The sequence below is a fragment of the Amphiura filiformis genome, chromosome 15, assembly GCF_039555335.1.
Source record: "Amphiura filiformis chromosome 15, Afil_fr2py, whole genome shotgun sequence".
NCBI classification, from domain to species: Eukaryota; Metazoa; Echinodermata; class Ophiuroidea; order Amphilepidida; family Amphiuridae; genus Amphiura; species Amphiura filiformis.
In genome coordinates, this window is record NC_092642.1 from 4,220,780 (window position 1) to 4,364,958 (window position 144,179).

At 36.5% G+C, this 144,179-nt stretch overlaps 2 protein-coding genes across 2 annotated transcripts; one reads left to right on the forward strand and one right to left on the reverse strand.

The window, feature by feature from the left end:
• Positions 1–5,389: 5,389 nt before the first annotated feature.
• LOC140172081 (uncharacterized) lies at positions 5,390–25,530 on the reverse strand. Its single transcript, XM_072195429.1, has 11 exons — positions 25,353–25,530; positions 24,685–24,822; positions 20,295–20,397; positions 19,440–19,517; positions 18,369–18,483; positions 17,241–17,393; positions 16,521–16,593; positions 15,765–15,857; positions 15,123–15,281; positions 9,435–10,290; positions 5,390–8,413 (listed from the first exon to the last, which is right to left on the reverse strand). The coding sequence occupies exons 1-11, from the start codon at positions 25,374–25,376 to the stop codon at positions 5,430–5,432; spliced, it is 4,776 nt and encodes a 1,591-aa protein (XP_072051530.1). The 5' UTR covers positions 25,377–25,530; the 3' UTR covers positions 5,390–5,429.
• A 6,412-nt stretch (positions 25,531–31,942) lies between these two features.
• Positions 31,943–100,638, forward strand: LOC140171163 (lysosomal alpha-mannosidase-like). The gene is made up of 24 exons (XM_072194353.1): positions 31,943–32,055; positions 33,392–33,494; positions 35,215–35,388; positions 35,973–36,166; positions 37,301–37,504; positions 40,594–40,665; positions 41,883–41,999; positions 42,588–42,788; positions 43,293–43,365; positions 46,472–46,511; positions 47,367–47,436; positions 48,399–48,521; positions 49,090–49,206; positions 50,487–50,619; positions 52,658–52,746; positions 53,887–54,123; positions 56,190–56,308; positions 57,756–57,857; positions 59,330–59,417; positions 67,111–67,191; positions 67,636–67,863; positions 82,734–82,883; positions 84,275–84,398; positions 100,347–100,638. The coding sequence occupies exons 1-24, from the start codon at positions 31,978–31,980 to the stop codon at positions 100,448–100,450; spliced, it is 3,021 nt and encodes a 1,006-aa protein (XP_072050454.1). The 5' UTR covers positions 31,943–31,977; the 3' UTR covers positions 100,451–100,638.
• The last annotated feature ends 43,541 nt before the right edge of the window (positions 100,639–144,179 follow it).

A 144,179-nucleotide genomic window follows, 5' to 3' on the forward strand; every position in this document is an offset into this window, starting at 1 on the left:
GAAATTAAAAAAAAAGAAAATAAAATTGTTTAGTTTTTCCGGAAAAATTCGCAAAATCAGACTTTTTTCTCAAAATACCATCAAAAACTTCAGGAATAAAAAAAAAATCGCATTTCGCACTTGTGAGCTTTGAGACAACCCTTCTTTTTTTTGGCCTTACCAGAAGAATTATGTAGCAGCCACTGCAATTCAATACTGCAATGGCATCCTTGTGATTTACCTTGCATGCAAGAGTGTACTGAATAGAGCACTTCCAAGTGTAAACTACGCAATTCAATACTGCAATGACATCCTTGTGACGGGCCTTGTGATTTACCTTGATGTAAGAGTGCACTGAATAGAGCACTTCCAAGTGTAAACTAGGCAATTCCAGTTGAAATACAAACACCCCTATGGAAGACCTTAGTTTCAAATGGGGTTACTTGAAAAGGGGATTCTAAATAATCTACATCCCTTGTGTAGGGTATTAAGGTCATGTCTTCCTTTGAGGTATGTGGATTTCAACTGGAATTGCCTCATGTCCACAATGAGTGCTAGTTAGAAGAGGAGCACAAATTAAGATAAAACAGAACACTTGAACTGGTGTCCAGTTCATGTCACTCGATTCCTGCAAACAAAACTAACAAGAAAATCGGGCGTATCCCAGCCCAGATATTGTTCCCATGTGATCCCAGATGTATAAGAGGGCATTACATTTAGTGTATAGATTACAATGATAGATTACATGAGCTTAATTACAGTCATTTCTTTATTAGACATAATATCAAAATATCAATGCTGTCCACTCAAGTTTTGTATTTAATTTGTTTAACTGGTTTAATTTGTTCAACTGGTGTAATGTTCATGCCATGATCTATTTCTTCAATCAAAACTTGTAAGAGAATAAGTGATATCCGCATTAAATTTCTAATGCATAGAGGTAATTCCAAGAACATCATTCCGCAATGCGAAGTTTGCATATGAATTTCTTGTTAATTCAGCAGCCAAACATATACCGGTAGGTGAATAGCGTAATGGAAACTATTTTAGTAAGTGAATGATTAAGGTAGGAGAAACTTTTCCAAACCACCTTAATTTGCATATGCAAACTTCGCGTTGCAGAATGATGTGCTTGGAATTGCCCATACATGTATGTGATGCGATCAAGCAAAGTGAGTCGGATGTCGGGAATATTGATTTTGAGATATAATCAATAATAGTATTCATCTTCCTTTGTATTTTATTGTTCTGAGCAACACTAAAATGGCCATATCTCTGGAACCATGTCTAATTATGATGGGGTTTTCAGCAAAATAAAGCTCTGCAAATGGCTCATACAATGTATAATGCAATTGAACACTGAATTTTGATTTTGATCAACATCAGACTCTTTTGCTTGATCGCATCACATATATGTGTGACAGTTTTGGTAAAGTCTGGTACAGCTGAACTCTTGACCTATTGGAATTTTTTTTTGTGGTAAGAAAATATATCAATATTTTTAAAAAACCCAAAATCAGTGGCATATTTGGGGCAGGGGCAGAGTGCTGCCCACAGAAATTTTTCAGGGATAAAATGGGTATGGCAAAGAGTAAATTGTCCTTAAAATGACTTGAAATTGTCCAAAAAATTGACAAATGGGGCCCCAATAATTTGGCTTTGCCCCCTCACACCAAAATCCTGGCTACGCTTCTGCCAAAAACAGTAAATAACAAGAACAATAATTTTCTTATTTTTTATAATTGTAAGCTCAAAAAAGTAATATTCCTGACAGGCCAGAGTTCAACTGTACCAACCTATCCCATAATGCATAAAGGATTTATAATGTTGATATCATTTATTTAGTTTTATATGGGTTACATACAGTGTATAAATAACAATTAAATTCAATGAATAGACAATGGCAGATTACACATAAAAAACTTTTACCAGGCAAACCACACCGCTTTTATTAAGCATTATAATACAAAAATGTATAAAAAAAGCATCGCTGACCCTGTTTGTTTCTGTAAGTTATATACTATCACCGTACCTATAGAAAAAAGAAGGAAAAAAAGTCTGACCGACCCTACTTCAAAAGTCCATCCACCTGTAAAACACTTTCTTTCGTCACCTTAGAGGTAATATGTGTACATCCATATCAAAACAATGCACTTGTCGGCTGCTACATGTGTCTCATTTCACATAAAAGTTAGGAATAAATACCAGACTCATCTCAAGTGGAGGTCACTTCAAATCATCCCCATGTCACATGATTTAGAAATACAAGAAACATTCCTTAACCATGTGACTTGGGGATCATTTGAAGTGACCTCCACTTGAGATGAGTCTGGTATTTATTCCTAGCTATTATATGAAATGAGACACATGTAGCAGCCGACAAGTGCATCCTTTTGATATGGATGTACACATATGATTCTTTCCTTGTTTTTTTTTCTTATAAACTCATCAAGATTCTGTACTACTAAAATAAAATAGAATTTCAAATTTTGTGTTAAAGGAAAGAATCACTACTCTCATGGCAGTATATAATCTTTAGTATCTCGCATATACATCAATATTTTTACTGATTACGATCATATATCTCATATCTGTTTTTAAATGTACACAGCCTCAATGACACACATTCACTGATTCATAAATATCACAATCTCAGTCACTGTTCAAAAGAAAATGAAGCTTTACATGCATTTTTGTTTGCCACACAAAATAAATAAATAGATTTACAATAGATTATTATATAAACTGCAAGAATGTTACAAAAGTTGCATTACAGCATGATGAAACCAATAAAAATAGTTTTTATAATACCCTGGGTATAATAGATTTATCAAAAGGATTTGAGGCAGCTGAGAAAATGTAGCTGAAGTAGGATTGAAACTGATAACATACTGCACTGTATGAGCCTATTCCAGTGCCGTCGACAAGGGGGGTTAAGAGGGTGCATTACCCCAGGGCCTGGGGTCCTAGGAGGCCCATAAAAGTAAAGAAAACATACATTAATGAGTCCATAAAAGAAAAGAAAAGATACCTCGGGGGCAGTAAAAAGGGGGCCTGTGCGTTCATTTTACCCCCGGGCCCGTAATGGCTCTAAGTGGCAGTGGCCTATTCAGCCAAATTGTCTTTACTTCCTTAGACTTAGTCCAGCTTAAGGAAAGGCTCATAACAATGTGGATTGATATATAATCATTAGCACGGCATGCACACAGTGCATCACATACGCTAGTAGCGCTTTGCATACTATGTGACTGGCACGCACTTATGTATATTTTACAGGAGCATAAATTGGGACTTGTGACATGTGCAGTGACAAATTTTTTATCAATATAAGTTGAAGAAAATATAGTTTTTCATTTGTTTTTGGTCACGATCAGGATAGAAGACAAACGCTTGAAAATAAATTGACATCTACCTGCTTCCATGTTAACATTCTCCATACAAAGAGCAAGATTTTAAAACACTTTACAAAATTCATTTTATTTGGTGGGTTATTTGTTGGCACAAATTCAACTGCAAATTGAATATTTGACTTTACATTTAATTCAAAATTACATACAAATTGCTTACTACACAATACAAAAATAAACAAGCGGCTAGCATTATCGCAATCCAGTAGCACCATATCTACACTACTAGAATAGTCAATAACTGGAACTATGGTTTCGCCTCAAGTTTGGTAACAATGTCAGTGCTTTTTAAACGGCATATGGCTGCCAACATACCACCACTGTATATGGTGTGTATGCTCTGCAGGATTAAGAAAGTAAGTACACACAATCCGATACTGCGATCAGTGAAATAAAACACCTGCATCGCTGCAGTCCATCCACAAGAGAGTAGTGTGAAATCTGCACGACCAAAGACGGTGCATCTGTTGGGCGCAGTCATTTCATGAAGAACCTCACCATACAGATCCATCGCTTTTGATCTCACACAGACACTACTGTTACAAGGACAAGCCAAATAAACTATACCAAACTTGAGGTGAAACAAAGCATACATAATTACTCCCTGCATATAATGTACTTAATATATTACACCTGTATAATTTCAATTTTAGAGCATTATTTTTGGTTTGCATGTGGTCGTGGGATGAATTGGAAGTTCAACTTATAAGCCTTGTGCATAGAAAAGGCTAGCAAATTGCAATGAGCCTTGCATACAAATGAATCACTCTTTTTGGCACAAACAAACACAGCACATTTGTCAAAAACAATGCATACTATTATTAGAAACAAATTATATAGAACATTTACAAAAGTAGTCATGGTATGGAACTCGGAAGAAAGTTTACGTACATGATACAAGATTAATAATGATTATCCAAACAATTATCATTACGATCAACTTAACAGTTTGGCTTTGAAACCATTTTGTTTTTGCTTACATGTTTACGCATCTTAGTGCAAGCTTCAGGTATATACACATGTAAACATCTCAAAAAAAGTAACTAACCCCTCTTAAATAATGGCCATTATTCAAAAAGGGACTATTGTATTACAAATCTGTAAAATGCGTTAGAAGAAGAATTTATTTCTGCGCATTTTGACACCTCATTTGATACGATAGCCCTGAAAACAATAAAACACCGGTCAATTTAATGTAGTAGTTCCAGATTTGAAAGTTGCACTTACATACAAAACAAAAACACTCGGATATCATTACACAGATTTCCTTCCATTATACTGAATACAAAATCAATACAATTTACTGCAACTTTCAAATCTTGGGTTACATTGATTTAAATGTACACTGTGACATCAATATTTAGTCAATTGCTACAAATGAGGTGTCAAAATATGCAGAAATAAATTCTGCTTGCAACACATTTTACAGATTTGTAATACAATCACCCATTTTTGAATAATGGTCATTATTTAAGGGGGTTAGTTACTTTTTTGAAATGTTTATAATCTAACCACAAATCATAATAACCTTGTATAGAAATTAATCAATGCATTGATATGTGCTGCTAATATACAGAATGTCTCCACAAAAAACAGGGTATGAACAAATGATTTATTTCTTGCATTGATTTTGGCTTCAATTTTTTCACAGCCTTGACAAAAACGTGTTATAATAGCAATAAAATTTGCCAATGGGTAAGAAAAACTTTGTAAGGAACATTTGACCATTGAAATTAAAACTTTATACACCTATTCAAAAGTGGGCCATTCCAAAACATGTGTGCACATAATGGTCCAATGACAAACTGACAAATATGTTCACTCTGAGCTTACATTTATTTAAACCAAGAAATAGATTTTGATTTCAAATTTAAATGCACATTATATAGCAGCATGTACAAGGTTTTTCTGGTCATGTATGTATTGTTTCTGAAACATCAACCCTTACATATACATGCAATACAACTTCTGGCAACCACTCTAAATGCATTTCTTAGAATATCTAATTACCACAAAAATATATTTCCTAAAATAAATTGTGTTCTAAACCTCACCCTGTGGCACTACTGTGACCTGTTCAAGATACTTCTCGATAATACTGTTTGCATATTCTTGTTCTTCTGCTTTCAGCAGCTCATGTTTATACGACTTAGAATCTTCGCTACTTGACAGATGCAGCTTTTCTGTATCTCCCGCACTTGATACACTCCTGTCTGATTGCGACAAGATTGACTGCACCATGCTATCCATATCTTCATCTTGTGGCTCTACTGGTTCTGCAATTCTTGCAGGCGAGGGTGTACTTTTGGCACCTGTTGTTTGGTTGGACGGAGACTTGACTTTCGATGGTTTAGATTTAATTTGGTTTGATTGGATAGGTGGTTGATTCACACCATCATCATCTGTAGTGACTTCACCCAATTGCCCATGGCCATCTGACATTCCATCTCCTGATATTCTGTTTGGAAGAGGCACCAATGATGCAGCCGTTTGCTCTTGCTGCCTTTCTGTGCTTACCAAAATTTCAGGTTTCTGTCTAGACCTATCCACAGGTGTTTTTGTACTAGAAGTGGCAATATCTGTCTGCTTTGACTTTGATTGTTTTGGTGACGTCTTTATCTTACCCTGTTTTGGTGATGTCTTTATCTTACCCTGTTTTGGAGACCTCTCTACCAGCTTTCCAGGTTCATCAATTTGTTCTGGTAACTTAATGTACTCATCAAATTCTTCATTCTCATTTTCGAGACTTTGTACCCTGTGCTTGAGCGACTGGACGTATTCATCTAGGGACACGCTCCCAAACTGTGGTCCCACATGGCTATCCTGGTTTCTTTCATGTGAAGGCTTAGCAATAGATCTGGTTGTAGCGGATTCCTTCTTTGATACCTTTGTTTCGCTGACATCAGATGGCAATGCTGATGTCTGTTTAGACGATGTATCCAGATAAGAGCTCCCTAAATCATCCTCATCATCTTTGTAGCTGTTGAATTTATTCCATCTTCTTCTACTTCCTGAAGCACCAAGTCTTGATTTGATTTCAAACCCTGCTGCCGACTCATTGGAATTACCCTTTGCTGTTACTGGAGAAAGACTTGTTGAGTTCTGTCCTGATTTACCTATTCCTAAACGACTTCTCAGCTGCTGAAGCCTGGCCAATCTAGGGTTGTCTCTTTCCTCATACGGTTTTGGTTCATAAATCTGCATTGAGTTCTGATCAATTGATTGCCTATTATACTTGCTTGACTTCTCATCATTATGTAATAAATCAGATTTGGTCTTATCACATTTTGTCTTCTCATTTGTCAAACTAAAATCGAAGGTGTTGAATTTTGATCCCATATGTTTTGAATTATGTGCGGTTTCATCTTTGTATCTAGGATGGCTAAGACTTATATATTCATCAGTGGTCTGACTGTCCATATCATCTTCTGTTAACTTCTCATCACTAACCTCATCTCCAGTGTCAGATGGCTTTGATGACATTTGCACTCTATTACTGTAAGTTATCATATCCATATGCTCATTCTTGATGTCAAACAGGGGAGTGTCACCAATATCAGACATGTCACTTTGGTTAGTGCATGTTTCAGTTTCCGTATCATTTTCTGTTCCAGTGTCATTTCCTCCTTCTGTGTTATCCATCGGTGGGGAATCGGTTGCTTTTGCTACTATAAGATCACCTAGGCTTGCTTTTCTGACACGAGTTTGAGACATTGTTCTATAAGTTGATTTTGTCTGACTGAAACCATTATCATTTTCCTTAGTTGTGACATCTCTTTCCTGTTTGATTCCACTTTGCTCTAAACGCAAATTCTTGTTTTCATCCAAATCATCGTTTCTGTTGAGAGGTGGTTGATCAATATTCCCATATGTCAGACCCGATTCACGCTTGTCTTTACCTCGGACACTTTGCATGACACGCTCCATTGCAATATTTTGTTTATCAACTCTCTCTTCTGGCTCTCTTTTGATAGTTTGTTTATCAACTCTTTCTTCTGGCTCTCTTTTGATATTTTGTTTATCAACTCTTTCTTCTGGCTCTCTCCTGGAAGACATACTGCTAAACATTGCATCAATGGAAGACTGATTCTTCTTGTATTGGTCCAGCTCCTTTTTCAGCAGCTGACGATCTTCATCCGCCAACTCCAACCTTTGTTTCAGCAATGCATTCTCCTCCTCCAACTGCCTCATTCTAAGAAATGTCCTTGTCGTATCACCTTTTGGTGAAGTCTCTTTGACAATACCCTGTAAATCTTGCACCAGTTTGGTATTCTTCTTCTGAGCCAAGGACAGATGATCTTCAAGTCTATGACATCTACTTGCTGTTGTATCTGCTTCTAGCTTACATGTTTCAGCCTTCATATGGAGAAGTTGATTCTCCTGTTCAAGACGACGGCTACCAACCTTCACCTTTGTAAGCTCATCATTTAGTTCAGATAATTTGGCAGCCAACTGGAGATTGACCTCGCTGAAGTTACCTAGCAACTGCTGATTAGAAGACAAGTGTTGGATTAATTCTTCTGAGCTACTGCCACTTGGCAGGTCTAGAAATTGATCCATGAGGTAAACTTCAGCAGCAGCTTCCTGATCCTTCAAGGCTTGATGATTTCGTTCTGCTTCTTCTCCATCAGCTCCTCCTCTTCCCGTCTGTATTTTGTGGCTCTCGTGTAATTTCAACCTTAGATTCAATCTGAAATTTTCTGAATTCATCTGATCTACATCATTCTTTAGTCTGTTAATCGTTGCTTGCAGTTTTTGAGTGGTCTTCTTGTCATGAGCGTTGTTACTCCTAGCACTGGCTGAATCGCGAAATAATCGTTGATTTTCAGCTCGTAACATTTCTAATTCTTGCACCAACTTGGATACAACATGTTCTTCTGCTGCAGAGGTTGATTGGTCTAGTTCATTCTTGAGTACACTTTCTCTTTGTTGGGCTTCACTTAGCTCTTGTCTAAGATGGGAACTCTCAAGGCTGATAGCTTCTAACAAACTCAGCAGTTCATCTTCTCCCTTTGAAAGAAAATCCCCTGTAAGAAATAAACAAATATGTCAAGATATGATACAATGTACCTAAAATATTATTGAACCTTTTTGTAGTTATGTCACTGTGTTCTGATTGTTCAATTAAATTGGGACCACTGTAAACAGCATGTGTATGTGTGATCAAATACTGTATATATAGCACTATCTGTCTTTCATCCCAGCTTTTACATTGCTATGGTTGCTAATTAACACTGCGATGTGATGAGCGCTACATGTGCTGTGCATTGGATTCAAAATGTAGAGGGTTGCTGCAACACACCATGCAATAGTGATATTGAATGTCATCACATGATCACAGTGTTTTGCATTTGCACATGAATGACTCTCATACTGGTCACATTAGTGATTGATCAGTGACATCTGGGAAAAAGGTCTCACCTGAGAGGGAAATTACTAACTCTCTGGACTTCACTGTAACATTAAACTGTATGATTACTTCTTCATCATTTAACAATTTCAAACATTGATCTAAACACTATGAAGAATTTTGTGTTTGCAAAAGAAGTTCAATCGTAAATCTGCAAATACATCTTTTCAAGCAGCTAAAGTAAAAATAGCAACAACTAGAATGAAACAAAGAAAGCGAGGCAAATTTCAAACCTAAAACAAAGGTTTGTACAAAACGTGAAAATTTATCACTCGGCAGCGATCAGATGGCAATGCCAGATTAGCCATTCTAACTTCCAGATGGGTTTTTAACCAAGGGTCTTTCTGATCAATCTGCTTTGCGCTTGAGCAATTCTGTAGACGGTTGTAGTAATAGTCTCATATGCGCTGTTTATGCATCCAACGGCAATTTAGTCTCATTTATACAAATAGCACAATGCATATAGGACCGGTGTACAATTATTCATTGTATAATTTCCATTACAATGCACAAGGATTGCTTTTACTTACAAAGATCCCAAACCGTTTGAAAATCACTACATATATTTAAGCTCATAAATAAAAGTCGCCTTTGCAAATGTTTAAATATTGTAAACTTTAACACATATGTGTCCTCACCTGTAGCACTTGGCTTAGCTCCCATCTCATACACTGGTAATTCCATACTCCTGTTGCCTTGTTGACATCTCTCCCTATGAATGTCACCTCCAGCACCATCTTGCTTATCCTCTGACCTTTGACCTTTATTAGCATTCCTGTTACCCTGTGAATACATATCACTGTGATAGTTATCACAGTGTTTGTTGCCATAGTTTTTGTTACCATAGTTTGCCGAACTTTGACCCAAGTCACTTTGTCTTTCTTGAGGTAGCTTATTATGAGAATACACAATTTTTGATTCCTGACTTCTTTCTGGCATTTGGCGTGATGCATCCGATTTCTTTTCCCAGATTGGACTTTGAGGCCTGTTGTTAAGATGGCTGCTTGATGATTGCTTAGCAACTGGTGATGATGGCGGGGATGGTGAGGCAATGTTGGACCAGTTATTTATGGTATATGACACACTTTGTGTCTCTGATGTGTCTACTCCAGATTCAGGTTCATCTTCTTGATGAGATGGTGGCAAGATAGATGCTTGAGACTCCAGGGATTGGGTCAGCTTCCTTGAGGTACCGGAGCTTGCAAATGATCTTGCTGTAGCTACTTTTGTTGACACGCTGGAGGAAGTAGATTTTGCCGACATATTGGAGTCCACAACTGATCTTATGGATATACTAGAAGCTGGAATTGACTTTGTGGATATGCTGGAATCTGGGGCTGATTGTGCTGACATACTGGAAACAGGAATTGATCTCGTTGACATATTGGAATCTGGGATTGATTTCGTTGAGTCTGGAACTGATGTCATTGACACTGGAATTGATTGTGATGAAACACTGGATTCTGCAACTGAAGATACACTGGTCTTTCTTGCCTGCAAGGAAGTAAATTAAAATTGGATACATTTTATAAAGCTATAAAAAACACACATGCTTATGACACAATACAATGACAGTTTTGGGCATATTTTTTGCACCTTTATGTACCACTTGGTTGACTTGTGATTACATAAGGTTGCAAGATTGTTTTAACTTAAGCTCTTTTATTAGGTGAGATGTACAGATTGTGTAAGTGTACAAACTTTGGTTAGCATACAGAATTGTGTTAGCAGCTGCCACCCAGTAGGAAAAAAAAAGAAAGAATGAAAAGTACAATAAATTTTCAAAGTTTTAAGAATTTGTAACAGCACTGGAAAGTATACTTTTTCAACTTCCAACTGAGAATTACTATAATTCAATTTTCATAAAAATCCAACAAACACAACGCAAAAACAAAAAATAACAACCCATGATGGAATTTTAACTTTTATTCAGTTTCAGTCAATCTTAATATTTAGGATTGAGCTACCCCTTACACAAATAAACAGGTAATTAAGCCTTCACTAGGCTGTTACTCAGCAGTTGTAAGTTTGAACAGCCAGTAGTTTAGCTGCTACATGTTTGGAACAGCTATAATTTAGCCTTCACATTTTTGAACAGCTATAATTATAGCCTTCACATTTTTGAACAGCTAGTTTAGCTATAGCTGTTCATTTTTTGAACTTGGCTTACAGCTGTTAGCCTGTTATAGCCTTCACTAGCCTTCACTTCCCCAGTGGTTGACCCAAGGGTCAAATAGGTGCATGATGGGACTATTTTAACTGCCATTTTGAACTGGTGTGGATGAATGCAGATGGAATCTTAATAATCCTTAATATGTTTCCAGCTTTATTAATAGGCCTTGTTTTTCAATTTTTACATTTGGGATGCATGTTATGTGGACAATATCATATGTAATGCATGTAGTTATCTATGTGTGCAATTAATCATTTTGAAGGCTTAGTACATGCTAAGTAACAGCTACTATTACAGGCTCAATTACCTGTTCAGTGAAGGCTTTCAAACAGCTAATTGAAGGCCTTCATTTATGGTAATGGACATTTTATCTGCCATTTGTTTTAAAATTCAAAACATTTAATTTAGTGCTGTATTATTCCTATATCAGGAAAGATCTAGTCCATAAGAATTAACTAATAAGCTTAAAGAATAATATCCATGCATTATGTCAAGATAACATTATCAAGTGAAGGCAGATTAATGAAGATGGGTAATTTAGTAACTGCTATTGCATGCAAATAATAATGTGAGTTGCACTTGTGGTGGTGATCAAGCATATGGATAAGTGAGGCAGTTCATCCAGTTTGTAATGTTTACAGTGTGGGCCAAAAACAACTTTACCCAATTTCAGAGGGTGGTTGCTCGAATTGTAGAAGAGCTGTTCATGATATTGTTACATATTCTAAATGTATATATTTCTAAAAGTATGTGATGAAGAAATGAAAGCAAAAGAAGCAAAATTAACAAAATGGTGCTAGTTTTACGTCCGAGGGTCAAAAATCACTTTGTCCACACGTAATTCAATGGTATATGTCCAATTGCTAAGAGTACGGCATACATATGTGTTAGGCATACATGTAATTGGTAAACACGTTTGGCTTGTCTTTGAAAAGTGATGATTGTTTTACATGCATGAAAGAAAAACAAACCCATTTACTTGTCATGTACTCGAACTTCACTCCTGTCATTGACCAACAATTAGCATAAAAATTACACAATTTCAAAGGTTTTGTCTGGTGCAATTTCGTGCATTTTGTGACTGCGTGGCTTATTTCTAAATAGGTTTGCAAGGTGTCAAGATAAAGCAATGCACAATACAAAAGAGGACTTTTATGGCAGAGGTATACTTAATTAAGAACAGAAAGCTTTTTGGTAGTGCAGCATCAATTTCGGATTCATTTCCCGAACGTAAGATCACACCGAAACCTACCATAACTCTACATACGAACAACTTTCACAGCCTCGGAAGTGTGATGAATAGATGCAAAGCACGGAGCGGATGTCCAAGAACTGGCCGTTCAGCTGCAAATATTGCAGCGGTTCAAAGGGAACTTGCAGCTAACCCCAGAGTCAGTTGTCGACGCAACAATTTGCCGAACATACCACGAACAAAAGAAGTTCAATAACTTCAAACTTTCTTGTAGATAACATTTCGTAATGACAGAAAATCAGGTCTGAGGTTACAATTGCTTTGCGCATATTTGAAGAGAATTGTGTTTATCTTTGCAGCGTGAAAGCTGCATATCATGACGAAATATCATAGCTTGACATTTAAATTGTTCATGTTTGATTTATATCGTTATGAACACGGCAGAGTGCCGAATACGCAAAATTGCTGTTCTGAGAAAACGGCGTTTGAAAATCTTGGTACCATTCCATTGGTCCTTCTAAAAATTTAGAACATTCGTGAGCACTCATTTGAAATGTATATTATAGAAGTGAATGTACACGAATTATAGGCAATACTTGCATGTTCTGAAATAATCGATATTTCCCTCAAAACGCGTTTTAACAGCTATTCGGCTTTATGCTGTATCCAAAATGTCTCTACCACTGCGCAGAGAGAGGTCGAATACGCTTTCAACTACGTGTAAACCATAGCACGCATTCTTGATTTGGGGCTTTTGTGTAGAAATTACTGGTTGTCCTAAGGCTATGTAGACTTAACTTGGTATATAAGTTATAAATAGTCATCCATGTAATATTTAGCAAAAACTCGAGGATTTTAAAGCAAAAATAACAATATTGGCCTATATTTTGCGTCTGATTTTCCGGGATTTTCCAATTTCACGGGCGCGCACTCACATTATTAAACCACAGCAATATCATGTGGGGAATGTTTGTACTTATTTTGGTATCGCTAGATAGAAGATATCTACAGCTATACGATGGTATCAAATATATTAGTATAGGACATGTAATATAGAAAATTCAGGGTTTCCAGCTATACAATACTATAGATCAACATGGTTTGTACAGCTAAGTATACGATTCGTCTCTCTGCCGAATTCATTAATCGCACTTAGGCGCGATTCGTCCAAATCAAAATTTCAATAACTACGCCGGTGAGTAAGATTTACCATTAAATTTTTTTGGAAATAAAAGATAACCTGAAAAATAATCATAAGCATACAAAAACTCAATTTGCTCAAAATTCTCGATTCGTCACTCTGCCGAATTCATAACGATATGATTGTGTTATATAAAATTGCTGAACAAATTTGTGCGTATACTGAGTGGTTCTCATTCTTTATCGAACTCGCCATTGCAAGTGATGCGACGCGACAGCTAGCAGGCCTTCGCGTGGACAAAGTTAATTTGGACTCTTTGATTTAAAACTAGCGTCACGTTTTTAATTTAACACATTTTTGGATAGTTTTTTCACCAAATAATCTAAAGCAAATGTTCTTAACGAATATGTGAAAACAATTTGCAGCAGGCTTTTCAATTTTGAGATATGAACCTTTTTAACTGGGTAAAGTTGTTTTTGGCCCACACTGTATACATGGTATAATGACTATCAAGTTGAGTCAGATTTTTTATATTTGTGTGCTGGGAAATATAAAAATCCAACAATTTAACATGAAATCACTGGACAAAACTAGTCATGAAATGTATGCCTAGAAATTATAATAGGCATCTGGGCAAAAAGTAATAAAAAGCAAAATGATAGTTGTGTGTGGATATATAGACCCCAGTAGCAACAATTACAATGGGAGCCATGTTGGGAGTATAGGCTACAGGAATTTCAGACAGATAATTGAATCACTTGTTCGAATCATGTCTGATATATTTTTCTCTGGAATTGATCTTGGAGGACAGTGTTTTGATCATAGTATTGCAGAGAGTGTATACAAGACAAAATGTAAGGTGGGTGAGGAGACCTTTGCCATGCAGTGTGTAGATGGTGGTTCATGATGATGATGATAATGAAGTTAAAGCCATATTGTACTATTTCCATAAGAAATAATTATAATTGTGATTCTTTTCCACAATAAAATGTTTGTTTTCACTGTCAGCTATGTTCCCTTTGAAGTTTAACCTGAGTAGATGAGGCAAAGCAAAGCAAATCACTACTTAATTCCAGTGCATATGTCGCCAATGCACGCCACACTGTCAATCCTGCCATGTATGTTCAGTGTTATGAATATTGCGTACTTGTTCAACAATTATTTTGATTGTAATAAGTAAATGACACGTTCTGTCATTTTATTCAAAATCTCGGATTTTGTAACAACACATAAAGCCTTGATTTTTGCAAAGTGCATTACAATCGTGTAAAAATCAGAAAGTTCTCCTCAGCAAATGTTACAACATGGTTTTAACCGTTTATCAGCATTTGTAACGTCTTGCTATCAAATCTTATGGCAAGTAAATGACACAATATGGAAACAAGTAAGATCTGAAGCAGGTGATATACAAAATAATGTGTTGCACCTTAGTTGGCACAATGTAACATAACAAAGAACCAGCAACTCAAATGATGGTGATCATGGACAAACAAAGCATGATATAATATTTTTAGCAATACAAACTTGTAAACTTGAATCAATGCATTCTATGTGTCTGCTGCAGCTATGCAAATGCAAAGTGACAACAAGTTTCAAAGGAATAATTCTAAAAAAGAGTTTTTACGAAAACAGAAAAAGGACCAATAGTGAAGGTTTCAACAGGAGAAAAAAGGAAGTCGCCTATCACCAAAGACTGATTTTATTCAAAGATAACAGCATGTACAGAGAATATGTGTACAGTCTGAACACCAACCATGCATGTGGTGTAATAGGAAGGCAGCACAGAACACATCCAAGTGAGAAAGTGTAACACCACAAACCTGGCTCACTCCATTTTGAAATGGCTTCAATTTAAAACCTTTAAGCGACAGCAAAAAATTGCGCAAATCACCTTTGCGCTGGTTCCGGTTCCGGATAAACCGAAAACTGTAGGCTTTTTGTAAGGCATCGACAATCTGTAAGGCATATAAAACTGGTGTTTGTTATGTGATGGTGGAATTAATTAAAATTTAGTATACATTTTTTTATAAATCAAAACTGCTTAGTGTTGATAACATGTGCAGTTAGTGATGTTGAAAAATAATGCAAATAAAGAAACAATTTGACTTAAAAATTCATAGTACTTTTGTAAGCATCTGTATCATTGGCCACAGTACTCTAAATACAACCTTCTGTAGGCCTCTTCCAAAACCAATAACAACAACATTCAATGTGATGGCAAAATGGGCTACTCCACTTAAAATCCATACACCCCTTATGGAAAATGTGACCTTAATCTCCTGCACAGGGAGTGTGAATTTCAAATGGAGTTACCCGAATGGGGGACTCCATTTGAAATTCACACTCCCTATGTGGGAGATTAAGGTCATGTCTGCCATAGTGGGTGTATGTATTTCATCTAGAACAGCCCAATGTGACACTGAAGTGAAACAAAGATGACAGAAATATTGCATAATGCTTGCCTCATGTCTGCAGTTCATTGGAATATGAAAAGCAGCATTTTCATTGGATGAGAGTGAAGAAAGCGAGCTTGTTCTTGACATCAGCACCGACACCTGGTCAGAGAGAAAACGGTAAGATTTGATGACGAAAAGATTAAGACCATAAAAGTTTTCATCATCTTCACCAATTAAGGGGGGGGGGGAAGAAACTGAAAAGAATTAAGCATGACATTACAGCCCCAGCCTTTATAGCAGTATACATATATTAGTGATACATGATTAATGTTATAGCTGATGCATATAAAGACATTCATTTCAAATATTATACACCAGCCTAGCAATGAAGTTATTTTTCATTCAGATATTGGAGTTATTTTTAAAGCATTACACTTTTAGCGCTTGATTGCAAAAAAATTGTATGTGATTTGTTACTACGATGCAGTTATAACGTTCCTGAGTAATTATTCATTATTTTATATTTCTCTCAAGCAAAATAAATCTGTGATCAGGTTTTTGAGCAAAACTAGTTTTTTTTTGTCTCATTTACAGTGTAGATGTCCGTTTGCTCTTCATCATGTGGTTTATTATTTTTTGAAATTTGACAAATTTTCATGACTACAAATTAAAGTAAAATTAATCTTTGCTTAGTTCTAATTTGACAATTTATAATCATAGTTCCTCACCATCAGATTATTTTGCTTGAATTGAAACTCAGTATATTTGGTCCTGGTAAAACATCTCATATACAGAGGATACAAACATTTGTAAACATCTTACCTTTCTTTTTAAGAGTGCTATGTATATCAAGAGTGCATGCTCATCACTGGTTCCATTAATCACATCTGCTGGGCTGTGCAAAATGGAATATATGGTAGTAGACAGTTTTGAGTATTAGTGAAATCATTAACATTCCAATATTTGGCCTGAGCTCAACCCTCCATATTGCTGAGAGTGGCTATGTTTCATGCTGCATTAAAATAATTGGTACCCATCAGTTTTCATGTTTATTGAAAAACCTGTTTCCTCCAAATACAACGTTTAACAGTTTAAATCCTCTTTAAAAGACAGCAGTTTAATGACCTTTCTCATTTATACCAATAGCAAAGTTGGTGGATTGTTTCTTGTATTTTGATGTGGCAGGCATGCCCGGGCAGCCATGTATTAATCCTTGTAATCGGTTGAGAACCAAACATTTTGATACAGTATGTACCTCTTTTTCCCCCAATGTCTTTAGTTTGTTTACCTCTCACCCAGAAAGTGCTTTTAATAGAAAGAATGGCCAAGGTGACCTTCAGCTTCCAAGACTCTACAACTAGCTTATAATGCAAATATTAACTCTACCAAAGAGAAAAAGGGAAAGAAATAAGGCAAGGGCAAAAGAAAAAATAATAAGGAAAAATAATAGGCAGAGGAAATAATCTACTTGAGAAAAGTTGCCACCCCTGAAACATGGCAATGGACATTCACTCATCTTATCTGACAGATATGATAACATACCTGAGCAATGTCTTAGAGATGCCAAGGTGGTCTTCCGCTGCCAACACTGCATTAGTGAGATTCTCAATCAGCTCATCATCATTATCAGCTTCATCATTAGCAAATATGCAATGAATGCTTATCAGATCAGAGAGCAGATTGTTTTGACTGAAACTGAAATTTAATTACTATTTATCATTAAAGAGGATACAGCTTTGATAACATAAAGTAAAAATGCACCTACAGAAATAGAACCTAAAGAAACAACAAGGTTTCAACGGGTATGACATTGGACTCAAACCGTTTGTGAAAGTTTTAACTTTTTCAATTCAACTTCATACCCACTTAAACCATGTTGCTTCTTATGTTTAATATGGAGAACTGTTGTGTTGTGAAGAACCAAAGAATTTCATCAATTTTAAATTGACCGCTTGTATCTGATTTATACTATAGTGGCAACTCGTTCACACAAACCCTCTTAACATGAAGTTCCTGATAACAAGAAGTATGTTTTACATTCCCAAGCATACATTTCACATGTTATTAGAGCTGGATAACACAAAATCCTGATAACAAGAAGTAAAATTTGAAGTCCGCACAACTTTGTGTTAGTGAGTTTTCACTTTAATTACCTGAAAGATTTCAAAATAATTTGTAGCTTAATGTTGATTATTTATCATGGTTCAGATGAAAATAAGAAGAGCTATTTTCAATTGTTTGATATGACATGACTATACAGCACAAAGTGAATTAAATCAGGAGTAGGCAAAGTTAAAGTGCCAGATAGCCTTTCTATTTCCATTAGTCATGCGGTCACTGACATACCAAGCAGGGCTGTCCTTTAACACATGCCCACTCCACAGTGGCAGGTGATATGCTGTAAGGCAGGTGACATTAAAAGTACCCATTTACTCAGTGTTTAGCAATAATTAATCAGTATAAGAATCCAAATGTCTGTGCTGGTAATTTCTTTGTTTAGGCTGTTAAATTTGTAGAATTATAGGGCCCGAATGGCGAGTCTATGTATAAAGTTGAATTATGGCCATGTAAGGAGTCCATCATTGAATGGATACTTTAGATAACATAAGTTCTGAAGTTCTCCTTGTTCTAAAGGGTTTTATATTGGTACAGTCTGAAATCTACAATTACCTTTTCACCATCGTTGTATTGATATCAAATGATGCATTCTGGTCAAGTTCTTCCCTGCACCATTGTAACAGAGCCTTCCTTCCATTCCTTACTGTCCTTTGTCCAACTGGCCGATCTGTTGGGAATAGATGATATATATTGGAGATTCTTTGATACTATTTGATAAATAAACTAACAAATGTGACAGTGAAAAAACCTAATGCTATACTATAGGCCCTACAGTGACTGCCTTTGTTAAGCACTTTTTAAACTTTAAATTTTTCCCTCTCCCCACTTGTATAACTGAACAGACTACATGCAGCTTATTTAGAGCATATACTGTGTTTGCTTGCTAGTGCTCAAAGTAGCATGCCACTGGAGGAGTCGGGTTGATGGTATAGGACTGAGAAAGATCTTGAAGTTTCCCCCTTGTCAGGCAGCAGGTGCAGTAATGCACTATGCTGTCTGGTAGGTAGGTAGCCCATAGGGGGCACAGTGTACACATGTGTGACTAGAAACAAGCAAATTAAGGGTCCTTTTCAGAGAATGAATGTGAATGGACAGATCCCGTTTAGGGGTCAAAAACTCCTGTTTTAAAAAAAAAAAAGGGTTATAGGGGTCATTTTAAGGATCCTACTTTTTCACAAAGCATGTTTCCCAGCCATGTTTTGCATCAGGAACATCACCCAAACATAAATATTCGAAAATTATAAACAATAACATGTACTATAAGGGTTTAATTTATCAATAATCTGTAAGAGTGGTACTGTTCAGATAAAATTTAGGGGTATCTTTCAGGCACAATCTAACCCTGTTTAGGGGGTAAAATTTGTTGCGAAACCATGTTAAATTCCATTTTAGGGGTATATTTTGCTCAAAAGGGAAAATCCTGTTTAGGGTATTTGTTGGAAATTTCTGGTCAAGCATGTGTACACTATGAAACTTTGATTCTGGGAGAGTTGGCAGCTCTGTATGCCTCATGTGGATGTCATGTATACAACCTAATTCACATAATAACAAAACAAATATGCTAGTGTTTTAAAGTACACCATGCAAAACCCACAAGGTCTGTCTCATGATGAGCACCCTCACCTGGTGTATGTATAGTGCAGTGCAGTATAATAGCCCACATCATGTCTAAGATACTCTTCAACTCCCCACATACAACACCTGCGATATGGGAATACAAAGGATAATACCATTATAGTACATGTACATAACATCATTCTACACAATATAATACAAATACTTCAATACTACCTTGGTGTTCCCTAACTGGATTTGTTAACTTGCTGTTTCACTCCATAAAATGCAGAAGCAGAATGCACGGATACTGCCAAGATGATTAGTCATCCTGATGGAGCTGACTGACCTTGTGTAGTTTATTTTTATTGTTACATAAAGAAAACTTTTTAGAGTTCTTCTTGATATGTTATGTCATACATGTGTCCAAGTCAAGAACACCATGCAGGAATCTATTTCACACCAAACATGATGTTGATTTATTCAAGTCTATGTGAAATCAGCTATAGTGTGGGGATATAAAACAGTGACAGTGCATATTACAGAAATAAATCCAGTACAATGAATGTCTTTCTAATATTAGCTAGTAATTCACAAGCATGTTTGTTTATAGGTTTCTCTGTCTTGGGCAGAATGGGCACATGCACACACACCCACATCCTGACTTGTTTTGCATGACAACTAGGGACACAAAACGACACAGTTTACTTTTTTTCGACAATCAGTATCATCAATACTGCCCCATGGTGTCCCCAGTTGGAATAATGCTATTTTGGCATTTTCAGATAAAGGGGGTTCCAACCGTAGACCTTTTTTTTTGTAAAACTGAGGCCATTCCTTGTTTTTCTGATGTTGCCTCTTGGTGTGAAAAAGACAAAAAAAAATCCCAAATACAAGCCAACACACACACAATTTGCTACTTACCAGCAGCAGTTGCTTTGACATGTACTCCAATGCCTTGCAGGTAATCCAATGCTAATTGTACAGTAGTATTGAGACTAATCTGTTCCTCACCATCACTGTCATCCTGCCATGAAATTTGTACATATAGTCAAAACTAATCAACATCAACGAAAATTTTGGATTTATAATTATATTACATAACTATTTGATAATCCTGTTGAACTTATTTGCAGATCAAATCATTCATTTTGATATAGGTTATCAGAATTAGGCCTAAATGGCTGTGTTGTTTTAAAATTAGTATGTTGGTAGGTTTTATTTGCCAAACAATGTCTACCCCATGACATGTCAAACAGGGTTTATCCAATCTTCTTTGATAACTTGGTGCTAATCCATCAGCAGCATTACCTATAGACGAATCCGATGAGCCACATTCCTACACCTCACTGGCGGCCATAGCTGGGGGCCATCCATCCATTTTATGCGGCGCCAGTCAGGGGCGTTTATTCTTCCGTTAATCGCCCCCAAAGGGGAGGGAATAATTTTACCCCTTTGGGGAAGAATTTTGTATTTTGAAAAGAAAAAAAAGAGAGGGGAAAAACAGAAGAAAGTCAACAGGATTCAAGGAAGAGTAAAAATAAAATTAACAAATTTGGGGAAAAATGTATAACTGGAACATGTATTATTATGTTTTATGGTATTTTTGGAATGAAATAGATGGTCACTGGCTGGCAGTGACTGCTCTACAGGGTGGGTGAATTCATCAAGTGTCATTTAGGGAAGAATTATAATGGGTACATAACATTAGCACAGTGGTCACTTGGCTTTTACCCATTCCCATCCCCATCCCAAAAATAATTATTTGAGGGAAACCATGGACTTTAACATAAAACAGGGAAAAGTTGGGTCAGTAATTCTTCCCTGCCTGGGCAATAGTGACTAGTGGTCATACTATAGGTAATAATGCACAGTTTGCACACTAAGATTAAGGGAGCTCTCTGCTTTGCATATTTCATACAAAATCCATTTTCTCTTTAGTTTGGACATCTGCCTATCTAGGGAAGCATTTGGGATTCTAAGGGAAGAACCATCAATTAGTTAACACAGCTCTATTGTTCAAGTTTATCTTCCCTTTTAAACCTCAGCTTCAGATCCAATTGATTATTCTTCCCTAGATGCAATAGTTCAGTGGCAATCTCCGAACTCTGCAACAGAAGAAATTTAATTCTAAGGCTTTATATTCAGGGGCATGCGAGTCACATATATAAAAGAGCTGAAAATGCAAAAACCAGATAGCAAAAAGCTCAAACACCTAGCAAAAAGCTGCAATTTGGGAAGATCCTATACTTTTATACAGAGCAAGTGCACTGGTACAAAAAAAGCTGAAAATCAAAACAAAAAAGCTGAACTCTCACACCCCTGCAAATAATAAATCACAGCTAAAGAGCCTAGAGATGTTTACCAGCCTGTCTTCCCTTTGAACCATTGGTCCTTACATGTAGATGCTATGGTTCAGTGTCCAGACTGTACATTTTGTACCATCCAGGAAAGAATTTGATGTTTTTAGGGAAGACAGAATAGAACAACTTGCAACACGGTCTATGTTCAGTCAGGGAAGGGAGGGAACAAGAAAATAAGGAAAAGTACATGTAGATGGGGAGGCACTCGAATATAAAAGTGACATACCTGTGCCCACCAGCGTATGAAACTAGGGGTCTATCAGTGTGGAAATTTTTAGAAAAAAGGGGGTCATTCGATGTTGGCAATGTCAAAAATGGAGTGATTTTGTATGGGAGCGCCTACAATTTCACATCATTGACAATCAAAAATAGCTTTTTACCCAATTTTACAGTACAACATAGACAAAACTCATTTATTTTGCTCAAAATGTGTGTGAAGCCCGCCGAAATTTCAATTTGAGGACTAATTGTTCAAGAAGGGGGGTCATTCAGTGTAGGCTACTGAAAAAAACAGGGTCATTGGGTGTAGGATTTGCCAAAAATAACGGGGTCTTTTCATGGGCTCATGACATATGTCAATATATGGCAGTGCCCCCCGGATATAGCAAATTTTCCCTTTTGGGTCCATTTTTTGGCTTTTCAGTTGGGGAAGAATCTGGGGACGGATGTGACACAGCACGGTAGGGTGAGGGAATAATTTCAATTTTCTGGAAGAATAGACACCCCTGGCGCCAGTATCATAGGCGTGCAGCGTTTGAAAAATGAGATGCGCTCCGATGAGCTCCTAAGTGGGCATCTTGGATCACAATTTGACCAGCTCACCTCACCTCACCTAGGCTGTTTCATCCTCTGTAGTATGAAGCCCTCTTCAAGAATCTTCCATTTCTGTCTGTCTTGCGCATCCCTTGCCCAAGTGATTGCCTCTATATGCTGTTAAGTCGTCTTGCCATCTTCGTCTTTGCCTTCCTCTTCTACGCTTTCCTGTTCTTGGTTGCCACTCGGTGACTCTTTTTGTCCATCTGTTGTCGCTTTTTCTTGCCACATGTCCCGCCCATCTCCATTTTGCTTCCCCAATCCTTTGCATGATGTCTTTGACTCCCGTTTTACTTCTTATGTCACTGTTTCTGATTTTGTCACGTAAAGTTATGTTTAACATACGTCTCTCCATGGCTCGCTGTGACGTGGTGAGTTTTTGTTCCAGATCTTTGGTAGTCGACCAGGTTTCAGCGCCGTAAGTCATGGTTGGTAACGCACATTGATCGTACATACGCCTCCTCAATGTCATTGGTAGCTTTTTGTCACAAAGGATATCTTTGTACCTGCCAAAACAACACCAGCCAGCCTTGATTCTCAATAAAACTTCCTCTCTTGTGTTGTCCTCCATTTTGACTGTCTTGCCCAGATACTTGTAACTATCTACTTTCTCAATCGGTTCGTTGTCAATTTCAATGGACTCTCTAGTGTCAAAGTTGGTCATGTATTTTGTTTTCCTTTGTGCATTTTTAGTCCAATTTTCCTGCTCTCAGTGTTCAAACTATTTAGCTGAACTTCTAATTCTTTGACTGATGGTGATGTAAGGGCTACATCATCTGCAAACCTCAGGTCAGTTAACCATTCTCCATCGATGTTGATGCCTCTTTCTTCTAAATCTAGTTGTTTGAAAATTTGCTCCATTGCAGTTGTGAATATTTTTGGAGAGATTGTGTCCCCTTGCCGTACTCCCCTCTGTATATGGATAGGCTTGGAGACATCCTTATCTATGTGGATTGTAGCTGTGGCGTTTGTGTAGATGTCTTCTAGAATGTTAACATACCCTTCGTTAACTCCAATCCTTCTTAAGGCTGCAAATAGATCCTATGTTCCACCGAATCAAAAGCTTTCTCATAATCTATATAGCCTATACAAAGCTTCAGCTGATACTCATTTGCTTTCTCAATCAGTTGGTTCAAAGCATGCAGATGATCAGTTGTTGAAAAGCCCTCTCTGAAACCTGCCTGCTCTCTAGGTTGATTCTCATCCAATATTATCTTGATTCTATTCTGAATGAGTCGTGTGAAGATTTTATATGCATGTGAATGCAGACTAATAGGTCGGTAGTTTTTGATATCCTCTTTATCTCCTTTCTTATGTAGAAGAATAATCTTGGCTTCCTTCCAGGCTGCTGGTATCTTCTTTTCTGTCAATATTTGGTTGTAAAGTCTTGTCAATTGAGTGATGATTTCCGCACCTCCTATCTTATACACGCCACTGGATATATCATCAGTGCCAGGTGCTTTGTTGTCTTTCATTTGTTTTACTGCTGTCTCTACTTCTCTAACAGTTACATTTGGTATGTCTGTTTGATCTGGAGACAGGAAGTTTGGTTTACTTTGGTTAGAATGAGAGCTATATAGGTCTTGGTAAAACTCTGCACAGATGTTGAGTATTTCTTCTCTACTAGATGTAGGAATACCATTTTTCATCTGGCTGATTCTAGTTTTCTTACTGTTCATTTTGGAGATCTGTTTTGGTCCTTTACCACTTTCTAGGATGGACTCAATTTGTTCTCTTCGTTTTCTTCTACTTCTCTGACGTCTCTTCTTTCTAACTTCTTGACCAGCTATGGCCGACTTAATCATGACCATCACTTGGCTCGTCGGATTCGTCTATAGATTTGTGCTGTTAATGCGGGATTAACCTTAACATAAAACAAAGTGTGGGAATCATCTCATTTTTCACCCTGATGTGGCAATGATGTCAGTGCGCATTTCTTTTAGTGCAGCTTCATTGCAAATCGGCAACATTCGCTCAAAATACTGGCATACAGCCACAAACACGAAAACGCTTAAAGACTTCACATAGATGTGCCCATGAAACAGCTGCCTAAACACAATGACGTACTGCCACATCAGGGTGAAAAATTGTATAACTTATGATTCACTTGCACACTAATGTCTACATTATTTCCATACCTGATTTACAACCCTGAGATCTGTTCCTGTCAGTAACTCAATAAGATGACAAAATGTGACTCCATCTTGTAATTCATGAAGACCCTCTATCAACACACCTCTCTCACACATTACGCTGTTGGCCCAGCCAAGATACATCTGAAAGAAAATTGTATCAAATGTTTTACAAAAATCGTCTCAGGTTCTGTCTGTCCTCCTACACCTTTTTTTCAACATCTGATCATAAATCAAGCACAACATTACATTTATAGTATATCTACCTCGAGTCACCGGTACTAGCTTTGAAGTTCAGCATGTTTTACGTTAGCGTAGCATTACTTGATGCATGTACATACTTTTATGTGTGTGATCAATGTGCCACATTTGTATACGCAAGAAACCATGCTAAGACAACGCAGCACATGCTGAACTTAAAGTAAGTGCCGGTGACTCGAGGTAAATATATGCTATAGCATGTTCACCTAAAAGACCTGAAAAAATAACAAAATGAACAACCAAAGTTCAAACGCAAAACATTCTTTAGGCTGGTGTACATTGTACAAGTAATATTGTAAACTGGTAAAAGAGTAAGTAAAAGTAAAATTCACTCAAATGTAGCTAAAACTGAAGAAAGAAAGTTTCTAACCTTGTGTTATGTTACAACTAGTTTTAAGTTGTAATTAACATACCTGTAGTACTGAGCTGAATGCCATTTTGTCTTCACTGATGCTTGCCCCTCCTATTTTCTTTCCCAAGCTGCAATCATTCAGATCAGGTATAATTTAGTGTCATTTCATGCTCAGTCTCATTATCACTGCATTCTACTTGTGTTCATATCTTCTTAAAGTCCTCCAGGGCATCATTGTTCATCTGAAAGAAAATAAAACCAAATAAATAAATTTAACATACATGTATAATTGATACATTACACTTGATTCCATCAATGAGCTTTTCCAGTTGAAACCCATACCCCCTATGGAAGACATGACCTTAATCTCCCACACAGGGAATGTATATTTCAAATGGAGTCACCCATTCAGGTAACCCCATTTGAAATTCACACTCCCTGCATGGAAGATTAAGGTCATGTCTTCATGTCACCATCAGGCAGTGGAACAACCTACAGCAAGACTGCATCAACCAGCCTTCCAAGACCACATTTAAACAGAGTATTACCCCCTTAAGTTTTTGTGACTGTCCACCTCTTTTTAAAATATTCCTGTGGTATCCTATGGAGGACAAATTTTAAAACCAAGTACAAGGTGGGTTGTCCTCTGTTTAAATGTGGTCTTGGAAGGCTGGAAAAATACAAGAATTGTCAATACTGAAATTGACTGAAACCTTTCGGTCATGGAATAAACCTGAGGAATAAACAAAATATACACAAAACAAAAAATAAGATACATTTACATAATTACATAAAGTTCCCAAGTTACTGACAAGACCACTCCAAAATGATGATATTGTAACAATTTTCATACCAGGGAAGGTAAGAAGTCCACCTTCCCTTTTCAAAAATACTACAAATACATTTGTATAACAAAGTATTTTCCGTATAACTGTCACTTTTCAATGTCATTAAGCATCAATGACAGTTTGTTCATTATTCTCACACCCCATTCACAGCAACACATACCATTGGGTTCACAATAAAATATGGATTATATTATCCTCCTGTCCTTGTACAATGCAATCTATTTATCAATAATTATTGATATCTTGTACTGCTTATACTTTTGGAGTCACATACAAATGAAAGTTTTGTTTGTGGTTCAATTGCTTGAAATTAGGTTGCATTGATTTTTAAAATTAGGTCAATTATAAAGTGGTAAGTACACATTATATTTTTGTAAAATATGTTTTGTGCTGGCATCATGGAAGAAAGAGTTTATCTTCTGTGGTGCTACAAAACATGTACATGTTGTAGTATCTGATGGTAATCAGTTAATTACAAGTTAATTGTGCACACACATGCCTTGCCAAATTCCTGCATGTTGCCCACATTTGTGTAATCAAGCCTGAAAATAAGCAGGTCTGGACAAGGAGCCATATATTAAAAAAAAAAAAAGTAAAATAAAAACACAATTGATAAAGAATAAATGCAGTGAACTTTGCTTTTAAAAATCGTTTGCAAAAATGCAAGAAGTAATTTTTTAAATGTTAACAAAATATTAATTCCAAAGTCCTGAGAAGACAAATTTGCATAGGCCTATTTTCATCAACATGAGTGCATCAGAAATCTGTCAATCAATATGAATTCCTTTCACTTAGCTGCATTATTCACAAGTGTTCATCAGCAGGGTTGCCAAAACTGTGATTTGGTAGCCCAATATAGGTCACTTTAATTGTTTTGTGAATTTTTCCATAGAATTAAAAATATAAAGTACGGTTCGTATGATGGCACTGTCAGTGGGACACATTGTTTCTGACAATGTTGTTATAGCATAACTTGTACAATTTAAAAAAATTGACTCAAATGGACTACGAATAACCCCCTCCTCCTTGAATGAGACAGAAGCAGTGTTGCCAAAACTTTTCTATACCAAGGCACAGTAACATTTTGAGGCACTAACCAGTCGGGCGTGTAACACTTTTGCGTGTGTATGTAAAAGTCCAGCCCTGTTTAGGGGTAACTGACTGGTCAATAAATGGCCACAAAACCATATTGCTATTGTAAATTTTTGGTGCTCCCGACATCCAAAACCTTTATATAATTTGGCTATTAATGCTGTAGCCTGACACTTGCAAAAAGTAGCCCAATTTTAGCAGGTAGCATCATGAGTTTCTGAGTACCGGTATGGCAAGTAATCGCCGAGCAGCCCAATTTTTTTTTATGTTGAGCATATATCTAGGCATTAACAGCTGAAATCTAAGAGAAAAGAGATAACGCTGACACATCTTCGGCCAGGTTCAATTGATCTGGTGAACGAAGGGGGTCGCCGTAGATAGCTGGTCGGGGGCAATTGTTACAGGACAGTCAAGTGTAGCCAAAAATCGGGCTTGTTACCCTGATCGGAACCAACTGTAACAAGGTCTTTTATCATGGGTCATCTGGTAATCAGGAGAGTGGATAAGATTTTTTTTGGTCCTGTGGGGAATTGAACCCGGGACCTCTAGCTCGCACAAAGACCTTTTAACCAGTGTGCCACGCTGCTCCCCCCAAACTTTTTATGTAATTATTTTCTGATAATTACGGTAATACAGTGTTTTTGTTGTACTTTATATATACATGTACCTGGTTCATTTTTGGCAATGTGTTGTATACATGTACCTGCGGATGAGCCTAGTCATTGTACCCTCCTGCCTTATCTGTTAGCAATGTATTTTTATGTGAAATGATGATACTAACTAAACAGGTGCGACAAGACGAATTGATACATTCTTGGTGTTGTGCACATGGGACATAAAATTTTACCAAAAGTTTAATAGTGGAGATAAATTTCATTTTCAGTACAGAAAAAACTGCTTATTGGCAAAAAAGTGGCAAGATTTTAGTGTTGGCTAATTAGTGTGAATCATAATCGTAATCGGAAAAAAATTGTCAGTGTGAAGGGACGGAATGCGTCAGGACAGAACTTTCTTCACCAGAACCTCTTCTGAATTGCACTTGTTATGTGGGTCCAAAGAAATAACTTCCCCCTAAAATTACAAAACAATTCTTTGCATAACTTGATGACGTACATGTTGTTGATTTGAAAAATTCAAAATGCTGTGAATAGAAGAATCGTTTTGCCTCCTTTCCAAAGTTGTCCCATTTCCAGAAATGGAAATTCTGGTAAAAAATAATCACATTTTCAAAAAATAGGGAGGTCATCCGAAGATGGGCAGTGAACACTACCCATAGTAAATATTCATGTGAAACATTTTTGTGCATTTTTGTGAAACACTTTTTTTCATTTTTTTTCCCATTTCCAGTCAATTTTGTGACCCGCTCTGACGAAATCCGCCATAAGTCGCACTCAGCCATTTCGAGATACGCCGAATCAAAGTTGGGAAAGGGGTGAAAAACCTTGCAGATTTTGTTTTTCAGTTTTTATTATATCAGGTGGCATGAAATGCCACTGACATATTGTTGAGCATGGAAATCTTCTGCTTCTTCTTCCATTTCTTTCGTCAAACCATCTTTAAAAATGCTACTACATGTAGTGCCAGACACTTGCGCGGATCTAGACCAAACTTGACCACAAAAAAAGCACCAACCCAAGTTTCTTCTAAGTTGTTAACATTAGGGGTCATTCATTAGAGGTCATTATGTGAAAATCTTTAAAATGCTACTAGTGCAATGGCCCAAATTCGGGCCCACAAACATTTGTGAGGGCCCTCAAACATTTAAGATTGAGGGCCCAAATGGCCCTCCGAAATTCTGGCTTATGTTGAGGCCTGACCCGGGATAGGTCCAAGGTAGACATCTCAGACCTCAGTGCGGAGAAGTCAGTGGAAATTGAAGTGACATTAGATCATGAATGATGGAGGTGTGATAGTGTCGTACATACTAACACACAATTACTTTCCTATTCGGGGTTGCTCGAGAAGTCTAGCCAAGAATTTGCTCACCAATAGCTTCATATATTCCAAGCTACAGAGACCATTGCATTCAAATCTAGTCGGATTTGCTAAAGCATGTCACTGTGTAAAGCAATGGAAGTTCAGAAGTAAACTCAGCCGCAATCACAACAGGCGAAATGCATCAAAAATGATTGCTAAAATTACACTTGAACAGCAAAATTTGAGAGAAAATGGGCAAATCTTGCTCAAAAGATACAAATGTACCTGAAGTTGACTCATCGAAATAACCTTCATCCAAATTTCAACAAACAGAATTGCACAGCTCTGTCTGACCAGAGTTGCACAGCTCTGTCTGTCAAAGCTAGAGTTCTCGAGTAAATTCGGTAAAATGTCCTCATATCCTTACTTATAAATTGCAATACTTCGAGCTTCTGGATGTACACTGGAAATGTGCAAAAAATCACATTCCTTGGCCTTGCGCCTTCACCCTCAAAATGTCCAGGCAATCACAAATCTTGTTTTCATGGACAACATAAGTAATTATGGTTGACCCAGCCTCATTCTCATTTGACGAATGCCATATATTGGTGTTTGTGTGGAGGGAGCAAAAGCTATTTAAGAAAAGTCGGCATTTAATAGCATTTATGAGCGTGTGACGTCTGATGAGGGAAACTTTAACTGCGCTAAAACATAGCTTAAAGTTGTTTTGCTTAAATTGGAAAGCAGTTCAACGGTTTTTGACGTCAATTGTTCATGCCCAAACTTTCATACAGTTGTAATGTCTGTTTATTACTTCTACTTCTTCTAATTATACATACATAAGCAACATCAACAACGCGTCTGATTGCAGACTTGTACGACACGTGTCAGCAGTGGTCACTCGGGAGGTGAGACAAGTTCAACTCAAAATCAAAGACAAATTTAAGCAACATAAATATTTCCATAAGTTTATCAGAGCTGTAAAACCACTTCAGTCCCAAATTTATACAGATTTTACAATGTATGTCAGCAAGTGAATTTTGGGACTGCAGATTATTTTTCGGTCTACTACTATTATCAAAGACAGAGATAAAAAGATTTTATTGCGTCTGAAGAGACTGTCATTTATGATCCTCGATTGGTTTACATTTAGTCTATACGGTAGCGCGTAAAAGGAAGGCCGAGTACCGATCGGAGAAAAGGAATACCAGCAATGGCAAAAAATTACGTACTTTTACAAGGCAAAAAGCAGCTTTTCTAGAGGCATTGTTGACATGGTGCCTTCACGAAAGAAAGTTTCCCAAGTCCCTACAAAGACCTAATTTTTGAGATGGTTTGCATGTTTGAAGACCTGTTGAAAATTAACAATTAAGGCGCCCGGTTATACCACCGCGTTCAGCAAGTTATCATCACAACACTGTACAAACAAACCGTGTTAGGTATGTCCACATTGCTTATTATAGAGGGCGACGTTCAACTCAAAAAGCTCAAAAAGTTGCGACCACAGTAAATGGCTTAACTGTGTAATCCCCATAGGAAAATACAAAATTTTGAAATTTGGACACCAGAAACTTGGAGACGCGTATAGTCTAAAAGTGCTGGTCCTTTATCCTTGATACAGAAGTCATCATGCAGTGATATAGTTAGATTTCATAAAATAAAATCGCCTAAAGTTGTGTAAAATGGATCATCGTGGAGAGTGGTGAAAAATGATGCATTACTGACTCTTTCGTACAGTAAGTCATTGTAAGGCATTGACAGTATGGTAAGTCTTATCAGAGAAAATGGCCCAATGTTCCGGCAGTAATTTCGTCATAACTTCACTTAGCAATACAGTAGAAGATTGGTTTTGGTGTCAAATTGTTTCTGAGAAGTTCTCTCTTCCAATAAACAACAATTCATGTTTAATAGAATTAATTTGAAATTTTTATGCCTGTCCCTAGCATTGTCAATGATGGCTGCAAAAAAATGAAAATTTTTAAAAACAGACATTTGCCCATGGAGCTACAGACATGGTTGACCCCTCATTTTTTAACTTATAAGTTAAATGATCACCTTTTTAAACAAAATAATTTCCATGTGAAAAAACCTGCTTGAAAATGTTGCGATCATGCCTAACCGTGTTCGAGTTTGATTGACAGATGACGTCAGATGCGATCAAATCTTTTTATCTCTGTCTTTGATAATAGACTAGCCTAGTTTTGACAGTAATCAATCATGCGCAGCTGAGCCTGTTGCCCTGTCGTGTCACACTCAACATGCTCAATGCCTAGCTACATTTAATCATAATAATGCATGTATGCATGAACTGAAGCTGAACTTCTGAAGCTGAAATTCGACAAGAATAAAGAACACATAGCCTAGAATTAAACTACAGCGAAAAAATAAATAAAAAAAAGTAATAATATAACTTACAAACGCGTAACATACATGACATACATATAAAAATGATAAGCTTACCTACCTGTTTCCACCAATCAATCAATCAACCGTTTACTGCGAAACGGATGGTGTTCATGGATTTAGTGTTTCTATACTTACTTCTCACTATCAATCATTTTTTTTTTTAAATTTAATATGGTTATTTGTATAAAAACAGCTCGTAATTCATGTTATTATCAATATTATTTACTATATATTTACTTCAGGCCCTTTTATTCGTATAAAAGAAAAATACAGGCTTATTACTTTAGGAACTTTTCTTTGAAAAATAAGCACCCTGGTTCAAAGGTTATATTTTGGGTCAAAGGTTATGGTATTTTATTCACATGCTCGATCACATGACACATGTGTTGTCTTTTCACACACAGGTTTTCGTGATCGTTGAAGATGAAACAAATATTATTATCTGTGCTTTTTCTTCTAGTTTGTATCTTTTCAACAAGCTATGCAACGTGTGGTTATGAGGTTTGTTTAGTAATAAAGTTAGTTATTCAAAACTGGAAATCAAATTACAAATAACAAGTTTATGAATTATGATGTTATCATGTTCAGTTGTAGTAACTACAAATTGTAGCAGTTGTAGCAGGTTCCATGTTAATTGTTTTCATTAGAAATGTCGCAAAATACCAATTTGACAATAATTAACAACCTGTTTGACCTCTCCATATATTCATACATGCTCACCTGTGTTTTCATATCATATTTTGTGTTGAAAAATAATTACAAATGTGTAATTTGCAATCATTTTGGAGCAACAATTTCTTCAGACCGACGGCACGGCTAAGTCTCGCTAAATGTGTATGTGAATGCACATTAAACACATACAACACACCTACACAGCACCTGTTGGAACTCCCGGTCGGCGCCGTGAGTTTCAATTATTGGAACTGGACTATGTTAGGCCAAGTAAAATAAAAAACATGTTTCACATCCGGGTTTTTGAAAAAAAGGAGGAAGAGTGATTGTTTTAAATTTCTTTTGTGTGTACGCTGGAAAAAGGAGGAGGCCTCTTTTTATTTGTTGTTCTGAGAGATAGGCCCCCTCTAACTATCACAAAACCTTATAAAAGTGTTTCTTGTACATGTATATTAGCAAGGCTATAGAAAGCATCTCTACTTCCTAGACATATTTTATGAAAAGTTATAACTGAATTTCAAAAAATAAAAATAAAAATTTCAGCATTTCCCAGTCCTTCGTTTTTAAGGAGCGCAATTGCGCTAATGCTCCTTGGCGCTCCTGAATTCTGATCCTTTAGCGCAATTCACTACGCTCCTTGCCCTGTACAGAGGCACAAGTAAACCAAACCCATCAATACGGCGCAGCGCATTGAACTTCACAGGTATGCTACACGTACCACGGGTCTATATACCCCATCAAATGTCAATTGTTCAAATAAATTAAGTACATTTTCGCCCTGATATTCCATCTCCAGTTGCCACGATATAGGGTGTCATTTCTGTGTCAGTTTTGGTCCAAAACGTGGTCATGCAGAAACAGGTGCAAAAACATGCACAAATTAGGCCAATTTCTAGCAAAATTTTGTACTTCCGGGGTCCAGACTTCTTAAATTAACATGTTGTTGATGGCGCTAAAACACGTGGTGCCACAATAATACAAAAAAAAAAATCATTTCATTTCTTTAAAATTGCTTTTATTCAACGTACGGTAACAATAATAATTTTCCACAAAAATTCACAAATAAATTTTTATACAGGACTTAGGCCTATAACAAAAAATAAGTTTTTGTTAGTTTTTTATAATTTATTTCATAATAATTATAACATTGTAATTTATTTTGCAGTCTTGCCCTGCCACCAAACCCAATGTGATCAATGTTCATCTCGTGCCGCACACTCATGATGATGTAGGATGGCTTAAAACTGTTGATGAATATTTTTATGGAGGTAAAGTATATTGCTTGCACTTAATCTGTGTAATAGGAGCTCTTGGGGGTGACCATTTACTAAAGCTTTACTACCATTATCTGGATTGATGAGCATGTATGTATCATGGTATGATGCTAGTGTGGTCAGACAGGGTCTAATTCTGCATAAAACCGGGCAACGTTATTTCTATAGATCTGCTGCGCATTCAAATTGCATTGTATTGCATCGTAATTTCATTTGTGTCTATGCTAATTATGTTTACACAACATGAACTCACGTGTTTTCAAGCAAATTCGCCGATAATAGGCGATCAAAAGCGATCGGAATGTTACAAAAGTACAGATCGCATTCAGCTTACTTCATATGAGAAGATCTTTGGAAAAATACGGCATAATTTGTCTTGGTGTTTGCGGAATGCCATGCAGTAAAATATTAATACGCTATGCGGCAATTCATGATTGACAACTAACAATCGGCATGTCCTTCGTATCCTCCACTGTCAATTTCTTATCCACTCACTAATCCTCACAAAAGCTTTGTGTTGATTACGTAATATGTGGAGGCAAATTGCAATAAGTACAATGAAATAATGAGTAGGGCGGGCTCCGAGGTGGGTTTCTTCTTCATCTTACGTAACAGTATTGTTCTCCAAAAAAAACCGGAAGCTTGTCGTTTGGAGCTCTAGCTGAAATACAGCAAGATAATGTAAGATAGTAAATGTAAACCTGTATTTTAGCTAGAGTATCTCGAGCTAAGTGTGGTGGAAGTTGCAGAACATTCAAGGTTGCCCATACAATTGGACCAAAATACTACAGTAATGTTTGTGATAAGGCCAAAAAAAAATAGAATGTCTGTCTCAGACATCCACACGCATTACTATGTGAACTCCGATTAGCGGCTCACTGACTCGCACTACATTCACCCTTTCAAGTGAATATTTGTTTCATCAAATATATCACACAGCTCATCACCGTAATCACACTGTCCATAAATTTGTTATGGACCATGTGTATGAGACGGTGGTAGCTGCAAAGTTAGACTATCACAACAGGGCATGTTTTTATATTTCCAGTATCTTATCACAATCCAATTTTTTTTATGCAGTTTGGTTGTTGTTTTCTTGTACACTATGACTGTAAGAGTTAGAATTCTAGAAAAGGAGCAGTATTACTCCGAAACTGGGCTTTACATAAGTACGGGAAAGAGGCAAAGTTCTTTAAACGATATATCATCTAGTTTAGTTTCTGTTTTTGAATATCACAAAGTACATTTATAAGCATTGTGCCTTGACTGTAAAAAAATATATATATAATGCATCGCACAGGCCTTAGCTCATTTCATAAAAAAAATGAAACTTTCTCTTTTTTTTGGCCTAATGGTAACAGTTATTATTAGACACAGCAAGGAGCAAAGACTTTAACACCTTCATAAAGATTCATAAAAGATTCATCAAAAACCCTAAACCATACCAGTTCCATAAATTCAATAAATGAAGGGAGATTTTTTTTTTGACTGGATAGTATGGGTATATGAATTGTGTGACAAATGTGAGCTTGCTTCTTCCAATGCTAAAATGTCCATTTTCATCAGATAAAGTGAGGAGAGGGGTAGAGGCTGTCGATCTGGTTACACCGCTTTAATTCATTGATTGACTTGATTGGATGATTCAGTGGTTGATAGCTTTATTTATCAGTCGATTGACTAATGATTGAATACTTAATTGCTTGATTCTTTACAGCCAATAACAGCATTCAGCATGCTGGTGTACAGTACATCCTGGATTCTGTGATAACAGAGCTGAACAAGGATCCAAGTAGGAGGTTCATCTATGTGGAGTCAGCTTTCTTTGAAAGATGGTGGAACCAACAAGATGACAAGATGAAGAATAATGTCAAACAACTAGTCCAAGATGGTTAGTACAGCTTAGTACCTGCAATCAAGGAAAAAAATGTTGGCACATTTTGCCTGTCTTTTTTGTATATCTCTGCTCCCGCTCCCCCAATTCAATGTTGGACCAATTGTTGTGAACAGGTCCGTGAGACCCTCCAACATTGAAAGATGGGGAGTGGGGAAGGGTGAGATACAGGGGGAGTCTATGCGTCACATATATCGCATGCATGTTTTACTATCCTCTCCAATTGTGATAGGGCACATATTTCAATTAATTAGTACAAGTATTTTTTTTTCGCGGATTGTAGTACAGGGCATCCCAAACTTGGTTTCCCATGACCCAAGTTGGGATAAAGTTAAATAGTAATGTAGAAACTGCACTTCTTAATCGCTGGTCTGCCATTTTGAAATAATGAAGTCATACATATGCATGAATAAGATTTTTAAAAGCTCTTATAAACAACTTTGCTCAAATGCAAAATTGTTATGAAACACATTATGCAACTTTAAAAAAAAATCACTCTTTTGTAACATTTTTGTCAATTTTTGTTCAAATTGGAATACATCTAACAAAGCACTACATATAATGTTTTTACCCTACATAAGGTCGCCTTGAGTTCATCAATGGTGGATGGGGCATGAATGATGAAGCAGCTACACATTATAACCCTGTTATTGACCAGATGACTTACGGTCTGCGCTTCTTGGTGGATACATTTGGCAAGTGCGGCATTCCTAGAGTGGCATGGCAGATTGATCCATTTGGACATTCCAGAGAGCAGGCCTCACTCTTTGCACAGGTATGTATACAATGTTTCAGTGGCGTAGTGTGGGTCATCCGATTGGGAGGGGGCACAGGGTCTGATTGACGCTACGCCACTGCAATTTTTATATTTTTTTCTACTGATATCAGTATTTTAGTGTGCATTTACACTCCTCAAAAGAATTGAAGGATCAGATGAATTATATCATCATTTTATGGTAATATTATCGATAATTGTGCTTCATCTTATATTACATCACTTGTTCCCTACGTTGTAGGAGGCTAACAGCACAAAATATGATCTCCTGGCCCCCGCCTCACATATCTGAGGGTAGGGGTCACAATAGAGCTCCCTTAATAGTGCAACGTAATGCATAAATGAATACTCTATATGTTCTGTACCATTTAATGATCACGATTAAGACTCCTACCCTCAGAGAAACAAGGAGGGGGGGGGGGTGGTTGGTCAGCTTTTGTATGGTAGCATTAATGACTTTCCCCACCCCTGGGGATACATTGAGGGCATCTTATACCCACTAATGTGACATATAGACCCAAACACACATCACATACACAAACCCATCTCAATATGTGACTTAACCTTGATCATGGTGACGTTTGAAAAATGGCTTCAAAATCAAAATTTTGGACTCAATTTTCTTCCCTCCCCTCACTATGTGGGTGATGGCAGATATTTGTAATGAGTGAATTTTGTGTGCAGCTTAGGGAAGAAGTAATGTAATGAAAGATTAAGCACGATAAATTATTAATAATATTATCATCATATCATGTTTTCAAAAATGCTGATATATTCATCTGATCCTTTAATTCTTTTGAGGAGTGTACATTGTAGCATAAAAGGCTGTTAAGTATAGCAAAGTATAGGATATATGCTCTGGTCTGTGGAAGCAAAAAAACGCAAATTTGAAATTGAGATAAAAGCAATATGGATAAAAAACAATAAAATACATATCGTAAAACCTCAGGACTTTAGAACCAACTGTGCTAGATATTTGGTGTTTTCAGTACATCATACCCTAATAATGCTATTTGTAAGGCAATAATTATAGTATCAATTTTTCGAAAATGCCTCCTTCGGCCCCCACGGAGCAGATTGTGTCACATATTTCCTTTCTTGCGAGATTTAAACATGTTTCATTGTAATTTTCAGATGGGTTTTGATGGATTTTTCTTTGCTCGCCTGGACTACATCGACAAAGCTGCACGTCTCAAGAACTCAACCATGGAGCAAATATGGCATGGGGATCCAAGTCTGGGAAATGTTGCAGACATTTTCTATGGTGCCCTCTATGAACATTATAATCCACCCCCTGGGTTTTGTTATGATCAATCATGTAATGATCCACCTATCCAGGTTTGTAGCTGAGGGTTTGTAGTAAAGTAGTTGGTATAGTAAAGCAATGGTAGTTTGTGTTTAATTTGATTTGGTGCTTTGTGTATTAGTTTTTGTAGATTTCAAAGAACCTCTTGTTATTTTTAGTAATGCGTCTAAAGTCATCTTTAATTTTGATTGCTTATATTTTGGCTGGCTTGCTACCTCGTTTGTTCTCTTTTGCTTGCTCATTGACTCACTATAATCAAAGCCAGATAAAAAAAAAATAGTAGTTTGCGTCTGATGTCCCCTGTCAATCAAACTCAGAAACTATTTGTGTACGAGCTGTTGTTACGATTGAGTTTCTCAATGCAACGTTAAAACAGCATGCTTTATAGATAATTTTGCATCTTCCAACTGTCTCAAAAGTTAGGTCTTAAAAATACAAAACTTTCTTTCCTTAAGGCATCATATCAACAATGCCTAGAAAAGTTATTTATTGCTTTGTTTACGTACCATAATTTGTTCCCATTTTCTGGAATTCCTTTTCTCGGATGAAGGCACCAGATGAATCAGTTTTCCCTTTATGTGCTACTAATCAATGGAGGGTCGTGGGGAGTTTGAGTGACAGTGATGTCGAAAGCAAACTAGTAGTTTGAATTATGTCCAGGATTAAAGCTCATTCACTTTATCATCCACTCATCCACGCATCTTCACATGCTCACTCACATATTTATTTGTTCACCACTCAGTCATTATAATTTATTCATACTTGCCCACTCACTCACTTGTTCATCCAAATATCCACTCATCATGCTCACAGCATTACCTGAAGCTTATACTTATTCTTAGTGCCTAAATGATGTAAAGACTTTCCCATTGCCAGCATAGTATTGGCTGAATCATATATTATGCTTATTTGAATGATAGCTTATCACAAATTATTAAATTGGGAAGAAGCTTGTTCTGTGTTACTAACAATTCTGCTTGCATTTTCTTTTCTACAGTGTTTTGCATGTGCATCTGTTAAATGTGTAGATGAAGTGCCTACATAGATGTTGTATGTCTTGATTTTCTTTATTATTTCATTTTGTCATGTGAGTGCAAGAACATCTTTATGTGAAACAGCGTTAAATAGCTGCTTTTTGTAAAATACTTAGAGGTATTTTACTCGGTCAATTGGTTTGGTATGTGAGTACTTGACAGTATGAGTTTGAGCACTTGTGATGTCTCGTAGAAAAACTGAGCTGACTTTGAAATTCCCTTAGGTAAGGAACTTTCTGCTAATTGTCAATTGTCCCTGTCTACCCATACGAAACTCGTAAAGCTGATACTGGCTGCGATGGTTATTATATGTAGGCTGACTAGGGTTCGCTCCTGTATAGAGCTACAGCCCAGAATGATAGTAAATGGTTTGTAAGCAGGACCGGATCGACCTTTTTGGGGGCCCTGGGCCAGACCAAAATTCAGAGGCCCCCAAACTCACCGTGAGGAAAGCATGTGCACTCAAGTGGCCAAGTTTTGGTTTACAAATAGGGGGCCTACTATAAGATCGATTTGACTAGGACATTTGCATGCAAAAATATTTTCAATTTCAGACTATTAAGCCCCAAATGTTGGTGAAATTTGCTATGCAAAGGTCCCATGCGTGTGTAGCGCGCAGAATTGTGCAATTTTAGCATGTTTTGGTCCAAAACATCCTGTTTTTGGGGTAAAAAGAAACATGCACATCTGGCCTAATGGTAAATCCGGCCCTGTTTGTAAGGTGTGTCTAGGCCCAAAGAAGTTGTAGACTTTCAGTAAAGTGCCGTGATCTTATGTAATTGTGCTATATAAATCTGTGGGTTTTTTTTAACAATTTTCTCTTTTGTATCCCGGGTGACCAATAATGCCCCATCTCAATTAGTTAGTAGTTTACTTGACCATGTGATTGGACATGTTGTATTTCATCAATTAATAGGAGCTTGGTGCATTGTAATAATGTAAATGGCAACTATGTTGCTTGTCTGCACACACAAGATGTTCTTGCACTCAGATGATGATTTAATTTCATTTAAGATTGTAAACTTTGATAGTTTTTATAGTGTTAATTGCATACCTTATCTTGGCCATTATGACATTAAAGGTCTTGAGCTGCTAGAGCTAATGAATTTGAAGTGTGAAGAAAAGATGACAAATGATCTTGTATCCATGAAGTATGCAGAATTCATATGTTTGTTAAAATCATATTGTGTATGAGGTCTCCTGAATTAGGTAGCAGCGATCAGAACCAGAGGGCAGCATGATTTAAAAGTGAACAATGTATTTATTTAGCATGGTATTAAGTGAGCAACAGAGGTTGGCATACAGGGTAAGATAATGGTGGCATCTGATCCTTGTTCTCAGATAATTAATATGTAACATGATTTTAACAAACACACCAATAGCTATAATAGAGAAATGATATGTTACTCAAAGCCATAGTTGGCAGTGGTGATACAAACCCACCCTTTTTATTTCAAACCCACCCTTTTTATTTTATACCCTTTATACCAAAACTCTGAAACCCACCCTTTCTAAGCATAGTTACTGATCATAGATAAGTGGTCATGGTGGTCCAGGAGGTGCAGATTTGCATCCAAAGAGAATTACATAAGTTTTAGATGACCAAACAGAATGGGATTTCAATATTATTTTGTGTTTCATTTAGTGTCATTCAATTGGAAATTACAGTAAGCTTTGACTTTGAGATTGCAATTGTTTACTTCTTAAACCCACCCTTTTTATCAGTGACCACGCTTTATATTTGGACACACATTTTAACCAGAAATTTTTCAAACCCACCCTTTTGAGCATTTTGTGGACCCTTCAAACCCACCCTTTCTAAAGCGTGGGTTACCAACAGTGAAAGCTAAGGAGAGTTTGTCTTTAAATCACTTTGAGATGTTTACAAGTTATCTGCCATTAAAATGGAATTAAATCAGGCATGTGTGTAGGATTTCACAAATACTTTTTCCATCATCTCTTTGGATACTTCTCTTTGGATACTTTTTCCAACATCTCCATGTAATCTGATTTCAAAACAAGTCAATGTGACCCCATTATCCAAGTGTTAGACTCATTATCAAGGTATGTATTTGATTTATTTTCAGGATGATTCCAGACTGTATGATTACAATGTAGATGAGAGAGTTGCAACATTTATTAACTACACCATGCAGCAGGTATGTAGTATTCTTAAACACTTGAGAATGTTCTTGCAATCTATTTGGTTCTTACCCGTGTGATATGACACAATATCACACACTTTAGCGCGTGCGTGTCAACGCAATACTCTTACGCGTTATTTGAACCAATAGAAGGTGCATTAGCAACAACCGGACTGATCGATTCTAATTCCTTGTAAAATGTAGGATTTAATTTGATTAAAATTTGGTTTTATTTATGATTAATATATTTATTTGAATTGAAGTGTATAAGAATGAGAATAAAGGTATTGTTTTTAGCTGCTGTCATGCATCTATTGTCTCATATAACACGCGATATCATTATTTTCGGCGTAAAACAACTCAGCTTCGCCTCGTTGTTTTACTTAAAATAATGAGACGATAGATGCACTCCAGCGGCTAAAAACAATACCTTTATTCTCTAAATATTTATTCTCAATTCCAAACTAACACAACACTACATTTCAATGTTAAAAACTCAAAACATGATTTTCCAAAAACCTTGGAAAGTAACTTTAATAAATGTAAACAAATGGGAAAAAGAGTTTTATTTTTGGTCAAGGTTTGGAAAAGTGAATAAAATCCCTTATTTTCCATGTTTTTGAATAATAACAAAAATACTAGACATGTCACAAGTCTACATAATTATTCAAAATCTTTGGTTTATATTACTTGATTACACTCTTTCATCTTAATTTCCATAATTTGTTATTAAAGTGAAAAGAAAACACATGTACCATAAATCGGAATTGGTATACTGAAATAATTATTGGTCATGAAATGGTTTGAGCTTGATCAATGATTGTTTGAAACAAACATGCAGTGAGACTATTAAACGGCAGGGCAAATAGATAAGTTAACAGTATATCAGCATAAATATTGAACAAATTTTAATCTTTCCCCAGAGTAGGCCAGTGCACATAAACATTGAAAAAAACAAAACAAAAAAACCAACAGTGCATCCGGCCGGATTTGAACCGGCGACCTTTGTATTACTAGCACGATGCTCTAACCAACTGAACTATAGAGGCACGTTGGAGAAGAGCGGAAGATATAAATCTATAGGTATTAGTTTCAACGTTTATGTACACTGGCCTACTCTGGGGAAAGATTAAAATTTGTTTATCCTATTAACCCAGAGAACTAAGTATAATAATTTTCACAGTATAAATATTGTAGAAATATGGAAGTAATATAAATATGATTATTTCCAGGCTAAGAGTTTCCAAACGAATCATGTGATCATGACAATGGGTTCTGATTTCCAATATGAGAATGCCAACCCTTGGTACAAGAATCTGGACAAGCTCATTAAATATGTTAATGCTAAGGTAAGTATATTTATTGACAAGTTTTCAAGCTAATAACAAGGATGTCATTGTAGTAATGGAGAAAATAAAAGTCATGCTGGGAATAAACACTCAGTTTTGATTTGTAGTGTACAAGATAGTAGGCTTAATTTATGAGTTGGTAAATTTATAAAATTTACTTCGAGGACTGTTATATCTTAAAAATGGGAAAAATATCAAATTTTATTAATTTGTCATAAAATTTGTATTATATCGTAAATTTCATAAAATGAAAATTATTTGATATCAGAAAGACATGCTTCGTATTCAGAATGCAATTCGATATGTCTTGTGTGCTCTCATGTCCCACAAAAAATACTGTCAAAACGCTCAAAACACTCATTCCAGTTCCCTTAATCAAGTTATAAAATATCACATTGTTTATCTGGTCCCCTAGAATAAACAAGTCATGGTCGTGTATCTCCAGGATGCTTATAATTAACTTCAACTTTCATATGGCCATTTTCTTGGACTAGAAAGGAAGAGTGGGTGGTAAATGACTTGAAAATGGCTCTAGTAATGTTCTACAAAAACAAAGTTTGCATTGTGAAATATTTGATTGAATTACAGGAAAGTGAGTCTGGTATACACCTGTTATACTCCACCCCATCATGTTATCTATACAATGTGAATCAAGCTAACAGTACATGGAGTACCAAGAAGGAGGATTTCTTCCCATACTCTGATCATGACCATGCCTTCTGGACTGGATACTTTGTAAGCAGGGCTGCATTCAAGGGATATGAAAGATTATCTAATAACTTTCTGCAGGTGAGCACATGATTAGAAAATGTAAAAGTTGAGGTTAATGTATTTACAAATTCAGAGATGAGTGATGAGAATAAGCCCAATCGGCATTTTAACTTCCAGTTTTTGAGAGCAGTTTTGGGACACTTTGACCTCTGACATATCAGGAAAATTCATGTAGTTATTGTTGATGAATTCATTATTGTAATAATTTTATCATTAAAAATATTTAAATAATTAATTTATAAAATAAACAGATTTTTTTTTGGTTTGTTTTCATTCTTGTAAAACATTTTAATTATAATTTGTATGCAAAAAAAAATATTTTTTCTGAATTTTCCCTGATAGGTCAGAGGGCAAAGTGTCCCAAAACGGCAAAAACTGTCCCACAATTCATTGCAAACTTCCAATGGCGATTTGGCTTATTTGACTTGCAAATATTCATGCCAACACACTTTTATCAAAATGTTTGGACATGTGTGCTAATGCAGGCATCTTTATTCACTCTCTGTTGTTGCATGTTTGTAGGTTTGCAAGCAGCTTGAAGTTAATGTTGGGCCAGGGGCTAGCAAAGAGGGGCAGGCGGAGTCTGATACACTCAGTAAGTAATATTTATCACCATAACTGTTAATTTATTTTCTTACAATCTTTGTTAGGCAACAACCAAAATATTAATGATGCCCTCATGTTTTCAGAAAGTAGGGGCATTGAACATGTTGATCATGTTGCTTGTATATAGTTCCGAATGTGTTCTTCACTTTTGGTATAGCTACAGATGAGGGGGGAAGAGGTCAGCCTTTTTATTACAGTTATATTAATGTATAGGGCTTCATTAATCATTGGTTCAATCTTGTAGACAAGAGGAAACCCACACCCCTTGTCATTGAGGCTCTTTATTTTTAAAAAGAGTGGTCTTTTCATTGGTTGGTTATATCATTATACGAATTTTGCTCCACAGCATTATTGTTAATATCACCTGCTTCATGAACGTTACTATTGTAATGATTTTTCCTCAACAGGGTGTAAATTGGTACAGATTCCGGTTGGTAATAAAAGCTAATAAATAACACGTATAACAACATAAAGTGGAGCAAAAGACAATCAAATACAGTATCACAAAGAAAGACAATTTATTCACAATATAAGAAACCTAAGTGACAAAAAACTGCTATAAATGAATAGTCATGTCACTAAAATAATGGTAAGTCGTACAGTGATGCACAGAAAGAAAAGTATGTGTACAAATGACAAGCTCCGAAACAAATGTGATGACAGACTGCTGCTGAGGCACGTACGCCAAAAAGTAAAGCCTGCCCTCCTCAACAACAGTGCAGCCAATCAGGGACGTCGCCACGAGAGGGCGACGCAAATTTCCGTCTACAAGGCCGTGCATAAATGCGTCTACCTTTCGCCACAATAAAGTGTACCAAAAAGAGAGACACATTAGCAACCATGCAGAAGGGAATAGGGATAATTAATATCGCAATTAGCATTAATTAATCATAAAACAAGGAATAATTTGGTTATCATTAAGATGAAATAGCCAGAAATCGCCAATTCAGGATGTGCGCCCTGTGCATACACTGAAGCAAACATGTCATGATGCGCGAGTCGATGGGTCAACAAACTGTCCAGGTCAATGTCCGTTCATCAGTCAAAGGCGACGCATATTTGCATCGCCAAAGTCACTCCAATTTGAAGTAAGCTTTATATACAAGTAAAAAGGTAAAGCCTGAAAAAGATAGGGAGACACCCGTAGGCTCAGGGCATTTCACTATTATTTATTGGTTCAGCGTCGGTATGGTACGTGTGGTACGCGCGAAGTGTCATACTGCGTGAAGCGAAGGCTGAACCCAGTATGTCATTCTAAATGTTAAAATAATTATTTTTTTAAGCATTCTAATTGTTACAAAAAATGAAAATCATTACAAAATTGGATGACTGTTCCCCCGTATTACGTCTAGCATGCATTATACGCACCCGGTATATGCGAATCACCTTTATACATGTACAGGGTGTCCCAGAAAAAATTACCGGGCAAACTAATTTGGTCGTAAGTTGAAAATTAAGCAACCAAATCAAAAAATTTAAAAAGCAGCGTGTAGCCCATCTTATTTTGCATCTTACATGTTAATTTTATTTGAATCGGTTGACCAATTACGAAGAAATGAGCGATTACATAATGCATGCGCCAATGCAGTTCATTCCAAGTTTGATCAACAAGCCCTTTTTCATATTCGCTCACCTCTTCCTAGGTCTGTGTATCTCATTAAATCTAGTCCTCGTATCTATTTTATAATCGATAATGTTTTGTTATTCATGCTTTCACCTTTGAAGGTGGACGACCTGAATTCAGTCAATGAATAAGGGTAAAGCTGATGAATGAAGACATTACATCTCAAAAACTAACAACAAGCCCAACAACTCATCCCGTCTTCAACAATGGTTTTTGATATTCCGACAGGTTGGTTGGAGTGGACATTATTTTATAAATGATGGTTTATAACAATGGGTTTTTAATTAACATGATAATAACTGGACAACCAGCATATAGAACTAGCTGTCAAACTCAGATTGTACTTCAATTAGCAGTGCAGTCTATGCCCATTGCTTGAATGTTTCTTGTCAAACATGGTTGACGAACAGTTTACTGCCCGTCAAAGGGCCTTCGTTGTCTTAAGATATCATCAGTGCAGAAACACACAGTGCTGTGCAGGCCCAGCAAGATTTCAGACGGCAATGTCACAGAAGGCCTCCTTGTGAAAAAACAAAAACAATCGGGAACAATTTCAAAAAGTATCAGGAGAAAGGTACGAGCATCAACCTGAATAAGGGCAGGTCAGGGAGACCAAGAACTGTACACACTTTGCACAACATAGCCGCTATCAGACAAGCCCTCCAACACAATCCCAGAATGAGTGCAAGGCGGAACAACATAATGTCCAAATCCTCATTTAACAGGGTTACTCGTCTGGACATTTCCTTCCATCCATACAAGATTTTAAAAGTTTGTATTACCATTTCTTGGAAATATTCCAAAAATAAGAAAGAAACCCGATACTTTTAACCAGCTCGAATTCATTCTTTATGTTGTCCAATATGTTAACATTTTCTAAACGAAGATATTTACAAGTACTGAGTATCACGCAAGGTTTCATTTTAATATTGTAAAGTTTGTTTGTAAGAAACAGATTGCTTAAGAAGAACAAGAAGGATTTTACCAAACAAAATATAAAGCATGTTAACCACTAGTGCATTGTGTGGAGTGAACTTTATTGCAAACTTGGAAAGAAGTGAATTTGTGCATGTGTTATGTAATCGCTCATTTCTTTGCAACTGGTCAACCGATTCAAGTAAAATTGACATATAAGATGCAAAATAAAATGGGCTACACGCTGCTTTTTAAATTTTACGATTTGGTTGCTTAATTCTCAAGTTATGGTCAAATTAGTTTGCCCGGTAATTTTTTCTGGGACACCCTGTATATGCATATCCTGCTTACGCTATATGCTCTAACTGACTAGATATAAGTATGCACTCTTTGACTAGATATGAAAATGTATCCGATTAGCGCTGTTTTTGATGTTCATTGCCCTTAGTGGTATGATAAAATGTTTGTATCTTCCAACAACTTTACCAAAACATCACTATTCCTCAAGATGCACTCTGTTCATCAAGAGTTAATACTAAATTATTTTTCATTTTAGAAAGAGCTATGGCTGTTTCACAACACCATGATGCAGTAACGTAAGTAATACTTGCTATACCATTTTTCACCCTGGTGTGACAGTGACGTTAAGTGCATACCGTAAAACCTCATCTACAAGCATATAGAGTGTGTTTGATGAAAGCTAAATTAATATGAAACAGCCGTAAATATGCCAATATAATAGATTGGTATTACAATAGTATTTGCTTGTATCGGTAATTAATTTGCTCAAACTCAAAATTTTGTTGGTGTATGGCATCTGGATTTATTTAGCTTTCATCAAAAGCACTCTATATGCTTGTAGACAGGGTTTTACGGTATTTCATTTGGTGTAACTTCAAATTGCTAGGGTTCTCTCAAAACGCTGGCACACACACACATACATGCTTAAAGATGCCACATAGATGTACGCGCGAAACAAGTGCCTCAACGCGTTGACATCACTGCCACATCAGGGTGAAAAATGGTATAAGAATGGTTCAACAGCACATAATAAGTATTGACATCTCTAAGACCTAAAGAGTACAAAATCTGATAGCTTTTAACAGGATGATAGTACATATATGTATATTTTAAGGTTTCTAAAAGGGAAAAGGCTCACTTATAATCGATTGATGTTGAGATCAGCATTAGGGTAGGTTCAAATAATAATTTGGGTGGCATTCCTTATTCTTGGATTATTTTCTAGTGTTATTTTACTTGATCTTTAACAATTTTAAAGTCAAACTTTACTGCTTACGGATGATTCTAAGACATTCGTTTTGTCCTGTTCAAGCAGCCAATCAGCGGTACTGCGTAATTATTTATACACTGAGCACTTAAAGTAAACAAATTTGGTAAAAGCTGTTTCTGATTTTAGATGACTATTGATGACATTTGTTTCCTTTATACAGTGGTACAGCTAAGCAACATGTGAATGATGATTATACAAAGAGACTTGCCCTTGGAACTAACAACTGTCAGGTAAGAGAAGTATGTAATAGAATGTGGTAGTATTCGGTGATCAGAACTGGTTCAACAGTTGAGTTCACTTCAAAGAACATGATGTTATCTGCTTTATTTCTATTTAATATGTAGAAAAATTGGTGATTAAGAAGTGGTAAGCCAAACAAACTGGGCCCTAAACACTTTACAGAAGTGCAGGTTTGAAGAAAATGACAAAAAGGACAACAACAGCAAAATGGTTTTTGTATAGCGCAAAGCATCTAAAATATTGCACAAAACATCCAATATGACCCCAAGATACAGGGTGTATCAGAAACAGGATTGACTAGATATTATATTCAGTGATGTTAGTGATAGGGGAATCTGATTATCTCTGGCACAATGTGATCTGATTTACAAAACTTCTAATTAAGTTAAGTCGTGCAGCCTTCAATCTTGTCACCTAGACTTGGATCTACAAGGGTAGATGATTTAAAGAGGAGTGTCATTCTGCACTCATCTGTAGGTATCCAATACTGATTGTGGGAGAAGAGGTAGGGATGGAAGCTAGGGAATATTTCAGTTTGACATGGAAGAAAGCACTAAGTTGTATCTGTCTGATATATATGGTATTACTTGTAATTGGTAACACAAAACTTGCAATGTACACATTCCATAATAATGTATATTGCCTGAAGTTGTAGAGAACTCAATTGACCTATATAATGGTCACAGCCTCCCCATGGTTAATCAATGATGGAACAGTCAGGGAAGCATACATCGCACAGTAGGAATATGATATGCTTCCAAGCCATATGGGGAATGACACAGGTTATATAAACAGTAATGCATAATGAAAATGGTATATCCAGTCATTAAAAGCTTGCAAGAAAATGTAAATTTTGGTTTTGCATATCATGCAGCTGCAATAAATCTGGGAGTTGTCATTGTAATGCAGATAAAAGTTTTTTTCTTAATTTCTGTCTTTTACCTCTTCACAGAGTTTAGTTGGTAATGCATTGAAGGCACTCATACCTAAGAACTCATCGAACACTCCTCCTGATGTGCAGTTCTGTAACTACCTTAATATCAGCATGTGTCCAATGACAGAAACAGCTGATTCAGTAAGTATATAATGCTTTTAAGGAGAGGCACATTCAGCCATGACCAAATTTGAGATTTCTTGATACTTATGAATGCTAAGATGTATTCTTTCCCTTGAAACTGATAAAATACAAGTTTTTAATTATCCTCCCAGTTTTTCTTGAATATTTGAGTGCTGGAGAAGAAATTAATTTGAGAATTGTAAATCTATTTGAGGAATTTTAAAAACAGCAAAAATATGACACAACATCCAATGCAGGGGTTGAACTTTAAAATTTACAATTTGTTAGTGTGACACACTTGTATCATTTTTAATCTATTGTTTGGTTCTCTGCTGGTCAGTTGGAATAGAATGTTCTAGTTTTATGCATATATAAAGAGGAAACAAGAGAATCATGACAATAGCTAATAATTAGCTGTACTGAAATCAGGTTAATTATATTTTCTAGCCACTGTGACAGGTTGGTATCGAGACTTTTGTTCTGTTTATCTTTATGCGAGCTACATTGATTACCCATAATGTGTTCTGCTATTGCTTATATAATGTGGATATCAATACATTCCATTTTTCTTTTGACTTTATAACAGTTTACAATAACAGCATACAATCCGTTGGCTCGTCATGTGACTAGCTATGTCCGTGTACCTGTCAGTGCCTCATCATATCATGTCATAGCACCTAATGGAAAACCAGAGGAAAGTCAGGTGAGTTGTCATGTGATGTGTCATGTGATTATAAAAAAATAGTTGGCACACTTGTACTATACTGGAAGACGGAGATAAAAAGACTAGTTTACGTCTGATGTCATCTGTCAATCAAACTCGGGCACGAATTGTTTACAAATGTTGTGATGATATGAGTTGCTGAACGCGGCGGTAAAACCGGGCGCCTTATTGTTAATTTTGCACCTTCAAACATACAAACCGTCTCAAAATTAAGTTAGGTCTTTATAGTAGGAAACTTTCTTTCGTGAAGGCACCATGTCAACAATGCCTAGAAAAGTTGCTTTTTGCCTTGTAAAAGTACGTAATTTTTCGCCATGTTCTGCTATTCCTTTTCTCCGATCGGCACCAGATAAATTGACCTTCAATTTACGTGCTATTAACCAATCAAGGATCATAGCGAATTTGATTGACAGTGACGTCAGACGCAAACTAGTATTTTTATCTCTGTCTTCAATTATAAACAATGATTATTGTAATGCATGTCCTATCCAAATTGGAGAGATTTGTTAAACATTCATGCAATACACAGGCTCCACTCTGTATCTCACCCTTCCCCCTTCCCCATCTTTCAATGTTAGTAGGTCTCTCACAGACCTGACAACAACATGGCTTTGTCCATTAACATTGAATTGGGGCAGAGATACACCAAAAGACATCCAAAGTGTGCCATTTTTTTGCAGGATTGTAGCTTTGTTTGCATACCTGCCAACTCCTAATCTTTCACTCTAACAGCACCCAATAAAAGACCAAAGGAAAATGGTGTGAAACCTTTGCTACAACATTGTTATACTGTAAGCCACCTGTGACAAAATGCTGACATCAGTATTCATAATAATATGGATAATTGTTTAAGGGATTCTGTAACACAATGTTATCCTGACTGCTACAAAATGCTACAGCACAAAAAAATTTACTACAACACAAAGCCCAAGGCAGCCCAAAGATGCCGAGAGACCTAAGTGCATAAAAAAAATCCAAACGCATGTATTGTATAGGCTTGAAAAAATTGGCTGGCCAGCTCAGGTCACCACTAGCGGCTGGTTATCACAGGCAGGGTGCTTCAAACCTGAGGGTAGGTGGTTCAAAACCAGACAGAAAGGACTGCAACAGTATTGCTCTCTATCCTTTTTTTTTTTTTTAACACCACCGCCCACAAAAGGAGTTAGGTATGAGGACTAAAAACCAGTTTTACCATTGATATTTCATATTAGGGTTAATGTTGAGAGTTTGAGAGTTGATTGTATTGATACCTTCCACAGATAATTCCTGTAACTGCTGCTACTAAAACCGTAAGAAGAAACAGAGGCAGTGCACCTTATGAGTTAGTGTTACCTGTCAGTATCCCTCCACTTGGATATAGTACTTACCAAATGCAGGCTATCAAAGCTCCTGGTATGTATGGGTAATAAACTGAGCTCAAAAAGAAACTTATAATTTTTCACAAGGTCATATCTTAAAATCCTGTCCATCAAAATGAAGCAAAATTGCACACAGGCTTACTTCAATACTCTACTCTAAACACATGTCAGTAACCACGCAGTTATCCAACTGACAAAACAGCAAAATGCACTGATATGAAACAGCTTACTGGACCACATTCACAGCCCAATAATTGGCACCCAGCACAAGAAATCTGTGAGAATGAGTACAAGGTCCTTGCCCAGGTGATAATTCCCAAAGAGGAAGTGGAAAAGTGTGGAACAAGACCTGATTCTTGGTTGTGGTGGAAATTGTGTGGAAAGCAGCACTGTTTCATCATCTGTGCCAGATCTGTGATCACAGATTTCTTGTGCTGGGTGCCAAATATTGGATTGTGAAAGTGGTCCAGGAAGCTGTTCCGTGTCAGTGCGTTTTGCTGTTGTGACAGCTGGACAACTGCTTGGTTACTGACATGTGTTTTGAGTAAAGTAAGCCTGTGTGTAATTTTGGTTCGTTTTGATAGACAGGAACTTAAGATATGACCTTGTGATTCATAAGTTGTGAAAAATTATAAGTTACTTTTTGAGCTCAGTTTATGTGAAAGGTGTAGGTTAAGTAGGCCTACAATAAGACCAAAAGAATTGCTGTGTTGCCTTCAAGTGGGAAAAATGGGAAGGTTGTGTCAGTTGGTCAATTTGTATTTATTTATTTATTTATTATTTTTTTAAACCTTCAGTTTTTAATTCCCACAAATATTAAATAATTCATTTTCCATTGAGACATGTATGGCTTTGTCAATTTTGACTACTGGATACTTGTTAGATGATCAATTTAAGACTAGGTTTTCAATTGAACATTAATTTTAAGTAAAAGACATAAAAATCATCATTTAAAACAAATATTCCAACCCTGATTTGTCAGGGTTTAGGGTCGGCCGCTGGAGGGCAAGCCTAATACTATATAACCAAAAGATCTCAATGTTATTACCATCATCCAGTGATTCCTACAATAATGCTATTCAATATCTGAATGTTAGTCTTATGAGATCATCTGGTGATTCTGTACGAATAATACTTTATCATTTATCAATCCATGTTCTGTTAATTCAGCATCATTGATTGGTCATTTTTTTTTCAACAACTCTTCCTATACCTTTGTACAGGAGCCAACTGTTGTTAATCCGTGATGAATCCACACTTTTACTGTAGCATATACGCGAATGCGAGCGAGACTACGCGTTACACGAGAGCGCGTAAAACTCATCATGTCTGGAACCTTTGTGCAAGCTTACAATTTGAATTCAGTATTTTTCAGGTAGTGGCTAAACATAGAGGCCGTCAGCCTTTTCCGCGGGATCCGCCATCTTGTGGGTACTGCCGTTCTGCATGTCATGCGTTATACATTGCGCCCCCGATAACGCGGAAGTCGCAGCGCGTGACGCACCTTTTCAGTCAAGCGTCAACGCGGTGATCTTAGCAACAAGTCACTCCCTACCCACAAGATGGCTGCGTTGATGTCACAATGACTACCTCTATTGCCGTTTTATTCTGTAGTTTTATTGCTGATATCAACAGAGAAATCATCGAAGTTTTGGTCAGGCTGAGTGGCAATGATTGACTGACATTCCTCGTAAAATAATCGTGAATTATACGATCTTTAGCTTCTTTTCGTTGTTGAAAGGGATTCAATCATGTTTCACCTTTGTTCATCACCGATTAACAACTCGCGTCCGGCACGTCTGTGTGGTTTACTTAGCTGCCCTCGTGAAGTAAACCATGCAGACGACGCAGACGCATCATTGTTAATCGGTGATGAACAATGGTGAAACATGATTGAATCCCTAATTGCAAGTAGTTAATATTTGTACAGTTATATTGTCTTCACTTTTGATCATCATGCCATTTCAAAAGAAAATGTGTGGTAGGTTTTTGCACATTTTTATGATGCATACTTCTGAAGATTTATTCTGGATTTTGATTTGATTTGTTTGTCATTTTGTTTTTGTTCACAGCTGCTCATCAAAGGTTACACAACCACCTGAGTACCCCATCTGAGCAGGTAACATTATCCCCTGTGGATGATACAGTCATTAAAAACCAGGTAAGTGTCAAATTTGAGTAGTTATCATTGGGACAGCTCAACCAGTAGCGTAGCCAGCGGGGGGTCAAGGGAGACTAGGGTCCAATCTTAGGGGGGACTAGGGTCAGGGGAGACTTGGGTCCAATCTTAGTCTCCCCTGACAAAAATGAAAGAAAAAGTGCCCCTCTGACAAAAAGTGAAAGAGAAACTGAGGAGGGCAAAGGAAAAGAAAAGCAAAATTCAGGGCCAAAATAGTGTAAAACACCAAATTTTCAGCGCTACGCGTGCACATTGTAACAATAAAGCCCTTTTCAGCTGGATAATGGGCGAAAATAGTGTAAAATACCATTTTTTTTTTTTCTCTCGCACATCATCCCCATAAGGCCTTTTTTCGGGAAGCTCAAAGACATACAGTCTCTATGTATTGTATGATGCAACTGCAATTTTTTTCGTCTGTGCCCCCGAAATTTTATTTTGCCCACCCTGACCAAGAAAGCTGGCTACGCCCCTGAGCTCAACCGCTTCACTGAAAACTATAGTGGATAGCCATGATAGTTCTCAATGTCACAGAAAAGGACTATTTTTTCAACCAGCAGCACAGACCTCAAAATAGGGGTTACTTACGTTACACTCTCTGTGACATTTATATGAAAGGGATCAGGAAAACCTGGTAATCCATTGGGAATTTGATAACGAATCAAAGAATTTTCAGAAAAAGTCAACACCCAAGGTACATTGAACAAATAATCGTAATCGCCATTCACCACAAGTTGAGCTATATCATTCTTCGGAGTCGTCCAGCACTGAGTGATTTACAGTACAATCATCACAATGATATATACAGGAAACTAAAATTCTTCGTTATACATCCATTATATTTTATTAAAAATGGGTGGTTAAAATTGTTGTCCTTTGAAAACACAAAAGAGGTAATTTTTGGCCTAATATTGTTGTCCTCGATTTTGCATTTTGAGGGGTAAATTTGATAGAAAACCTTTTCAAAGAAGATATTTCAAAAATTGAAGAATGATCATGGTTACTCACTTAAAACGTAAAAGTTGAAGGTTCTGAGGAGGAGGCATGAAGTTAATGCCACATTTTTGTTTTCAAATTGGCAGCTATACGTGGGCTCATATTTTGATTTTATCTTTTAATTTTCAGTTCATCAGCCTGACATTTGATGGAACCACAGGGCTTCTGAAATACATGATTCGCACAGGGTCCACTCTTGGTATCTACCTCAAGCAATCTTACATGTGGTATAACAGCAGTGCCAAAGAGGGCAATATAATAGACTTTCCTACAGACTACCAACCTTCCGGAGCTTACATATTCAGACCAAATGGTTCAGATCCATTTCCAGTTGCTACAGGAAAAGTAGCTATTTCTGTTGTAAAGGTAAGATACTTGCATGTGACATGATCAAGGGGAATGAGTCACATATCGACCCTGGTCGAAAATGAGTTTTACATTTGTTTCTAGAGCGGACATATGGAGCTTTCATAAACTGAAAACCCCATGTTGATATGACTTTTCTTTGCAAAGTTACATCAATTTATGAATCACTGAAAACAATATAGAACAAAAGAATTTTAACACTCTCTTTGCCAATATCTCAAACTCAATATTAGCGATATCCGACTCATTTCCCTTGATCGTGTCACATATACATTTTTGGTGTTGCTTCCAGATGCTAAATATTTGGCTATATTATGTGTATTAATTGTTGACATAAACATACACTACCAGATTCTTGCTTCCATCTCAGGGGTAAACAGCAGCATTTACATGTATATACTTCACTGGCACACTGGCGTACCTGTGTGGGTTCTCTAGGTACACACATACAGTATTCACACTAGTGCTGCACTAGCCTGGTACTCTGGAGTAGCCACATATTAGCTGGGCAGCAGTGTACCTCGGTGGGGGGGGCAGCAGCAACAGGAATCTGGTAATGATACTTCAACAAAACTTGATGGGATCTTCCCTAGTCCCTGGCCCTGTTGGGCATGGTAGTTCTGGTGATGCTGGTGATGATCATGTGGTAGGTTAGCCTTAAGCTTCCAAAGAGAATAGACCTAAAGAGAACCAACTCTGCCATGTTTGTGAGTCACTCATGATAGGCAGTATATTTTGCCAGCTTGTAGGTTAACTTTGATTTTAAGTATTAATTGGCCTTCTGTGTCTTATATGTTGTGCCATGCTTAAAGTTCTTTGTAAACACAAGTGTCATCAATATGGTGATACAGGGAATAATTATTTGTTACTTGTAATTCTCATTCTGTCCACACACGTTAGATATTGTGTTTCAGATGGAGCTGGACACAACTCTTACCAATATCATTATTCTCTGTAAGGTCCTCATGTATTATTACAATGCAATTTCATGAATTTAAAATGAAGACAAGTTTACGGGCTTCATATCGTTATGAATACGGCAGACGGCCGAATCCAGATTCGGCTTTTGGTAAATTCATTTTACACATGCATTACATTTGAATTCGAGAACAAGGGATCAATGCTATATCTATAGAGGGCAGCATATCGATTTTGTAACGGTTGCCGTCGGTGACCGTACTGTGATGCACCGTCAACTAACCTTGTATGCCGCCCTCTTTTGATTACTTATTTATGCTGTTATCATCTGGTCTCCGTTAAAAAAATGATATGCTGCCCTCTATCATGTACAGCATTGATCCCTTGTTCTCTAATTCAAATGTAATGCATTCAGTAAAATAAATTTACCAAAAGATTTAATCCGGATTCGCCGTCTGCCAGTATTCATAACGATATCATCCCACTAATTTGCCACACCTAGGAAAAGTGAAAGGCAAAATATGGCTGACAGGATATGAAGATATGTTCATCAAAAACCACATCTACCAAAATTGTTATGAGAGTGTTTAATTTGTTAATTTGGCCAGTTTTTACATTTACATTTGACATAATTTAGATTTGCATCTTTAACATCATCCATGAAATGAAGTTTGCAATCATTAAACACACTGTGTGTAATATGCAATGCTGCCCTCTCAAGACAAATTCAGGAAAAGAATAAATGAAAAGTAGATTTAATATGTTGAGGTCGTGATACAAGAAAAAAGCCTTATGACAAAAAAGCTAGTATTATTGGATCCTACCATTGTGGGTAGAGGTTGGATGTAATTTGAAATTGACTGTATTCTAATAATTTTTGTACATTTCCAGAATTGGATGATGAGTTTTTAAGGAGGGTGATACCCCATTAACCTTTGCCGTAGCCTGTTCCCTGATGCGGCATATTAGTTTTTCACAATTTCTACAGTTCACAAAATGTTCAAGAAATTTCGGCCGACCTTTATATGACAAAGCCTTATGTGAAGAAATTTGTGGATATACATTAAATGGTGTAATAGAACTTGACAGATTCTTGGTTATTTAACAAAATATATTTTACGATACATCATGTTTGTTGCATTTTCCAGGGATGCATTGTGCAAGAAGTACACCAGCAGTTTAGCCCCTGGGTAACTCAAGTAGTTAGGTTGTATAACAACAAGGACTATGCAGAGTTTGAATGGACAGTAGGTCCTATCCCCATCCAGTAAGTATCTTCAGCTTAATTATGGTGGAAAGTTACTCTGTAATTTGTAAAAGTTATCCTTTGAAATGCAAGCTTTATGTAGCTGTAGAAAAACTTCACTTGACAAGTCAAGCCATGTTAAAGGAGTATTTCGTGATCCTAGCATCCTCTTTTTATAACATTTTTCAGTAGATATCCACGAAAAAAGCTTATTCCCAAAATTTCAGTTGATTCCGATTTTGCGTTTGTGAGTTATGCATGATTATGTGTATTACACTACTCCATAGACAATGTGTTGTAATTTCGTTCTGGTATACCAGAACGAAATTCAAATTTCACGATATCTTTGCAAAATGAAATCTGCAAGAAATATTTTGTACATAAACATTGTGTAGCCAGAGGTTTCCAGTGATATAAAAATCTCAACTTTTTTTAGAAAAGTGGGGGATGATGCTGTGGATCACAAAATGCCCTTTTAATTAGAGAGTGAACGAGGTCTTATGGGCACGCACATCTAAGTAGACTTCATGTGCATGTATCGGGTGTCACAAAAAAGGTTATATGTAGATTTATAAGTTATAAATGTCCTTCTCATGACATAATCTATGTACTTACTATAGCCAAAATAATAAATTCTCGATCATGAGAGGGTGTACCTTCTGCGTCAGCGTATTTTTCATAGAATAACACGATCGCGCGACCTGCAAGACCGAACCTTGACCTTGCCTAGCAACGACCGTGTGATTGGTCAATTCTCAAAAGCTGTGTTTGTGCCGTAAGCGCCGGTCTTTGCGTAGTACGCTCGGCGCAAATAACTGTGCGTTCCCAAGTTGGCTCTCATGATCGAGAATTTATTATCTTGGTTATAGTATCTCTGTGAATGTCAAGTTCACAACATGAGTATTTAGCTCGCATTCCACTCATTCCTGAGCAAGCTGTTTACCATATTTACGTGATGTGATGAAACACAAGGTTCACTGTTCACACTATTTGGTGGGTCATTTGAGTAGGTCCAGCCATAGCATGGCAGATGCAGTGTATTATTCTGTTGAACCGAGAATTAAACTTGTTCAGTTTTATTTTGAGAGTTCAGTCAGCAAAGGGACAATATTCTTACAGTATGTAAATTTTCAAATGTATCCGCCCGACTGGTGGGTAAGAAATCGAGGATGATAAGTTATATTTTTTGTGTTTTCTGAATCTACAAACCCCAGGTTGTTACTTAAAGTTACAAAAATACATTTGTACGCAACTTCACACCATAAGGCCATTTTCTTCATTACTAGTTGTTATCCACAGAGGGAGGGTATATAAGTGCATAGGTCATTTTTGGAACACTGATTTTCCTCCAGAAAGTATTTGGTGAACCTATTTATAGATGTGCACATTATAGTCCAATGTTTAGTGCTACCCTAAATGTCAGACCATTAGATATTCTCATTATGTTCTGATTTTTTTTCTTTTTCAGGGATAGAAATGGAAAAGAGATTATCAGTCGTTTTGAGAGTGATATTCAGAGTGATGGCTCATTCTATACAGACTCTAATGGACGACAAATGATGCACAGAAGGTAACATTGAAATAATATATTTGTATTCTTTAAAAGATGTACCGTATTCGTTCCAATAAGCGCCCACACCCCAATAAGCGCCCACCCAGGGGATTTTCAATTTACTAAAGGGTACCATTAATGTTGAAGTGACTGATAGACGTTCATACAGTGAAATAGCTTGAGGATTTGAAGTCCTGTGTAAACTTGCAATACATTTACTGCATCAAAAAAACTACTAGAATGTCTCAGGACCCTATTATAACGTAGGTAAATTTGTCTCTAATAAACGGTCCTTGCAAAAAAATTGGATAAACCAGGTAAAAAACAAGCGCCCACCCAAAATGACTTCACACCATAAGGCCATTTTCAGGGATAGAAATGGAAAAGAGATTATCAGTCGTTTTGAGAGTGATATTCAGAGTGATGGCTCATTCTATACAGACTCTAATGGACGACAAATGATGCACAGAAGGTAACATTGAAATAATATATTTGTATTCTTTAAAAGATGTACCGTATTCTTTCCAATAAGCGCCCACACCCCAATAAGCGCCCACCCAGGGGATTTTCAATTTACTAAAGGGTACCATTAATGTTGAAGTGACTGATAGACGTTCATACAGTGAAATAGCTTGAGGATTTGAAATCCTGTGTAAACTTGCAATACATTTACTGCATCAAAAAAAACTACTAGAATGTCTCAGGACCCTATTATAACGTAGGTAAATTTGTCTCTAATAAATGGTCCTTGCAAAAAAATTGGGTAAACCAGGTAAAAAACAAGCGCCACCCAAAATGACTTAGTAAAGCGCCCTGGGCGCTTATTGGAATGAATACGGTAATATTAAAAGGCTTCTTATTCTGTGGATTTCAATTTTGTAAATCAGTTGTATGTTAGTAGAATATAGAGATTTGGAAACCAAATAACAGTAATCTGTGCCAGACAAATGGTACTACTGAGCTTTTGTAGGCCAATGGTAACTAGAGGGAATTTGTGATGCGATCAAGAAAAATGAGTCCGATGTGATCAAAATCAAAATTCAGTTTTAAATTTCATTACATGAGCCATTCTCAGAGCTTTATTTTGCTGAAAATCCCATCATAATTAGACTTATGGTTCCAGAGACATAGTCCGTTATTGTTGCTCAGAACAATAAAATACAAAGAAAGTTGAATACTTTTATTGGCTATATCTCAAAATCAATATTCCCGACATCCGACTCATTCTGCTTGATCACATCACATTTGTAGTAGTTTTCTGTGCAGCAACTGAATGATATGCACACTATTATAAAGAGTATATAGGAAATGTTTGATCTATTTATCAATATCACTAGTTTAGTTTTCATGATATTATATATTTAAGGAAAAACCTATTTATTTTCCTTCTTAAATAAACTCAGAACCTCCAGAAACAAACTGCCATAAACCCTTGACTATGAGAGCCTCATGATAATGTAGAGTGTATGATTATTATTTCCTTTGCATAGACGTAACTGGAGAGAGGATTGGACATATAATAACTCAGAGCCTATATCTGGCAATTATTATCCAGTCAACAGCAGAATGTACATTAAGGTGAGTATAGTCCTACCCTGCACTGCATAACCAAACGCAAAGTACATTAACGGTTGCAACGTTCCAGACCCAGTATGCAGACCTTTCGCCTAAATCCAATACACCCCCACACAGTACGTGTATACAGGATATTCTCACCAATGATCATGATGATTATAAATATAAACATTCTGAGTAATAGAAAAATGGATTCATTGTGACTATTACTACAGAAAGTCCAAGGACTTGTACTAAGTCTAGTTAGGTTAGTACCATGTTAGTTGAGGTGAGTTGAGTTCTTACAAATTGAAAGGCATTAAAGTGGGGCAAAGGTGACTGACTACTAACAAGCAAGTACAGGGATCCAAAACTTCTTGGATTTTTTGTACATGTGTGGTATTAGATACAGTGGCGGCACCAGGATTTATTTTGTGGGGCATTGGGGGGGGCAAAGTGAATCTCACGGGTGGGGGGGCTAATTCAACAAATTGTATAATTAGATATTCATAAAAAGAGAACTTTCTATGGTATAGAATGTGATAGAGTGATGTAACACTGAAGAGAAATTGTATTATTTTGTACATTATGGTAAATACTATATTTTTATAATCAATTTATTCAATTTCATAATCTTTTCTTCCTTAAAATAGTACTGGCATGTCAAATATAAATGTCACAGCGGTTTTTGATATGTAATTTATATCTGCTCTATCACCAGTTTTGCAGAACTCTTTATACAATTATAAGCATTTAGTCCAAAAATGTTAATTGTGGCCATCCAGTATGGAACAAGCTAAGATAAGTGAACTCCCTTTGAGTGGGTGGCAATAATCTGATGCCTGTGTTCCTGTAAATACAGCTCAACTGATCATACTTTTCCTACATTCGACCTTTCATGATTTTTGAGTTGACACAGTCATGAAAATAACTATAGATACTTGACAGACCATTAGTAGCCCAGTTCTGAACCTTTACATTGATCATTCATAACAATAGGTATCTGATGGATCAGTGAAGATAAGAAGGGATTATAACATATCCGTAACCTTGATATTATAGTATATCTCGAGGAAAAAGTGCAATGGACATGTTTTCATTTTATGTTTCAAATATCCCGCGCATGAAAATTGAGTATTTAACCCAAAATGGAAAATGGAACAATTTATTGGAAATCTGTTTAACAGATTTTTTGACATCTTTTTCTGCACTGTATTATACCTAAATTAAGAAATTTTTATAAATATTCAAAGAAAATATAGGTCATCCAAAAAATTGTGATTTTTACACATTTTGGGGCAAAAAAGGAAAAATAAGCAAAAATATCAAAATCTGTTTAACAGCTTCATTCATCAAGTCATAACAAATGGCCTACATGCTTAATTTCTAATGAAATATTGAAATTGTGAAAAATATAGGTATTTATTGATTTTCATTTTTTTTCTTGCAAATATGCTAATAATATGCAAATTATGAAATTGCAAAATAAAGTTTCTACATAACATACATCTTTCAAGTGTGATGTTCAAAATGACAGACATCAAAAAGAGATTCGATGAAATGTAAAGGTGTAGTAACAATTTTGGCATGGGCTGTCTGGTCAGGAAAAGTACGGTAAGTTGAGCTGTATGTGATCCCATGTCAAAACCAGACACTTTTGGGCAGGTTATCAATTTTGAGGTTTTTACATGTCTTAAATATATAGATATTTTGCTCCACGACGCCATTTTCCCCAATGAAATCGGACATTCCTAAGCAAAGATATTGAGTTCGTAAGTTATGGTATTATAAAATATTTTTGACAATGTTGAGAGTAGGAATTACCTTGAAAAATGTCTCGAAAAATGCAAGATGTCGGTTATATTCCGATCTGAAACTATCAGACAATATTTTTAACAAATTGTGAAAAAAACCACCCTGGGCAGATTTTTGTCTATTTTTTCATTTACGATCCTGCCCATAAGTGTCTGGTTTTGACATGAGACATCTTCTTATCTACGATAAATGACCCTTTTATAAATGACCCTTTTGCAGTCTCCATTTCATTGGTAAATTTGTTTGAATAAGGCATCAATAGCATGTGTCTATTGTTATTATAAAGCTGGTACACAATTAAAGTAGTAAATTATTGACTTGTTGATGTTGTCCATAGCAAGTATCGCCACTTGTTTTCACTGGACTTGTTGATGTTGTCCTTAATTTAAGTAGTGTTTCATTAGTCAATCCAATGGTCATCATGCTATGTTTATATAACAATTAACCAAATAGTACTCCAAACATCCCTCCTGTCCGATCACCATTGTCCACATCTAAGGAGCGACATGGTCCATTATTGAAGTGTCACAACTTGTCCTCTTCAGCAGTAGTGCTTATGGACACAGTGCTTGAGACATTGTTAACAGAGGGTACCATGTACTTGACTTAAGGTTAATTATGCTGTTATTATTAAGAACAGGTGTTTTTGGAGGAAGAGAATGGTGTTAGGGTAGTGCAGATGTAAGAGGCTGTTTTTATCCGAGTATTTATTTGAACTGTTTCGTGAAGTGCATTCAAAACATAGATATTGATAAGTTTTAGTTTGAAATCGACACGCCAATATATCCACATGAGGCCACTTTTAACAGTAACAATAAATGATAATAATAATTCAAGCTAAAAATTTCCAATGATCATAGTAAGGGTTTAACTTTATGTATGGGGCTCATAACGTGCCCCCCCCCCCCCATTTATCTGAAATTGTAAAAAACCCATAGGAAAATTGCCGAAAAATGGCTTGTGCCCCCACTCAGCCCCGGTTCCCCCCAATCATGGTCGATGCCCTCCCCCCAATGTGATGACCCATGCTACGCCACTGCTATATGAGACTTGTTCTCACATGAACTGAAACTGGCCAGGGAAGAAAAGGAGATATAGTTCATTTGATATGCCAGAAAACAATATAAATCCTCTTTGAAATATTGACTTGAGTGAACACCAAGTTAGAGAGTAACCTATTTGGTACTAATGTTCATTTTCATTTTCAAGTTTATTTTCATTTTGGGACATTCAATGAAACTACAGCCCTCTGAATTATACATAATGCAACAGAAGTAAGCACCATGCATTTTTACCTTAGAGCAACTGTTGAGCACTTTGGTATGTAAATGCTCCATGCACTTAACGCAGATAGTGCCCATTGAAGTAAAAGAAAATAAATGTGACCTTTTGGTTTTAGTATGACCTACATCTTGGACTGGTCATTTAGTCCGTAATCTTCTCTCCTAGGTTGAAATAAATTGGGCATCTATGTGGCCAGATTGGCAGCCTGCTAAATGATGAGGATTTAAACAATTGTCTGCTTGCCGTATCTTGTTATTTTATACATTATAGCTACTTTCTTTCCATTCATTATTGATTTAATGCTATAGAGTTCAGGGCCCACGTATGCTCAAAATATTGGACATAGAATATTTGTTCAACAAGTATTCAATCTATTTTGATTTATTCTAATCTTCTAATGAATGTTGATGAAAAATTAATTATTTTTGGTGTTGAATGTCTGCTGGAAACATTCTATTTTACATCATCAAACATGTGTTAGTTCAACAAATATGGGAATAGATTAGTTCAAGTTGCAAAGATATGTTGCATCAAATATTCTATGTTGAATAAATTGTATGCAGTGGGCCTTAGAAACAGTTAACAAAAACTAGTACAAAGGCTTTGCAAGAAGAAGCCAAACTGGTTAATGGTTGTCAATATTTATTTTGAAAGCTTGGTAAATGATGAGGATATAAAAGAAAACATTTTCTGTCTGCTGCATCTGTTAACTCGAATCCTTATTTATTGCATGATATTTATTTTAATTGCATTATTAATTCAATCAACAAATACTGCATAGACTTTGCAAGAACAAACACAATTTTGTCAATATTTATTTTGAAAGCCTGATAAATGATGCAGATTTAAAAGAAAACATTGTCTGCTGCATCTTTTAACTCCAGTCCTTATTTATAACATGATATTTATTTTATTTGCATTATTAATTCAATCAACAAATACTACATAGACTTTGCAAGAACAGAATTTTGTCAATATTTATTTTGAAAGCGTGGTAAATGATGAGGAATTAAGAAAACATTATCTGTCTGCTGCATCTGTTAACTCAAGTCCTTATTTATTACATCATATTTATTTTATTGGCATTATTGATTCAATCAACAAATACTACATAGACATTGCAAGAACAAACAAAATGTTGTCAATATTTATTTTGAAAGCGTGGTAAATGATGCAGATTTAAAAGAAAACATTGTCTGCTGCATCTTTTAACTCGAGTCCTTATTTATATCATGATATTTATTTTATTTGCATTATTGATTCAATCCTAATAAGTTGGAACCATTTCAACAAATACTACATAGACATTGTAAGAACAAACACAATTTTGTCAATATTTATTTTGAAAGCCTGATAAATGAGTAGAATTCAAGAGAAAGCACTGTCTGTTTGCTGCATAATGCTGTATTAAGGACACTATGTCTATTGCCTTTGCATTATTGCTTCAAATTCAATCCCACTCAGAACCATTAAAAAACTAGTTCATATACTCTTAGAATTTACAAGAACAAAAAACATTGTCAATATTGATTTTGAAAGCTTGGAAAATGGTGAGAATTTAAAAGAAAACATTGTCTGTTTACTCCACCTGCATAAGCACTTTGAAAGCTATTCTTAAGGTACTACATTTAATTTCCCTCATCTGTCAAATCTTAGTGCAGTAACATACATTGCCTGTTTGTAGTAACCATGTCATCTATAAAGTTACTGTCATATTTGTGTGATCCATTCTCAGAACATGTCAGTATTTTTCCATCTTGATTATATCTGTTGAGATTGATAAAGAAGCTTCAATGTGACAGCACATTATGTGTTCCTACCATGTAAACACAGCCAAATTAAAAAGTCTCCAGTAGTTTCGCCCCCATTTAATCAGAGTCTGATGAGTTTATGGCAAGATAATTTGTATAATAATTTTCTATACACTTTCCTTCGAAGGTTGATACCAAATTTGGTATCAAAAGTTTAATCATTGTGAGCATAGGAGCCGTTGTTTGAAAATTCGTGCAATTTCAAAAATGACAAATTACGAATTGACCACGCAAAAGTCAATGCATTGTATCAGCTTATTATGTGGCCTGAAGCAACCCGTACAGGAATCATTGTACACTTGCCTGCGCACAATTGAAAGAGCGGGTATTTGATTTGCATTTTGACATGCATGGGTAAACCTTTAACCTGCCGGCCTATTCAGGCGACATAATTCTTGGCACTCACGCTAGTTCCACTACGCGATACAATTCCCTATGTCATTTTAAAAATTGCACGAATTTCCAAACAAAGGTTCCTCTGCTCACGATGATTAAACTTTTGATATCAAATTTGGTATCAACCTTCGAAGGAAAGTGTATAGAAAATTGTTATAAAATGATTTTGCCATAAACTCATCAGACTCTGAGAAAATGGGGATGGAGCTACTGGAGACTTTTTAATTTGGCTGTGTTTATTATACTTTTGAAGATTTAATGATTTGTCAATGGTCCTTCAGCTACTACTGAGTGCTGATGCAATTCTGGGAAATAAGTCCCTCTGCTTTACTCTCATGTTTTGATCAATAGTATGGGTACCATATCCAAAAACACAATTTCAGAAATTTTACAATAATAAAACTTTTCCTGGTTCTCTATCAGTCTGTCCATTTGAGCTTGTGAGCATGACCTTTTGGAAATGGTAAAGCATATATCGTCGGCTGTATTCCATAGTGGCGTATAGTGCTTTTTGGTCATTTTTTGAAAATTGGCACATATGTTTTTTATGATGTTCTCTTTCATTTTTTCTAAGTCTCATCAGTCATAATTAGCTAATTAATCAGTAATTAATTAATTAAATGTGGCGTATAGTTACAAAGTGACATTTTTTGTATTCCATACTTTTTATACACATTTTATAATTATGAAATATCGGCAAAAATGAAAAACATCGTATGTCATAGTGGCGTACACGTATCGGACCTATACCCCACTATGGAATACTTAACGACGAAAAGTAACGCCATAGGGATTACACAGCGACCGAGGTGGCGTGACGGTTAACGTTAGGTTAGGGTATTGCGCTTTGTTTGTTTTCCATAGTGACGTATAGTTTTATTTTCAGTTTGCCAGCAATAGTATGTATTTATTTCTTTTGAAAAATATATAACAATAAAATCTATTTAGTTTACTACAGAAATTTCACATCATTTACAAAATATAATGAATGTCTGATTTACACAACTCGATTTTAAATTGGCATTTCTTCAAACCCGATTTTCTCGAAAAGTTGTTTATTCATGGCGCCCACTATACGCCACTATGGAATACAGACGACAATATGACTTCTCTCCACGCAGGTGTTGACTGTAGACGACAAGTTTAAATTTTTGATTTTAATCAAAAATATAAGAATTCAGCATGGAAAATGCATTACAATGAGTCTAGTGGTTCTTAAGATGGCTCTTGGTAATTTGGAAAAAAATATCTCACAACTTTTTATGTTGAAGCCTATGGCTAGCATGCAGTTTTTCATGGGCCAGTTTGTTCCAGATTTCAGCTGTTAGTGCCTAGACACTTGACATAAAAATTAAAAAAATCCAATAATTCTGTAAAAACATTAAAAGTGTAGAGTATTACATTTTAAGGATTTACTTAGACTTGCAATATATGCAATATTGAAATGTCACGCATTTGTGGACCAAAATAACATACCTGCAACCAAAGCAGAATAGTATGTAAATCAGACCATCCTCCTTTAAGTGAATATATTCTATAAAACACTGTGCCGGCATTATCTGCTCTCCCTGTATTTGCTGACTGTCTGAGGGCATACTTCAAGACCAGCAAGTATGACAAATAACACTTCTTGGAAAATCCCACAATCAATATTGACAACATTTTGTTTTTATTCTTACAAAATCCTGAAATGTGACCATCTCCCATAGAATCTGCAATCTGTCAGCAGGCATAAGTTTTGAGATATTAAGACTATTAAAAGATAATACAACAAACTAGAAATTTTGGGGTTCTTGACGCTTTTCGTCGGCCGCAATTTTTCCACATTGGTGCACATCATTTTACCTGGGTCCATTTCACAAGGAGAAAAATTAAGAGTGATTCACAATAGAGCTGTATGGCAAGAGAAAAAGAATAAAAGAAAAAAGTGTGATTATGAGAGAGCGAGGAGACACCAGGCGAGGGGCCCCTGGGGTAGTGATGCCAACAAATATTTCATCAGGTGAGGCGATAGGTCATATGCTTTGTTCCATCAATTTTTGCTACAGAGGCCTTACCAGTTCTGAGAAATCCTGTTCACATGTTCTGAGTTTATGCAAATGAGTTTGCTGATAGCATATTTTGCAACGAAATCTACTAATGGAGTTTAAAGACTGCCAATAGATAGCTGGTCGGAACATTTTAAAAGGACAGGCAAGTGTAGCCAACAATCTGGCATATTTACCCTGATCGGAACCGACTATAACAAGGTCTTTTATCATGTGTCATTTGCCCCGCCTTTTCCAGATGAGCTACGGGGAGAGTGGATTTGATTTTTTTTATGAAAGACCATTGCAGTGTGCCACACTGCTTTCTGTATGATAAATGCCATGTGAGTTTTAGAAATTTGTTGTTGTGTTGTTTATAAACAGGATAGTGAGAAGCAATTGACCATTCTGACAGACAGATCACAAGGGGGTAGTAGCATCCAGATTGGACAATTAGAGCTTATGGTAAGTTTACATTTATTGGTTTGTATCTTGATTCAAAATTAATAAAGCATGATTATAATACCTGTAACATTTTATCAGGATGAGGACGATAAAATCAAGTTCACAAGCCAAAGACCAAACAATATGACTTTTATGTGTAACGTGACAAATTTTATAATTTTGAACATATCTCTAATTCACAATGCCACCTTTGGCCTGATCAGATCGCATCACAAAGAAAAGTATTTAAAAATAAATTTCTGTACTCTTTAGATGTTAAATTATATTGTAAGCGTGTATCATACATAATATAATAGGCAGTCAAGTAAATCTACAAAAAAAAAATCAACTTTTAATAAGCAATTGCCGTTCCATTCCATTTGTCACACTAGGTGATACCTATTTCCCCTAATGATGACACAGGCTTTGATGAAATGTGTGATTTATTTTATTTTCCAATTACAGGTGCACAGACGCACTCTTGTTGATGATTGGAGAGGTGTAGGGGAACCTTTAAATGAAACAGGTCAGTCTGGTGATGGACTTATTGTAAGAGGCAAACATTACCTTCTGTTGACAACACCATCTAAAGCAGCCTACTCACATCGCACACTCGCTGAAGAGGTTTATATGGCGCCCTCAGTGATGATGACAAAAGGAGATCAGGATTGGAGAGAGAAATTTAGTCCATCGGTGAGTATTTTGTGTCTGACTCCAAGTAAGAAAGTAAGGGGTGGGAGAAGAAAGTACATATGCTGAACTGGCAACCCTGGAGAGGGTAGATGCCTCCTGACATGCTCTTGTTGCTGTCACCTTGTTTTGGGTTGATAGTGACGGTCTTTGCTTGCTAACTTTTGGTCATCTAATTTGTGTGCTGCAGGGACGGTTCTGGACTGTTTTAGGAGAAATCCGTCATCGCTTCTCCATGAAATTCATTAATTTCTCATCCAGTTTCTACTGTGCTGCTGGTCTATTAGTATTAGTAGGCTACTGTGCACTGTTCACTGTAGTGGTCACTGGCAGCTAAGCTTCATTGATTGAATCTCAACGGATCAATAATCTCCTTTCTTAATGATGGGTAACTACTACTTAATCACCTTGTTTGTGCTCATCATATGGACATCTTCATTGTGTGGCCATGAGGTAAATAACCTAACTACTACTGGTACCACCTCAAGCCCTCTATCTGACAATTACACAGTTTATACTACAGTTAGGGTCGGTTCATAGTGAATATTCGAAGGCGAATATTCGGCTTCGAATACTTTTTGTGACGTCAAAATATATACGGCAACGAATAAAATATGAGTTGGATCGGATTAAATATCGCTCAACTGATAGCGAGATACTATTGATTTATATGAAAGGCTCGAGGTCACCTGAATATCGTTCGACGAACGATGATTTCAAAAATCCCTAATGATTTTGACATGCTCTCAAGACTGCAAACCCGATTCTGCCATTTTTAATTCATGGACCTATTTTCTCAAAATTATAAAATGCGACTTTTTTTGTAAAAATGCTACGAATTTATGTATAGTCTTTCCACTTTTATTTAAGCTATAATTCGCCACTCTTTCTGATTAATAAGTCTAAAGACCAGCCCAAAATACCTCAAATAGTTTCTGTATTTTACCGGAACTCATTAGGGTTACACAAAATGGCGCATTGATTTAGTGGTGTGCCCCCTTATTAGTGCGGTACAAGCGTACCCATTTTTATATGATATGAAAGTAAGACGTCCAGGAAAATGCCTGGCAGGCAATAGCATTCCAATGCTGTAGTGATGGTATAAAGTAATGTTTTATGCAAAATTATGATATTTAGGCTTACAAACATAACCTAAATGTACAAGTGAATGTTTCCATATTAACGTAGCTCTATTTCAATCGACTGATGCAGGAAAAAAGGTCTTAACTCCAAATTCAGATTTATGCCTCCACCCCGGTTCAGAGGATGATTTAAGCACTTCCCACCACGCCACTGTGTTGACTTGCGGTTAGCACAGCTGTGTGAGTGAACATGACACCACTGCTCGCACATTGCATTGACGGGCATGGTTAAATTTGAATTTGGACTGATATATTTACAATAAAAACGCATTCAAAATGCTAGCCGATTTCACATTTTATGTTACCTACAGAAGGTGTGAATTATCCTTTATGCATACATCACTTTTGTTCTGAAATCGACCAAGTAATAATGACACACGCACAATATTCTTAAACAACATCTTTTGCACAGAATTCAATGGGATTTGAAAAGTAAAGTGGCAGTTGAAACTCTAGTGATAACATCGCTTGCAGTGCATGATGGGGCTTCCTTAAATCATCCTCTGACCCCGGTTTTACATACATAAATAATGTTTGGCCCCAGTTCTAGGTCCCCATATGCATCTGCCCCTGGCAGAGGATGTGTGAGGGTCTGGGGTGGTAAATCATTGGTTATTGATATAAAAATGCGTTTGCCACGGAGGTTCACCCATTTTGTCATCTTTTCCGCACTAGCGAATTCTTGACGTTTTTGGGCACCTATAAACGATGTTATTTTAGGCGGAATAAAGATGTAATGCGTTCAGTCAAATTCATAATTATAATTAAGAGAGGGCAAAATAAGTAATATGTAGGAATGGATATATAGCGCTTTGCAATGAATCTCTGCATAAACTATGCAGAACAACCAAAACCACTAGCGCTGGTACCCTATCATTGCGTTTCTTTAAAAAAAATCTTGTTTATTTCTATAATTTGTGAATCAGGCATTAAAACACACTTAGGCCCTAGATATGTAGGCCTACACAAGTTCGAACGAGACTTTTTATCTTTTGACGCCAGATTTCGTCGAATGCCAAAATTGATTGCTCAATGAATCATGAAATGAGAGCAATACTACTTTGATGATACCGATCTCAAGTGGATATCAGAAAAAAAAAAAAGTATTTACCGGAAATATATTTGTGGGGGTTGAATTTTGTTGAACTCGACAGATATATATTTGGTGGGTCACCGCTGGTGGTCTCATATATAACACTTGTGAGGGCTGTCATATTTGTCGCCGCTTCAATCATATCTTATGATATTTATATTTATTTATTTATTTATTTAAATTTATTTATTTATTTATTTATTTATTTATTTATTTATTTATTTATTTATTTATTTATTTATTTATTTATTTATTTATTTATTTATTTATTTATTTATTTATTTATTTATTTATTTATTTATTTATTTATTTATTTATTTATTTATTTATTTATTTATTTATTTATTTATTTATTTATTTATTTATGTATTTATTGACTTATTTATTTATTTATTATTTATTTATTTATCTATTGCCTCATTCATTTCTTGATTTGCTTTGCAGTTGAAACCTGCAAGAAGGTATGGGTCAACCTCCGCTACCAAGTTACAGGCAGGTCGAAATGCCCCGAAAAGCAAATCTTTGTGACTCTCAGGGCGTAACCAGACCTGACCTTCCGGGGGCAAGATTGAAAAATTTCCCAATTTCTGATCAAAAGTTTTAGTATTTATGTTCGAGAGAAAGCTCGCTTGCCAAGCGCTTAAACGGGTGGAGTCGGTGGGGTCCAGGGGCAAAGCCCAGGCGGGGTCAGGGGGGCTGAGCGCCATGAAGCTCCTGGTTTTTGGCATATTAGAAAATATCAGTGTTTCAGAGTACAAATTTCACAATGAAAGTAGTAGGCCTATAGATCTTCTTCTCTCTTTCTTTCCCTTTTCTCTTCTCCCTTGAGTCCCTTCCCTTTCTCTTCTCCTTCCCCTTTTCTTCCCTCTTTTTCTTTTCTTCTTTCCCTTTCACTTCCCTCTTTCTTTCCCTTTTTTCTCTTCTCCCTTCCCCTTTTTTCTCTTCTTTCCTCTTTCTCTTTTGTTCTTCCCTCTTTTTCTCTCTTTCCCCCTTTCCCCTTCCCAATTTTTGACTCTTCTTCCAGGTTTTTGTGTCCGGGGCAGCTTGCACCCCGGTCCCACTGGTTACGCCACTGCTCCTATTTAGACTCATTTATACAGACATTAAATCATGACAATAGTTAAATGGAGTTTACCTATTATGATTTTATTAACTTCGTTAAAGAAATTCTCTAAATTTTGCTTACCCTGGTCAACGGGCAATACTTGTTAACAGTAGGGGAACGCTGTGAATTGTAGAAATATATCTTTCTCCGGTTCATAGTTTTATATTCGAAGCCGCATATATTTTGACGCCCAAAACGTATTCGAAGCCGAATATTCGCCTTCGAATATTCACTTTGAACCGGCCTTTAATGTCTACAATGCTTCTGTTACTGTTAGGCCTATGCCTAAATTTACCAAGAGTAGATATTCCTACTATGCTAACTCACTTGCAACCTTTCAAGTTATTCTTCAGAGCGGGATATCGAGGCCAATCCAGGCCCTGACAACCCAAAAGTTTCCTGTGCCAATTATGCATCGACCATCAGACGTGATCACCGACGCTCATCATGCTCCGCTTGTGGGAATCCGTTGCATCTGAAGTGCTCACTATCACTACCATGTTCACCTTTGTGTCGCCCGTGTTTTACCATTTGCGGATACAACTCTCTCTGATCATTCAATTGACTCATTGAACTCTTCCAACATTAGTGACTCTAGTTTAGATGTAAACTTTAATTTTAATTGTCACTCTATGCTCCTGTTGAACGCAGGAAGCATAGTCAATAAGGTCGATGAACTCACTAACGTAATATTCAATTTGAATCCTATACCAACGATTATTGGCATATCCGAATCGTGGCTGAACGAAAATATTAGTGACTCTGAACTTTCTATGAATAACTGCTATCAAGTTTTTAGACATGACCGCCTGCCTAGAGGCGGTGGCGTATGTCTTCTTATTCATGACTCTCTTAAACCAAAGTTATGTTCTAATTTGATTGATGAAAATTGTGAAATGGTGTGGGTTGAGTGCAAAGTTGGCAGTGTCCATATTAAGATTTGTTGTTATTATCGCCCTCCTCGTCGTAACATAAACACTATTCCCATATTGAGCAATAGCTTAGCTCTTACTTCTGGATCCGGTTTGCCCATTGGAGCTAGCCATAAGATTATTGTCATAGGTGACTTCAATGTCAACCTCTTGGACCAATCCCACTATCTGTTCAATGATATCTCTGATTTTATGTCTGCTCATAACCTCCATCAATCTGTCTCTGAGCCAACTTACCACGCACCCAACACTACTCCCTCTCTCATTGATCACATATATTGTAATGATCCTGATTTGATTACCAATGTCAATCACCTTCCTCCTGTTGGTGCTTGTTATCATTCTGTTATTCACTGCAGTCTTGATATTCAGCTAACCAAACCCGACGTTGTACGCCGCAAAATCTGGCAATACAGCAAAGCCGACTGGGAAAAGGCCAATTATATATTGTCCACTTACCAACTCACCAAAGGGGAGGATGTTGATAGTGCATGGAATCATTTCCATTCTTTTTTCATTGACGTTATCACAGAATGTGTCCCTCAAAAGACTGTCTCATGCAAATCAAAAAATCCACCTTGGTTAAATGGGGACTTGCATGAAAAATGTGTCGCAAGAAACATATTCTTTTCAGAAAATGGAAAAAACAAAAATGATGAACTCTATGCCAAATACAAAACTATCAGAAACAAATTAAGTAATGAACTTAAGTATGCTAAACAATCTTTCTTTGACAATCTCCTTGACAATGATTCTCCTAGCAAACGTGTTTGGTGTTATTGCAAGTCCGGGTCAGGTAAATCTCCAATTCCTGATAGTGTTCACCATAACGGCACTTCTGGTACCACTTCGCTGAGATTGCCAATATTTTTTGTAATTTCTTTTCCGAATGCTTCAATGACTCCAATATTTCTGACATTCCATCTCTCCATTATGACATTTCTTCATTTATCTCTCTTTGCAGTTGTTCCAGTGATGACATCCACCCCTTAATCTCCAAGCTTAACAACAACTCAGCCGCTGGGATTGATGGAATCACAAGCCTCATGTTGAAACACACTGTGGTTACTGTCACGCCTATTCTTTCTGATATTTTCAACTTGAGTCTCGTAACTGGCCGTATACCTGATGCATGGAAACTGTCTCGAGTGATCCCTGTTTTCAAATCTGGGGATCCTCACGCTGCCTCTAACTACAGACCTATCTCTTTGCAACCAATTTGCAGTAAGCTTCTGGAAAAGGTTATTCATAGTCAAGTTTTGCAGCATCTCATCAACAATAATATTCTCACAAACAGACAGTTTGGTTTCTTACCCAAGTCTTCCACCACGGATGCACTCTCAACTGCTCTTTATGAATGGTACAATCACCTTGAGGATCGCAAAAGCATCGCCATGGCTCTTTTTGACCTATCCAAAGCCTTTGACCGCGTCCCCCACAGCCCTCTGCTCCATAAACTCAGAGCTGTTGGTATTTCCGGTCCACTCCTCTCTTGGTTCAGGTCCTACCTGTCCAACAGGTCCCAGTTGGTTGCTATCCGTGGTGTGGACTCACAATCTGTTCCTGTGCTTTCTGGAGTTCCCCAGGGCTCTGTCCTGGGGCCTCTGTTGTTTCTTGTCTATGTTAATGACTTGTGTCTTTCTTCCTTTTCTTTAAACAGTTCTCTTGTTCTTTATGCAGACGATACTACTCTCTTCAAGCCTATCTCTGCTCCTGATGACTTGGTTGATTTCCAATCCGACATTGATTCCATCCATTCTTGGTTCTCCTTAATCACCTTTCTGTCAATTCCTCCAAAACAAAAGTCATGGTCATTTCCACTAAGAAGGACCCTTTTCCGGATCTCAATCTCACTCTTAACAGCCTGCCTATTGAACGTGTGTCATCTGCGAAATTTCTCGGTGTCTGGCTGTCTGACAAGCTTTCCTGGAATCTTCACATTGATAACATATGCAGAAAAGCTCGCAAAATCATCGGCTTCATTCATAGATCTTTCCAATCAGCCCCCTTCAGCATCCGTCGTTCTTTGTACTTGGCCTTGGTTCGCCCCATTCTGGAGTATGGTTGTACTACTTGGCATCCTCTTAACATAACCCTTACCAACCGTCTTGAGTCTACCCAAAGATTCGCCTGTCGTGTCATTCTTCAGTCTTGGAACCTCTCCCCTGCAGACCTTCTATTCGATTCCGACCTGCCTCTTCTTAGTAAGCGTCGGATGTTGCTTCTCTGTGTCACTTATTTAAAATCTTTGCCAATCTTTGTTCTTCTCCCAACCCTTTCCAGCCTCATCCCAGACCTGGTCTACGAAACCTCAATTCCCGCCAGCTGTTCAAGTTCCTTTCCGCCGGCTTTCTTTGTCCCAGAGATCATTTTATCCGCTTTGCCTCCTCCATCTGGAATTATCTCCTGAAGCTATTGTCAATGCTTCTTCCTCCAGGCCTTCAAATTGGCCATCCAGTCCCACCTCCTCTAACCAGTTCACATAATTTATGTTTTGTTTTATTTTATTCTGTATTGATTATATGTATTTTCTAGTAATGTTTCTGATTTTAATGTTAGGGCAATCCTTCAATTTATTGTGTAATCAATATTGGATCTGCCTGGCATTGTGCCAAATGTTATAAATAAATAAATAAATATGCATAAAATTAGATATTATCACAATTCGGAGGAAGAAATAAAATGCTATCATCAATAAACTGACAGTTTGTGACCCTAGTAGGTGGTATTTGATGGGGTAAAGTTTGGGTAAGCTGTCAATCGGGTCACCCATCTTTAATGAACGGTGGATTGTTAATAAAATGTGTCTCAATGCCAATGGATGAGGCCAATGTCGGCAAATACAAATTTGCTGTATGGCCAAAAAGTTTCCTGAAGGTGCTGAATTTTTTTTTTAATTGCAGAAAATCATACCTTGAATATCTCCACTTTCAAACCATATAATTATTTCTTCATAAAATCCATGTTAACATACATGTTCAAGATACCAAATTTCTTCTTTTTTTTAAAATTAAAATTGATGTGTTTCAACTCTTAAAGCATGTTTCTCTGTATTTTGAATTTCAAGATGTCCAAGTTCCATGACCTTTGACCGATCATAAATCCAGATGGTTGAGGTATCATTTTAATCCATATTTAATGCTTTAAATGAAAATACAAAAATCTCAATTAACAAATGTATGACATGTGCCTTATTTAGTCACATTGGGTCACAAATAGGAGAAAAGCTCAAAAAGGGAAAATTAACGAAACCCAAGACTCAGAACCAGAAATATGAAATGGTGAACGAAGGAAAAACAATGGAAATAAAGTCTGTCAAATCATACTTGTCCAATGGTGCCAGTGGTCCTTGCAAAATTTGACCAGAAAGTAACAATAAGAATTTTTTTTGCTATATTTTGACATGCTTAAGAACCACAAAACCTGATGAGTGGTAAATCAAAACTTTACAACATGAATATCAAATAGTAATAATAATAAGTAATAATTATAATCATGATACAATTTTGTTTTCCTTTTCTCAAATGGTGCAGTAAATTTGAAAAGAATGTATTAGATATATACTGATTTTTAATTGAATACAAATAGTAAACTTTATTTTAGCCACAAAAATGTTTTTAACTTTTAAATCATTAGACCAATTGTAATGGGATTTACTAGTACATATAGCTCAAATGTAGCATTTCAAAAGGCAAATAGTGCTCAGAACCTTAAATATGCAGAGGTATCACTATTTCCATTTAAACGAGTCACGATGTTGCTTAAATTCTTACAAGAAAATAAGAATCTGTCACTCAACCATGATCCATACATAAATGGCAAAGATTTAACCAAACATGATGTTGTCTATCACCAAGAGGTATAAGTAGATCTGTTATGACGCATCTCAACCCCTCCAAGGGCCCATAACATGATCAATTTCCCCTAGAGGTGCCTCTTAGTTCACAGGTGTCACACCGCATTTCACATGAGGTATATCACCCAATCATCTAGTTAACCGATATGTGCGCACAGGCCATGCAATATGGTTATATGTCAGATGGCTGCTGTATGGGATTTGTCATGACAAGACAGCTTCACATTTAAGTGATGGTAACTTGGTAACTCAGTTCTTGAAAGATTTCAGGATCATATTCAAAATTCACATTGGACTAATCCAGTTGAAATCCATACACCCCCTATGGAAGACATGACCTGAATCCCCACACAGGGGTGTAGATTTCAAATGGAGTCACCCTTTCAGGTAACCCTTATGTGGAAAATCAATGTCATGTCTTCCATAGGGTTTTTTTTGGATTTCAACTGAAATGGAGATGTGATTTAAAATAAAAAGCCGGTAGTGTTACCCATACTCGCCTATTGCCCGGTTCCGCCATGATGCAAGGATAGCCTTAAACTGGCATGACATGAAAGGAAGAATTACATAACCTAACGCAATGTTATATGACTGGTTCAATTCCCATTCATGCATGCTGCCAGATCGAGGCTCTCCTCGCACATGGCGGAACCATGCAATGGGGGGATTATATGAAATAATGAGGATTAATTACCTCATTGTGTGCTAAGTAGTTGGAGAGGACCTATGGAACACACTGATGCTGATCCTCTGGTACTCCAATGGTTGTACACAACAATAATTTAGTTCCTTGTTGGACATCCCTGTGATAAAGACATGAGTCATTGTTGTAGGGCAACTTTTGGTACTTTTTACTCAGATTGCCCACATATCCACGTCCATGGTGTCCCAGAGAAGGCTTCCTACAATGCACTATGATTGGGAAATTTGATCAATATAACCTAATTTTAAAGGCAAAGTCCCCGTTGCCACACACACAAAATTGTAATTTTAAAACTGCAGCCAACGAGTTAATAGTTGAGACTTATAACTTATATTTGACTTTCTTACAGGAAATATTCATATTGGCCCACTGCATTAATTTAATTCATAAGTCTCAATGTTTTGAATGTTAAATAAAAGGATGAAAACACCAGATATTTGCACACAATCCCAATGCAAGGTATGGTCAATTGTGCCACATGTGTACAAAAGCCAGACATACAAGGTCAGAAACCCCATTGGGTTATGGGAATGTCTTCAAACATCCTCTGATGGTGTCCTGCACTATGATGAGTAGCTCACCTATGGATCAAAAAGAAGCTACTATGTGAAGTTGATTAGCACCATTCATTGAGTCCCCACATATCCCAAGGCGAGCAGACCATGGTTTGTAAGATTATATCATGTCATACATTATTTGAGCACCTGTCTGACAGGAGTGATAATCATACAAACCATGTTTGCAAAGCTAGTGAGACTCCTCCATGGAGACCTTTAATATCAGGGTAAAAGATGTTAGGACATTTATTCAGAACTTTTGCATATTATGGCATAGCGATTGTGGCACAGTAACACCATTTATTGATGTGTCATGTGATTGATTTAAAAACTTTGAGTTAGCTGCGTGTATGCATGCATGATGAGTCCATTACAGCAAAGTTTGGAATGAATGAACCTGATTATGTAAATGTGTAAAACATAATAGTTGTTATAAATTTTGAGGATTTATAGTGTACAACATGCCAACCCAGATTTTCGCTGACCACTGTGGCCCACGACACAACTTATGAACCATTAAAGAACATTCAGGGACGCAGCTATAGGCATATAGTCTCATAGCTTATTCACATTATAACCATCGCAACCAAGATCAGCTCCCCAAGTAATGTACGGGTATAAACTGAGACAATTAGGCTAGTTCCTTGTCCAGGGGAATTTCAAGTTAATGCAATTATTTTCATGAAAACCTTTTCCAACCACACATGGCTCAAACATTTTTTCAACATAGAAGTTTTAGTAGAAATTGTACACATTTTAGTAGAAATTCAAAAAATTCCCAATTTCTCAATTCCATGCTGAAACAGCACTGTCTGCAATCTTTACCACCAAATATCTGTGTCAATTAGGTCGTAAATACTGTTCATTTCATGAGAATGGCTGATCACACAAATTGCACAGAGTTGTTACTGCATACTTTTATGTGATTAGAATATGGTGGAATCGGTGACCCAATTTTATAAAGTGAGTCTTCAGACTTGTATTGCTTAAAATAATTAAAATTAGCATTCTTATTTTATGCTCCTAAAACCCCAAATATGTGACCCCTCAGCACAACTGAGCCCAGATGTTGCCAGTGCCACTATTGAGATATGCTCCATTGAACTTAACAATAAACAATAGGAAACAAAGGATTTATTGACTGTTTTATTGATTTTTCACTACTTAAATGTCAAGTACTATAGACATGATATACATCATTTTAAAGCTAATTTCAAGCAGAATATTTTGGTTGAATATCTCAAAAATGATGATTGGCGACATCCGGGCTCAGTTGTGCTGAGGGGTCACATATAAAGTTTTTACAGTCATTCCATTATTGTTCAATCATTTCTAGTTTAGCTCAGCAGATTTATTGGAGCATGATTGTAGGAAAAGGCCTCTAATAGTAATAGGTTAAAAAGTAGGTCAATGGATTTAACAAAAGGAATATCAGTTTTGTAGCTGACAGCAGCTATGCTAGCCAACTTTGTTCCATAATTATGTATATCTTTAAATGTGACAGGATCGTGGATTCAATCATTTATGGCTTATTACGCTATTCATGAATGAAATATGGGGAATTAGTGGGTAATTTGAAAGATATTAAGCGATGCTTGAACCAAATTAGAACGTAAAAGGCATCATGGGACAGGCAGAGAAAAGTGCATAGAATAATTCATCCCATGTGGGGAAAGATGGAAATGAACAAGTTATATAACAGACAAATTCCATATTTATTGATTTGGGGTTTCTAATTAATGATGTTCAACATGTGAGTTTAGCTATCTTTGAGAGATAGGGAGCTTTAACTGTGTGATTCTATTGAGAATGTGTGATTTATGGAAATATATAGTTTGACTTTGATTTTTTTTTTTTAATTTTTGTCTAGCATTGCTATGACTATATGCATGTCTGTTCTGACCTGCTCCCTTGAGAGGAAATTTGGTGGTTTTGTTCCCCAGTTTTTATTGATTTGGTTCTTACAAGCTGTGACAGCCGGTTTTAGCACCAGTGTCCAGCATTGTGGTTGTGAACTACCCTTTCAGCGGAGACAGGTTTTACGTACTAGTGAGGCTATTGTCCAACACAGTCCAAGTAAGTGTTGAGTCCAAGTGTTGACTATATTGAGCTTTTAAACTCTGTACAAGTATAGCAAGGAAGTTTCTGAAAACATAATAATGTGCAAAATCGTGTCTGTTGGTATCCAGGTCGAGTTAAAAAGTGGAGCTTACTGGATATAAAAGTAATGAACCAAGTGCTCAAATATTCAGCCCCTATCCTGAATGTTGGCTTTAATCCAAAAGCAGTTGAGCCGCCTTCAAAAGATCCAGAAGTGTGTTTATTGTTGCATCCTCATCTGAGATTATACATCATGTCTCATTGCTTTGGCATCTCGTCAAGTGAATGGATTTGCTCCATCACATGCAAAGAGATGAGATTTATAGAGAGTTTACCAGAAGGGATGTACTTTGGAGAGATTTACAAAGTGGTTCCGGATGGATGCTGTAGTACGATTTACCCTCTCCACACGGATATCCACCACAGAATAGATGATAAGTTCAAAATTTTCTTAAACAATAACAAAATTTCAAAGTTGTACATTTTCATGACCATATTTGGAATCAGCATGAAATATGTATTAAAATGAGTACAAACAAGCCCAGTTTGTGTTCAGTAGTTCTTGAGATAGCTCTTGATATTTTGAGAAAATGTCTCCAAACTGAGTATGTTGAAGCCTATGGCCACAGCATGTAGAGCATTCAAATATGGTTTCTTAAAGTGCAAACATGAAGAGATTTATTTGGGTCTGTGTCATTTTGATCCTGTCTGGTCCTTTAATCCAAATTTCATATTATGCCTCACCTGCCAATTTAATTGGGACATTTTGGTGATTTTAATATCAAAAATAAGAAGCGAAAATGTCAAAACCTCTTGACAAAACTTACCTCCGGCTCCATACAGCTTGCCTTAATTGTAATGAAATTACATTAGATCCTATACCCTACATTGTATACGCTAGGGAATGAAATGAAATGTTGACATTTTTGGGAAAATAATATTTAGAGAATAAACGATGTGAAATCTTTGTTTGTACTATGATCCTCTACCATGTGATAGATGACAGGCAAGTCCAATATTTTGTGTAGCGGAAGCTGGCACAGCCGGTAGGCAAACAGTGTACCAACTGTGAGCTCAGGCAGTCCAGTGGTATAACTGTCAGTCAGTAATCATGAGGTCCGGGGTTCTAATCCTGCTGAGTCCTGATTTTTTTCTGCTCTCTCAATTTACTATAATGTCAGTTTTCCCAAGCTTCATGAGGTCTTTGATATAAGACTTACAAAACAAGTTTGTTTCCTAGTAAGGCTGCTTGCACTTAAAAATTACATTTTCAAGCAAAAAACTTATGACAAAAAAAAAATTCTTACATTTGTACAAGCAATATGAAATCAATAAAGAAATCAATCTATAATTTTCTTAAAACTTGCAATTTTCATATCTAACCTACAATGTATTCTGAATAAGTGTATCCTGACTATAAAAAATATAAATAAACAAATATTTGTATTTTTGTGAACAGCCCATTTGTCGGAGGGATCATTAGTAGAAAAGGGTTGAAGTTAGGGTTAAGGGCAATTTAAGTTATGATTAGGTTTGGGGATAAGAGCTATAGAGTTAGCATTATGGTTAGGATTAGTGTTAGGGATATGCTAGGGTTAGAGTCAGACTTGGGACTAGAATATGGTTATGTTTAGGTTAGGGTTAATGTTTAGGGTTTGGTTAAGGGTTATGTTTAGCATTAGGATTAGGTCTTGGGTTATTATAGGTTTAGTTATGGTGATGTTTAGAGTAAGGGTTAGGGCAAGGATGAGGGTTTATAAGTAAGTTCATTCAGTCAGTCATATTTATTTGGCAAAAATTGACACAAAATATCGTACAATCAAACATACATAAATTAACACAAGGAAAAGTTACACAAAAGTTACCAAAAAGGAACAAAGACACTTAAATGCCAAATTGCCAGGATGACCCATTAAGTCTAGCTTCCTGTGTAGACTTGATTCCAATGAGTTCACACAGAAAGAACAAGATGATGCTATGAAAAATGAAGTTATTGTGTTTTCGAACTAATGACCCTTTGGACCATGAACCTATTCCTTTTTTTCAGTGGTTCACAAGAAACCTGGTATCAGCATGTATCCATGCTAAAATGAGCAAATAAAACCATGTTTCATTGACCGTGTATGCAAACATGTGTCTACACAATTCTAAAAAAAAGTCAAGATTTGTATTCATGAAAGGGATTCAGGAAATGGATCCATTCATTCATGGAGTCATAAAATATTGCTACAACACACCGCCCACCTGTGTCTACAACTAAATCCTGCCTGCATGATAGAAACACTAGATCAGCCAAAGGAAAAACAGTGTTATATATAAGCCTTACTTTGTTGGGTTAATGCATGGATGGGGGTGTATATTGGGGTTTACCCCAACCACACTGGTTTAGTTCATCTTTGATTGTAAAGCCCACCCACGCATGTCTATTTTTAAGAATCAAAGATATTGTGGAGTTGCAACTTTTGGTCAAATATAATACAACCACAAAAAAACAATAACAAAACCGTTAAAGTCACCAATGACTATCAAACAAGCTTTGATGTAACATGATTTGTGGAAGCCAAAAAACATACCTTGATGTAAAAAAAACTTGTTAGTAAAATTGGGAGGAAAAAGAAGTTAAAAAAAAGGTTTATATAGACCCTAAATTATGGGTTGCAATTGCAGCTTTTCTTTTATTATATATTTTTGTATATAAATATTTATAAATTTGAAGAAAAAAGAAGTTTATGGACCCTAAAGTACTTTTTATTCGGGGCTGAAACTGGAGAAATACTGCTACAAAAAAAGGTTACTTGTCTACTTTTTCCTAAGCTGGGTAAAAGTTGTACATAATTACTTTTGAATCTATTGAACAGCTAGCAATGCATGTACTAATTCAATGTGTCCCTGGCTGTTCAACAGAAGCAACAGTAATTAAAGCGTACAACTCCATCCAGCTTCGGGTGGAAAAAAGTTACTATAAATAATATTATATTATATTATATTATAAAAAATAAAATAAACTGCATTTGCACCCATAATGTCCAATCTGACCAGGTAATGTAACACTGTGGGTTACATTACCACTGTTGTGTACTAGATCCTCCTCAGTTTGGTTTGGTTATAGTAGGGATGTGCCTCTGAGAGAATATGACCAATTTTTCAAGAAAATTTGACAAATTGGACCCGATTTTATATTTGAGGCTCATATTTTTAGCCAAAGTTAACAGAACTTTGCAATGTTTATACAATATTTGTTCTTACATCGGGCTCCAGTTTGGTGAAATTGAGGTATTTTTTAGAAAATCTGAAACAATGAGACCCATATTTGCAGGGCTTCTATAGACACAACTTTAATCAATTTGCTAATTGTCATTTCTTCTTTGTTCATCCTTTTTTTCAGAAATCCCTTTTGACCAGATCCTTACCAGCCAATGTGCATTTACTAACTCTAGAACAGTGGACAGATGATAAAATTCTGCTACGTTTGGAGCACCAGTTTGGAGCTAATGAAGATAAAGCTTACTCAAAACCTGCTGTTGTCTCATTAAAGGTAGGAGTACAATCTACTTCCAATGATAGAACTAGAGCGATAACCGCACCATAGCTGAACCATGTGGCTTCGGCAGTATATTGTGGTAGGCCTATACCACTGTCACCCGAAGTCTGTAATGGACATAATCTCGAAATGCTACGAAGGTATGACCGCCCGAGTGGTGTTTATTGCCCCTTAATGACCTTAAATGAATTTTAAAATATTTTCAACATGTTTAGAATGTCATAAGGATCATTTCATTTAAATTTCAGCTCAATCGGAGCATTTTGGAAAACTTGACCTTTGACCCCTTTATGACCACTTAATGACCTTAAATGAATCTTAACATGTTTTTAAAATTTTAAAAATGTCATAAGGATCATTGCATATAAATTTCAGCTCAATTGGAGCATTTTGAAAAACTTGACCTTTGACCCCTTTATGACCCCTTAATGACCTTAAATGAATTTTATAATATTTTTTTAATGTTTAGAATGTCATAAGGATCATTGCATTTAAATTTCAGCTCAATTGGAGCATTTTGAAAAACTTGACCTTTGACCCCTTTATGACCCCTTAATGACCTTAAATAAATTTTTTAATGTTTTAAACATGTTTAGAATGTCATAAGAATCATTGCATTTAAATTTAAGCTCAATCGGAGCATTTTCGGATAAATATGACCTTTTTTTACCCCTGTGACCCCTGGATGACCTCTGACGTTTGGAAATATTTTTATTATATTCGTTATGTTGTCCTCTTTCATATGACACCACTCATGGGGTCATACCTTCGTGGCATTTAGAGATATGTCCATTTCAGACCAAATGGTTAGTCAGTTAGTAAGCTAGTAAGTAAAGTAAGTAAGTAAGCTAGTAACATACACTCATATAGGCTGATACCATTTCATGGTTCAGCAAAAATACAGCATTTAATATGTTTTACAGTGAAATTCTCACAACATAACCTGCTGGCAGCTGTGAGCGATATATCCCACACAATCATATGATATAGATATTTGAATTTCGTCACAGAAAAATAAAGCACTGATTTTTTGGAATAAAAAACATTATCTTGTTTTGTCACAATTCTAATCCTTTAGTTAGTTCTAACTGGCAATAAAAGTCAAATTTTAAATAATATGGCAATTTGATGGGAAAATGGGCCAAAATTGCATGTTTTCTCACAATTGTAGTCACTCTTGACACTAGGGCTGTCATCTTGTGATCATTATTTAAGTTACTTTTAAAAGTTGAAACTTAGCAGGCAATTACAAGAAGGATGGATAAATAATATTTGATAAAATTAGTATTTTGTTGTACCATCGCAAAATGCAGTTCATTTTCTACATGTAACTTTTTTATAGGACACCTTGTACTTGTCTTGATTCTCTTTATTTTCTATTACAGGATTTGTTTGTGACCTTTGACATAGTGAGTGTTGAAGAGAGGACATTAGCTGCTAACCAAGTACTGGGAAAGGCCAAAAGGTTAAAATGGAATGTTACTGACAGCACAGATCCTACTCCACCAGGTAAACGTGTGATTCATAGATTATCAGAGATTTTCTGCATCAAATATTTTGTCCACTTGATCCACCAAACAATTTCATCCCAGCTTCATATCAGATTTTGTCTTTTGGTTCTATATCACAACTATGCATCAAATAATTGATGAATTTTATGGTTTTCTGATGTAGCTAATCACTAACAATCCTTTTAATTGGAACTTTAAAGTTTTGAAGTTTAAACTTATGATCCCTAAAACACAAAGAAGTTATTCTTTCCTCAGAATTTTCAGATGGCACTCCATCTTTCATCAGTGAGATTGAAACGTTAAGTGTCATCAAGTTGTGACCTTGAAGATTGAACCTGCCCTATCCTCCTTGAGACAGTTGGCAGTGCATATCACATATTATGAACTATATATGTCAACTAGGATGGGAGCAGGTTCAATCTTCCAGGAGTCTACAAGACTGATGAAATCTAAGGTCAAAAAAGTCACCTTTCTGATGATACTTATCAAAGTCTTAATCTCATTCACTACTTATACCAACTAAGATGAACTTTCATGAATGTTTCCAGAATTGGTTTAAGATGTTTAAGACTGGCACCTCATCTCTTTTATGTCCTTGTTGGCTTGTTTTGTTTTGATCTTTACTATTATTTAGAATATCCTCTCTCATTTATTTTACGCTGTCTTTGAGAAGAATCTAGTCTTTATGAGTCTTGTTTTTGTATAGCTGTGTAATGCCGTAAGCAATGTTAACAGTAATTGGTTTTACCAAAGCGTTGCTCCTCAATATTGACCGAATTGTGCAAAGTAAGAGTTGCTATTTGTAATTTGAAGAATGAAGTACCTCGGATATTACAAGCACATATACAAATAAAACTATCTCTTTCTCCTATTCTCCTCGCTTTCTATTTATCTTTTGTGTCCTCTTTCCCCTCTCTCCTCCCCCTCTCTGTCTCAAGTATATCTCTTGAGATGTGGCAAACAATATAAAGTGATAAAAGAACTACACAGTAACAAAAAAATACATTACAATGTTAGATGTTTTAATCTTGCCGTACCATATCAAATCTGCTAACTTTTTCAATAATCTTTATTTTGAGAAAAGAATTTTATCTCTTTAATTTTATAACTATGTAGAATTACGTAAAAAAATAGCAAAAGATACAAACACCAAATGCAAGTGTTATTGAAGTAAAAGTGTTATACAGCAACACATATGGTTAGATTATATTGTGAAAGAGGTGCATCGCCTCCCTGTGCCCTTGATCTGTCTACGTTCATCATGTGTAGCTTCACACAAGTAGTCTACACTCAATAAACAGGAGGTGTAATGTGAGAGCATTAAGTTGCATTGACCGGACAATGTGTCTAGGCTTGACAAGGAAGATATAACATTTGCTATGATAGGGGAGCATAGTTACACTTATATAACACTTTTTACAGTTTTTCATAGAGGACTTGTTACAAGGAAAGTAGACGTCCAAACATGGCGCCAAGTTCTCTAGGTCATATACATTTGTCACACATTTTGCAGGGCTGTCAACTTTTTGGAATTGCTAGGCGTGAGACACTGTCGTACAGGGCGAAATTATTTTTTGCCTACTACAATGTTCATTTTGACCCATGATTATTTGAGCCACGGCACTTGAGAAGTGGGGGGTATGGACAACAAATTATTTTTACGATGCGTGAGATTTTACTACCTAGGCGTGAGATTATACTACCTTGGCGTGAGACCGTGAGAAAATGACCAAATGCGTGAGACTCACGGCCAATGCGTGAGAGTTGACAGCCCTGCATTTTGTGTTGTTATTTTGGAGATATTGCATGTATGGAAACAAGATACGGAGCAGTTCAATGACTCGCAGCTAGTAACTTGTAATATAACACAATTGTGTCAAGTTTAAGATCCTAGCACAGGGTGATATATCTGGGTCAGAGAAAGAAGCGCAAGCTGTGTTGATATATAAGAGCAAATATGATACCCACAGCATGCTGGACATAGCACTATGCCCATTGCGATGCCTGTATTATAAGCAGTCACAATGAGCACAGTGTTTTGGTGACATATTCTGTGTTTACCTTCCTTTGGCACTATCAATAAAAGTGATCAATATATTGATAAGAATTCGATATATCATATGCCAAATTCGTACCAGTTGAACTCAAGTCAACTTGCAAGAGTTGCAAGTCACTAGCAACAACTAAATTGCTAGTAGCAATTGTAAAATCGCTACTAGCGTTTGATCAAGTGATTTTCTCTGGATTTGTGACTGCTAGTATGCTATGGGCATGTCCATAAGCCAGATCAAACACCAGGATCATTCAAAATGACACTATGTGTTAACTCGTATGATTTACTCACTTTTACTGTACATGTATGATAGTATGTGGGAATGATTGAGAGTAAAGTGTTTTAACCAATTTTCATGGCCCTATTTTGTCTAAATCAGCAAGCTTCTAGAATTTGAACATAATTAGTATGATTCAGTGCTATCAAATACCCGAGAGCTTGATTTATGACAGAGCTGGAGGACTATCTTTATGTGCAGATGTGAATGAAAACTGCAGGTGGCATTGACACTTGCTGTCATTGTAGTGTAAGGGCGTGATAGCAAGGTATTGTGGTTTGCCTTAAATATCTTCTGTGGTAATATAGGATGTCTATGAAGTTGCAGCAGTGACTGAATTCTTGTAGCTTTATCATATATTATAATAGTTGTGGATCTGGACTTTGAATAAAAGGGTACCCATATCACATCAAGAGTTGACTGGATTGATAGAGATGAAAGTGTATGTTTAATACAATTTGGGGGAGGGGGCAGCCCTGAATTAGGATTGTTGTCTGGTCTGAAAGGAGAAGACTATAAAATCACTTTTCCAGCTGTACTTTTGCATCAGGGTTCTCGCTAACTTGTGTTTTGCGCGATTCTGCACATGTATTTTATGCAAGTAATTTGCGTTTTGGTGAAGCAAATGGGTTTTCTGGTGCACCACATTTTCAGGACTTTTAGTTTCGAGAGTTATTGTTATCCATGCCAAACAAGTTACACATGCTGTTGCAACACAGTGTGTTGTCTAGCAATGCAGATCTCACTAAACCACACCTAGAACGTGGTCTAGCAAGATCGCAAAACCAGAAATCATGGCGTAATAAATCTTCAAAATAAAGAGGAAAAAACAAACTATACAATGTACATCAAGAATTGTGCAGGAGATGTCCAATTCATTAGAGTGGAATACTGTATGATGAATTCTGCATCCTGTGTGCAGGTAATAGATGCTATTTTAGGTTTGCAGACTTTGTCACCATTGTCAATTACTAAAACCCTTAAATTATTAAGAAATCCCTTATTTTTAGAGAATTAGGGGGTTAAGTTGTTTAAAAAACTTTCAAAACCTAGTGTGAACCCTGGTATATGATTTCAGTGCACTTGTGTAAATAAATCCAAATGTCTTGACAAAAGATCCATCAAAATCTTCTGATTAAATTTAGGGTTATGAGAGAAGTGTTAGCAGCAAATGACCCCAATTAGTTTATGGTAACCCTCTGGCATAATCAAAATTTGAGGTCAAAATTGAATTGGATATTTGCTTACGGTGTAAATGGTACGGAAGAAACTCAAAACACTTAATTATAAAATTGGTATAGCAATGGGTCCACTTGTATGATTCTCAGACACACTCCCCCTACCTGAACTAACCTTGAGTTTGGAGAGGGGAATACTTACACTGTCTATGCTGATATATCATCTCTATCACATGTATTCCTGTTTAAAGGTTAATGAATTCCAGTATGAGTTTTACACATTCATTGACTTTTTATCTGGGGATGGATAGGAACACTCATGTTTCTTAATGTAATTGTAAAGTACACACATTCATGCATGTAAAGGTGCCAATGAGCTATTCGAGTTTATATCCATACTTTTATGGAAGACATAACCTTAATCTTCCAGACAGGAAATCTTTCTGCTTGCCGCCTTTGGTTTTTTTTTGATACCAAAATCTATGTTATGCAACATTCTTTTCAAAAATTGTGAAGATTGAATTCATAAAACTAAGCTGTGGCCCTGATAGAATATGTTGCAAGGTTCATTCAATTAGGCTATTCCATTTGAAATCCATACACCCTCTATGGAAGATATGACCTTTTTCTTCCACACAGGGAGTGTGAATTTCAAATGGGACTACCTTAAATGGAGGGCTCCATTGAAAATCTATACCCACTGTGTGGAAGATTAATGTCATGTCTTCCATAGGGTGTATGGATTTCAACTGGAACAGACAATATTATAAATTGGATCCAGTTTGACATTGTTTGTGCCCACAGATCAAACAGCATGTATGTACTGCATTCATCCTCATGTACTGGTGTTGGGTCACATTTGACATGTTTGACCAATTTACCCATATCAAATTAATTCTTAAAACAAGTTGTTGATTATCTGCATGTCCACCTGTGGTTTGCCCCTTTGCCTCAATTAAAGTCTGAACAAAAGTAATCCATCTGCAGGCAAAGTTTAGATTGCTGTAGAAATCAGCATGGTGATTTCCGTAGCCACAGCCCCCAGATGTCAAGTTTAATGAACCGATATAGGTCAACTGCTTCATATTTTGGAGAGCTACGAGTCTTTAATTACGTTTACAATAGAAAAAAGGTCACAATTCAAATTCTTCCTTGAATGCAATACAGGGTGATTCAAAATGAAATAAACTCATGTTTGTGACGCTTTTGTACATAGTCGAGAATGAATCCACTGAAAATGAAAATATCATTGAAAAGAGTGGATTCTGAATGTCTAAATTAAAAAAGAAAAAAAAAGAATTGTTGTATTTGCTCACAGGAAACCAGAGTTATACTTACTGGAATAAAACCAACCATTTCACAGCTGTACATGATTTCACTTACCATGCGTGTAGTGTATTGATTATATTCAAATGCAAAATCCATGATGGTGCTGCAGTTTTTATAGATACCTTGTATAACCATGATAACTCAATAGCTGACCCACACACCAATGGCCCTTGAGCAACTCTGAAATATACACTAAACATAGCAAAACCAGGTATTTTGGGCCCACAAGTAAATACAATGAGAAACAGAGACTTAGAGTGCTCTTGCGCAAACTTTCTTTGAATATCATATGAGAAAACTATATATTTGGTGTGGGGTAGGGGAGACTCTGTGTAGACAAAACTTAATACTTTTTTTATAATTGCATTGCCACAAAAATGCAAGTGTGCTGCATGTCAGGTTGTGTAGGGGTAGTCATTCAGTGGTGTTAAAGCCATATTATAACATTTGCTGAGGAAGACGCCCTCACTGAATTTTTAAAATTCCTTTTTTACACGATTAAGTTGTACTTTATTAAACCAATATACCCTGCAAAAATCAAGACTCTAGGTGCTGTAGTTTTGTCAAAATCCGAGATTTTGAATAAAACGCCGAACCGGCGCTTTATTATTACGATGGAATTATTAGTCGAACGCATGATACACGATGTTCATAACAGTACGTACACGGCATGCGGGACGGTGATATACACAACAAAGGGTCGTACCACAACATGACCGAAGGAGTGGTACGTATTGGCGAAGTATAGTAAATTCCAATTTTCTTTGCTTTGCCGTAGTTGTTCGCTCAAAAATAAAAGGGATATATCTGACAGTAAAAGCTAACATTTTATGGCAAAGAAATGCTAATCTATTTTGTTTGAAAATGTTATAATATGGCTTTAATGTATCTTCTAGTGCTGTCATCGACATGCAATTATGTCGACATGAGGACATCAGAAAAAGTTGCTGATTTTGACATAAAATTTGGATTCCAACATAATTATATTGACATTGTTTATGACTCATGGTACTTACGAAATAGTAGTAAAATTAACTAAAAATCATAAAAATAACCATTATGTCTTACATTTTAGTAAGTAGCTTCACTAGCTTGTACTAAATAAAGCTATTTCATGCATTAAAGATAATGTGTAGAATACACATTTACTGTTGTATTTTCATTGACCGAGTCATGGGTGATAGGGCGACTTGTATGTTCACATGGTGTTGACATGTCGATAAATGTTTCCGACATTTTACAAGAAAAACATTTCAAGGACAGCACTAGTATAAAGCAGCTTTTGAAAGCAGCTTTTGAAAAAGGGAATCAAAAAGAAAGCAAATAGCAAATCTAGATGTAATGAAACCTTTACCAGACATGCCCGGCCTGATGATCAGGTGAAAAAGGGGATTTATTTCTTGGTTTACATTCAGGTGTGATGGAAATGATTACTTGGAGTGGGTGTTGTTTAATGGCTATCTTTAGACGTTTTTGTTATACAAGTCTTTAGTGATGTTGATATAATGGTCAATGGTGGCTTAAGGCTGACCTTTACAAAGGTTCCACAGGGAAATCATATGAAGACAATTTGTTAAGCTTACCAGCTGTCTGTCCATCAAAAACCACCTAGATGTTTTCGCTGTAGATCAGTGTGGATGCAGGGAGATTTCTGTGTTCTAAATTTTTGATGCAGGGTGATCCTATTAAAAGTTGAAGAAGTGAGCAGTCGAAAAGTTCATTGGCTTTGTCTTTGACTAGAAATTGATATCGTTATGATTTAGAGAAAACTTTTCCATGAACTTGTCGGCATGTTGGTAGATAATCATGGCCTTAATTATCTCTAAAAGCTGGCTACACCACTGAGGGTTGGATATGATTTATTTAATGCTGTGTTGTCAGCAAAAACTTAAAAATCAAATATGAACTTATTGCATACACTTTCTTTTTAACCGTGAAGTGGAAAATTAACTTCCGGGGATTTAATTGATTGACACAAAAGTAATGTTTTACTGATATTGGCTTAAAGGCTGCAACATACTGAAGATGGGAAATTGAAGAATTCTATCAAGGGGATTTGTCAGTTACTGAACAGCACTCAGGAAATGGATTTGGATATAAAGTGTCAAAAAATGTGCTCCACTTTATTATTAGCTAGTCATTGTAAATTGTGTATTTATGATGCAAATGTCAGCACCTATGAGGGAAGAAACCACCAAACCATGAGAATAGATTTATAATGACAATCAAATAATCAGTTTTGAAATTGTATATAAACTGCTCAAATAAAGAAAGTCCGCAGTCATGTAACCTGTTCTACATCGAAACCTGATCCTGTTATGACAATTTGATTGATAAAGGCGTGTGCAGAATTTTGTTAGCTCCAATCTGATACCAAATTTGCTACCCAAAACTCTAAATTCACAGAGATTGATACCTGTATATGAAATTTGGTGCATTTTCAAAAGTTGCAAATTAAAAACGGAGCACGCGGATCTGTAGGTGAATGGCAGAGCACGACCATTAACATAGCCCGAAACAACCGCTAGGTCCTATCGATCGCATCGTGCCCTAGTATTCATCAGTAAAGCACTGTAACAATCCATGCGTTTTAAATTAACAATTGAATAAAGCGCGCAGCTTCGGATAGTCGACATGGGTTCATCGTGGGCAACCAAGCTTGACCACATTGCCACGCTAAGCAATTTCGACCGCGTGTATCGTTTTGATTTGCAACTTTTGAAAATGCACCAAATGCCATAAACTGGTATCACTCCTTGTTACTGTTGAGTGTTTGGTAGTAAATTTGGTATCAAATTAGAGCTAACAAGATCCCGCACACGACCGTATCAATCAAATTGCCATAACAAGATCAGGTTTTGAAGTAGAACGAGTTACATGACTGCGGACTTTCTTTATTTGAGCAGTTTATATATATATATTTAGGGTCTTTTTATCTTTTCAGTTTCCGTAAGTCTATTGTTCAGATATGAAAACGCAAGGGATTCAGTAAGTTTACTGTAATCTGACTTCATTGTTAAGGGGCCGTCCATAATTTTCGCCATTTTCACTTACGTACAAAGCGTACGTAAGAGGGAGGGTGGGGGTAAAAATTCTGGGCATGTGTACGTAAGAAAAATGGCGATTTGTTTGAGCAATATAAAAAATGAAAATGGAAAATTATGGTTTTCCAATATTATATTCATAACTTATAACCAATTGACCTAAGAAAATTGAATTGTTCAATTCGTTTTAACAATTCCTATTACATGCCAACACTGATTTTGAGTCTGATATGCACTATAATACATCATTTTCATACCAAAGTACATACGACAAAACCCATAGTTTAATTGTCGCACACCAAAGGGATGTCCTCCTGGTGCCCCTATTTTGATGTGATCGCTGGGGTTCTTAAAGGAAAAGACAGTACTGAGATGTTGAGCAGATTTTGGGGTGCATTAGTCATTAAGTTTAGATTTGAGTTAATTTATTGATGGCTCTCGTTTTCATGAAAATATGGTTTACAAAAGAAGTTTTTTTTCAGCATTTCTCAACTCATCCGTAAAAACATAATCCAGAACCAACTATCCTCCCGGAACACTTAACTCTACTGACCCTAAACCTAATGGAACCCTTAACCTAAACTCTAACCCCAATCCAACAATTTTGCTATTAGTAGTACTCATGGAAATCCTTCGCCATTTTATTTGTACGTAACTCGAGGGAGGGAGGGGGTAAAAAGTTACGTACGCTTTGTACGTAAGTGAAAATGGCGAAAATTATGGACGGCCCCTAACTCTGAAGTACCAATCAGCTTAATTTCAATAGAGGGGATGCCTATGTCAATAAAAGCGGGAGAAACAAGAGTATGTTAACACCGGTGTTTTTAATGGTCTAGCGCCCTCTTTTCTTTGACAGTGGTAAATTGATCTACATTAATTTGACAAAATGCATGCCAATCCATATGACAAAGTCCACTTTTTTCTGTAAAAACGTTGAAAATAAGCCCGTAAATCACAAAAGGTCCGCTTATGAGTCTGTCGCACCCCAATGCACTTGTGCAGGGCCACAGTGTCGCCCTTTCCTCGTATCAATGCCTATCTCCCTATTTTGCTTCCTCCTGCCTCCCCCCATGATCAGTCTCCCCACTCCCACCCCCGGTCCCTACTCTCTCCTCTCGAGTTCTTCTCTTTCTAGTCTTTCCAGTCTTTCTGTCTCTCCCTCTCCTCTCTTTCTTCCTCACCCCCTCCCACTCTCACTTGTTCAGTCTCAAGTATCTCCCTCTCTCCCTCCCCCTACCCTCCCTTTGCAAAATTTATCAGCATGATCCATGACTGAAAATAAGCTCTGCAAAAATAAACATTTAAAATAAACCTGAGTCTTGCATATAGGCCCAACCAATTATCAGATTACCTTGCCATTATTACGAATGAATAGAATAATTTATCTTTGCTCCAATACAATTCTTTTGTATTGCATTTCAATATAAAACATGATTATCAAATCACCACTTGTACGCGCCTCATTGGGAGATATTTGGCTATTTCAGACGCTCGTTTCATCGCCAATATGAAAGACTTTTGCTTATAACTTGGCAACATGGTTAGTATATATTTCAATTTTGAAGCCGTTACAATTTACATGCATAATTTAGGACCATAAAATTTAGACTCTTCTTTTGTCTAGATTAGCACCCAACCGCACATCTCAAGGTTTTATGCAAAAATCAATATAACTTACCAAAACGAAAACTGAAATTTTCAGTAACTAACAAAAGGCTAGAATAAAAGATTGGTCACACCTGGGAGACTACCACTTCAGAATAACAATGACTTACAAAAACAGATACGGATATGGAAACGGAAACAGAAACTGAAAAGATAAAACGACGGTTAGATTAACTACCTCAGAGCTCTATGTATAGTACTACAATTATGGAAAAAAAAATAGTTGACACACTTGTACTGAACAATTGAAATGCATGGCCTATCAAAATTAGAGAAGTCAGTGATACAGGCATACACAGACTCCCCCTATCTCACCCTTACCCACTCCCCATCTTTCTATGTTGGAGGTTCTCACAGACCTGACAACATGGCTTTTTCCATCATTGAATTTTAGGAGCAGGGGCAGAGATACACTAAAAGACATGAAAACTGCGCCAAAGATTTTTCCAGGATTGTAGCTACATGACTACATGTAATCTCTTTTAATTTTGTTTTTTGAACTCGCCTTTTGCAAGTCATATTCTTCTGTTGATTTGATGTTCACTGGGGACTGGTGAGTTTTTCCCTAGCATTGCTTTTCTTTGGAAACAATTACTTTCTTGCCCAGATGAGACTAAGTCAAACACACAAATACCCCTGTGCACTAAAAGAAGGAGAAACACTTCCTATATGGCAACAATGTGGTGCATCTTTTTTATGTATATTGGATATTCAAGTGATGTGTATTCTGTACAGCAAATATGCACTTCTTCTCCTCCTTTTAAATTCATAGCTATTTCAATATTGACATTTTTGGGTCAACATTTAAAAAAAAATCATTTTTCAACCCAAATATCTCAACTCACCTCATATTTCAGAAATGACAGGTGGGAAAATGAAAAGAACAACATTTATTAATTTTAACGGTGATGAAAATCATTGTCCACAAATGTTGCCAAATAATTGTTGAACAGAGAGAGAGACCTGCTTTTCAGAAAATAGTACCATTGGAGTGATCAAAGTAGTAAACGAGATACAGTTAGGATTGGCAATCCACAATATTATGAAATGGGAAGCAACAGATAGAGGGCCATCACAGCAAGTGTCATGATGGCTGCTCCACATTTTGAGTCTTCTCTCTCTCTCATTCTCTCTCTTTTTCCTAGTTTCCACACAAAACAACATTGCTGGGCCCAAAGCTAAAGTGAAAAAGGACAGTTAAAGAAATTAAGGAAAGCAGCAGATTTAATAAGGTCATGTGGGTCAATAATCGCTATCCTTTCTGTTTTTAATGAATTGTCAATTGCATTTAGTAAGCTGTATATCTAGGCTGGATCACTACAAAGCCTTGTGGCAATCAATATAGAAGAAATATATAAATTAAGGACCCTAGATCTAAAAGGAGGTAAAGTCACATTGAGTGTATTTTGAGTAAAATAGCAAGAACATATTTTCTGTAGTTTTCATTTACTGTGTTTAATTAACTGCTTTTTGGAAATTTTATCAAAGGAATCAAACAGCATGGGTAAGTGTTCTGAGAACTTCTATTGGACATTAAAAAAATTGAAAGGTTATTTTGTGCATCTATCACATATTGCTCCTTTAATAGACCTGAATACAGTGAGCAACTACCAACTGATGAGCTTATAGAATTCGTTCATAATTAATGATGGGCTTCCAACACGCAATATTATATGCATTGTTAGAAGTAATTGTAAGTGATTATACCAATGTGAAGGTGGGTGTAAAATGGAAAATTGATGCGGTGAAGGATTTGTGAAAGGCTTGTTGCACTTTATGAAGTCTCAAAACATCAGGTGGAAATAAGTAACAAAGATAAGGATTATTTTTTTGAGATTCTCTGAAATATATGAAATTGCACTGTAGGGCTGAATGGCAGACATGCATGGATTAAATGTGTCACAATCTGCTCCATGGGGACCAAAGGCAGCAAATTTCAAATTGAGATAACAATAATAACAAAATACATAATAGTGAATATAGTGAATATTCTCAGTCATTAGAATCACAGGGTTTTGAATTAAATCAAATACTGGAACTTAACATTTTGTGCAACTTGCTATGTTGCATCTGAAACCATCGGACTTCATCAGGCAACTGACCCGCTGGGCTGGTCATGTGACACTTTGAGACGGCTAGGGATCGTCTTGATGGCCCGGTCCCATGCTTGAGATAAGTTGTGTCTCAGTCCCCCTTTCTTATTAAGTTTCAAAGTGTCACATGACCAACCCAGCGGGTCAGTTGCCTGATGAAATCTGATGGTTTCAGACGCAATGTAGCAAGTTGCAAAAAATGTAAGTTCCAGTATTTGATTTAATTCAAAACCTTAACATAACAAAATACACATCACAAAGCTTCAGAACTTTAGAACCAAGTATGCTAGACCTTTGGTGTTTTCAGTATAATGATATTGTTTGTATTACTATTAGGTAATAATTCGGCCTATAGTAAATCAATTGTCAAAAATGCCTCCTTTGGCCCCCATGGAGCAAATCATGTCAAAAATGTCTTCTGCGTTGTCTGATCTTATAGCCAGGTGGTAGAGCTCAAGTACCAGGTATACTCAAGGTCTTAACTCATGGGATGGTTATTACTGGCTTAGTTGTGAAGATTTGTTGTATATTTCTTTTTGAGATATTGTGGGGAGGTTTATACTATATTATTTAATAAATCATTTTATTTAATAAAGTGCAGGGTATTTTTCTCTCTTATTTATTAAGAAAAGAGTGCTGTTGATTGAGGATTCAATGTGACTGATTTTGCATAATTCTGGAGAATAAATATCTGGATGGAGGCTGAAGGCTCCCGAAGCCACTCACTGGGCATGCCCTTGTTTAAGGGAATGGTTTTGAATGGTTTAGAAGGTGTGGTCCTCAAAAATTGACTTTGAACAGCTTTTTCAAGTAGGGACTTGAAAAGTAACTACATAAAAAATTGTTGTGTTTGAAATAAAAATAAAAAAGGCATCTTGAGTTGGAAGCTTATAAAAAAAAGTCTGTATTTTCACAAATTGTGACGTATATTACATCTGTTTGACTTACAACCAATAGTGAATAAAAGTTGTGATTTTTTTTTTTCTATTTTCAGAAGGATTTGTTGTAGTCCCAGGTGTTAACCCTGAAACCAAATCTTTATAAAATATACCCATTTCCAACATTTGTAGTTGCTACTTCAAATATTAACATTTGATTTCAAAGTAATTCCTGTTAAATGCTATTGTTTATTTTGCTCTGTAAACAAATAAAATGTTTGTGATTTAAAACAAAAAATATGTAGAGCAACATAGGCAAAAGCCACGAGCCTTCAGTACATAGTTTTATTTGTAACACAACTAACAAAAACACCTGTGTTTATGTATATTTATTTCGTTTACATCATGCATTTGGTTTTTCAAGTACTTATCATTTTTATTATGACTATCTGTGCTGATGACCTGTACCACCTGAGGGCTTATTTTTTACCTCAAAACATTTGACTCTTTTATGAGAAGTGTTTGATGAGCCAGGCAAGATTACATTGCATAGGAACAGACAGGGTTGCCAGAATGGTAGCCCAAAGATGCAGAGAGCGATGTTGTGAGCATCCATTTCAGACCTGTTCTCATAAAATAAGTGGAAAGTTGCCAGTTAAGGGCTGGGGTATGAACGTTTGGACAGTATTTATTGTGGGACATTAGAGCACATCAGACATATCGAATTGCATTCTGAATACGAAGAATGTCCTGCTGATATCAAATAATTTTGATTTGTTGAAATTCGCAATTTAATACACATTTTATAGCAAATCATTAAAAATTGATATTTTTGATATTTAACAGTACTTGAAGTAAACTTTATAAATCTGATGATTTATACTTAAAGTGTATGTAGGTGTGATGAAAAGCCGACGATCAATTGAAAATTTTGACCTTTTGTATTGAAGATATGGATTTTTTTCCCAAAACAAAACAAAAAATTAGGTCTTTTTGGGAAAAAAATCCATATCTTCAATATGAAAGGTCAAAATTTTCAATTGACCGTCTGCTTTTCCTCCCTGCTACATACATTTTAAGAATATGTCATTAGATTTATATAATTTACTTCGAGGACTGTTATATATCAACAATTTGAAAAATATCAAATTTTTATAATTTGTCATAAAATTTGTATTATATTGTGATTTTCAAAAATGAAAATTATTTGATATCAGAAAGACATGCTTCAGTATTCAGAATGCAATTCGATAGGTCTGAGGTGCTCTCATGTCCCACAAAAATACTGTCGAAACGCAATAAACGCCATTTTAGATCCCTTAAGAAAAGGGATGCTTCCTTAATTTAATATGCTATAAAACAATAGAATACAAAAGAATTCTTCTTTGAAATATTGACTTTTGAACACCAAATGAGGGAGCAATCCTGCCAAGTTACATATCATTTTAAAGCTTCTGATCCAGAGATTTCGAATCTTGCCATTACTGAAAAATAAAGATTCGCAACTTTCCTCTCATTTTGTGGGTTGAGTCTCTCGTCACATATTTTCAGAAAACAAGTGAGACAACTTTTTCATTATTCATTACTCACTATTTTTGTAACTTTTATTCTACCAGAAATTAGGGTGTTAACAGGATGTTGTGCACTGAACACAATAAAAAGTCAGGACACTTTGTGTTGTGGCTATCACCTGTAGTGATATTCCGACATTTTTTATATTAGTTACAAGTTAAAAAGTAGTGTAGTTTTTAGCAGAGTGTAGCAACATGTTTCTGCATTTTGATAAGCTATCTCTTATTCAACAGTATCCCAATAGTGTTGTAATATGGCACCACATGGCAACCCTGGTAAAATCCAGGCACATCAGCTTGTGTTAGATTTGCTGCAGTGATATTTGTTCATTGCCATAGGAATATTACACTGAATTTGGTCCTTCAACAATGACTGCATTTTTATTTGTGTCAAAACTACCTTGGGCAGTCTTTCACTTGTGTCATACTTTTTGATGTTATTGAAGGTAATTTGAATACTTTAGTGTGTCAGGCTCAGGCAAAGAAGTCGAATAAAAATCAAAGCAACAACGTATCTAAGCCATTTCCCTTTGTGATTCTGTCATTCTCTGGTTGCGCTCTCTGATCTGCATGGTATCTCTCTTCCCCCTCTCCACTTTGTCTCATTTAGTTCTCTTACATAATAGTTATATAGTTGGATTTTAGGTTTATGTTTTAGGGTTAGTTTTAACATAAGAGTTTAGGGTTGGGGTTTGCATTATTATTAGGAATAGGATTAGTAAAGAAATAAGAGTTGTCCCCTGTATTCCGCAATGCCAGACAACACAATAAAGTAATGATATGCATTGCTAGTGTTTCCTGCATTAAAATATAATATCTGAATGATAAATGACATCAAATTTTTGTTCCTTCCTTTGAAAATTTCATTATTGAATATTCACTGAGCTAACGATTAAAAATGAAGATGTTTACAACTTCTCCTGCGGTTGCATGATTTGACTGATTAAAATCAAAAGAAACTAGTTGCAATTTGTGTTACTGAGCCAACTTTAAAGTTTGTTCGGCTTATAATTGGCAAAAAAATAAGACTCATGACATTGTGTATTGATATGGCGTGAACGCAGTTGGGTGCAAGACCGTGCAACACATACGCAAGTTGCGTTTTGCATAATGCGTAACTGGCACACGCTTACTTAAAGTTACGCGAGCGTGAGTTGAGACTTTATTGATGCGCACAGTAACAAAAACTGAATAAGTTTCACCAATTATAAGCCAGACAAACTTTAGTCTATTGCTAGCTTTAATTATGCAGATGGATACTTCAGAATAATTGATTAACATTACTCATATTGAATGAATTCATATTTGTCCTATTTTATTAAGTCATCTATATCCTCTGTACATATGCTGAAGATTAAAATATACATAATGTATTACTTATTTCCAGGCACTGCTGTTGATATACACTACTCAGGAAATTTAAAGGATCAGAAACTGACAATCCTGATTTGCATTCTTTCTTTTCTGTTCTCATGGTACTGACATGGTTTAATCTTAACTTTTTGGCACTAGCCAGTCTGGTAGATAACTCTGCTGACCCAACTTAATATTAACTAGCCAATGTTTTTCATTCAAAATGTATTTAAACAACAAGCATGACAAGAAATAATTCCATGGGCACAAGTCATGTTGAAATTGGCCAACTGTTCTTGACTTACAAATTGCTTTTGTGATCTTGAAAGTGTTAAAACAAGATAACATAAGTGTGGGCTATCTTCATGATTCAACCCACCCTAATTTGGACTAATTAGGTGATATGTATAAGGTATTTCTTTTATTTTCAGATGCTATTTTTTTTTTTTTTTTTTTTGATATCAGTTTTTGATGACAACTACTTCCAATTTTCGTTTCTTTACAGATGTGAAGCCAATGCCAGTACCACCAGATACTCTGAATGTATCCCTTGATGCAATGCAAATCAGAACATTCATAGCAACTATACAAAGAAAGGCTCAACACTAACGATAATTACAGTGGTCAAAATACATGATTTACAACATGATGTAGTTTTATGTGAACTGTAGATAGTAAGTTGTAGATTATAGTGTATTACCCTAACCCTAACCGCCTAAGGGCTTTTTGGCGACGGGAAGGGAAAGAAGGAAAGAATAAAGAGAGAAAAGAAAGAAAGAAGTTGTTTGCTCTGGGTGGGATTCAACCCGAGACCCTCGCATACCAAGCACTCGGTCTGTGACACTTTGCCACGGGTCTTGGGCTTCGCTGGCCAGCTGAAACCGTGCCTATATATCACTTAGGGCGATTGCGTCATCACACCACGTGGGATGCATGCACGAACAGCGCATATATCAAGTAGTATTTTGTAGTATACAGGAGGGTTAGGGTTAAGGAAGCCTATACTGTACACATGTATTTTATGCAAGTAATTTGCGTTTTGGTGAAGCAAATGGGTTTTCTGGTGCACCACATTTTCAGGACTTTTAGTTTCGAGAGTTATTGTTATCCATGCCAAACAAGTTACACATGCTGTTGCAACACAGTGTGTTGTCTAGCAATGCAGATCTCACTAAACCACACCTAGAACGTAGTCTAGCAAGATCGCAAAACCAGAAATCATGGCGTAATAAATCTTCAAAATAAAGAGGAAAAAACAAACTATACAATGTACATCAAGAATTGTGCAGGAGATGTCCAATTCATTAGAGTGGAATACTGTATGATGAATTCTGCATCCTGTGTGCAGGTAATAGATGCTATTTTAGGTTTGCAGACTTTGTCACCATTGTCAATTACTAAAACCCCTTAAATTATTAAGAAATCCCCTTATTTTTAGAGAATTAGGGGGGTTAAGTTGTTTAAAAAACTTTCAAAACCTAGTGTGAACCCTGGTATATGATTTCAGTGCACTTGTGTAAATAAATCCAAATGTCTTGACAAAGATCCATCAAAATCTTCTGATTAAATTTAGGGTTATGAGAGAAGTGTTAGCAGCAAATGACCCCAATTAGTTTATGGTAACCCTCTGGCATAATCAAAATTTGAGGTCAAAATTGAATTGGATATTTGCTTACGGTGTAAATGGTACGGAAGAAACTCAAAACACTTAATTATAAAATTGGTATAGCAATGGGTCCACTTGTATGATTCTCAGACACACTCCCCCTACCTGAACTAACCTTGAGTTTGGAGAGGGGGAATACTTACACTGTCTATGCTGATATATCATCTCTATCACATGTATTCCTGTTTAAAGGTTAATGAATTCCAGTATGAGTTTTACACATTCATTGACTTTTTATCTGGGGATGGATAGGAACACTCATGTTTCTTAATGTAATTGTAAAGTACACACATTCATGCATGTAAAGGTGCCAATGAGCTATTCGAGTTTATATCCATACTTTTATGGAAGACATAACCTTAATCTTCCAGACAGGAAATCTTTCTGCTTGCCGCCTTTGGTTTTTTTTTGATACCAAAATCTATGTTATGCAACATTCTTTTCAAAAATTGTGAAGATTGAATTCATAAAACTAAGCTGTGGCCCTGATAGAATATGTTGCAAGGTTCATTCAATTAGGCTATTCCATTTGAAATCCATACACCCTCTATGGAAGATATGACCTTTTTCTTCCACACAGGGAGTGTGAATTTCAAATGGGACTACCTTAAATGGATGGCTCCATTTAAAATCTATACCCACTGTGTGGAAGATTAATGTCATGTCTTCCATAGGGTGTATGGATTTCAACTGGAACAGACAATATTATAAATTGGATCCAGTTTGACATTGTTTGTGCCCACAGATCAAACAGCATGTATGTACTGCATTCATCCTCATGTACTGGTGTTGGGTCACATTTGACATGTTTGACCAATTTACCCATATCAAATTAATTCTTAAAACAAGTTGTTGATTATCTGCATGTCCACCTGTGGTTTGCCCCTTTGCCTCAATTAAAGTCTGAACAAAAGTAATCCATCTGCAGGCAAAGTTTAGATTGCTGTAGAAATCAGCATGGTGATTTCCGTAGCCACAGCCCCCAGATGTCAAGTTTAATGAACCGATATAGGTCAACTGCTTCATATTTTGGAGAGCTACGAGTCTTTAATTACGTTTACAATAGAAAAAAAGGTCACAATTCAAATTCTTCCTTGAATGCAATACAGGGTGATTCAAAATGAAATAAACTCATGTTTGTGACGCTTTTGTACATAGTCGAGAATGAATCCACTGAAAATGAAAATATCATTGAAAAGAGTGGATTCTGAATGTCTAAATTAAAAAAGAAAAAAAAAGAATTGTTGTATTTGCTCACAGGAAACCAGAGTTATACTTACTGGAATAAAACCAACCATTTCACAGCTGTACATGATTTCACTTACCATGCGTGTAGTGTATTGATTATATTCAAATGCAAAATCCATGATGGTGCTGCAGTTTTTATAGATACCTTGTATAACCATGATAACTCAATAGCTGACCCACACACCAATGGCCCTTGAGCAACTCTGAAATATACACTAAACATAGCAAAACCAGGTATTTTGGGCCCACAAGTAAATACAATGAGAAACAGAGACTTAGAGTGCTCTTGCGCAAACTTTCTTTGAATATCATATGAGAAAACTATATATTTGGTGTGGGGGTAGGGGAGACTCTGTGTAGACAAAACTTAATACTTTTTTTATAATTGCATTGCCACAAAAATGCAAGTGTGCTGCATGTCAGGTTGTGTAGGGGTAGTCATTCAGTGGTGTTAAAGCCATATTATAACATTTGCTGAGGAAGACGCCCTCACTGAATTTTTAAAATTCCTTTTTTTACACGATTAAGTTGTACTTTATTAAACCAATATACCCTGCAAAAATCAAGACTCTAGGTGCTGTAGTTTTGTCAAAATCCGAGATTTTGAATAAAACGCCGAACCGGCGCTTTATTATTACGATGGAATTATTAGTCGAACGCATGATACACGATGTTCATAACAGTACGCATACGGCATGCGGACGGTGATATACATTAACAAAGGGTCGTACCACAACATGACCGAAGGAGTGGTACGTATTATGTAAGTATAGTAAATTCCAATTTTCTTTGCTTTGCCGTAGTTGTTCGGCTCAAAAATAAAAGGGGATATATCTGACAGTAAAAGCTAACATTTTATGGCAAAGAAATGCTAATCTATTTTGTTTGAAAATGTTATAATATGGCTTTAATGTATCTTCTAGTGCTGTCATCGACATGCAATTATGTCGACATGAGGACATCAGAAAAAGTTGCTGATTTTGACATAAAATTTGGATTCCAACATAATTATATTGACATTGTTTATGACTCATGGTACTTACGAAATAGTAGTAAAATTAACTAAAAATCATAAAAATAACCATTATGTCTTACATTTTAGTAAGTAGCTTCACTAGCTTGTACTAAATAAAGCTATTTCATGCATTAAAGATAATGTGTAGAATACACATTTACTGTTGTATTTTCATTGACCGAGTCATGGGTGATAGGGCGTACTTGTATGTTCACATGGTGTTGACATGTCGATAAATGTTTCCGACATTTTTACAAGAAAAAACATTTCAAGGACAGCACTAGTATAAAGCAGCTTTTGAAAGCAGCTTTTGAAAAAGGGAATCAAAAAGAAAGCAAATAGAAAATCTAGATGTAATGAAACCTTTACCAGACATGCCCGGGCCTGATGATCAGGTGAAAAAAGGGGGATTTATTTCTTGGTTTACATTCAGGTGTGATGGAAATGATTACTTGGAGTGGGTGTTGTTTAATGGCTATCTTTAGACGCGTTTTGTTATACAAGTCTTTAGTGATGTTGATATAATGGTCAATGGTGGCTTAAGGCTGACCTTTACAAAGGTTCCACAGGGAAATCATATGAAGACAATTTGTTAAGCTTACCAGCTGTCTGTCCATCAAAACCACCTAGATGTTTTCGCTGTAGATCAGTGTGGATGCAGGGAGATTTCTGTGTTCTAAATTTTTGATGCAGGGTGATCCTATTAAAAGTTGAAGAAGTGAGCAGTCGAAAAGTTCATTGGCTTTGTCTTTGACTAGAAATTGATATCGTTATGATTTAGAGAAAAACTTTTCCATGAACTTGTCGGCATGTTGGTAGATAATCATGGCCTTAATTATCTCTAAAAGCTGGCTACACCACTGAGGGTTGGATATGATTTATTTAATGCTGTGTTGTCAGCAAAAACTTAAAAATCAAATATGAACTTATTGCATACACTTTCTTTTTAACCGTGAAGTGGAAAATTAACTTCCGGGGATTTAATTGATTGACACAAAAGTAATGTTTTACTGATATTGGCTTAAAGGCTGCAACATACTGAAGATGGGAAATTGAAGAATTCTATCAAGGGGATTTGTCAGTTACTGAACAGCACTCAGGAAATGGATTTGGATATAAAGTGTCAAAAAATGTGCTCCACTTTATTATTAGCTAGTCATTGTAAATTGTGTATTTATGATGCAAATGTCAGCACCTATGAGGGAAGAAACCACCAAACCATGAGAATAGATTTATAATGACAATCAAATAATCAGTTTTGAAATTGTATATATATATATATATTTAGGGTCTTTTTATCTTTTCAGTTTCCGTAAGTCTATTGTTCAGATATGAAAACGCAAGGGATTCAGTAAGTTTACTGTAATCTGACTTCATTGTTAAGGGGCCGCCCATAATTTTCGCCATTTTCACTTACGCAAAAGCGTGCGTAAGAGGGAGGGTGGGGGTAAAATTCTGGGCATGTGTACGTAAGAAAAATGGCGATTTGTTTGAGCAATATAAAAAATGAAAATGGAAAATTATGGTTTTCCAATATTATATTCATAACTTATAACCAATTGACCTAAGAAAATTGAATTGTTCAATTCGTTTTAACAATTCCTATTACATGCCAACACTGATTTTGAGTCTGATATGCACTATAATACATCATTTTCATACCAAAGTACATACGACAAAACCCATAGTTTAATTGTCGCACACCAAAGGGATGTCCTCCTGGTGCCCCTATTTTGATGTGATCGCTGGGGTTCTTAAAGGAAAAGACAGTACTGAGATGTTGAGCAGATTTTGGGGTGCATTAGTCATTAAGTTTAGATTTGAGTTAATTTATTGATGGCTCTCGCTTTCATGAAAATATGGTTTACAAAAGAAGTTTTTTTCAGCATTTCTCAACTCATCCGTAAAAACATAATCCAGAACCAACTATCCTCCCGGAACACTTAACTCTACTGACCCTAAACCTAATGGAACCCTTAACCTAAACTCTAACCCCAATCCAACAATTTTGCTATTAGTAGTACTCATGGAAATCCTTCGCCATTTTATTTGTACGTAACTCGCGGGAGGGAGGGGGTAAAAAGGTACGTACGCTTTGTACGTCGTGAAAATGGTGAAAATTATGGACGGCCCCTAACTCTGAAGTACCAATCAGCTTAATTTCAATAGAGGGGATGCCTATGTCAATAAAAGCGGGAGAAACAAGAGTATGTTAACACCGGTGTTTTTAATGGTCTAGCGCCCTCTTTTCTTTGACAGTGGTAAATTGATCTACATTAATTTGACAAAATGCATGCCAATCCATATGACAAAGTCCACTTTTTTCTGTAAAAACGTTGAAAATAAGCCCGTAAATCACAAAAGGTCCGCTTATGAGTCTGTCGCACCCCAATGCACTTGTGCAGGGCCACAGTGTCGCCTCTTTCCTCAGTATCAATGCCTATCTCCTATTTTGCTTCCTCCTGCCTCCCCCCATGATCAGTCTCCCCACTCCCACCCCGGTCCCTACTCTCTCCTCTCGAGTTCTTCTCTTTCTAGTCTTTCCAGTCTTTCTGTCTCTCCCTCTCCTCTCTTTCTTCCTCGCCCCTCCCACTCTCACTTGTTCAGTCTCAAGTATCTCCCTCTCTCCCTCCCCCTACCCTCCCTTTGCAAAATTTATCAGCATGATCCATGACTGAAAATAAGCTCTGCAAAAATAAACATTTAAAATAAACCTGAGTCTTGCATATAGGCCCAACCAATTATCAGATTACCTTGCCATTATTACGAATGAATAGAATAATTTATCTTTGCTCCAATACAATTCTTTTGTATTGCATTTCAATATAAAACATGATTATCAAATCACCACTTGTACGCGCCTCATTGGGAGATATTTGGCTATTTCAGACGCTCGTTTCATCGCCAATATGAAAGACTTTTGCTTATAACTTGGCAACATGGTTAGTATATATTTCAATTTTGAAGCCGTACAATTTACCGCGAATTTAGGACCATAAAATTTAGACTCTTCTTTTGTCTAGATTAGCACCCAACCGCACATCTCAAGGTTTTATGCAAAAATCAATATAACTTACCAAAACGAAAACTGAAATTTTCAGTAACTAACAAAAAAGGCTAGAATAAAAGATTGGTCACACCTGGGAGACTACCACTTCAGAATAACAATGACTTACAAAAACAGATACGGATATGGAAACGGAAACAGAAACTGAAAAGATAAAACGACGGTTAGATTAACTACCTCAGAGCTCTATGTATAGTACTACAATTATGGAAAAAAATAGTTGACACACTTGTACTGAACAATTGAAATGCATGGCCTATCAAAATTAGAGAAGTCAGTGATACAGGCATACACAGACTCCCCCTATCTCACCCTTACCCACTCCCCATCTTTCTATGTTGGAGGTTCTCACAGACCTGACAACATGGCTTTTTCCATCATTGAATTTTAGGAGCAGGGGCAGAGATACACTAAAAGACATGAAAACTGCGCCAAAGATTTTTCCAGGATTGTAGCTACATGACTACATGTAATCTCTTTTAATTTTGTTTTTTGAACTCGCCTTTTGCAAGTCATATTCTTCTGTTGATTTGATGTTCACTGGGGACTGGTGAGTTTTTCCCTAGCATTGCTTTTCTTTGGAAACAATTACTTTCTTGCCCAGATGAGACTAAGTCAAACACACAAATACCCCTGTGCACTAAAAGAAGGAGAAACACTTCCTATATGGCAACAATGTGGTGCATCTTTTTTATGTATATTGGATATTCAAGTGATGTGTATTCTGTACAGCAAATATGCACTTCTTCTCCTCCTTTTAAATTCATAGCTATTTCAATATTGACATTTTTGGGTCAACATTTAAAAAAAATCATTTTTCAACCCAAATATCTCAACTCACCTCATATTTCAGAAATGACAGGTGGGAAAATGAAAAGAACAACATTTATTAATTTTAACGGTGATGAAAATCATTGTCCACAAATGTTGCCAAATAATTGTTGAACAGAGAGAGAGACCTGCTTTTCAGAAAATAGTACCATTGGAGTGATCAAAGTAGTAAACGAGATACAGTTAGGATTGGCAATCCACAATATTATGAAATGGGAAGCAACAGATAGAGGGCCATCACAGCAAGTGTCATGATGGCTGCTCCACATTTTGAGTCTTCTCTCTCTCTCATTCTCTCTCTTTTTCCTAGTTTCCACACAAAACAACATTGCTGGGCCCAAAGCTAAAGTGAAAAAGGACAGTTAAAGAAATTAAGGAAAGCAGCAGATTTAATAAGGTCATGTGGGTCAATAATCGCTATCCTTTCTGTTTTTAATGAATTGTCAATTGCATTTAGTAAGCTGTATATCTAGGCTGGATCACTACAAAGCCTTGTGGCAATCAATATAGAAGAAATATATAAATTAAGGACCCTAGATCTAAAAGGAGGTAAAGTCACATTGAGTGTATTTTGAGTAAAATAGCAAGAACATATTTTCTGTAGTTTTCATTTACTGTGTTTAATTAACTGCTTTTTGGAAATTTTATCAAAGGAATCAAACAGCATGGGTAAGTGTTCTGAGAACTTCTATTGGACATTAAAAAAATTGAAAGGTTATTTTGTGCATCTATCACATATTGCTCCTTTAATAGACCTGAATACAGTGAGCAACTACCAACTGATGAGCTTATAGAATTCGTTCATAATTAATGATGGGCTTCCAACACGCAATATTATATGCATTGTTAGAAGTAATTGTAAGTGATTATACCAATGTGAAGGTGGGTGTAAAATGGAAAATTGATGCGGTGAAGGATTTGTGAAAGGCTTGTTGCACTTTATGAAGTCTCAAAACATCAGGTGGAAATAAGTAACAAAGATAAGGATTATTTTTTTTTGAGATTCTCTGAAATATATGAAATTGCACTGTAGGGCTGAATGGCAGACATGCATGGATTAAATGTGTCACAATCTGCTCCATGGGGACCAAAGGCAGCAAATTTCAAATTGAGATAACAATAATAACAAAATACATAATAGTGAATATAGTGAATATTCTCAGTCATTAGAATCACAGGGTTTTGAATTAAATCAAATACTGGAACTTAACATTTTGTGCAACTTGCTATGTTGCATCTGAAACCATCGGACTTCATCAGGCAACTGACCCGCTGGGCTGGTCATGTGACACTTTGAGACGGCTAGGGATCGTCTTGATGGCCCGGTCCCATGCTTGAGATAAGTTGTGTCTCAGTCCCCCTTTCTTATTAAGTTTCAAAGTGTCACATGACCAACCCAGCGGGTCAGTTGCCTGATGAAATCTGATGGTTTCAGACGCAATGTAGCAAGTTGCAAAAAATGTAAGTTCCAGTATTTGATTTAATTCAAAACCTTAACATAACAAAATACACATCACAAAGCTTCAGAACTTTAGAACCAAGTATGCTAGACCTTTGGTGTTTTCAGTATAATGATATTGTTTGTATTACTATTAGGTAATAATTCGCCTATAGTAAATCAATTGTCAAAATGCCTCCTTTGGCCCCCATGGAGCAAATCATGTCAAAAATGTCTTCTATGTTGTCTGATCTTATAGCCAGGTGGTAGAGCTCAAGTACCAGGTATACTCAAGGTCTTAACTCATGGGATGGTTATTACTGGCTTAGTTGTGAAGATTTGTTGTATATTTCTTTACGAGATATTGTGGGGAGGTTTATACTATATTATTTAATAAATCATTTTATTTAATAAAGTGCAGGGTATTTTTCTCTCTTATTTATTAAGAAAAGAGTGCTGTTGATTGAGGATTCAATGTGACTGATTTTGCATAATTCTGGAGAATAAATATCTGGATGGAGGCTGAAGGCTCCCGAAGCCACTCACTGGGCATGCCCTTGTTTAAGGGAATGGTTTTGAATGGTTTAGAAGGTGTGGTCCTCAAAAATTGACTTTGAACAGCTTTTTCAAGTAGGGACTTGAAAAGTAACTACATAAAAAATTGTTGTGTTTGAAATAAAAATAAAAAGGCATCTTGAGTTGGAAGCTTATAAAAAAAGTCTGTATTTTCACAAATTGTGACGTATATTACATCTGTTTGACTTACAACCAATAGTGAATAAAAGTTGTGATTTTTTTTTCACTATTTTCAGAAGGATTTGTTGTAGTCCCAGGTGTTAACCCTGAAACCAAATCTTTATAAAATATACCCATTTCCAACATTTGTAGTTGCTACTTCAAATATTAACATTTGATTTCAAAGTAATTCCTGTTAAATGCTATTGTTTATTTTGCTCTGTAAACAAATAAAATGTTTGTGATTTAAAACAAAAAATATGTAGAGCAACATAGGCAAAAGCCACGAGCCTTCAGTACATAGTTTTATTTGTAACACAACTAACAAAAACACCTGTGTTTATGTATATTTATTTCGCTTACATCATGCATTTGGTTTTTCAAGTACTTATCATTTTATTATGACTATCTGTGCTGATGACCTGTACCACCTGAGGGCTTATTTTTTACCTCAAAACATTTGACTCTTTTATGAGAAGTGTTTGATGAGCCAGGCAAGATTACATTGCATAGGAACAGACAGGGTTGCCAGAATGGTAGCCCAAAGATGCAGAGAGCGATGTTGTGAGCATCCATTTCAGACCTGTTCTCATAAAATAAGTGGAAAGTTGCCAGTTAAGGGCTGGGGTATGAACGTTTGGACAGTATTTATTGTGGGACATTAGAGCACATCAGACATATCGAATTGCATTCTGAATACTGAAGAATGTCCTGCTGATATCAAATAATTTTGATTTTTTGAAATTGCAATTTAATACACATTTTATAGCAAATCATTAAAAATTGATATTTTTGATATTTAACAGTACTTGAAGTAAACTTTATAAATCTGATGATTTATACTTAAAGTGTATGTAGGTGTGATGAAAAGTCGACGATCAATTGAAAATTTTGACCTTTTGTATTGAAGATATGGATTTTTTCCCAAAACAAAACAAAAATTAGGTCTTTTTGGGAAAAAATCCATATCTTCAATATGAAAGGTCAAAATTTTCAATTGACCGCCTGCTTTTCCTCCCTGCTACATACATTTTAAGAATATGTCATTAGATTTATATAATTTACTTCGAGGACTGTTATATATCAACAATTTGAAAAATATCAAATTTTTATAATTTGTCATAAAATTTGTATTATATTGTGATTTTCAAAAATGAAAATTATTTGATATCAGAAAGACATGCTTCAGATTCAGAATGCAATTCGATAGGTCTGAGGTGCTCTCATGTCCCACAAAAATACTGTCGAAACGCAATAAACGCTCATTTTAGATCCCTTAAGAAAAGGGGATGCTTCCTTAATTTAATATGCTATAAAACAATAGAATACAAAAGAATTCTTCTTTGAAATATTGACTTTTGAACACCAAATGAGGGAGCAATCCTGCCAAGTTACATATCATTTTAAAGCTTCTGATCCAGAGATTTCGAATCTTGCCATTACTGAAAAATAAAGATTCGCAACTTTCCTCTCATTTTGTGGGTTGAGTCTCTCGTCACATATTTTCAGAAAACAAGTGAGACAACTTTTTCATTATTCATTACTCACTATTTTGTAACTTTTATTCTACCAGAAATTAGGGTGTTAACAGGATGTTGTGCACTGAACACAATAAAAGTCAGGACACTTTGTGTTGTGGCTATCACCTGTAGTGATATTCCGACATTTTTTATATTAGTTACAAGTTAAAAAGTAGTGTAGTTTTTAGCAGAGTGTAGCAACATGTTTCTGCATTTTGATAAGCTATCTCTTATTCAACAGTATCCCAATAGTGTTGTAATATGGCACCACATGGCAACCCTGGTAAAATCCAGGCACATCAGCTTGTGTTAGATTTGCTGCAGTGATATTTGTTCATTGCCATAGGAATATTACACTGAATTTGGTCCTTCAACAATGACTGCATTTTTATTTGTGTCAAAACTACCTTGGGCAGTCTTTCACTTGTGTCATACTTTTTGATGTTATTGAAGGTAATTTGAATACTTTAGTGTGTCAGGCTCAGGCAAAGAAGTCGAATAAAAATCAAAGCAACAACGTATCTAAGCCATTTCCTTTGTGATTCTGTCATTCTCTGGTTGCGCTCTCTGATCTGCATGGTATCTCTCTTCCCCCTCTCCACTTTGTCTCATTTAGTTCTCTTACATAATAGTTATATAGTTGGATTTTAGGTTTATGTTTTAGGGTTAGTTTTAACATAAGAGTTTAGGGTTGGGGTTTGCATTATTATTAGGAATAGGATTAGTAAAGAAATAAGAGTTGTCCCCTGTATTCCGCAATGCCAGACAACACAATAAAGTAATGATATGCATTGCTAGTGTTTCCTGCATTAAAATATAATATCTGAATGATAAATGACATCAAATTTTTGTTCCTTCCTTTGAAAATTTCATTATTGAATATTCACTGAGCTAACGATTAAAAATGAAGATGTTTACAACTTCTCCTGCGGTTGCATGATTTGACTGATTAAAAATCAAAAGAAACTAGTTGCAATTTGTGTTACTGAGCCAACTTTAAAGTTTGTTCGGCTTATAATTGGCAAAAAAATAAGACTCATGACATTGTGTATTGATATGGCGTGAACGCAGTTGGGTGCAAGACCGTGCAACACATACGCAAGTTGCGTTTTGCATAATGCGTAACTGGCACACGCTTACTTAAAGTTACGCGAGCGTGAGTTGAGACTTTATTGATGCGCACAGTAACAAAAACTGAATAAGTTTCACCAATTATAAGCCAGACAAACTTTAGTCTATTGCTAGCTTTAATTATGCAGATGGATACTTCAGAATAATTGATTAACATTACTCATATTGAATGAATTCATATTTGTCCTATTTTATTAAGTCATCTATATCCTCTGTACATATGCTGAAGATTAAAATATACATAATGTATTACTTATTTCCAGGCACTGCTGTTGATATACACTACTCAGGAAATTTAAAGGATCAGAAACTGACAATCCTGATTTGCATTCTTTCTTTTCTGTTCTCATGGTACTGACATGGTTTAATCTTAACTTTTTTTGGCACTAGCCAGTCTGGTAGATAACTCTGCTGACCCAACTTAATATTAACTAGCCAATGTTTTTCATTCAAAATGTATTTAAACAACAAGCATGACAAGAAATAATTCCATGGGCACAAGTCATGTTGAAATTGGCCAACTGTTCTTGACTTACAAATTGCTTTTGTGATCTTGAAAGTGTTAAAACAAGATAACATAAGTGTGGGCTATCTTCATGATTCAACCCACCCTAATTTGGACTAATTAGGTGATATGTATAAGGTATTTCTTTTATTTTCAGATGCTATTTTTTTTTTTTTTTTTTTGATATCAGTTTTTAATGACAACTACTTCCAATTTTTGTTTCTTTACAGATGTGAAGCCAATGCCAGTACCACCAGATACTCTGAATGTATCCCTTGATGCAATGCAAATCAGAACATTCATAGCAACTATACAAAGAAAGGCTCAACACTAACGATAATTACAGTGGTCAAAATACATGATTTACAACATGATGTAGTTTTATGTGAACTGTAGATAGTAAGTTGTAGATTATAGTGTATTACCCTAACCCTAACCGCCTAAGGGCTTTTTGGCGACGGGAAGGGAAAGAAGGAAAGAATAAAGAGAGAAAAGAAAGAAAGAAGTTGTTTGCTCTGGGTGGGATTCGAACCCGAGACCCCTCGCATACCAAGCACTCGGTCTGTGACACTTTGCCACGGGTCTTGGGCTTCGCTGGCCAGCTTAAACCGTGCCTATATATCACTTAGGGCGATTGGGCATCACACCACGTGGGATGCATGCACGAACAGCGCATATATCAAGTAGTATTTTGTAGTATACAGGAGGGTTAGGGTTAAGGAAGCCTATACTGAGTTTCGATAGTGGTAACCTAACCCTAACCGCCTAAGGGCTTTTTGGCGACGGGAAGGGAAAGAAGGACAGAAGAAAGAGAGAAAAGAAAGAAAGAAGTTGTTTGCTCTGGGTGGGATTCGAACCCGAGACCCCTCGCATGCCAAGCACTCGGTCGGCGACACTTTGCCACGGGTCTTGGGCTTCATTGGCCAGCGAAACCGTGCCTATATATCACTTAGGGCGATTGCGTCATCACACCACGTGGGATGCATGCACGAACAGCGCATATATCAAGTAGTATTTTGTAGTATACAGGAGGGTTAGGGTTAAGGAAGCCTATACTGAGTTTCGATAGTGGTAACCTAACCCTAACCGCCTAAGGGCTTTTTAGCGATGGGAAGGGAAAGAAGGAAGAAATAAAGAGAGAAAAGAAAGAAAGAAGTTGTTTGCTCTGGGTGGGATTCGAACCCGAGACCCCTCGCATGCCAAGCACTCGGTCGGCGACACTTTGCCACGGTCTTGGGCTTCGCTGGCCAGCGAAACCGTGCCTATATATCACTTAGGGCGATTGCGTCATCACACCACGTGGGATGCATGCACGAACAGGATTTTAGTATTTTGTAGTATACAGGAGGGTTAGGGTTAATGCAAGCATCCACCCCTAATGGGCTGTAATGTCGACATTATCCCTTTTTGAGCAATTGGACAAGCAACTTTTCCTCAAATAAGCTTTACATTGATATTACATGTCCTTGTTGTTTGTTTGCAAGGCAGTAACAATTAGCAGAGTTTGGAAATGCATTATTTTCTATTGTTTTTTGAGAGGTTCAATGGACCATATCTTAAAACAAGTTCTGCTGACATCACAGTCCATTCATGGTGAAGGTCACCATATCTTAAAACAAGCTCTGCTGACATCACAGTCCATTCATGGTGAAGGTCACATATACAGTCATTTCAGTTTTGACATTCTTTAAAGTTGAAAACTAATCCTTAGATAGGGGGGACAGGCACATCTGAGCGAGGGCGCTATTTATTTTACTTGATAATAAAGCCCTATGTAAATCTGTGCCATTTTGTGCCACTGAAAACACCATTTTTGGAGAAAATGATGAATAAAACCAAAATTAATCTTTTTCAGATGCTCTAGTTTGCATTGACAACAGATTCAATGCTTTAGGAAGCAGAATGCAACATTGACTTCACTTTTGAATATTTTTTTCTGTGAGATATGCCTTGGTGAAAATCACTGTTTTGGTCAAAAAAGGGGTCAAAAAGGGGTATTTTTGGGAAAAAATTCTATTTTGACCCAAATTTCATCTTCTGACAAAAGGGAAACATGGTTTGACAAAAACTTTCATCAGCGCTCGAAATAAGGCGCGTCCTTGCGTCAAATACACGTGAAATTAGGCGCGGACCCGCACTTTTCCTATGGTACGGGTCCGCCTGACCCGTACAAATTAAACCAAGCAAAGAGCAGAAAATCCTAGTTTTTTGTTCCACTGAAAAATCTGGTTTACATAATACAAGTTACAACATTAAATGATGACGATTTCAACTTTCAAGTACAAATCATACATTGCTATTGTCCTATTGTCGACAACGACATACTGTGACTTGCGACTGCTATAAACATGACAAATGTTAGTGCACAAGCAGGAGGTAATTGCTAGTTATTGTTTCTGTAGTCTACATCAACATGATAGTCGGACCCTTGAAAATTGGTGAGGACCCTAGAAATTTCAAAGGCAAGGGTCCGGTGTACCCGTGGATTTTTTTCTTATTTCGAGGCCTGACTTTCATCCTTTTCACATAACAATTCCAGTTTACTTATTTGCTGGAAGAAAGCACTTTTTTGTTATCGCTTTTACCACCTTAAAATTGGAATTTTCATACAAAAAAGATGTGTTGAAAATGATAACATGTACGGTACATAATATTCAACAAAAATTAGATTAAATTACAATGAAAACAAAAAATTGACAGGGGGGCACAAAAATTATCAAGTCCCCCCATGCACTCCTATGGTAAGTCTTATCAGAGAAAATGGCCCAATGTTCCGACAGTAATTTCGTCATAACTTCACTTAGCAATACAGTAGAAGATTGGTTTTGGTGCCAAATTGTTTCTGAGAAGTTCCCTCTTCTAATAAACAACAATGCATGTTAATAGAATTAATTTGAAATTTTTATGCCTGTCCCTACACCAAAAGTTTCACAAGCTCAGTATCCTAAAAAGAATTGCCTATATATGACGGCAGCCCTGTACTAAATGCAAAACAGAATAACTTTATTCTGTGCCATTTAGTCAAGGGTGCTTAAGTAGTTTCAAGTTTAATTCAATAGTGGGGTTCAAGTTTTTAAAATCACAACTTACATTATTCTATCAAAATATTGTTGGTCTTACATTTTGGGTGTCAAAATTTGATAATCACAAGCAAGACAGCAGCAACTGCATAAGGTCAGGAACTGCAGAGTTTGTCTTCTTTTGAATTTGGAGACTTAGTTCATGGTGTGTGGCTAAGGGAAAAAGTTGAATTCATTAGCAGTGTCAGGGTTTTTTTTTCTTAAATCACAACTTACATTATTCTATCAAAATATTGATAGGTTGGTCTTAGGTTTTGGGTGTCAAAATTTGATTGTCACTACCTCACAAGATAGGCAGCAACTGCATAAGGTCAGGAACTGCAGAGTTTGTCTTCTTTTGCATTTAGAGACTTAGTTTATTGTGTGTGGTTAAGGGAAAAGGCAGCTTCTGATTATATGATATGCAAAAAATATAAATATATTTAATGCTGTGTAAATATTTTCTAAAACATTATTCAGAGAGGTTCAGGATCCATAATAGTTAATGTAATAAATATGAAAACTGCATTTAAAGGCTACAGCTGAGTCTTCATCACTCTGTTTCTCAGAATTGCATTATCTCTAATATCCGAAGAGCTAGATTGTGGGATAGGCTTTTACGACAGAAATTCATTACAATTAGCAAGTTTTAAGCAGGTTTGTCATCGACAGTTCTAAACTTGTTAACCTGCTATAAAGACTTACTAATCCAAAGAGCTCTCAGTAAATTGTATAATGTGTTCAGAAGTGTGCATGGCACAAAACAAATGTGGTGTCAATTAAAAGTTTATTGACTACTCTTTAGAGCTATATCAAAATATTCAAAAGATATGTTAGGACATATTCTTGGTTTTGTGGGAATTAGAGCTATATCAAAATATCTGAAAGATACGTTTTGACATATTCTTGGTTTTGTGGGAACAGGTTGCATGGTACTTGTTGATTTACAATGAATATCAGAAGATTTAAGGTGTGTCTGTCATGCATATGTTTAGAAGAGGAAATATATAGAGTACATGAGCAACATGCATATTCAGGAATACAGGAGTTACTTTGCCTTAGGTCGGGTGACTAGTTCACAGTTCTGTTGTGACTGGGGACCAGCATTGCCAATCTGACTTTTCTGTTTTGTTTTTATTTTACTGTCTTGTGCTCCATATGAAAAGACTACAAAACTTGTACATTCATACTATAGCGTCAATTGCCAAACGTAAATTGGATGGAACTGTTACAAGGCAATAGTATGTCTCAAAGTTTGCAAAGATTTTACATCCAATACAGAATAATTTGGGTCAAAATAAGTTTGAAATACTTTCAAAACTTTTCTTCTAGACATATAATGAAATATCATTAACCACAATTATAAGATTGAATCACACAATTCTTCCAACTAGTTCTTTCAAAATAGATTTTTACCAATATATCTGGATGCAAAAGAAATTCCAGAAAAGTTAAACTAGCAAATGTCTCTGAAACAAGTGCGGCAGCGTTCAGACATACAATTTTATTTTCCCTAATGCATAATGTGCTTGTTCAGGCCAAATCTTCTAGTTCAAATACATCATTGGCCTCAACTTTAGGAAGAAAATAATAATGATGTACTTGTTTGTTCATCCCCTGTCATCTTGATGTCACAGAAATGGTGTTATATAACAGAAAGTTATATTGGCTAGAGCACCAAGGGAATACTAGCCAGGTTCTTTATAAACAATTCCGGATACATGTATTTGTTTAAAAATTAACTTGACCCAAAAACATGTTGATATTATCCACTTTGGAGGGATTTATCCATTACATGAGATGACTTTGCTATAATTTATTTGCTGATTCATGTAACAATTAGGACAAACAATTCAACAAAATATCAGATCACATAGTTGGAGGCATAGGCGGCGAAAACAGGGGAGGGAGAAGGGGTTTGGGGTGACACTTCCCCCTAAATCCTTGCATGGAGGGATGTTCCCCCCAAAATCATTATACAAGAAAAAATCATGCAATAATTGCTGTATGCATCTTCCTTTTTAAGAACAAAAAAGACATATTTTGGGCCCAAATAGGGTAAACTTGTAAATTCTTAGCATGCACTGGCCCATCAAATAGCAAAACAAACTGTTATTTGGGGATAAAAATATTCTGAAATTAAAATATGTTTGGCTGCAAAGTATGCTCGTTCACCGATTCCGCCTCCAAATTTTAATGCTTCCACCGCCACTGGTTAGAGGTGTACAGTACAACCAACCTGATAAGCTTTACGCTGATAGACAGTTCAGCACCCTGGTTATATTGAATCTCTTAATGTTTATTCATTGAATTCAAGACTTTGCACATAGCTATCAAATGCCACAAACATATCTTGTGCAATCAGTGAATGATGTCACAATGATTTTGCAAATTATTGTTTCATTTTCTTTGCTTACTATGAGAAATCAGACAGAATATATCAGAAATGGACTAAAGTTTGGGAATTGTTTCTTATCTTATTTTGATGAGATAGAGTGTGAAGACTTCAGAGTTTTTAATGTCAGTGATAAATGAAATAATAAGAAATCCCTGACAAAGTTGTAATGCATTATTTGTGATTTCCTGTCTGTTGCTCTAAGGAATTCAACTACTTGATGGATGGCTTCATGTATTTATAATAAGGTGTGTGACTAGATTGTAGATCGACAGCCGCATCATAGATGTTCCTCATCAAAACTGAGATTTTGGTATCGGAAGAAATCTCATTTTTTTTAATGTAATGCCCTACATGTAGGTATGTTTCATGTAGATGGTGTGAACAAAATCTAGGTTATAAATATGTTTGCTTCTCATATCAAAACTGCTGGAGCAATACAACTGGAAATTTGGAAAAGGATTATTTTCATGGTAGGTCACAATTTAAGATGAAAACATAATATGAAAACATCTGGCCAGCCACCTTTTTGGAGCAAACCAATGTGTGTTTATAGTAAATGTGTGTTTATAGTAAATGCACTGAGTTTTGAGCACATCTTTTATGACAGTTTTTGTATACATACCTCAACTTGTGCTGTTTATAGTGAATCAAATTTGCTGCACATAATATTACTTCTGCCATGTACCAAGGACATAACAGAATAGCGCTTGTGTTATTGTACCTCTTCTGGCAGTACCATGCTAAATGAATATCCTCAACTGTTTATAGTGCACCAATACCGTAAAGATTTGCCTAATGGTGCACATGGCTCCTTTGCTTTAAAAGGCTAAATTTCATGTACAATTAGAGAGCTCCCTCCTCTGAAAATTCCAACAAAAATTAAGAGGGCAATTTTACTTTGTGCCTAAAATTCCAGTTATATCAAGGGAGCCTATATGCACCATTACGCAAATCTTTACGGTATCCATCTGCACAGAAAGATATCGATGTATGGTACATTCCAGATACGACTGGTGTTTGTAGCGGGGAATTTCCAGACGATTTCTGACCAAACAGAATTTGTATGCCAAGATACCCATTAATCTGCTCCCATCGCAGTACTATTAGCACATTTTTAGTGTGTACCCTAAGGAGCAATGCAGTGGAACTGTAATGTTCTGATAATTTTCATTAAAATATGATGAGAATTTGATTAGAATAAAAAGATGTTCCCACGGCTCATAGTAAAATTGCCTAGTGTGTTATGTGTGACAACAATGTGCTATCTATTAATGACATTTTCTTTAGTGTTATTATTACCATATGTAACATGTTTAAATAGAGACTGAAGCAAACTTCAGTATAATATTATTTACATTCAAATATTGCTTTTGTGTCTAAAGTGTAACATCAATGCAGTTAATTATGTAAAGTGCTGTTTGACAGCTTCATTTAACCCACATGGCGACTGCTCAGTGCCAGAAGTGGGTAAGTGTAGTAGCTGCCATGTGTAGATGAGTGCAATATACTGTGTGCAAATTGCCAAATGTTCACAGGGCAACTATTACACTTACCCACTTCTGGCACTGAGCAGTCGATGTGTTTGTAAAAGTTTCTTGCAATATTAAATCTTGCAAGCATACATGTAACAATAATAAATGAATAATTTGCAATGCTGAAATTAAACAATAAATGTATTTATATAATGAAACGTATTGTTTGCTCTGTTTGAAATCTAGGTGTCACATTCACTTAACATTGTCCCAGTTGGATAAAGTTACTTTAGAAAAAGTAGAACAAAATATAATTCTTGAATAATTAATAATATTGGCCGTTTATTGCATCATGAATTGAATTATACGAGGGTGTTTATGGTGTACTGTTCTCAACTGTTGAGTATGGAGTACAAAACAAAAATTAATTGGCTAAACATCAGGCTTTGAGTTTTAAAAAATCGAGGAGTGTGATAAATAGCACTCCTCAAACTTGCGAGGAGTGCTATTTTGTGAATGAGGAGTGTGAATTATGCTTAAATGTGATGTCAGCTTAAAGATTAAGGAGTGTAATAAATTGCACTCCTGACCTTGTGATCATTTAAGGAGTGCGGAGGAGTGTGATCGCACTCACACTCCTCAAAAGCCAAAGCCTGAAACATGTGTGAGTCGCATGTGAATCACTTGCCATTTTCTTGGGAATTTCATGATCCCTTATGACACTTCTCACGTGATGATGCTTAAGCTGAATTGGAGAGCAAAACCAGTCACACCAATTAATTGAGCCCTATTCACCAAATGTTGCAAAGCTGGTCGAAATCTTTATACTCTACAATGTAAGAAGGCCCAAGATTCTGAATCATACTTCACTTCTCTCTACGGACAATCACTAAGGAGGAAAAGTAAAATATATTTTAATCCTAGTAAATTTATTTGACAATAAGTATTGATTACGTTATTCTTTCCCACCCACATGGTTCATTTTTCTACACAACTGAAAAATTTTCTAAAAAACGTCGATTGCAGATCAAGCCAGGAAGCAGCCACTCCACAGCTATGGAATTTCACTCTCTAGAGTAGAGATTTATACGTGTTGGTAGTAGACATGAAAGAAAAGTTTAAAACTGACAATGTCCTTTTTTGGCCTTTTATCAGGTATTTCTAGACAGCTGAACCAAGCGGACATATTATATCCCAACGCTACGGAGGTGGTCAATCTTTTAGAATTTTGTCTCACCACAACCTTTTTCAAATTTAGAGATCAAATTTACCAGTAAGATCATGGATGTTCAATGGGCCTCCCCGTTAGTCCGATCATTGCCAATCTGTACATGGAATGGTTTGAGCAGAAAACAATAGCTTCTGCCATTGACCCCAAAGAATTTGGTTACGTTACGTGGATGATACCTTTGTGGTCATCAACAAAACAAGGTCCATCAATTCATGGAGCACATCAACAGTCAAAACGAGTTCATCAAATTTACCAACGACCCGGAAAAGGAGGGTCAGTTGCCTTTTTTGGACACTGGTAAAAATACAAGCGGACGGTACAGTAAAGGTCGGTGTGTATAGAAAATCAACACATACTGACCAATATTTAGCTTTCGACTCACACCATCCACTAGAACATGAGCTTAGTGTCATTAGGACCCGCTTCCATCGGGTCGGGTGGTCACTGACTCGAAAGACAAAGATCAAGAACTTAATCCAGGGACTTAATCACGTCAAATCGGCTCTGAAACGTTGTGCCTATGCAGATTGGAGTTTCACACGGGCTCAAGTCAAGAAATCTAAGAGCATCAATCTCATAGCGCCGCAGACTCCTCTTCAAAAAAAAGAAAACCTTTGTAGCAGCCCCCTATGTTCAGAACTTGTCTGAAAAAAATCAAGAGTGTTTGTCAATTATAACATCTCCGCTGTCTTCAAACCACATCAAACTCTTCGTCAAGTACTTGTCACGCCCAAGGATAAACCGCGGAATGATGAAAAATCAGGAGTGGTGTACCGCGTTCCATGTGGAGATTGCGACAAAGTATACGTGGGAGAAACGATGCGAGTTTTAGGAGAAAGACTGAAAGAACACACTGCAGACACCGCTTAAAATACATCGGCAATTGCAGGGCACCACAAGCACACAGGGCATGATGCTGACAACGTCGAAGTGCTCTGCAGAGAAGAAAAACTTGCCAAGAAAAGTGATTGAAGCGGTTTTCATCTATAAAGAGACCATTCCCACCCTTAGTAGGGACGGGGCCGAGAACTTTCCAAAATCTATGCCACTTTGCTTCTAGAAATACCTGACAAAAGGTCAAAAAGGACATTGTCAACAGGAAGTAAAAGTCAAACATCAGTCATTCACCAGTATCACACCGCTGATGACGGAGTATGATTACTCTGAAATTATTCGGACAAAAACGTGAGTGTTGTTGACTAGTTTTATACTTTTCTTTGATGTTATACTCTATCTTTTCTATTTGGCATTATTAGCCTACTATCTTGTTGCGAGTCGTCAAGGGATTGTTTTTATGTAAGGGCCAGACAGTGTTAGTTTCCTCCCGATAGTATTAAATCATATCATGAACCTGGGCAGATAGCATTGAGCACGTGTGTTTACTCAAAATAATGATATCATAGAACAAAATAGGATGCATTTTTTTCTCTATCAGATCGCACAATACGACAGTTTACGTCAAAATAAATAAAATAAATGTTGACATTTATACAACGCCTTTCGCGTGTATCAAAGCGCTTTACATTTATTTCGCTAATTCGCTGTAATAGCTTCCTGGTGATGGAGCATGGAATCAGATTGATTAATATCTTAATTGGTGGAAATATCCCTTGGAACCGCTTCCAGTAATTGTTGTACCATATGAGGTCTTCCAAACGCCAAATGAGCTTTAGGAGGATATGAAAGAGACTTATTTGCCGGGCTTATTTGTCAGAAGTAAAGAAACACATTTCATACTACTAGTAGGAAAAGAAACAACCATAGATTTCACAACACATTCTTAATCATGCAGATAAACCGTCGTCGCAAAGACTGTGGTTGAGGATAAGAGGAATTTCATTTAGGAACACACGTGAGATCTCGAGAAGTGCAGCCCTTCCTGCATGTAATGGGCTCTCTGGCTGAGTGTAAAAAATTGGTTATTGAGTCAACATGATAACAATGTTAATTGGGTGCTATTTATATTCCAGACAAAATATCGTATGCAGCTAGGCCTGGATGTGCTAGATGTACCTCGCCTTTCCTCGCCATATCTTGCCTTTCCTCGCCAAACTTACCCAGGATCTGAGCAAGACTTAATCTCAACCCCACCATTCCTCTCCCTTTTTCACCAAAAATGGGTTCTTTCACGCATTTGTGAGCTTCTAGTGTAATTAAATGTGCAAAACCATGCAGGGGACGGGCTTTCCAGAGTACATAATCTCAATCTGATCAGCAAGCTCTATGGGTAACCAGGAATCAGAAGTAAGGACAAGCGGTGGCAATACAGAATGGTTATAAATAGGACGAGGTCTTCTAGTTTAGAGTAGACCTATCCTTGTTGGTCTTGTGACGTTTGTCAGACACGGTTGTTTGATAGCCTGTAAAACTACGTCATTTTTAAGAAAAGGTGAACACTGATGGCGCTATTTATCTTATATCGTGTTTTCATCTTAACAAGGATCTGACATTGGTACAATGGCATTAAAACATCAGAAAAAGAATAACAAATACCAACGAAATGTAAAAAATGCCTTTTTATCATGAAATGTTAGGAATAATTTATATTATTTGGCTAAATTAGAGTTAAGATATATGTGAATAGCGCCCTCAATTTGCACACAAATATACAGTTTATACCACACAAAAAAAAGAGAAAAAAAAGAGAAATAACTATGAAAAAGAAACCAAGAAAATCTATGTTAAAAAGAGCTGGAAATATATGTACAAATTAGTGTGATAGTTGATAGTATTGCCCAGGTCTAGAATTAAACATTATATAATGTTTTATTAGATAATTTAATAAATGATCACATCAAACAACCGTAACACCTGATCCAATTCGTCACTATTGTTTATTTGAGTTATCGTTGAAACACTCATCAACATCATCCGTCGGCTGGCGATCATGAGATTTCTTCACTGCGATCTTTGGTAAGTGCGCTATCTGTTCGGTTTTGCAATTTGGATTAGTTTTATATGAAGTGCTACATATTAAAGAAATAAAATGGCTGATAAGAGGTCAGTAGCGTACCCTACTTTACTAACAGTAACCACCTACTAATGGTAACACCTACTTTGTTTTGTTATAACTTATTTATAGTGACGCAGATTCACGCTGCAAAAATTCCAAGAAACCTTTAAGGTGCAGGAAGAATATTCAACTAATCAATCATGTGTTGAATCTAGGCCAATAATAGCTAGCAATGTAAAACATCAGAATAACATGTTGTTCCATATCATTTAGCCTTAAGATTGGTGTTCCAAATCATTTAATCGGTATATCAATGCATTTACGTCATTATCTCATCGGAATTGATTGATGTTATAGTTCAATTAATTAGGTAGCTGACTTCATTATTAAAATTGTGCACCAGAGTACATTATAGTATCTTTATTCTATGCGTCAGTGTTGTAACTTGAAACACAAAACAAGCAATTTAGCAAGGTTTTCCGTATTTTTATCCATGCCTGATGATTTGGAAGAGAACGATTAGCATGGTACAATATACATTGTAGATTGTTTAGAATAAGGATCGGCAACCTTTTAGCCAGTTTAGTATAGCCATTTGGCCATGATATATCTTTCAGAGTTACAGCAAACACAAAAACGTTTTTAAAACGTTTGTAATAAGTTATATTTTTGGCTTTTGGTTTACATAAAAACGTTTTAATAACATTAAAATGTCGGGTTATATAAAGGTCATGAAAACGTTTTAAAACGTTTTGTATGAAAACACACTACAACAATATTTTTAAAATGTTTTCAAAAATGTTATTGTAAACTATTTTTGCAAACATTTTTGCCAAACATTTTATCAACACTTAAATAACATTATGTTAAAATATTTGCACTCAGCAAACACAGAAATGTTCTTAAAATGTTTTTTTTTTTTCAAACCGTTTTAATAACATTTAAATGTCGGGTTATATAAAGGTCATGAAAACGTTATTAAAACGTTATTGCAAATATTTTGGAGCAAACATTTTTCGCAAAATATTTGTTCAACCCCAAAATAACATTCTGTTTAGAATGTTTTGTATCAAGTTTTCAAAAATGTTTTAGGAATGTTATTAAAACGTTTTATACACTTTATATAACCCGATATTTAAACGTTTTCTCTAAAACATTTTTTGTTTGCTGAGCAGTAGATTATCAAAAAATGATTTTTAATGTTATCAAAACGTTTTATACCCTTAATATACCCTTTATATAACCCGATATTTAAACGTTTTCTGACAACATTTTATAACCTTTTGCGAATGATGTCGAAAACGTTTTGTGTTTGCTGGGTTGTTATTATATGGAATATGCACGGAAAAACTAACGCGTTTCAGTTTAGAGGAAAAGTAGATGCACTGTGAAGACGACTTCTCAATATTGATCGAAGTGAGTTTGCACTCATATCTATGACTCCGCGTAGCAGTTTCAGCTTCACGTTATATCAATACCGATTTGGCTTTTGCACGTTTGATCTAGATTGTCGCAATTTGGCTTTGCCCTGGGTCAATTTTATCGTATAGATAGCTTATTGTGATAAAATCGTGATAGTCGGTTAATAATTGTAAGTAGGCCAACAAGTAGCCAATAGGTAGGTTGAGTGATAACGAAACCCAGTAGTCAGGTGTGAAACCGTCTAACATTGCTAAAGGCACAGTAATATTAAACGTATGCAAACACAAAGTCTTGCATTATTTTCTGTGTAATTGTAACATAATCTGAACGTCATCAACTGATATAAAGAGATTGTGTCTTTGCTATGAGGTGCTATTACTAGACACACAAAAAGCCCAATGATTTATAGTCACAGGTACAAAAGCCTAGACGCCAAACAACAAGCCTCAGCACACCCCGAAGCACACTTTACAGGTTGTCGCTGACCACTACGGTCCCACATCATTCCATAAACCATTTAACAATTCCTCAGCGACTTTGGTGCTGCTTAGAAGCGCATACCCTAGACATTCCACATTATTGACCTTCGCAGCCGGAATCAACTCCCCGAGTTTCATACGGTTTACAACGAGACAACTAGGGGCTTCTGCTAAAACTGAAAGGAATGTCCTTAGTACCCTGTCTCTTGTATACAGTGTGCTTGATGCTATTGTAAGCAGCCAACAGGGATTCCTAGGTTAGATCAGGGAAGTGAAACCCTGCCTGGTCAGACCATGGTCAGACACATGAACCCTCAGGCCCCTCTGTGGCCAAAACCAGCATGCTCAGTGCGGTTAGAATGACATCCAAGAATGACATGGAAAAACTTCAGAAAAAACATTGATCTATAAGCAATTAGGTAATGTTTCATGTCCAATTTCGAGCAAAAGTAAAGTAATTTTTAAAAAAGGAAGAAAGAAGAGGAAAGGAAAAAGGCAGAAGCCTTGAATCAAGGCTAGGGAATTTCAAGCTTACTCAATTTTTTCCACGAGAGCATACTAAACCACCGCCAGGGTTCCTACCTGCAACCTCTCGCACCATAGTCGAATGCCAAGATCGATTGAGCGAACTTGACAGTAAAGCAGTGTATAAATTGTGTTCAGTAATTATGTTGGTCATTTCTACACTGAATATTTACTTCCTCTCTGTTGGCTATACAAATAGCACCACTGCTTATGTCTTAACTTGTGTTTCTTTGCTAGCTCTGCTTTCACACCTATTTCATCATCGGATCGTTTTCCTTTGTAGGGACTGAACATGATAAAATGAAACCTCACATTGGAACTGACGGGGTATCAGGGCAAACAAGTCCCCATTGTATAGTCCAGGACACAGTTCCCAGTTGGCGACGCGACAGTTATCTGTATATAGGTGTGTTGGAGGGGTGAAGTGTATCTGGTTCTATGTATGTATTTGTCTTTCTGTCTACCTATATTTGCGTGGATAGTATTGAGTGGACATCCTGGGCGGCGGGAAAATCAAATTAACATCCAGGCCACATGGGCTATAGTTCGCCAAACGTTTTCTCATTTTCAAAACGACAAACAAACAAAGGAGAATCCCCACAAAACACAATTGGCCGCAGTGTTTTTTTTAACCGTCAGACCCTCAGGGATGAAGATGAGAAATCATACCATATTTGGTCCATGCATCAGATATGATGGAACATCTTTCAGAAAAAGTGCTAATTCTTGTATCACTTGTCATAGTGTTTCTAGATAGATATCAAATAAACAATCATTTATTAATGTCAAGAATAAAACAAACCTTGTGAGTTATCTTACAGCTTCCGAAATCTACATTATTAATGTCAAGAATAAAACAAACCTTGTGAGTTATCTTACAGCTTCCGAAATCTAGGCCACTGATATTTATCTACGATATGATATACGATCCTTGACGATCAAATACGTAATGAGATTTTAGCACTATGTGGCAAGCAATATAACCACAAATAGGGCGCGTGAATAGACGTGGCTGTACAAGCTTATCCTTTGTTTCTCTTTATATAGCCTTAAGTAAACTATAATTGAATCATTGCTAACTGAATCTCGACAAAATTGGGAAGCAAGTACCAAGTGGAAATACGATGTATGATTGTACCGATTCTGTATTGCTGTATGAGTTACAATAGATTTTCGAAAATAACAATTTTTTTATTAAATACAATAAAATGATTTGCAAATAAATCAAATTAAAAACATATGTAATTTCTTAATGCTTTTGCTCGATCAACTTGTTTTGGTATATTTTGCAGCCCATTCTATGGTGTACCTACCTTTTAGACTAAGAACGGTGCCGGTGCCCGGTTTAACTGTTGCTCTGTGTTGTTGTAATGTGAGTATAAACCCGAATGTATTGACGCAGTGTTTCGTTTGAATAGAGTAGAAAGGGTATGTATAAATTTCATAGGCATCCCTTTTGATTGTTTGTCAATACCAGAAGTTATACAAATAACAAAATGTTCAATAACATGTTTAATGTCACTAGATGCGAGCATCTGATGCAAATACTTATCATGCTTGCTTGACCAACATTTTGCTTTTATGAAATAAAACGATAAGAAAATTATTTCGAAATATTGCTTTCGGAGGACTTTCGAGTTACATGGGCGCCAATCAAACGACCTTGAAATGACGTAATACGTATGACAGCAAAGCAAGCGAAGAAAAACAATTTCAGAAACAAGAACTGATGCTATCTTTATAACCAACGTAGAGGTACTTTTGGAAAATAGAGTATGTACTATATATATCATAATTTATATAAGCATCATATTCACGTCATAAGAAAGAAACATTGAACAAATTACCAAAATATCAAAACAAAACTCACGTCATGGCGAAGACAATAATCTCTTCTATCAGCTGATGATGTTCAGATTATGTTACATGTACAAGAGAACAAATACAAGATTTCTTGTTTGCATACGTTTAATATTACTGTGCCTTCAGCAATGTTAGACGGAATCACACCTGCTACCAGGTATGGCTATCACTCAACCTACCTGTTAGCTACTTGTTGGCCTACTTGCATTTTATTATCATGATTTTCCATTTTATCACAATGAGGCTATCTATTCAATACAAATGACTTTGGACAAGCCAGGTTTCCACAATGTAGCACATCAGGGAAATTAGAATTGCCATAATGTGAAGCTGATTGGTACTGCAAACGAACTACGCGAAGGCATATAGGATATGGATTTCGTATAACTGACAGCTTTTGGATTGTGTGTGCCTTAAAATGTTAGCCTATTCATTTTTGTTAGGGTTGGTATTCCTCTTGCTTGCTCATCTGCTTTAGCACATTCCAGCTTACAGTAAGCGAAATAATTAAGGTACCAGTTACGTTCACCCCCTGTATATCCTAAACAAAGGCAGATATGTCATTATTGGAACCAACAGCCAATAGCTGCATCTTTTAGCTCGAATTTAAGACCTCCATCGTTGAAGTTGTTCAAAAAATAAAGACACGACGATCCCAAGGAAGATGCAAATTTAAAAGTTGCAGTTTGCCACATTACATGCCCTATTGATTTGTACACAAAGCGTTCGCGAACAAGAGAACTAGCGCCGTGCTTTCATTGATTAGCACGAAAAACTAGCGTCGTGCTTTCATTGATTAGAACACAGAAGTGCAACCTTTTATTTCGTATCTTCATTATGTTTTGGATCACCGTTTCTTTCATTCTCAACCAATTTCAACATGATCAGAGCTAAAGAGTACAGAAATCCGCTGCTGGTTTCATTTTGACACGTTTCTCTTTATTTAGGATATACAGGGGTGAACACAACTGTTACCTTAATTCTTTTGCTTACTGTATATGGTATTCCTCTTGGTCTTTTTCCATATGGTTTGCCTTCAATAATTATCTTTGGGTATCTACGCGTCTCCATCCTTTTATTGTGGTAATAGTGTATAAAACTGTGCGTATTTTGCTTGGGGTTTCTCAGATAGTTCTGGTTTCGGATTTTATCTAGTCTTGTGACTTAAGCAATTCGGCGGAGGCATGCGATCTCAAAAGTAAGAAGCCCGTTTTCATCCTGTTTTTGAGGGTCCTGATCTCTGATACATAGTAATACACTTTCTAGTGTACATCTAAATTAAATTTAATTAAATTACCAGGGTATACACCGATCTACTTGATCCGTTATCATTTGATCAAATCAGGGACCTGTCCTGGTCAAATGCACCTAATATACATTTTTATATTTGTACCAGGATGCATTTGTGAGCAACATATTAAGTCAAATAGAAAATAATGTAGTACAAACCATTTTAATGGCCCTAAATGCAAAGCCCTGTCATTTAAGGCTAAAATAGAAGTTTTGCATTTTGTTTTCAATTTGGTACTAATGTATTAATTAAGGTAATGATTGTTTTAATGTTATCTTTTATTGCAATTCATGCAAATGCGAATCGTGAGGCGTGGATCAAATACAGAAAACCTTTGCCTTACTAAGTCACTTCGTTTTGGATTTTTTTTGTTACAATTTTGAATATCATTTTGACCCATTTTAGCATTATACTTACACAATTTGGCGCCCTTGGCGCGCGTATTTTTCCCGCTTAATTCATTTCGGAAGCAGGTTAGCGGGACGATTTTACATCTTTTCTCTTCCGCATCGTGAGGAATGGATCAAATACGGAAAACCTTGCTATTAAAGTCACTTCGTTTTCTTTTTAAAGTTACAATTTTCAATATGACGAATTAGCAACGCACAGAACAAATGACACTCTCAATGAAGTCTGCTACCTATAATCCACTGAGTTGATGCAAAATCATACTCGATTTAATAGAATCAAATAAAGAGCATATACTGTCCAAAGCTAGCTGCATATAGTTCGTCTGATAAACAAAAAGTTGTGAAGGTCAAAATGAATATCCAAATGAATATCTTGCATTCCGTATAATTGTTATTCCTTATTATCAAGGATCACTGAAACAATACCAGCTGTACCTGTGCTCGTAGGGTAACTCGTGGAGAAAGGTTATTCAACTGAATATAGAAACTCTATGGCAAAGTTGTGCAGATGTTCTTCTTTACCAGCATTAGAGCTATAACAATAACAAGAGTACTAACCATCATTTTAATTAGTTTGTTAATTCTTTATTATTACAGCCGTTTGTATCCCATGGTTATTAATAAAGAAACTGTACTAATGTTAATTATCAAAGGGATATGAGATGGAGTATCAAATCCGACTTGGTATCAGTTAAAACTGTTTGTATTCACAGGTTGGAGTGCCTGGAATGGCCATCTGTTTGTTGAACATTGGGGTCACACTCTTCCGCCCCAATATGTATGTCTCCCTTATACTCCGCAGAGCAAGTGCCGGCACCAATGTAATCACTCGGGTGAATAGATACAATTATACATGTAGAAGCGTCTTGCTTAGCAAAAATACCACCACTGCGGTTCGAACCCGCAACCTTGTGATCAAAAAGGGCTTGCTCATTTCTGAACAGAAAATATAAAACTATAACAGTTGCTTTTCCATATGTGTGTTGCTTATTCCAGTACACAAAGGACAGAATTGTTGTTGTTATGCACTGAACAGTGAACAGTGGTGTACTTCGGTTATATTTATAAATGCGCTTTTATGAATACGCACGTAACCCATGGGCACGACATACCAAGACCAGCAAGCGTGACCAAATCCTCATGCATTAGCAAAATTTCACTACTGCCGGTTCGAATCCGCAACTTTGTGATCAAAAGCGAAGACCGCATCGGTGCCCCGCACAGTGCATGAGTTGTTTACAATTATACATACATTTGCGTATCGATATGTGTATTGCTTAGTCCAATACACAAATGCCAGGGTCGTCAAAGTTGTTGTTTATAGGCACTGAATGAACACCCGAGATCCCAGGTTCAAAGGTTTGTTCTTTCAAACACATATTCGTTACTATTTATTACTTTCTTTTAGTAAAGCTAGATATCTGTATGTTTGCTCGGAATATGCAATATCTTACAGAGTAATAAAAATATGGCCCGAGAGGATATCTATACTTTTCTTCATATTTCTTATATGTCTTATAGATCTTTGTTATTATAGGACATTACTTCATATTTATTATAGGACAGTACACACAACTGAGTAAAGACGGTCGTCCAAGATTAGATTTGTTATTTTATCTCATATTTGATACGTGATTTACAAATGTGGGTCATTTGCTTTACATCTTACATGACATATGATATCAGCAAATGATACGGGTGAGTAGTATATACGCATTTAGAGACGTCCACTTCCGGTTCTGGATCAATCAAGGTCAAAGGTCAACTTGGGTCACTTCCGGGTTATGGGTCATGAGGTCAAAGGCTAAGAGCCCAAAGGTCACGAGGTCACTTCCGGGTCAAAAGGTCAACCGGAAATGATCAAAGGTCAACCGGAAATACCGCCATTTTGAAAAAATAAATAAATAAATAAAATAAAAACAAATTTCAAAAAATTTTTTTAAATTTCCCAAAAAAAAAAAATTAAAAAATTTTTCCAGAAAAAAAAAAATTCCCAAAAATTTTCAAAAAAAAATTACAAAAAAATTTTCACAAAAAAAAAATTCAAAAAAAATTGTAAATTTTTTCAAAAAGTGAACTTTGACCCGGAAATGAACCTCAGAGGTGTTTTTTCTAGAAACACTGACTTTTTTAAATAAAATTTTTTCCTAATTTGAAACGTCGTATCGGCCGTTCTATGGAACGTATCGGCGTCAAATTCGATATACAGGGTGAGAGTTGAATTACAAACTACCCGCGGGGGTCGAAAGGTCAAAAGGTCGATGCGCTTAAAAAATTTATTTTGTCTAGGGAAATATCGCATTTTTCGTTTTATACCCCGTATCGAAGTAAAACTTAGAGGTGCGACCATACAAAACAAGTGACCTTTATCCCGGAAGTGAGGTTCGACCCTGGTGGCCCTACACGATCTTTGACCCCTACATGATCTCTCCTCAAATGCGCCAATTGCACCAAACGCGTCAATTTTGGTGAAATGAATAAATGAGCGATGAAATGAGCAAATGAGCGGTGAAATGAGCAGTGAAATGGGCGAATGAGCGGAGAAATGAGCAAATGAGGAGTGAAATGAGTCAATGCTCAGGGAAATGAGTACACGAGCTGTGAAATGAGCGGGGTAATGCTATATATAGATCGGATAAAACCGGATCTCCTCTCCCCTCCCATCACCCCCAAATATACAACAAAATGCACAAATGCGTTGATTGCGTAACAAAATGCGTCAAAGCGTAACGAATCGCGTCATAAATGCGTCAATGCGTCGTGAAATGAGCCAAAGCGTAACGAATCGCGTAAAAAATGTGTCAATGCGTCGTGAAATGCGTCAAAGCGTAAAAACGTAACGAATCGCGTAAAAAATGCGTCAATGCGTCGTGAAATGCGTCAAAGCGTAACGAATCGCGTCAAAAATGCGTAAATTGCGTCAAAATGCGTAAATTGCGCAACGAAATGCGTAACGCAAAAGGGATGTTAGAGGTTTAAATTTGGGTAATAACGAGTAAAAGAGTGAATTGTATTTTGTTTCTCTATTTTATTAGCTTTAAAAGGACGCAAGTATTTGCGGGTTAATCATCGCCGCCTTCGTCCGTGGCAGACTCATCAACGTCATCATCTTCGTCGTACTGGAACAACCCGTCAAATTTAGACCGATGTTTGGCCATCCTTCTCTTCACGGCTTTGTCTACCTCGACCCCTTTCTCCATTTTCTCCTCGAGATCGTCCGTGATCTCCGTATAAACGTCTTCGTCTTTGAGACGCGCATGACTTCGTAGAAACGTGCTGTACTGGTCGAAAAAGTCACGTTTGACGGCCCATACGGTTTTCAGGTAGGCCTTTTCCCTAGCCATCTCCGGGTCCATGCCGTCTTTGATGTACTTTTCGTATTTTTCCCTCCTCATGTCTTCCGTAGTTTCTTTAGCTCCCTCGTACCATTCCCGATAAGCCTCGTTGTCTTCCAGTTCATCGTTGTCTTCGTCCGACACTTCGCGCTCTTCGACCTCCGACTCTTTATCATCGGAATCCATATCCTCCTCTTCTTCTTCCTCTCTTTCCTTGGAGTGTACGTGTCGCTCGTGTCTCTCGAGATCGTACTTGCGCGAGAACGTCCTGCCGCACAGGGAGCAAGGGTAAGATTTGAAGGTATTCATGTTGACTCTTTGAAGGCTCTGATCGAAATGACCGAGAGGTTTAAGCTAACCGGTTTATATAAGCTTTTGCGTTACGCATTTCGTTGCGCAATTTACGCATTTTGACGCAATCTATAACGCTTTGACGCATTTCGTCGCGTAATCGACGCAATTAGTTACGCTTTGACGGATTTCACGACGCATTGACGCATTTTTTACGCGATTCGTTACGTTTTTACGCTTTGACGCATTTCACGACGCATTGACACATTTTTTACGCGATTCGTTACGCTTTGGCTCATTTCACGACGCATTGACGCATTTATGACGCGATTCGTTACGCTTTGACGCATTTTGTTACGCAATCAACGCATTTGTGCATTTTGTTGTATATTTGGGGGTGATGGGAGGGGAGAGGAGATCCGGTTTTATCCGATCTATATATAGCATTACCCCGCTCATTTCACAGCTCGTTTACTCATTTCCCTGATCATTGACTCATTTCACTCCTCATTTGCTCATTTCTCCGCTCATTCGCCCATTTCACTGCTCATTTCACCGCTCATTTGCTCATTTCATCGCTCATTTATTCATTTCACCAAAATTGACGCGTTTGGTGCAATTGGCGCATTTGAGGAGAGGTCATGTAGGGGTCAAAGATCGTGTAGGGCCACTCAGGGTCGAACCTCACTTCCGGGATAAAGGTCACTTCTGTTTTGTATGGTCGCACCTCTAAGTTTTACTTCGATACGGGGTATAAAACGAAAAATGCGATATTTCCCTAGACAAAATAAATTTTTAAGCGCATCGACCTTTTGACCTTTCGACCCCGCGGGTAGTTTGTAATTCAACTCTCACCTGTATATCGAATTTGACGCCGATACGTTCCATAGAACGGCCGATACGACGTTTCAAATTAGGAAAAAAATTCTTATTTAAAAAAATTCAGTGTTTCTAGAAAAAAAACACCCCCTGAGGTTCATTTCCGGGTCAAAGTTCACTTTTTGAAAAAAATTTACAATTTTTTTTGAATTTTTTTTTTTGTGAAAATTTTTTTTTTTTTTTTTTTTTTGAAAATTTTTTGGGAATTTTTTTTTTTTGGAAAAATTTTTTAATTTTTTTTTTTTGGGAAAATTTTTTTTTTAAATTTTTTTGAAATTTGTTTTTATTTTATTTATTTATTTATTTTTTCAAAATGGCGGTATTTCCGGTTGACCTTTGATCATTTCCGGTTGACCTTTTGACCCGGAAGTGACCTCGTGACCTTTGGGCTCTTAACCTTTGACCTCATGACCCATAACCCGGAAGTGACCCAAGTTGACCTTTGACCTTGATTGATCCAGAACCGGAAGTGGACGTCTCTAAATGCGTATATACTACTCGGGTGTTTTGTGTTTCTAATCATTTCAGTTGTTTATTACTTCCGTTCTTGTTTTATATGACCCTGATCATATTACCGTTTTTAAAAGATTTACAAATCTAATAATCTGTACAAGATTGGACCCCCCCCCCCCCCTCAGTCTGGTAGATACTTGATAGAGGTGTGGCAGCATGATTATCTGAATGGCGGACAATATTTGGAGAGGCAATATAAATTCCATAAAAACCGAAAATTGTCCTGTTTTTGCCTTTCTTGATCCACCTGTTTTCTCGTTCTTCCATTTTTTTAATTACACATCTTCCTTTTCCTATTTTCTCGTTTTGCTTAAGTAAGCGACATGTCCGCGTTTCATAAAAGTGTTCTTCATGGCAGAACAAACCACGGAAAGCGTACGTTACTGTCTGCATTGCCACGATTGACTTACCGCGAGCAGCAAACGATATAACAGCAAATCCGTAAGCTAGCAATACACATCAAATATCCTACCATTTGTGTTTGTATTATTTGGAAGTTGTAGTGCCTCAATCCATTAAATCTGTCGCAATTTACAAGTTGAACATGTTCAAGGCCGCATCATTGATTTTCATTATAGACGATGTTTATTAAAAGGTACTCAGTGCCAAACTTACCGGGGTTTCCTAGCTCCTTATCACAGCAACTTCAAGTTCACTAACCATTTTTTATTTCCTATCATGCATTGCGTTAGTTCAACGACATGTTCTCAGCTTTTTATTCTATTCATACATCATAAATGTTTGATGACATCAAGCCAAATGCATGAAATTGAACAATTATTTGTTTCATGATGGAAATTAAGATTGATATCACAGGTGACGTAATGATTGAATGGATCAATGCAACAGACACCGTGTTACTTTATCCTTTAGATAAGCATTACCACCATGACATATGCAAAATGCTATTTATTCTTCGAAATTCGTTTCCTTGTTTCGTTTGACGTGACTGAGGTAAGGATTTCGTATTTTAAGCCTGTAAAAATAAACATAGATTCTACCTGTTGATTTACTAGTCTCAGGTTTTAGACATACCGTATACATGTAGGTCTAACAGGCTATAGGTATGAAATAATGCAGTTGATTAAGATTGTGGGTGGACATACAGACATATTGCTTCCTGTTAAAGATTACTAGGAATAGTTCTTTTGAATTTAGAATTCTAGGCTAGTAGGAGGAACAGTCTTTCTCTTGTTTTGCTCGTTTGCTCCTCCTGCGCATTTGTCTCCTTTTCTGCAATGCCTGTATGTCTATAATTATTTAGATTTACCAGAAAAACGTTTCAAATAAAATAAAATGCCTAGCAAATAAGCTAAATGAGTAGTTATAAACCAAAGGCAACGATTTAAATTGACAAACGTTTTTCTATTTATTGCAAATATTTATAGCGATTGTTCCAGTTCCAATAGATCTGTTTTCTTCATCATTTGATTACCGATTGCATCTCTTATTTGTCACACTTGTACCAAACAGGTGCACACTTGGTCGCATGGGAATTCATATTGATTGACACATCTCATTTTAGGAAAAATCGATTTATTGTAAAGGGCACTTTTATCTGTGCAATATTTTGCCAATTCTATCAAATGATGTGACGCTCCTCTCCCTTAGCAAGATAAGATGATCCTAAGTAATTGTAAATAATATCAGTTCTTGTATAAAAGAACATTGTGGCGTTCATGTAATTGTAAAAGTGTGGCGAAGACGTAATAGAGTATTTGTCCACTATGCACAGAACAAGACCCTGCATCAATTCCCGGTAAGTCTATATTTTGAAATTAAGTACACGCGTCACAAGATTCGGGAAGGCCGATAAGACGGACGATCCTAATCCCGTGCTCACCTATAAACTTGTGCATGTAACTCACAATCGAAAAACAGCCCTTTACAAACATGACTGTCTTAAACCATAGAATAAGTCAGAAAATTTTGACCTGATTCTGATATCCACTACTTTTGGGTTAACAAACACGTAATACGAACTGTTACTAGTCCCAAAATATAATTTTACTCTGGGAAAAGGCTGATATTCTATTGATATTTCATGCGAGGATAGTGTTCTGAAAGACGTACTTCACATGATCTACCAGTACAGCGCAACGGAACTTTATTTTTTGCAAACGGTGACGACACGTATATGCCAGGGACTGACAAATGGTAAATGAAATCTCACATTCAAACTGGGGCATCTTTCCCAGTCTACAAGTAGTAGAAGAACAAAGAAAAAGTCCCAATGTATATTCCAGTACAGAGTTTGCAGTTGGAAACAATTATCTGTAGGGGTGTGTTGGATGGAGGGGTGTATCTGGGTCTATAGCCTATATCTTGCCTTTTATCTGCTTATATTTGCGTGGATAGTATTTTGAGGGGGCATTCTGCGCGTGGAAAATCAACGTCAGCATCCAGGCCACATAGACTATAGTTTGCCAAACATTTTCTCATACATTTATGGCCCTCAAGGACTCAAGAAATTCGAAATCATACCATATTTGGTCCATGCATCAGATATGATGGAACATCTTTCATGAAAGTGCTCATTCTTGTGTCACTTGTCACAGTGTTTCCAAATAGATATCAAATAAACAATTTGATTAATGTCAAGAATAAAACAAATCTCATGATGTACCTTACAGCTTCTAAAATCTAGGCCACTTTGTAAGAAAACACTACAGTTTATCTACGATATGATATATGATCCTTGACGATCAAATACGTAATGAGATTTTAGCACTATGTGGCAAGCAATATAACCACAAATAGGGCGCGTGGAATAGAAATGGCTGTACAAGCTTATCCTCTGCTTGTTCTCTTTATATAGCCTTAAGTAAACTATAATTGAATCATTGCTAACTGAATCTCGACAAAATTGAGAAACAAGAGTCAGAATGAGCTCAAACAATGATAAAGTCTGTGGTCTTATGGAAATACGATGTATGCTTTTACAGATTCTGTATTTCTGTGTGATTTGCATTAGATTTACGAAATTAACATTTTTTTTATTCAATTTTATTCAATAAAACAATGTAAAATCATATAAAGTAGTTTCTTAATGCTTTTACCCGCTTAATCTTTTGGGGGTTATTTTGCCGTCCACCATGCCCACTGTACAGTCTATCTACTTTTTAAACTGGGGACATTCCCGATTTAAGTTATGTCCCATGTAGCTGGAATGTAATGTTATAAATAAAAGCCCAAATGTCATGAATGTGTTGACGCAGTTTTTTTGTTGAGTAGAATATTAAAATTCATTAGTTTCATAGGCATCCTCTCCCTTTACCAGTATTGTTTTTCAATATTTGGTTTCGAATGGTGTATCACCGAAAGTTATACAAATAATAACGATTGTTGAATAACATCTTTAGTGTCACTAGATGCAAGTATCTGATGCAAATACTTACAATGCTTGCTTGACCAACATTTTGATTTAATAAAATGACAAGATTAGAAAAAAATGCGAAATATTGCTTTCGGAGGACTATCGAGTAGCATGTGCGCCAATCAAACGACCTTGAAATGACGTAATACGTTTGACAGCAAATGAAGCGAAGAAAAACAATAACAGAAACAAGAACTGATGCTATCTTTATAACCAACGGAGAAGTAGTACTTGTGGAAAATAGAGTATGTACCATATATATCATATTCACGTCATAAGAAAGAAAAATATCAAAACAAAATGTATACAGTTTCATAGCACGTCATAGTAAAGACAATATCTCTTCTATCAGCTGATGACGTTCAGATAATGTTACAATAGACAAAATGCAGATTTCTTGTTTGCATACGTTTAATATTACTGTGCTTTCAGCAATGTTAGACCGAATCACACCTGCTACCAGGTATGGCTATCACTCAACCTACCTGTTGGCTACTTGATGGCCTACTTACAATTATTAGCCTATATCATGATACTCCATTTTATCACAATATAGCTAACTATACGATATAATTGACTATGTACAAGCCAGATAGCATTAATCTAGATCAAAAGCGTAAAAGGCAAATAAGTATTGCCACGGGCTACGCGGAGGAGATTTAGATTTCGTATAACTGACAGACATTATCTATTTGGATTGTGTGTCCCTGAAAATGTCTATACTGCATTTCAAATCTCTCTAATCTTAACCCTGCCAATAAAATTAATTTGTTAGCTGACTAGCATATAGGCCTACCAAATAACATACAAAGGTACAAAATAACATGGAAATGTAGACATCAAACATAAATTGGAAAGTCTTTGAATAAGTTCATCAGGACTGATATATTTAAATTAAATATCAGATTATGTTGTTCAAGTCCAAAGATTTACTCACGTTTTAGACGTTTCATCTTCCGTGCGGAAGATGTAATCAGTAATGCGCCGATATAGCCGCTGCACCACCTCTGGTCCTTCTACTCTCATCCCCAGGGTGTGTAGTTGTTTGCAGTAGCTGATCGTATACATGACTCAAAGAATAAGTTCCTTCATCGCGATTGATGACGTTGTTAGCAACAAGAAAATTTACCCGCGCGGTAAGGAAGGACTCGGTTGAGGAAATAAACAAATCAGCAATTACAGACCATGTTTCACAGCAGAACCATGTGATTAATTGGGAAGGGGCCAAAGTCGTCGATAAAGACTCATGTAAACAAACGCGGTGGATCAGAGAGGCCATGTGGATCAGAAAGCGGGGGGGGCAACTTATTCTTTGAGTGATGTATACGATCAGCTACTGCAAACAACTACACACCCTGGGGATGAGAGTAGGAGGACCAGAGGTGGTGCCGCGGCTGTATCGGCGCATTACTGATGAAATCGTCCGCACGGAAGATGAAACGTCTAAAACGTGAGTAAATCTTTGGACTTGAACAACATAATCTGATATTTAATAAATTGGAAAGGCTAGTCTGCGTCACAGCGCTACATGTGAAACTGCCGAAATGGTAGTGTAGCTGATTAAAATGAGCTCTTGGCTTCGCCGTTCGCTGTCTATAGCCGGCCGTCGACGTTATATATCCTAAATAAGGTTGCGCATCTGAATCGCGAGGTTATTTGACAAAGACTATAGCAAAAGTTTGAATTTAATTTGAAGATATTGCAAATTAAATAGTTTCAAGCCAATATCCAGCAAGCTGCCACTGTCAGGAATTGAATCCGGGTCCTCATGTACCATAGGCGAGTACTATTACCATTATGCTACGCTCTTACATGGTCATCTTTAGAACAGGCAGAAAGTTTTGTTAGTCCTCCACGTAAAACTTGAAACTTTCGCTATGTGTAAATTACCAATGTCTACACGGATCTTCTCGATGCTTTATTATACACATATGGTATGTAGATAATCCGACTCTCTGCTTCCAAGCACAAACATGGGCTATGAACAAAAAAACTGAACGGAAGATCACCACCTGTGAAATGAAGTGCCTTTTAAAAGCTGTAAACAAGACAAGATGGGACAAAATCAGAAATGAAGTCATCAGAGACATGGTTGGCACCAAGCCCATGCTAGACCAGATTGAAAGCCATCGCATCAAATGCTTTGGTCGTCTTATGCGCATGCCCGCAAATCAACCAGCCCTAAGGACCTACAACAGCAAACTGTCCGGTACCAAGCCTGTAGGAAAACCAAGAAGAAGATGGGTTGAGGGGGTCAAGAAAATCCTGACAAGGCACACCACCAATCTGACAGATGTTACCCATGCAGACCCAGAGAGACGTCCATCATTTCCCGCGACTCTGAGAGGAACAAGCGGAGGACAAAAGTAAAGTAAAGTAAGGTTTGTGGATTATTTGACAGCAAAATCAAATCATTAAAGGTCACATTTGATCAAATGTACCAAATATAAAATTTTCTTCAGGATGCATTTGGGAACAAAATATTGAGTCAATATGAAAATAATATAATGCAAACCTTTTGAATGGCCCTAAAAGCAACTTCCCGTGGATAATTCGCCATTCCCATTATAACGACTGCTATGTTCACTATTGTTGAAAACATTGACGTCACTTTAGGCTGATTTTCGAAATGTTGCTATTTGTGTTGAATTTGGTACTATTTTTTATTATTATTTTGACGAGTTGTCAGGCATACGCCTTTATTATATTTGACTTATATTTTCCCGCTTAATTCACTTCGGAAGCAGGTCAGTGGGACGATTTTACATTTTTTCTCTTCCGCATCGCGAAGCATGGATCAAATACGGAAAACCTTGCCAAGTCACTTCGTATTGAATATGATGAATTAGCAACCCACCGAACAAATGACACTCCCAATGAAATCAGCTACCTATAGTGTTGACTATATCCTCAATTCCTTTGAGTTAATGATGCAAATAATTAACTCAGAGTTACTTGAATGACTCGGAACATCAATATCGTGGTTGGGACTACAGTCAGTTAATCGTGATACCGTTTTACACATTATTTAAAATCAGTCTCATAGTGATTGGTTGAATAGTCTTCATAGATACTGTAAGTATAAAAGGTTCTTAACTCAATTTTGTTTCTTTAAAAACATTGCTTCATAATAATCCATATTGTAAGGATTTGCATACAGAAGAGAATTACATTCAAAATATTTTCAAAAGGTCCTGGGTAATATGACATTTATATAGCGTACCTAAGCTCTTTTTTCAAATGCGTATATGCACACCCAGAGATGGACTGACATTGCAAAAGTATTTTTAAAGAGTAACCATGGTAACTAGTTCAAATCGTTTAAACACCTTATCAATTAATGAATTAAGAGACTGAGTTAATAGGTTCACCGGGTTTGCATCATTGAATGCAATTAAATCGTGAATTCCTTATATCAATGACCACCACAACAACACCAGCTATGCTTATGCTCGTAGGGTAACTCGTTGAGAAAGGTTATTCAACTGAATATAGAAACCCTATGGCAAAGTTGTGCAGATGTTCTTCTTTCCAGCACGGGGATTATAACAATAATACGAATACTAACAATCATCATGTTTTATTACAATTTAATTAGTTTGTTAATTCGGTATTATTCCAGCCGTTTGTAGCCCATGGGTATAATAAAAAAACTGTACTCATATTGATTATCAATTGGATATTCACAGGTTGGAGTGCCACGAGTGGCCATCTGTTTGTTGAACATTGGGGTCACACTCTTCCGCCCCAATATGTTTGCCTCCCCTATAGACGAATCTATTTTCACGCATTCCTACACCCCAATGGCAGCCATAGCTGGGTCCCCCCTTAGGTATATCCCACCTAAAATGTGAAATGGTGTGGCCTTGGCGGGGATATTAAACTGCATTTCAACACCCGTGTTACACGTAGACAAAAGAAAGATGAGATGAAAGTCTATAACACAACACAGTTCAACGTCGATTTTAAGCGGATTTAATCCACCCAATTGTGCAGTAACAACACCAGTTTGGTGCAGACGGGACCCAGTAATGGATGACTGAATTCTGACCATCACTTGGCTTGGTGGATTCGTCTATATACCGCACAGCCAGTTGGCTTACATTCCCGGCATTATATACATGTATGTCAGCTTATGTCGGCACCAATGTATACACTCGGGTGAATAGATACAATACATGCTTAAGAAAATGCCACCACTGCAATTCGAACACGCAACATTGTGATCAATAAGCTAAGTCGTGCCCATCGTGAGTTTTTGTTTTGTTTCATCGAAATACAGGTACATATTAAAAGATTACAAAATATAAAACTAAACTCAACCAATAAAGTATCGAAACGATTATAGATGGTCAGATTTATCGGGAACTGAAAAATAGAGCAAAAACATATTTAATGTATATAAAGCGCAACTTTCTCCTGCGCATTTTGATACCTTTTTTGCTGCTCTACGATATCATTTGGTCGAGTTATGGGCGCTTGAGTGGCTTCAAGTCGGATTTTGAAAGTTGCACTTAGCTCATATTCAAGCCAAACGCGTTCGTGGTGTACACACACACCCCTCCACACAGCCACCCCACACACCATCAAGACAAACCATGAACTTTACTTTATTTTACTCCTTCGACTTCCAACTTCAATACTTGCTACCTTTACTTATCTCTGACTTATCTCATGAACTCTTTCTGCTGACATCTCAATACTTGGTGTGCCCACCATCACTGTCTATCACTGCCTGGATTCGTTGTCGCATGCTCTGAACAAGATGTCTTATCTTTCCTTGATCAGTGTCTCGCCATTTCCTGCGCAAGATGCGCCGAAGGCCTTCTAAGGTGGTGTCAGGCTTGATTGCCTTGTTAGCTTTGCTTTGAAGTTGGAAGTCGAAGGAGTAAAATAGAGTAATGTTCATGGTTAAGTAAACAATTTGTCTTGATTTTGTGTGTGGGGTTGTGTGTGTACACGAAGAACGCATTTGGCTTGAACAGGAGCTAAGTGCAACTTTCAAAATCCGACTTGAAGCCACTTAAACGCCCATAACTCGACCAAATGATATCGTAGAGCAACAAAAGAGGTATCAAAATGCGCAGGAGAAAGCTGCGCTTGATATACATTAAATAAGTTTTTGCTATATATTTCAGTTCCCGATAAATCTGACCATCTATAATCGTTTCGATACTTTATTGGTTGAGTTTATATCAGTTGCTTATGTGTATTACTTAGTCCAATACGCAAAGGACAGAAATGTTGTTGTTATGCACTGAATAAATACTCCAGAACCCATGTTTAAAGGTTTGTTCTTTTAAACACGTATTCGTTGCTATTTTAATACATTCCGTAAATATTTATATGTTTGCTCAGAATATGCAATATCTTACAACGTAATAAAAATATGGCCCCGAGAGGATATCTATACATTTCTTCATATTTAATAAATATCTTTAATATAGGACATTACAAACAAGTCAGTAAAGACGGTCGTCCAAGATTAGATTTGTTATTTTATCTCATATTTGATACGTGATTTACAAATGTGGGTTGTCATTTACGTATGGCATATGATATCAGCAAATGATACGGGTGTTTTTGTGTTTGTCATCATTGCCGTTGTTTATTACTTCCATTTTGATCATATTACCGTTTTAAAAATATTTACAAATCTTACAATCTGTACACGATTGGATTTTT

Bases quoted from the DNA above. Each gene is read 5' to 3' on its own strand.
- LOC140172081 (XM_072195429.1), bottom strand. From the start codon at position 25,376: ATGGCATTCAGCTCAGTACTACAG. The intron at 20,398-24,684 runs GTATGGAAATAA...ATTTCATGGCAG, and splicing joins ATCTCAGGGTTGTAAATCAG to GATGACAGTGATGGTGAGGA. The intron at 18,484-19,439 runs GTGAGGGTGCTC...TATTCCCAACAG, and splicing joins CTGCACTATACATACACCAG to ATCGGCCAGTTGGACAAAGG.
- LOC140171163 (XM_072194353.1), top strand. From the start codon at position 31,978: ATGAAACAAATATTATTATCTGTGCTTTTTCTTCTAGTTTGTATCTTT. The intron at 42,000-42,587 runs GTAAGTATATTT...ATTGAATTACAG, and splicing joins TTAAATATGTTAATGCTAAG to GAAAGTGAGTCTGGTATACA. The intron at 47,437-48,398 runs GTAAGAGAAGTA...ACCTCTTCACAG, and splicing joins TTGGAACTAACAACTGTCAG to AGTTTAGTTGGTAATGCATT.